Below are 134,260 nucleotides of genomic sequence, written 5' to 3'. Positions count from 1 at the left end.
TGTAAACTCGTTACAAACATCGGGAATGCTCCAGAGGCACAGGAGGAGCCGGTCCCGGTCCCGGTCCCGGTTCCCCCGCGGGCAGCTGGGCTGGGAATGGGGGAACACTCAGAGAAATGACCCTTACATCGTGGGGCCCTACAGAGCAACTGGCATGGGGCTGGAGGGCAGTGCCTGTCACTTCTTATATATAAAAACTACAGGCTAGGTTAAATGAAAAAAAAATTAAAAAAAATTTCTTTAGTTCAGAGCAACTTTAGTTACAATGTCTGTATGAGTTCTTTATATCCCTTTTCCCCTCCCTTGGAGCAGCCTCATGGAAGCTTGTAGAGAAGTACAATATATATAATATAATATTATATATAAAAACAATAGGCTAGGTTAAATTTAAAATAAAAAAAAAAATCTCTTTAGTTCAGAGCAATTTTAGTTACAATGTCCATTTGAGTTCTTTATATCCCTTTTCCCCTCCCTTGGACCAGCCTCATGGAAGCTTGTAGAGAAGTACAATATATAGAATATTATATATAAAAACAATAGGCTAGGTTAAATTTCAAATAATTTTTTTTTAAAAAATCCCTTTAGTTCAGAGCAACTTTAGTTACAACATCCATCTGAGTTCTTTCCCCCTTTCCCCCTCCCTTGGAGCAGCCTGATGGGAGCTCACAGAGCAGCACCTGCCCCTGCAGCTCTCTGCTGGGACAAGACACCTCTGTTTGTGCTGCCACATAATTTATTCTGTCAGGAGGAGTCATTTTGCTGCTCTTTGACAGTAAGATTATTCAGATGTGAGGGGGCTGTGCCACCCATGGCTTCTTGCTGTCCCTTCTTGCTCCTTGTGCAGCCAGGCTGAAGAAAGGGAGCAGAAACAAGGAGATGTGGGGAAACCCTAAGCTCAAGTTGGGGATGCTCTGGTTTGGCCTCTAGTCCAAACCCAAATCCAGAGGGATATTTTTAAACATCTGTTTGTCAGGGGCTGCTCCTTTAACCGAGTTTGATCTGGTTATGTCAGTAGGGCCAAAGTGAATTCGAATCAGATCCGAGCTCTCCAGCATCCCCGAAAACCTTTTACTGCAAGAGCAGAGACTGTGACTGGCAGAATCGATGCCCCCATCTAGTGGCCGGCAGCATCCTCAGTCCGTAAGATGGATTTTACACTGATACCCCCTGAATTTTACACCGAGCTCCAAACAGGATTAACAAGTCAATAAAAAGGTGAAAGTTACTGGTACCTGGTAACACTGATCTCCAGCTTGCATTGTAGATGGCATTCCAGCTGGTAGCTGAAAGGGATTCATGTGTCTTTTGCAGTGGGTTCTTCTCCCTCTGAAAGGTGAGATTGGCAACAAGGGCACAGGAGTTATTCTGAAGTAAAGGAAAAGGAAAAAGGAAAAAGGGAAAAGGGAAAAGGGAAAAGGAAAGGAAAGAAGGAAAGGAAAGGAAAGGAAAAGGAAAGGAAAGGAAAGGAAAGGAAAGGAAGGAAAGGAAAGGAAAGGAAAGGAAAGGAAAGGAAAGGAAAGGAAAGGAAAGGAAAGGAAAGGAAAGGAAAGGAAGGAAAGGAAAGGAAAGGAAGGAAAGGAAAGGAAAGGAAAGGAAGGAAAGGAAAGGAAAGGAAAGGAAAGGAAAGGAAAGGAAAAGAAAGAAAAGAAAAGAAAAGAAAAGAAAAGAAAAGAAAAGAAAAGAAAAGAAAAGAAAAGAAAAGAAAAGAAAAGAAAAGAAAAGAAAAGAAAAGAAAAGAAAAGAAAAGAAAAGAAAAGAAAAGAAAAGAAAAGAAAGGAAAAAAAGAAAAGAAAAGAAAAGAAAAGAAAAGAAAAGAAAAGAAAAGAAAAGAAAAGAAAAGAAAAGAAAAGAAAGGAAAAAAAGAAAAGAAAGAAAAGAAAGAAAAGAAAAGAAAAGAAAAGAAAAGAAAAGAAAAGAAAAGAAAGGAAATTAACAAGGCCTATCTTAATTCTGCCACAAGTAAAGTTTCTAAAGTTCCGTGCTATAACTGGTGGCTCAGCAGCTCTGAGCCACAGTAGCCAAGGTGTCCTGCTCACTGTGTTTTCCTGCCTCAGGATCTTTTATGCCATTTGGTTTCCCCGAGGTGAAACACATCCAACACTGAATATCATGTGTTGGTTACAAAGCTTCTCCAAAAACAGCCAGAACAGCACTTCCCAAAATGTTGAGAGGTGCTTCCAATGCTACAGGAAAATGTCAGCTCACCTCTCCCTGACTGCTCTCCCCTTTGGTCCTCCAGGTTAAGCAACAGGTTAAAAAATTCTGCCTAAGGCAGTAGCTCCCATACAAGGAGATCTCAGGAGAATCTTGGCTTAAATCACTTCTATATGAGCTATTTCAGGGCAGCACTGGAAATTTCCTCACTTCTGCTACATATGTAGGAATAAAAGTGTTGATTAGATCCTTGTATTTCATCCAGCACAGACTATTTCTGGATGTTCCTTTCTAATCCTTTTGGAGACAGTCAAATATTGTTGAGTTTCTTTATATTAATAGAATACATTAAAAACGTTTCTTGCTATAAAAGCATTTGGAAAAGCTTTTGTTTTTCCTCTTTTGCAAGGACGAGTACTTTGCCTTTCAGATGTGTTCAGTGGATGAATGTACAGAAGTGTAAGTTCATGGTTATTTTTATTTCACAGATGTAGAAGGGGATTCTTAAAATAGTTGCAAACCTCTAGGCTTGCTCAGCATTTCAAGAGCAGTTGTGTCTGCCTTCCCTTAAAGACATATTTTAACTTGTCATGAAAACCCAAACTGTTCCAGATCTAAACTTTGTATCTGCTGGGTTTTAAGAGACCAATTAGGAAAAACCATGTAAGACTGTTTCATGTTGCTTGGTACTCTCTCAAGGGATCAGAAAGTTTCCAGGTGTGTCCTTTTATCCTCTTAGTTTACTGACAGGCAATTTAAAATATTTCTGGTGTTTCTGAGCCTCAAGAACCAGAGAATGGTCCAGGTTGAAAGAGCCTTTAAAGGTCAGCTGACATCTGGATTCCCCTGGGGAACCCTGGGGATTTTATCCTTTTGTTTGAGTCTCCCCATCCTCCATTTTTGCAGGGAAAAATCCTGTGGTTTCTCAAGGAGAAGTTCTGCTATTTCAAGACCTTGCAAGTCTGTGAGTTTGCCCTCCCATTAACATGTTCCTGTATGACAAAATACAGAAATGTTGCAGCAACAAAGTGCAGCTTTTTGGGAGGTAGGATTTCAGGACCATTAATGTCAGTTGTTAAAGCAGACTGAAAAACCAACTATTAACACACCCTGTTGAAATGGCTCATCTATCTTTGCACTGAAATAAAGGTTTGGCACAGCTGCTTTTGCTGCCATTTACTGGAACATGACCTTCTCATTCACTTCCCTGCCCCAGTTCTTGTCAAAACTATAAAACTAAAAGATTTTAGGAAATTAGAAGAAATAAAAGCTTTTCATTTTGTGGCTTGTGCTTCCATTTTTTTTTATTTTATTTTTTTGCCTGCCAGCTGGGAGATGGGGGCTTTAATTAGATCAGTGTATGGTTATGAGCCCCATCCACTGGCCATGCCAGAAACCTCCCATCTCCTGCCAAACGTGGGCAAAAGAAAAAGAAAAACTGAACTTTATTGCTACAGCTTTATGAGGGATAGCTTAAGAGGACATTCCTCCTCCCAGGAAACTTAAAAGACTGTGGGATTTCATCTTCAGTGCTTGAAACACTGCCCAGCTGCTTGGGTCTGTACAAAAACGTGATGTTGTGCAGCTGCTGGATGGCAGTGACCAAAATAATGAGCCAATACTGAGCCATTTGGCCTCTCTAGGTGGCTGGTGGGATGACAATCACTTCTGCATCAAGATTTCATCACTGAAACACAGGTTTTCTGCATGTCCCAGGCCTTGGCTGGCTTACCCAAGTGATACAGAAAACCTGATGGGTCCCTCTTGAGATGCAGACAGGGGAGAGCCAAGCTGTTCTGAAGGGTTTTGATCTGCAAAATGGGTGTAAAACTAAAAGCTGTGTCCCTGCTTTCCCTCTCCCTGCCACAGCACATGCTGTGCTCAAGGGCATTCTGCCTGGCCCCAGGGAGCCCTGCAGAAAGGCTCATTAAATGTCACCAAGCTTCTATATTTACCTGTCTGCACCACAGCCTCTGATAAATCATCCCTGGGCAGCAAACCAGTCCAACTGGGCTGTGCTACACCAGGGCTTTACACACAGGCTGGAGACCTTGATCCCCAGGATATTTTTTTGGGATATATTGTGCATTTTATGTTCTAGCAATAGTTTTCTTCAAATAGTCTAATACCAGAGTGTGGTTTTGGATTTTTCTGCAAGAATAAGCTTTTCTCCTTGTTTTTCTCCCAGGCTCTCATTATTTATTATCAAAGGCATAGGCCTAGTCCTGTTTTAATTAAATCATTGAATTAAAAAATCCCACTTAGGAACAAAAGTGGGATCTGTCACCACTTCAGTCCCTTTTGGTAAAATCCTACTTACATTAGCAATATCAGCTTTGGTTTTAGCAAGAGTAAGGCTCCAATAAAATCTATTTTACCTTTATAAATAGCAAACCCTTTCCCTGCTCCCCTCCTCCCTGAAAAAAAACCCAACAAACCAACCAAACAAAAAAACCAAAGAAGCAAAAAACCAAATATATCAACTGGTATTAGTTGTTGGTTTCCATGCAGAGGCTGGAAGGTCCCAAGATACTGAGATGACAAATCTGATTCTTTATCAGTACTGTGGTACTTTAGCACCACCACTTTACCACCACTCTGGCTCTCAAATACTGAAATACCCCTCCTAGGGCATCTCTGAAGGAACAGCAGTCTTCAAAGTGTCAGCAGCCACACAAAATCAGCATTTTCAGTATTTAAAGTGTCAGCCACACAAAATCAGCCTTTTAAGAGAACCACATGTGAAAGGATATTATATATATATATATATATATATACATATATATATATGTGAAAGGAAATACTGTATTTGTTCTACTGACTGTATTATGATCTCTCCATGAAGAATCATTTATAATGTAAGTAAGAAAAGCAAAAAAACCCCAAGAAAATCAACCCAAAATGGATGGAGCCCATGCATCTGATAATATTGCTGGCATGGGAATGAGGTAAAAGCTGTTTGCTCAGATGTCCCTTCAGCTATCAGACTACTAAGCTTCTTTCTTTATTCAGAGTTCTTTCTTGTGTTTATTCCAGTTTATTTCCAGTTCCAGTCGTCTGTCTTTTGCCCTTTCTTGACATTCAGCAGCAGCCCATGTCTCCATAGGAGCCCCCTGAATCTTCTGGCTTGGATGCTCTGAAAAGGATGACTGGGAGTGATGCTTCCCTGCCCTTAAGAAGTTATTGTCAGGTACACAGAATGCACACAGCCCATGTGAATAATGCATGGTGACCTGAATTTACTCTTGCATAACAAATCTTGGAAGAGAAGGGCACAGAGGAAAAACCTCGTGCTGCTTGTGGGTTAAAGCTGAGAAAGAAAAGTGACCCCAGAGCAGGGGGATGAGTCCTAAGTTGTTCATTCCTATTTTTGTCTGGAAACCAGTGTCTTGCATCCTTCTTTTCTTTTATTTACACATAGTGCCTGGGAGGAGCTGGAGGAACAACAAATCACCTACCCAGTCACCTAAACTCTTCTCCAGCTTAGAATCATAGAATCATAGAATTGGCTGGGTTGGAAGGGAGCTCAGAGCTCATCAAGTCCAACCCTTGATCCATTCCCGCTGCAGTTCCCAGCCCATGGCACTGAGTGCCACATCCAGGCTCTTTTGAAATATCTCCAGACACGGAGAATCCACTACTTCCCTGGGCAGCCCATTCCAATGCCTGATCACCCTCTCCGTAAAGAAATTATTTCTAATCTCCAACCTAAACCTCCCCTGGCACAACTTGAGACCCTGCCCTCTTGTCTTGTTGAAAGTTGCCTGGGAAAAGAGCCCAACCCCCCCCTGGCTCCAACCTCCTTTCAGGGAGTTGTAGAGAGTGATGAGGTCTCCCCTGAGCCTCCTCTTCTCCAGCCTCAACACCCCCAGCTCCCTCAGCCCTTCCTCACAGGAATTGTGCTGGATCCCTTCACAGCCTCCTTGCTCTTCTCTGGACCTGCTCCAGCACCTCAATCTCCTTCCTGAGCTGAGGGGCCCAGAACTGGACACAGGACTCAAGCTGTGGCCTCACCAGGGCTGAGCACAGGGGCAGAATCCCTTCCCTGGACCTGCTGGCCACGCTGTTCCTGAGCCAGGCCAGGATGCCATTGGCCTTCTTGGCCACCTGGGCACACTGCTGGCTCCTGTTCAGCTTCCTGGCAATCCAGACTCCCAGGTCCCTTTCTGCCACTCTGTGCCCAGCCTGGAGCTCCCCATGGGGTTGTTGTGGCCAAAGTGCAGGACCCGGCACTTGGCCGTGTTGAACCTCATCCCACTGGGATCAGCCCAACTCTCCAGTCTGTCCAGGTCCCTCTGCAGAGCCCTCCTGCCTTCCAGCTGATCCACACTCCCCCCCAGCTTAGTGTCGTCTGCAAATTTGCTGATGATGGACTCAATCCCCTCATCTAAATCATCAATAAAGATATTGAACAGAACTGGGCCCAACACTGATCCCTGGGGGACACCACAGCCGCCATTTTGATGCAGCCCCGTTCAGCACCACTCTCTGGGCCCGGCCCTCCAGCCAGTTCCTAACCCAGCACAGAGTGCCCCTAAGCTTTCTGGTGTTTCCAGCTTCCTCTTCCTCTGTGGCTTTGATTACAGTGGAAAACACAATAAAACCAGCAGAAAAGACAGTGGTAATCAAGGAGCTGAACAAGACTTGCTCCCATCTCCCCAGGTACTTAACACACAGTGGTATGAAGACATCTCAGTCCAGTTTTGCCAAACAGTAACAAAACCCAACTGAAAGAGGACAACCAGAGTGAGCATCCTGTGATATTAAACACATGGGGGAAAAGATGCTTAGCTGGGGACAGAATAGAGATGGAAAAGCACAAACAAGTTTTCTCTGCAGTAAAAGGCAAAGATTGTTTTCCCATCTCAAAGGCCTAAAAAAATTATTTCCCTGTTACATTTCCGAAGAACATTTCCTGATGCTGCAAAGGGAAGGGAAATGCAGAGTTATGAACATTTGGTGATTCCTGCAAGAAAAAAAAAAGCTTAAAGTACAGGGTGTAATCAGCCAGAAGCCAGCATTTTCCTAAAACTTGAAAAAATACTTGCATAGGAAAAGGCAACTGCAAGAAAAACTAGTAGATAGTTAACAAAAGCAGTTAAATGTATTACAAGAAGTATCCAGTGAAACAGACCTGTTCCTGCTCTTAGTCTGCTGGGACATTTCTGGGGGGCTCTTAGAAGTATAAAGTGATGGCTTTTGGTTTTGAGAAGTTCAGGAGAAAATGCCAGACACTACAAGGGCCTGAACAAGCCCTTACAAACCCACGACTTGCACTCACCATGGAGGTGCCACTTTACCTGCATGAAGCCCTCTAAAAGCCCCATTTCTACTCAACCTTTTTTTTCCCCTAAATAGAGATAATTTACACAGCCCTTGGGTTTGGCTGCATGAAGATGGAAGAAACCCCAGCACTTGAGTGCAGTTTTGGAGCAGTGCTGACTGGTACATCGACAGCACAGGGAAAATTCCTCCTTCCCCTGCTTCCCAGCAGTTTGGGTGTCACAGAATCCAAATGAGAACATGGCTTTTGTACTTATTAAAAACAAAATAAATTGAAGAGGACAGAACCCTGACGTTGCTTTGTTACCTGCACAAGAGTCGATCAGGTTTTCCTTTGGTTTAAGAACAGGATTTATTCAGCTCCAGCAGCATCTGATGAGGTTTGATAGCTACAAGAAGGGACTTGCTGGGCAATTAGGGAGCATTTTGTGGGACAGAACCAATGCGGAGGCTTTGCCTTCCTCTTGCTGCACATGAAACCTTCAGAACAGTTCCCAGAAGGATGCCAAGGTAATCTCTGGAGCAGATGGAATTGAGGGCTACTGATGGAGCCAGCTCTGACAGATTCCTGCAGATAAAAGAACATACAAACTGCCTTGGGTCCTCATCAATCCTCTGTTCTCTAAGTAGCCAATCATCAAGTGCTGTTCCCAGAGGTGGAAGTGGGAAATCTCAAAGAATTAGAAGCTGAAGGCAGGCAGTTTCCCAGCATGCATGCCCCTCCCTGCTCAGAAAAGACAAATTAAGTTAATGAGGGCATTGATAAGGAAGAGATGCTATTTTTTTAGGGGATACTATTTTTTTTTATGGGCTCCAATTTGTGCAAAGCAACTCTTATAGCAACCAGCTCCCCTTCCACATCCAGAGGGGTAATAAATGTGAGGATACTCCTCTAATCACTTCAGAACCTCAACAGCTCCTGCCCCCCAGGGGATTTATAACCAAATCCAGACCCTGCAAGTGCTGGAGCCCACAAGATGCTTGCTGAGGAAAGCCTCAGGGGGGGTTTGTGGGTGGGCAACAGGCAGCTACAGAAATTTATTATTTCCCCACCCTAACCCAGACCCAAGGAAACCATTAAATGCTTCTGCAATCACAGCTTCCTTCTCAAACCCTTTTTAATTCACTCCTTGAAAGGGCATTACCCAAATCCCTATTTGGAATCTTTCAGGTCTTTGTGGCCTGAAAGAGCACATCTTTTTAGATGTATGAGTAGCTTTTAGGGTAGGAAAGAGGACTCCCAGCTGAGGCCTGACTTTTCCATCCTGATCTGAAGGAAGTCCCAGCTTTTCCATACTATTCTCACCCCAATTTCTAACCCATAAATATGGAAGGAGAGGATGGGGAATGAAGGGACCCAGTCAAGGGCTCATTTATGACAAAGCTGGTAGGCACCTAAGGAGGGCACTGAACCCTGCAAGGAAACACTGGCACTCATTTACAAACAGAACTCAGCATTTTTATTCATTGATTGACTTCCTGCCAGTTTTTGATATTTGCTACCACCAGAGAAGAGCATAAAAACACAATACAACATTTTTGTTAACCAGATAGGAAGGCTGGAAGGGAAAGCAAATCCCAGTACACTTGCAAGTAACTTAGTGGATTTTATAATTAGTGTTTTATTTTTCTTTTGATGGATCAGCAGTGAAGCAACAAATGTGCTGTTGCACTGAACCAAGAGATCTTTTTCACTATGTTTGTGGTTTATTGCATTACAATTTAAAACTAAGAGTTCTCCATCATCAGACATTTGTTCAGCAACCAAGTCAATGACACTTTTCCATGGTATATGCTAAGTGGCTAAAATGAAGCAGTAGCTGAACTAGACTAGGACTAGTAGAGGTAGATACTGAATGGGCAGTGCCAGGCAGAAATATTCTGTCAAAGTAGTTTTTGTCTTTTATTATGAACAGTTAGCAGATAGAACATTTTCAATTAAACATCTTAGAAAAGCTATTCTAAGATGCTTTGGATTTTCTAGTAGTAGTATCTCTCTTGCAATATCCTTACAAACCCTTTGATATGGTCCCTTGTAAACTGGACAATCTTTGCCCACTGAGTTTTCTGTCACAATTTACTTGAAGACCAACATACAAAGCTCTTGGTGAACATCCTACTATTTGCTTGTATTACTTTTAGTGGAACACACTTGCAGCTCCCTTGGCATGGGAAGACTCCATTTGTAGTATTTACAGCTTCAGTCACCGTTCTAGTAATAAAAAAAAAGCTATTTCTCTATTTATCTAAAATGGAATTTCTTTTATGCCACCTTCAGCTTTCCTCTGCTGAGCTGCTCTCTCATTTCTTCCTTGCCATCCCCACTGCAGGCTGGATACTCTTGGGAAAAAGAATCTGCCTGAGAAAAGGCATTAAAACTGGTGTTTGCTGAGGGCAGCTTTAATTTCCAGGAAATATTATCAGGATAACATGAGTTTTATAAAAAAAGGTGCACACCCTTTGCTCCTTACAACATCCAACAGCAGGTCACAAGCACAACTCTGCTGGAACCAGAGTCCTTCCCCAAGCTCAGCAACCACTTCCCTCAACCTGGAACACCTTTTACTAATGGCTTTAATGCTTGACTCTTTACCAAAATGAAACTAATTACACTACATTTGCATTGTTTTCCTGCACAGAATCCCAAAGCAGCATGTTCTCAGACAAGTAGTAACTCCTACTTACACACTGTTCTATTTTACACCATCACTTAGGTACAAACTGTGTAGAGCAAACTCTCTCAGGGTGAAAGGACAGGGGAAAGATTTCAAAGCTAGCCAGCTATGCAGCACAGAACACTTACAGAAACACTTGAAAGTAATGACAAAAAGGGAGGAATAAAGTACTTTAAATTTTGGTATATTGAGCTGTATTATTCGACCAATGGGTTTTGTGAGCATCAGTGGCACAGACTCAAAGCACAACCACGGCAGATGGGATCTTAGCACTGCAGGAATGGTGGCACCATTGCTCGAGCCCTCAAATTAGGTAAAAATCTCATTTTCTTATTGGAACTTGCTCGTGTGGTACTGAAATTGTATTTGCATCTCTGGCTTCTCAGACCTGACCTCACCCTGCTCCCATCAGTGTTTTTTTCCTAAAAACAGAGTGGCAATCCTAGCTGGCTGCTACACCAACTTGCTGAGTCTAGCCCACAGCTGGAGCATCCTCCAGACCTGGAAAAACAAATGAAAGCAAACACTAACTGAAGATCTAATAGGCCAGTTTTATCTCATCTAGCCCTAGAGAGCTCTCCAGGAAACTTGGACTTTTCTCCCTACAGCAGGAAAAAAACTGAGTGGCAAAATTCATTTTGTGTTCTGCCAGACACACCACAGACATCAGGAAATGATCCCTCACCTAGGAACATGGAAGTATTAAGACTCCTACTCAAAAAACCACGTAACTGTACAAGAATGCAGAGGCTTTAAAGGAATTTAAGACTCAAAGAAATAAAATGAGTTACTGAATAGATAATTTTGAGCCTACTTTACCTGTTTGTTCCCACAAACATCTCTGACTGCTCTGGTCTCCAAACAGAAAAAGTGAGCACCTCACTTAGCATCTTGGGGCCACCAAACACTTCCAATTACAGCTTAAGTTCACTTCTGACTCTAACATGGCTTCATGCCATGTGCATTGGCACCATCTCTGTCTAGGAAAAACCTGTTGCACTTTTTGTCCCCCCAGGAAAAGATAATCCATGGCATATGTCATCACCAGTGGTTCCATTGATGGTGGAGACATCCCTGGGATCCAGTGAAAATCATGAAGAACCTATCCCCATCACATAATTATTAGGGAAGTGGTTTAGGTCACTCTGAACATAACTGCAGTCCCTGCTCAGCTGCTCTGGCAGCCAAGCACCAATGAATTAATTTAATAAAATAAATCTAAATTCTGGAACTGAGCTGTCCCTGCATTGTGCCACTCTGTGCCACTGCTCTGCAACTCGTAGCACTGGAGTGTAACTTCATTTCCAGCTCTCAAAAACCCTTCCTCAGAAGTCAGCATTGCACCTAACAGCAGAGATGCAAAGATGAAGGAATAAAAATTCCTTTGCCAGTTAAAGAACCCTCCTCTTCTTCAGGCAAACTCTTGTCCTAGTTTCATTTCCCAGGGCTCCAGTCTTCTGGAAAGGGATGAGGAACCTCTTCAGTGACAAAACATCATCTCTGGAGCACTAGGGATGTCTTTCAGTAAGGTTTGGAAGAAGCATCTTGGAGGAAATCACAGCAAGGGTGGAGATGGGAGCTTCTGGCAGGTCCACAGAACCAGCCCTTCCCATCTGCACAACGAAAGGTAAGGAGCAACTTCTGGCTTTTAGTTCAGCTACTTCAACACAAAAACAGGCAGTGAAAAAAGAAAAGGATATAATCCCATTCCTAGGCAGCACCCAAAAAGCAGAATTTGGGAAAAAGAAGTAATTGCTTGATGCAATTGACAGTCTGTTAAAAAGAGTGAGCACTCATCTGCCTCCTACTAAGCATCAGAAACCAAGGAAATGGCAGCAACACTCAGAGGCAAGGCCAAAAGCTCAGTTGGTGTAGGCAAGATTGAACCATCTCCAGGAGCTGCAAAAGACATGCAGACCAAGGATCTCAGGCTGCAGAAAAGACTGAGACCTAGGCATAAACACCAGAGTCAGTTAAAGGCTCTATAGGTATTCTAGTCCCTAAAAGCCCAACAGATTAAATATACAAATATAGCAATACAACTTACATTTCAGACATCAACTACACTGTGGATGTGCACAAAAATCTGACCATGAAAAGAAAGTGGTGCTGAATATACAAGAAACAAAGAACTGTTCTTCTGATGCTTAGGAAACTACAAACCTCAACAAGTCTCCCTGGATTTCTTAACTGTGTTTGTCAATCACTGAATTCCATGATGTGGGAGAAGGCAGCTGTGTATCCACATGACACATCCTCTGTAACTGAACTCCTGCAGCAAAGAAGGCACTCACTTTATAAGCTGTAGTTGATTTTCCACTTTGTTTTATGTGATGAGCCTATAAAAAGCTCCAACTTATCTATAGCATTAACAGAGTAGACTTGTAGACTGAAGCTTGACTCAGAAAATAAAATGCATGGTGACACTGGAAGAACTTAAAAGCCAAGTAGTAAAGTGTTCTGTGTTGTAAGACTTCCCAGACATTCACTATTTACAAATAATGCATTTGCACTTTATACTCACAACCACCCATCAGCAGTGACATTATCAGCACAACTGGACAGCACAGTAAAGCCAACCCTGAGCTGCTCTCTAGTGAACCCATTCATTTTCAAAGTACAACAGAGATTAGTTTAAATATTCACACAATTGTTTTTCAAAACGTTTTATTGCATTATATTTGGTACCTTATGTTTGACAAAGGAAATTACATCTGTAACTGCAGGAATAAGAAGCTGGTCTGTTATTGAAAAAAAATCTTGGGCCCCTTAAAAGTTACAAAGTCTTGGGCTTGCCTGAAACAACTGAGCAAGAAATATATTCTTAGAAATGTAGGGCTTCAAGTATTACAAACCTGTGACACTGTGGAAAAGTTCCAGAGGTATCTAAACTGCAGCACTTTTTTTTTTTTTTTTTTTTTTTCTGCATAACGTGAACAAGGCCTGCTGAGGTTTTTAACTATTAGTCTCTTGATCAGTCAAAATGGTAGTCAGGAGTTCTCCTCTTTGCAAATTCAAGCCATAGTATGTTCTCATTTTCTTTTCACTCCCTGTGAAAAATGCATGCTATCTTTCTAATGAGTTGGTGCCACATCACAGTGCATAATTTTATGTGGTTCTTGCATTACAGTTTTACCAAGTTTGGCCAACCTATGTGCTGATAGGTTCACCTCAGGAACAGAAATGTTGATTCTTCCCCAATGTTGATTCTTCTTCTGCTCCCCACCCCCCAAGATCTAATTTAAAGAGAGTTTTACCTGGTTCCTTCAGTTCAAAAACTGTGGTGCAAGAACACTGAACTGATCATGTACAGTGAATTTCAGAGACACAACAAGCTTATTGAACACACTATGTTTCTTAATTCTGCTTGATATCCATACGTCCCAACAGCCACAACATAACAGGTTATGTTGCAGGGTTCTGATTCACATTGCATACTTCTTCCTATGGACAGAATCATCCTCGTATCAAAACCAGTCAGATGCTAAAGCCCCAACAACTGTTTGTGCTCAGTGAAAGAATCCAGTGCTAAAACAGCATTTTTGCTGTCTGAGATAACAGTAATCTCGCAAGACAAATTTAAAGTAATATTTCTGCCACACACCTGCTCAGAGGGCCACGTGCCTCCAGATTTCATATAAATTAGTTTAAAAACACGGGTGGGTAGGTAGGTAGGTAAGGAGAAGGTTTGGTTTTTTTGTTTGGTTTTTTTTTTTTCTTCAATTTTAGCAGCTTTTAATTTTTAAGAAACCGAACGACCTCTATCCAGTAATATGTTAGATATTTTATATATATTCTTTGTCAGCAGGATAAAAAAAAAAAAAAAAAAAAAAAAGTAAAACTATTTGAAGGCAACTTTTTTTTTTCCTTCCGTTCTCTGTGTAAAGTTAGAACAACTCAGCAGGTGCGTGACAAAAATATTATACACCAGATATGGTCCAATGTCATTTTTTTCCAATAAAGTTGTTCATATTTCATTGGCCAGTTCTTCAGGTTCTGCAGAACTATCTCCATTAACTGTGATCTTCATATCCTCTTCATATCCAGGGGGCATGAAAGCCAAAGCATAAGGGAAAAGCTTATGACAATTTGCTCTGTAAGTTTCAGATGCTTCTTTACAGTCTCCAAGGCTACCGTCACATAAAGCTTCTAATACCTCCATACAAGTCTAATTAAAGAGAAAAATAAAGAAGTGTTATGGTTTCCTAAACATCCTTTTGAACACTCACAAGCCAGAAATACAACACTGCAGAGAAAACCAGCTCAAAGTTCAGCTCTCAGCTTTCTATCAACATCATATGGCATTTTTAAAGCTAAACAGCATGAAATTCCAGTGTAGTCTGATTTAAAATAATGCCTGTTGTTACTTGTTCCTGGCTTTTGTTTTGTTTTTATAAAATGATTCTTACTATTTGAAGAACCAGACTTGCAATTAAGCATCTTTCTTGGGTTTGTAGTGCCTGCCTGCCAGCCCCCTCCCCATCTTGGGATACACTTAACATTTCAACCATAGGTAACACACACTGGAATTGTGGTGTTCACAAATGAAAACAATTTATCCAAAATATAATTTACTAATAATGACTTTCGTGAGCACACTTTCAGATGGAATTGTAAAAAGTGTGGAAAATATATATATAATCATGTATATAATTATATATAATATATAGTGAAAATATAAAAATATCATCAGCTGAATATCCATCATTAGAAATGAAACTTTTCTGATAGTGAAGTTGGTTGTTTTTTTAATTACAGGATATGTGACTTACTGAAGTGTATATATAGCTAGTTAATCAACCAAGTTACTCAGATATCATATCCTTCATATACATCTGCAGTTTCACATCAATCCTTGTTCATGATTTAGAAGAGAAAAAGGACACTTACTGGTTTTTTTTTTTAACTTGCATTCCAAACATGAGAAACCAACCTACTGAGCTCCACTAAAGCCTGGCAGGATTTAACATTCATCCCTCTCATGCATGCTAGGCTGGCATTACTGCTCTAAGCCACCCTTTTTCCACTCCCCTGACATTCACTGTAACTCTCATTTATTCTGTGTACTAAGATCAACTGCTCTGTCCTCCTGCTATGGGGTTATGAAGCCCTCCTCAACAGCTCTCCTTTTCCTCACATAAGCTCTTTTGAGACAACTGGCATCCACAGGAGGTCAAATATATTTAAATTTATGCCTGCAACATAGAATCATAGAATCTACTGGGTTGGAAGGGACCTCAGAGATCATCAAGTCCAACCCTTGATCCACTCCCGCTGCAGTTCCCAGCCCATGGCACTCAGTGCCACATCCAGGCTCTTCTGAAATATCTCCAGACACGGAGAATCCACTACTTCCCTGGGCAGCCCATTCCAATGCCTGATCACCCTCTCCAGAAAGAAATTCTTTCTAATCTCCAACCTAAACCTCCCCTGGCACAACTTGAGACCCTGCCCTCTTGTCTTGCTGAGAGTTGCCTGGGAAAAGAGCCCAACCCCCCCCTGGCTCCAACCTCCTTTCAGGGAGTTGTAGAGAGTGATGAGGTCTCCCCTGAGCCTCCTCTTCTCCAGCCTCAACACCCCCAGCTCCCTCAGCCCTTCCTCACAGCACTTGTGCTGGATCCCTTCACAGCCTCCTTGCTCTTCTCTGGACCTGCTCCAGCACCTCAAACTCCTTCCTGAGCTGAGGGGCCCAGAACTGGACACAGGACTCAAGCTGTGGCCTCACCAGGGCTGAGCACAGGGGCAGAAATGCCCTGAGACAGCTGGTCTTTATTAAAATATTCAATACATTTATCTCTTTGCACGCAAGGACATCTTTGAACAGATGCCCTGACCCCTTCAGATTCTCATTTTCTTAGGACACTTCCTTTTTCTCACCTAAAAGTCCAGCAGAACTCCAACTCTTACTTTCTGCTGGCACCAAGAATGAGCTGAATGGTTTCAGTTTTATTGTAATGCTGTGTGCAGCATCTTTGTGCTGCTGTCTCCTATAGGTAGCACCACAAGAAGCAGCTACCAACACCTCTAAAATAACCAAACATTTTTGGTTGAAATTTAATTTTTCCCCAGTCTGATTCCCATGGTCCCACTCTCAGGCAAAAAACCCACAGCTATGAGGCAACAATATGCTTCATTTGCTATTGAAGATATTTAATTTTGTTTTCTAAATCTGTTGATAATCTATCTTAAGATCTTTGAGGCTACTCAAACAACACACAAGAAAAACCCTAAACAAAAGACAAAGTCATGATTTTGTGACCCACAACCTGATCAGCTAAAGAAAGGATCTGAATCTTAAAACTTCCTAACCAAGTTTATAATGCATAGCAAATTTGTCTTGTCTCTTCCCAATCCTCTCCCAATTTTTTTTTTGTCCAAAAATTCTAATGTGAACTGAAAATCCTTCCCAATTAAAGTTTTGTTTAACACTCTGTATTTCCAAATATTTTTTTGGAAAATGCTGCTTTTTGTCCACAAGTAAGTTTACCAGGAAAGGCACCAATATTACTTGCAATAGAGCTAAAAAAAATCCTTGAGTCCCCAGACATGAAGAGCACAAAAAAGAAATAAAGTGCCAGTGGAACCAAGAGAAAAAGAGTGTCCTCTAGTTTGCTTAACCTGCTAAGGAGTCTCTGTAATACTTGATTAAATGCGCTGGACACTCTCACACTGATGCCAAAAGAAATGGTTTGACTGGGATACAGAAATACCTTAGAAAAGGCTAGAAAAAAGAAGGGACATTTTATTCCTTCTCTGCTTTGTCAGGTAAGATTCTGCCAACGTACACTCATAGGAAGAAAAACCATATTTATTAATTGTCTATAAGAAGCATTTTGAAAATTTACATTCTCCTGAGTACTCTGAATTGCAAGTCAGAGCTGACAGCCCTCCCAGATGAAGGAAGGGGAAAGGGACATGATTGCAGTGGCACAGGGAGATTATTCCCTGACCACCAGAATGCAGCAGTTTCAAAATTTTTAAGGTGCTTATTTAACATACCAAGGCCAAGATGTACATATGCACCTTTTATTAAAACTAAAGGTACTTCACAGAGCTTTCAGAGGGATGAATACAGAAAGATTTCATGGTATCTGAGTTCATCTTTTTCTTGGGAACACTTACCTGTGAAAAAGCAGGAGCTGGGGCAGACTAATCTTTCCTATTGGGGAGCTTAAGCATCTTCTGCTCAGTGAATTCTCTTGTGTTTAATAAGCTTTTCCATTATCTGGGGCCACACCACAGTTTCTGGTGCTATCTGGTTATTTTCGTATTATGACAAAACTAAATTAATTTAAATGCACAAAAAGGGCTTTCAACATTTTAGTTCAAATGAACCCAATGCCCCTTTCTCTCACATGATAATTCAACCTCCTAACCATAAGCAATCATTTCAGCTTCCTCTTACCTCTGTAATTTGCACAAAGCTTTCACAGCAATACCAGAAGTTGTTTACAATTTATTAGTCTCTGTTACCTGAAGATTTCTGTTAATGAGGGACTCATCCAAGGTCATTGCCAGCTCCACTGCCCTTTTCTGACTGGAAGGATCTAAATAGTACATCATTTTGGCAGCTACAGGAGGAAAAATAAGCTTCATCACCCAGTGGATGACCAAAAACATTTTATACACAAACATAAAATAGATATATGACTAAAAGGGGAAGCTGAACTCTACAGTCATAGTTATAAATGGAACCACTTGGAGCATTAAAGCTTGACACATGAGCATGTAGCTTTAAGTCTATTATTTGATGGCAAAGAAAGTTAAAACAAACCAGCAACTGTCTATACTGTAGGATAGGAACATTTCACAGTTTACCATGAAAACCCAGGCAGTGAAGGTAACAAATGCTGCAACACACCACAGTTCCTTCCAGCACCACTGCTTCACAGAGCAACTGGGACACACAAGAGATGTGCACACAGAGCTCTTGTTATAATTCAGTGCCAAAACACAATTCTAGGTCCCACAGCAGAGACAGAGTTAAAGAAACTTGATGCCAGGGAAGATGTAAAAGTAAATTCACTGCTTTTTGTGGCCAGGTTTGAGCCCAGACTGAGCCCCAGCAGCAATGCTGCTCCCCTGGGTGGTTCACATCCTGTCTCCCACGTGGCACCCACTGTCATGGTCACTACTGACATAGCCTTTCCTAAGGGGTAACCAGGACCATTTCAGCTCCTCTTGTTAGACATACCAATAACTAGGGCAGTTACCTGGCTTGCCAAGCACTCAGCCTCTTCAAAAATATTCATCAAAAAGACAACTTAGCAACTTGGAAATATTCCTTCCTGCAGCACTATTTCACAGATGCATTAAACACAGCCTCATGATACATACAGCACACATCAAAAATGAAAGCAGAGCAGGGCAGAGAGCTTCCAAAAATTTGTATTTTAGCAGCCCACAGTAAAAAATAAAACCAGACAACCTGGGGATCATGTTGTTACAAAAACAGAAAGAAGAAAAACATTCCTGATGGAAAATGTGATTTTTTTTTTTACATCACTGGTGCCCATATTGAGATGCCACTGCTAGATAAAGACAGAAAATCCAGAAGCAGGGCAGAAAAAAAGGATAAAGGCAAAATACCTGATAACCTATGTGGTAGAGAGTCATAGTTCTTTTTAAGGAAAGCTTCATTGAAGTTCTTTGGATTAGTTGCTCCAAACAGACGATTCATTTCTTGGTTTAATACTGTTCTAACCGCATCAGGCAAATCTTTACTTTCAGATACTATTGAAACAGAAAAAAAAAAAGAGTTTAACAGAGGTAAGCACAGGTAATCAGTAAAATCTACTTCACACATTTCTTTTAGTATTTGGCATGTTTATGTTATTAATATAATTGGGGAAAAAAAACCCCAAAGCTCAGAGGAAGAAGCATGAAATTCAGAAAACAAGTAACTGGATCTGGTTGGAAAAAGGTTAACTGTGATTGTTTTCTGATGCTTAGAAGAAGACAGAGCCTTTTTACTGCAATACAGTCTGCCCCTTACTGAATAAAAATCTATTAGGCTCAAAAGTTAAGGTCACAGAATTCTGCCATCAACAGGAAAGGTGACCTTTGTGGCAAGGGAAGGGAGAAAATCCTTCTAACAAAAAGAATTTTAAGCATTCTCCTCAGACAAGCTGCCAGCAGAAGTGCCACATTCCTCACTCTGCAGCTTCCATTTTCCTTCAGGAGTTCACTGTTCTACTCAGTCTTGAAAAGACTTGATAATACTTGGAGTAACTACTTAATCCAGCTGCAGACAAACACATAGCTAATTTCAGCATGAATAAGTTTTTCAAAAAGCTTTCTAATGTGTGTATTAAATATTTTTAATTAACTGAACTAAAAATCAGTGACTGCATATTGGTTGGGAATCATCTGGAAGCATGGATTTCTACCAGCTCCATACCACTGCTGAAGAGATGAATCATACACTCATGAAGCCAAGGATGACTAGAATCAATAGCAAAGGCTCTCTTCACAGACTGAAGCATCAGAAGGAACTTCTCTGGAAAGTAAAGCAATGACAAATGGTCAAAAACTTGTGCTTGGAACTCACTGCATTCTCCTGCAGGAGTATTTAGTGTCTGAAATTAGAATTATCATAAGAAGTTAAAGCTGATTTTACTGCAAAATCCATTTTTTCTAGTATGTGTTTATTTAACCAACGAAGCCTGTCAAACTAGCAAGCAAATTTAAGTTCTTAAAGCATAATATTTAGCTGATACAAGAATTTAAAGTCGTGTTTCAAAAGACCAGCTTCCATTGGCAACTGCACACCACTTCTTTCCAGTGTATAGTTCTGTGAACTACAGACACAAACAAGTAACAAGGGCAAAGGTAAATTATCTACAGTCTTACCAACTTAAACACAACAAACAAAGTAGATAATCAACAAAATGTTCAAATTTTGGGTTCTCAGAGACTGCTCACAGCTGGGGTGTCAGTCCAATTAAAAGTGTCTTGAGAGGGACTGACTCCTCATTTCTCATCAGTAATTTTTACTTAACTTCTAATACAGATCTTTATGCACCTCAAATTGCTTTCTTGTGTTAGTTTTCCCACCTACCTTTTCTAAAATAAATCTCGAAGGCAAAAAGATGTGTCTCTATTTTGTTTTTCACTAAATTCTTCAGGGGTGTTAAAAATTTAATGGCTTCTTCCAAAGGTGCTTCAACCTACAGATTCAAGGAAGTGACACACAACTAAGTCACAAAGTTTAAACCTTTTAACTCTACAACAGAATTAGCTGTTTCTCAGTCATATTAGAGTTGCTTTCATAAGGCAATGCACAAGATGCTTAGGAAAACAACACAGATTTTGCATCTTTCACTCATAATTAGTGTCTGAACACAGACCATCAAGTCTAAGAAACTGCTCTGTGATGGTTACAAATCACATTTTCCTAGAGATAAAAGTCTTTGACTTCTATCCTTCATTAGCAGTAAACACAACTGCATCTGAGCCTGCACAACACACAGTGTTGCTCCCCATGCCAACCCACACACATGGGGCAGCTCCAACACCAATTAATCCCATCCAAGGATTCTTGACACACAGCTCTCTTGCATCTAGAGGTCAGAGATAATCTGAATAAGAGTTTTCTCTGCTGTCCTTCAGCTTTACATTTTTATGAACGTGATCCATACTCTAAGAATTGGAAAATATTTAATTGTTGTCAACTTGGTAATGCTGAAGCAATGCACTTCATTGCAAATAAGTTAAAGACAAGGAGGGACACCTCCTGGGGTTCCTGCTAACCATATTCTACAGCATTTTTCATTAAAAAATGCACTATTTTTATGTCCTGTTAGGAGTTTGCACACACCAGTCACAACTGCACACTTAAACTATTTAGCACCCACAATAAAACAGATTTCAAAGCTATGCCTTTAACACCAAAGCAACACATCTGCTGCAGAGGTAGAGGGGCAACTGTTTGAGGAAAACTGCAAGTGACCAACTACATCAGAAATGATCTCACAGTGAGAGCCAATTGAATCTGGAAGTGTCTATATTATGTTTCCAACATTAGAATTTTAACAGGATTTGCCAAGGGAATGCATCATACAGCTGCAACTCCTCCCTATAATGCTGGGCTAATTTTCCTGGAATATCCCATGACTGCCCTCTACACCATTCCCTGACTTTGTGACCACTTCAATCTTAACTTGCACTGCAATTAAGAGTGCTTAGGCTTGTAACCACTGACCTAAGCAATGAAAATACCAACAAGACTGGTCACAACTTTCAAGTCACTTCACTTTCTCAGCTTTCAACAGCTACTTTATCCTTCCCCACTCCCCATCAAAAAAAAAAAAAAAAAGCAAACAAATGCTGTTAAAGCATACAGTGTTTCAATGTCTCATTTTTCACAGGTTGTCTAAGCTTAAAAATAAAAAATTATGGGACATAAAAAGTGAATGATAATCACCTTACATACAGAATACAAAGACTTCCATCTGTTCAACTAGAAATAGGGTATAATCAAGAAGTTAGTGCAATACAAACATGCAGATACTTCCACCTGTAGACTTGCCCAACATAATTCCTTTGATAGCTAGGCACAAAAGCTGTGATTTTATCCCATTACTGAGAGTACATCCAGCAAACTATCCCTAGAAAAGATTAATTTTTAAAATGTCACCTGTGAAGAAAGCCATACAAAAAAATAAACTTAAGTTACATGAATGGCTTTCTAACTACACTGTGTGCTCACTGCAAATTTCCCAGAAATTTCCATGATTTTATTATTCCATTAGTCAGCACCTTTGCCAGTTTCTCAGGGATTAGTTCTTCCTTCGGCCCTCCGATTTCTTCATCATCATCATCTTTCTTTTTTTTCTGATTCCTTTGTTGCTTCTCTTTCTCAGCATTCTTCTTCTCTTCCTCCAGCTGTGCTTTCTTCTGTGCTCTTCTCTGCTTATTTCGTAGCTTCTTTAGCTCCTTGTCAGACATGTTTGCTGTACACACACCAAGGGCAAAACCAGACAATGTTGATATCCAATATTAACAGTCTCAATCAGCTGTCAGATACCATCCAGCTAACTTGGAATGCTGCCATTACATTTGTAAAAGTTTATTTACTATCAATAGATTATTTTACAGTCTATGCAGCTGCTTCATAATTCACAAATTCCTTTGTGAAATCAGGGCAATGGGAATTAGAACCATAGCATAGCATGCTGAAGGTGGGACAGAATAATTAACTGCATGGTTTCACAAATCCAGTGCCAGGAGCAAAAGAGGACACCAATATACATTGATTTATTCCTTAGGCATTACATAAGTAAAGTGTAAAGTAGTAATTAGATAGTCAAACAAAAAATAAAGTGAAATAGTTATACTCTGGCACAGACAACTCCAGCTTTGCTTTTAATGCCCTACAGACATCTGGTGCTTGATTCATATTCAGATCCTCTACTCCCTCCAATTAAAGCATGGATAATTAACTTAAAACACACCAGGAAGTGGCTACAAGAAAATCTATAATACTTCTGCTTGACTTTATTTGAATCTAAAGCCACAAAAGTGAACTGACATATTAAATATTAAATATTAATACTTTAAATATTAAAACTTGACAAACTCCTCTTCAGGATTCAATAGCCTCTATTCATACCACCTTGGGTGCCCCAAGCTATAATGACCTAAATTGCTCATCAGAAATAAGAGAGAAACTAATTCATGCTTTTGTTTAAATCCATCTAATTTTTGTTTAAATCCAACTTTCAGGAAAACATCTACTTTTACACACAGGCCAAACTAAAATTTGCCTACTTTGAGTTGTCAAAACACTCTTATTTCTGGCTACTACAGTTGACAGCTCTAAGGATGCTGAATCTTCATAAAAGTGGATATTTTATGGATATAATTAGTGGATATAATGAGAGAAACTGCAAATATAATAAATCCTGAGAGTTGAATACCTGTATCAGCCTCGTGTTCTTTATTTTCATCTGTTAAGGGATTATCATGAAGCTTCAAATAGATCTCTATGGCAATTCGTGCTGCTTTAAAGTAGAATGGATGCTGTCGTAGGACATCTTCCAGTTTTAACAAGTCCACATAAGACCTAAGGGTAATCTTCCTCATACAGTAGGTGTGAAAGTCAAACTGGTCATCTGTGATTTCCACAAAATGCTAACACAACACAATATAACATTATTTAGCAAGTATTAACAATCAGATACCAACTTTAACATTTTTAATACACTCTTCCCAAAGAAATCTTTTACTAAAAGCCTGTTGCTTGACAAACACATCCTTTTAGAAACATGAGATAACAAAAACTTCCAAAAATAAAGCCATGGTTAACAGAAGGCATCTTAGTTCAGTTTTGGTTCTCATCTTTCTCTTAACAGTAAACTACTCTCTGACCATTTGCAGTTTAAGGGACAAAGGTTCTACATTTGTTGTATTTAAAAAGCACTTAAATTTTTCTTTTACAAACTCCTCTGATCTTTTCAGTCAAAAGTATAATTTTGACTTCCATCAAACACTGCAGCATTGAGTCCCACACTGAAATCAGACATGGTGTAAGAAAATACTTCCTTTCAAGGCCTGTTTTACTCATTGTCACCTGATGTCCCCTTGCTTTTGTTTTGAAAAGCAGTGTGAAGTCATTCCCTTCTTCAGCTTCTCCATGTATTTTTTTGTCTCATACAACTTCATCCTAAACTCAGTTCCTTGTCAAAGCTGAGGATAAGACAGCAACCATGACAGGCTAATTGCAATCTCTTCATGTCAAAGTTACTCCATGGCATAAATTTTACTTGTATTTTCTAAGGAGGTGTGATACTCAGATGTAAACAGTGTGACAGATTTATATAAGGGAAATACTATTTGCCACTTAATTCCCCACACTGCCCTCCTGACTGCTGCTCCACACCAACACACAAGATTTTCCAGCAATATTTATAATGAACAGTTCTGGGATCTTTCCACAACAGCAATTACTCATGTCAGGCTTATTACTTTTGAGCACCACAGAACATTTTTGGTTGGAAAAGACCAACTGTGCCACCAGTACATGGGGACAATCACATCCCTAGTCCTGCTGGCCACAGATTCAGGCCAGGATGCTGCTGGCCACCTTGGCACACTGCAGTATTCTGGCAGGTCCAGAATCCCCAGGGCTCTTTCTGCTGGGCAGCATTCCAGAGACTTTTCCCCAAGCCTGTAGCATTGCCTGGAGTTGTTGTAGCCCAAGTGTAGGACCTGAAACTTGGCCTTGAACCTCATACCTCAGCCCATCAAGCCAACCTCTCCAGGTCCCTCTGGTAGAGCCTTTCTGCTCTCAAGCTAATCCACAGTTCCTGCCAGCTTGGTGTCATCTGCCTTATGCATGGGCAAAGTATTCTTCTTGTCCCTCTTCTAGCAACCACACTGTTGAACATTGTATTTCTATGCTTTTTATCATGTAGTATTGAGACAGTGCAAATGTTGTCTTTGCATTCTTTCTCTGATGATTTCTTTTTATATCAACCCATGGAGATCCTAGAGAGACCCCTTAATAACTTCCATTATACAATGGAGGGGATTATTTGCTGATTATTTGTTCCTACTCTGTTCTCACTGCCATAAACCAGCTATTAAATGCATGAGATCAACCTCCCTTCTTTTCTAGAGACAGTTTAGGCTGTGTGAAGGATCATATCAAAAGTATCTCTGAAATCCATAACACATTTTATTGACCAGACTGCCCCAAACATAACTGGCACCTCTAGAAGATTTAAGAGGCACTGCTTTTTCTTACAAAAGCTTTGTTCATGATTTCTGAATACAACATATTTGCCTTATTTCTGATCTTTACTACACATTCAGTCAATCCAACAAATGAAGCACACAGAGTGACACCATTCTTTAGGTATGGTTTTTTTTAGGGTGGCCTAAGTCAGCTCTTCATCTGCTGACCCAAGACAATTTACAGGATTAGTAGTTTCTTACACTAATTCATGTAGAAGGATTTTAGACAAATTCACTTAAAGGATTTGTGTTAACAGAACACAGTCCTGGCAAACCACTTTGTTAATTTGTTCTAATTTGTGGATACTCCACAGAGTAGCCCTCTCTACAGAAAAGCACCAATACTGAAATCTCCTCAAGCTTCTCTATTTGCAAAAGGCACAGCTTCCTACTAAGTTTTCCTCTTTGAGCACTTTATTTACACCCTCAGCTGCCTGGGTTTTTTTCTAGACCCTAATGTGGTACAAAAACCCAACAAAACCATATTAATTTTTTTAGAAGTCATGCATTTTAATTTTTTTTAGTTTGTTTCACTATGAATCTCCATGTAATGTGCAAGTTTTCCTGCTTTCTGGATTTCTACTTTAAGCTTTAAAAGCTTCTTTTATACTGTAGCCTAATATTCTTTTGAGGGAGAATGTATTTAATATTTTTAACAGTATTTTTGCATTATTCTCTCTAAAATACAGTGGGTTAACAATAACCAAGGCAACATCTTTCCTTCCCTTTAAGGCTGGGTTTGTCAGCTCAGCCATGTTCTTTTGAACTTAAAAGTACACATAGTCCTTGTGCCCAAATACCTATTTTTATGTACTCTGACAAAAGTTAAGATTATTTCTGAGAGTTTTCTGTTCTTTCCTGCATCTTCAAATAACCTTACAGAATCCTTTTATAACACACAGTTTACAGTGGCATTTTATAAGGAAATGTAATTTAATCAATTCCTCAGCAGACAACATGAAATGAAATCTCTTCTGAAGATCCATGAAGTATTCTTACTGTTCAGGAAGGAAACATATTAGCAATGTAAAATTTAGCTACTGCTTTCCAAGGCAGGCAGCTTAGCTAGATACTTACTCTCTCAATTTCATGGCATTTCTTAAGTGCTTCTCCAAATTTGTTCATTGCTTTGTAAGCTTGAGCACATTCTGTCTGGAACCACATACACTGCATTTCATTCAAGTTCTCTACTGCTGAGGTTCCTTCCTAAAAGCAAAAACAGCATTATTAAAAAAAATAAAATAAGTAAGTCCCATTCAATTTGTTAACTCCTATTTATTTTATCCTGTTCTACTGTTTATCCTGGGTTTTTTTTTATCCTGTTATAATTAAACACCCAAATAAAGAGGCTACTCCAAAGAATGCTATATTTCAAAACTGACAGGAAGTCAGATATGCCACAATTAAGATGGACTTGATTTGTTCATTAATTAAAAATAAACCAAACCAAAAAATTTCTTCTATATTCCACTGACTGGAAGAGTCAGAAAGATGAAAGGTCAGGTAGTGACCATTTATCTCTAACAGTTCCTCCTCTCATTCAGTGCTTTGAAATTGTGTGCACAAATTATGTGTGCAAACAGCAGCATGAAGAAAAATGGCAGAAAAGCTCTAGAATGTGGCATGACACTGATAACTGCAAGAATTTTATTTAATTATAATTAAAACTGTGTCCTTCAGAGAGCTGATGATATGAGTTACTTCATATGTGGTTAGGAATAGCAGTGGCAAAGCAAAAAGGAAATACTGATAGCTTTGACACCTTCTGTTTCATAAAAAGAGATTACAGTTGTCTTTCAAATCTGGTATTTATATATTGTTGCATAGATCACATGCCTTTCAAGCTTAATGTCAAAGTCAGCTACTGGGGATGGATGCAGCCCATTCTGACTTTCCTATGGTCTTGTGAAAAAGGCTTTTCAAGAACCATCCCAAGAGCCAAACCTGGGAAAATGACAGATAACATTTAAATGGAAGGGTAAGGAGAAAGCCCCAAATGAGAGAGAAAGGCAGTCCTTCAAACCAGTCTGATTGAGGCATCTAAAAATCAGACCAATTGTTAGTTCCATTTTCATTACACTTAATTGAGGTCATCTTTAATTACTGTATCTTAATTAAAAAGTTTGTATTTGAGCACCAGATACAAGATCAAAAGGAGATTACTGGCCTTAGAGATGAAAGCTTGGCCACAAAAGGAAGATCTCTGAGGAAGACTCTCACTTATTAGACACACAGAAATTTTATTACAAGAGAAGTCCAAATTCTCTAACTTACCACCACCAGGAAAAACCCAAAAGACATGGATAATCTTTTCAGATCTTTCCAGGATCCTATAAAATCTACACTAAACCCAAAGACTTCTCAGGCACTTATTTTTTCAAAGCAGCAATCTCTAAAATAGGAATACTGTATTTTTCCTACCTGGCAAAAAGGACAGAATCCTAGCACAATGAAATCACAGTTAACACAGAAAGTTATTCCAAAAGGGATACTATTCAAAAGTTAAATGCAACAAACCCTTGTAAACTTAGAACACATTTCTTCTGCCTCTTTAATGGAATTTGCTTTCAACATATATTTTGCACATTTGGAGTTGATAAATCTGTCTGCCGTGTCCAAAGCCTGAGCCTCATCCATCCACCTTGCAGCTTCTTTAATATTTCCAGCATGCTTAAATAGAGACAAAAATTCAGGTTAAATTAAGTAATGATAAACCATACATGCTTTACCCTCTCACTGTTTAACAGATTATTTTTTTTAGACATTTTTTAATAAATAGCTTTCTTCAGGAAAGCAACCAACCTTTAAAGAAGGAAAGCAGAAAAATTACTCTTGTCCATCATATGATTTTTTTCCTGAAAATGCTTAAAGGACATGTTAAACAACCCTATTCTGATACCATGCCATAATGCTGTAGTTGGGAAATTGTTTTCAAGCAGATAAAAAAAAAAAGGGGGCAAGGTAAGAACACATAGAAGACATTTAAAACATGAACTAAACTTATTAATCAGATTTTAAATATGCAAAGTGTAAGTTAAACTGAGAATTTATGTTCTGAAGTATACTTGTCCTTTATTGCCTTAAAAATCTTCATAGAGGCTTTTTCAAATGCACTAAAAAACCATAAGCAGCCAAACAATACACTGACCTAGAGTAATTTTCCATGGATCATCCATGTGTCTTGGTTAGTACAAGCTTAACACTTTAAAGATCACATTAAAAACATTACAGGAAAGTATAGGCATAAGTAAAAGTATTAGACTGTAACAAATAAATCATCTTTGGTCACTAAGAACAAGCCAAACTTACCTTATAGATTTTTGCCTTCACAAGGAAGAGTTCTATCAAAGTGGGAGTACTTTCTATAGCAGCATTTATATATTCTAAAGCCAGGGATGGCTGCCCAATTTTATCATAATGTTGAGCCAAATAATATTGGACCCAGAGTAAAGTGGTTGGAGGTTCTTCTTTACCATCATCTGGAGGGGAAAAAAAGGAGGGAATTGTTTTGCTTTGTTTATTAAAACAACGTGCCAGAAGCAGAGTGTTATAAATACAAGCCACTTGAAGATAATTCTGCCTCTACTTCAGGCTGTCAGAAGAGACTGGGAGTGACTTCATTGAACTTCTAAGCCTGTTTTGACAAGACCTGAGCATAAACTGTTCCCTTATACTGTGCTTTTAAGGGAAAGATAAAGTGAGTTACATACATTTTGTTCCAGATAGTTCCTCAACACAGCTTAGTGCATGGTGTAGAGTTCTTGCTTAAAACTGTTTCAGATGAAAGGTACAGCAAAAAGTCCTGCTTAATGCAAACGTTGCACAATAACATATATATATTATGTATATATATATATACATATATATATACACATACATACATATATATATAACAATATCAAGGATTTCAGTATCTTCAGGATTTATATGCTTTCAACCTGCAGACTTGAGTATTTTTAAACCAAACAGGCTGGCTGTCCAAATGCTGGGCTTTAAAAGGATTTTCTGTTTCTACCTTTGACAAATTTATTGCCACTGTTTGCCTAAACAGATCCTTGAAAATATTATTACACACAAGTCAGTTCTGAAAGTTAGAGAGCTCTGTTTGAAATCCAAAACACTACTGAAGTCTTAGAAGCTCACTTCATTGCTCAGTTTTGATGATGAACCACAGCACTTTGCAGGGGGGGAGGAAAAGGGCTCTACTCCTGACAAAGGGTCCTGGTTCTTCAGTTTATGTTCCAACTTAAAACAGGCAATTATATGCATTTATTCATTGTAAGATAGCAGAACACAATTAATTTGAATGAAATTTCAGATCAAAGCAAATATTGAATTGCTCTGAAGTAACAGTAAGTTATTTCCTTTAACCAGAAAAGCACAAATGTGCTTGAAAGGCTTGGACAAATTCAAACATTGAGTGGCTACACTGTAGCCTCCAGCATTAAATTCAGGGGACTATCAGGCAACTTAGAATAGAATTTCCTAACAAAGTACTGCAATAATGTTTCTGCAAAGCAGGGAAATATCTGGTTATAACTTCAATAAAAATGCCTTTGCTTTTCCTCTGCAGCTGCCTTGGATGGTCTGATGTGGAGCTGCTTGGGGAGGCTCAGCAAGGTGGTGGGTTCTGAGGGAGCTGGATGCCACTCCTGGGTATCAAGGACTCAAAGATAACTCTACCTGCTGGCTCCATGCCTTGTGGCAGAGCTGGTGAGATGCTGGCTAGCCAGGAGATGGTGTGAAGCATGGCCCAGAGCTGCAGCAGCAGCCAGAATGGTGCCTGCTCAGTAAGTACTTCTCCCCTGAATATTGTTTTTCATGCTATCTTGATTATTACACCATTATAATCCACCTATCAAAAGTTCAAGACAATCCTTTTTATATTCTATGCAGAAAAGCATTCTTGCAGATTTCTTGTTTATTTTACAAAAAAAGAATTCTTGTAGATTTTTTGTTATGAAGAGGTTAGGCAAATGACTAAACAAATGCAATAAAACTGCCAGAGAGGAAACTGTAAAGGTTCAATTCCAGAAATGTAGAACCACAGCTCAAAAAAACAGCAACTAAATAGTTGCCAGTCAAAACCTGGAAAATGTATTTTGATCTTGATCAAAATCTGCAGGAACCCAAACCCAGCTCCCATCAAAACCTCCAACATTCCCTCCACATGAAGACTGTGCTATCAGTATCTCTTCTGTTCAGTTTTCTGAACAGAGCAACTCAAACTGTGAAAAAAAAGAATACTTCAACTTAAAAAATGCAAGGAGCTGAGGCAATATGCAGATCCAGCAACATTTTTAGAACAAATGCCTAGATTTTGACTGTAGACTTTACAGCTTAAATCCATTCTAAGGATGGCTGTGGTTCAGTTCTGCATTGGGAGAGAAAGAAAGGGAAAAAAACCCAAACCCATCAATTCCTTCACTCCCAACTGATTCTCTGAATGGTCACATAATGCTTACACCAGGCACTTCTTCCATGAAATATGCCACAGCACTCACCATTTGGGTTAAATAACCTGCAGCTTCTTAGAGAGGTTTCATAACCTATCACGAGCTCTTCTATGATTGCCACCTACACACGCAAGACAAGACAAAAAAAATATCTGTGGGCAAGATGGTATTTTATTTCAACTTCCAACTACTTGGTGTTACCCAAACTCGTTATTTTTAGTAAGAGAATTCTGCAATATCTTGAATTACAATACATATGGGAATGCACTCAATCTTGCCTCTTTTTTTAACAAATTAAGAACAAGTGTCCCTTGGTTAACACTTATGAAGCTTACAACTAAATACATCTTCACTTTCTACACATTTCAACTCAGCTCAAGGCTCTGTCTGTTTGTACTTGACTTTTTTCTAGGTGTGTACTAGGCCAGAACATAAAAAAGTGCTGATGTGTTATAACACTAAAAGAGTTATTTTTTTAACACTGAAAAAAAAATAAATATATTCCTCATCTCTTCAATGCATCACAGCTAAGAGGCAGACCATGTAAAAAGTAGGGGAAATACCTACCTTCTCCTTATCTTTATATAATGACCTCAAAGTATTGAAGACTGGTGGGCAACCTTTGCTGAAATTCATCCTTAGAAACTTGTCCAGACATTCCTTAAACTTTTCACCTTGAGAGGAAAAAGACCTGTTGATTTTGTTTTACCACACATTACTTGTCAATTGCAGAGAGTTGATGCTGCTAAAACATTAGTATCTAACAAACACAAGTGTTGATCACTACCTGTTCAGCAAAAAAACTTACCTGACAAAAAGTTTAATGGTAATCTTCTTGGAACTAGTCCCCTTGGGTATTTAGTCCAGGCCTCTTCATAGATCTTTAGTCTCTCCATCATATTAGCTGGAAGGAAATTTCACCATTAACTTTTTCCTTCTTTTTTTGGCAAGAAGGAAAGAGGGGGGCAGGGAATGCTTTTTATCTGGTTTAGAAAAGAATGGGAACATATAGCAACTAATGGGCTCTATACTTCCTAAACAACACTGATGTCCATTATCTTATTTTTAAAACTGCTGTACTAAATAATTTCAGGTAAATTCTTCTTCCAGCAGTGGAAGACTAACTGCTTATCACTCCTTTGAGTTCCTGCCTTATCACTGTACAAAAGTCTTGAGCAAAGAAAACCATTCAGGAGAATAATTCCAAAACAGGTACTATCTACAACTTAAGATTAGGATGACAAACAGGTAAAGAAAAATTCTAAATAAAAATTGTTTTATTAAAAAAATAATCATCTTCTTTCAGCCTCAAAGACTACTGTACTCTCTGTTGTTCTGCCTTTAAATCAGACACTGTAGCAACAATACAACCAATACTTCCAGTCTTTCCTGAAAGAAAAGACTGAAAAGCAAAACTTAAATGGGGACTTCTAAAATAACAGCTTCACTATTTGAACCAATACAAGGTTTCAATAAATATATACATTCAAAATCTGTAGGAACAACTTATTTATTGTAACATATCAAATCATTACCTGGTTTAAGTGCCTTTTCTAGGCCTTTGTAGTAGGCCCAGTTTTCAGGATTTCTCTCTTGCAGTCCTTTGTAGACTTCCACTGCTTCTTCGAGTCTGCCGAGCTGAAGCAGGAGTTCACCTGCAGGAAAACCACAAAGTTTTAGATGAAGGGATCAAGATACTGAAGCAGTGTAATATTAATCACTCCATAGTAGATTAGATAATCCTTAACTTCATGTAGATTCTATATTCTTAGAAAAAAAATCAGTGACACCACAAACGAGCTGACAGATAAAACTTTTACTTTGACAACAGTTGCAATTACAGTAAGATTCTACAACTCAGCCAGTAACTCTTGGAACTTACTTGAAAATTTAATGTTAAAAGCAAGATGCACGTGTTTTTCTCACTTACTGAAGTGACTGGTTTTTACTACAGAAGGCAATTAAAAGCTGCACATGGTATTTCATGTATATAGCATCTTGAATACCAAATTGAAACTGTAGAGCTGCAAATAAAAGAATGGTTCTTCAGTCTGGTATTTCATAAAGCCAGCTTCAATGCTTTAAATCAAGCCATTGATCTGATTAATGAATGCAATATTCTGCAAGCAAGTTTCTTCTTAAGGATATTTCAGTACAAGATACAACTGTTTAAAGTAAAGCTGAGATCTAAGAACAGCACAGAGCAGCTTTGCTGATGCTGGGGTTGAAACAAAAGGCAATTTCCCATTTCATGGTGAGCAACCATCCTTCACAAAGCTCTGCCACTGGTAAATGTTAGACACTAAAAGATTACAGAGCAGAGGTGATACAGGGTCATCCTAGATTAAAGAAAGGTTTTCTCATCTGGTTTTGAGACAAAAAAAGACAGTCAGTGTTACCTCTCTCCTTCCCTATGTCATGCAACTGGCACGCAATTTTGTCAAGAGATGCTGCTTCCCACAGATGGGATAACTTGAGGACAGGGAAAACATCAATAATTCATTTGCTGAGAATGATAGAATCTGGAAAATAAATCTAAATTCTTTGAAGTGAAAGTTATAATTTTTATCTAATCGTGGAAAATGCCAATACTATTTTCACTGTTCTCAGTTTGTTCATATGATTTTATGAAATCAGAGAATGGTTTGGGTTGGATGGACCTTAAAGCTCACCTAGTCCCAGTCCCCCAGAATGGGCAGGAACAGCTCCCAGCAGACCAGGTTGCTCCAAGCCCCATCCAACCTGGCCTGGAAACACTTAAGGGAGGGGGCTGCCACAGCTCCTCTGGACAACCTGTTCCAGGGTCTCACCACCCTCACAGGAAACAATTTCTAAATCTACAAGCCTAAACAAGCCTAAATCTACCCTCTTTTTCTTTGAAGCCATTACCCTTCAGCCTATAACTACATGCCCTTGCAAAAAGTCCCTCCCCAGCTTTCTTGTAGCCCCTTCAGGTACTGGAAGGCCACTAAATGGTCTCCTTGGAACCTTCCCTTCTCCAGGCTGAACAACCCCAACTCTCTTAGCCTCTCTTCATAGCAGATGTGCTGCAACCCTCTGATCATCTTCGTGGCCCTCCTCTGGACTCCCTCCAACAGCTCCATGTCCTTCCTGTGTTGCAGCCCCAGAAATGGACTCAGTATTCTAAGTGGGATCTCACAAGAACAGAGTAGAGTGGAAGAGTAACCTCCCTAAACCTGCTAGCCATGGTTTAGGTTCTTTAGATGCAGCCTAGGATCAAATATTGAGTTCCATAAGATGGGAAAAGCTTACAGTACAGGCACTGCTTTGTACACTATGCTATCAAATGTACCTTCAAAAAGTAATTACCTTTTGTTTCTTCAACAGCCAGTTTATCACAGATCTGCTTTTCATAGGTACAAAGATGCTCCAGAGCTTCTTTAAATAGCCCTGCCTCCCGGAGGACTTGGTTTTGATACAGCAGCAGTTCACTGTACTCATAGTCCACTTTATCAGGTGATGTCTGCACAGGAAAGCAGAACACACACACACAAGTTCAGCCTTCTAGAATCCTCCTGGCATTTAATGCATTTGCTAAAAGACACTGCATAAGGTTTTCATGTCATGAAATGAAGCAGTGGTTTTTTTTGCCTAAGTAACAATCCACATAGAAATGTCATGGTTTACCTGCTGTGTCTTTCTAAACTCCTCTAAAATTTTGGCTGCCATTTCATAGTCTTCCAGCAGATGGTAAGCAATAGCATAACCAATCCATGATGCTCGCTGTGCAGGTCGGAGCTGAAGCAACTGGTATCTTGTTTCCTGCAAAAAAGTAGCTACTCATTTTCCTGACTTTATTCTCATGCTTTGTAAAACTCATTGGGTAATTCTGCATCTTCAGTATTCTAATATTTAAGAAGTGCCACTTAGAATTTATTTTCAATATGCAAATTAATTTTTTTAACTAAAAGAAAAGACAAACTTTAAAACACTAAGATGGTTTTGACTGAATGAAAAAAAAAACTCCACACAAAGTAAGACATCACGTCCAACTAAATGCTGATGAGTCAGAATAATCTTGTTAACATATGACACACACGTTTTTCCTGTCTTACCACTAATGAACAGAATGCAATTAAGGATACTTTGGGCTGACTTGAAACATTTACTAGGTACTTCACCTTGGAAGCACATAGGTATTAAATCATTACAAGCGTTGTTAGACAAAATAGGTCAGGCAAGCACATCCCTATTTTCAGTCAGAAGTTAATTACAGCTGGAAGATGCAACTGATTTGCTTGGTATCATGCTGTTCTAATTTGAGGGAGAAGTTATTATGTGTTTTGTTGCAGACTCCTGAGAGGAGTTTATTTTAAACATCATTTAAAATAAAGGGAAAAAAGTCCAAACAGAAGTAAGGGTTAATGAATAGATAAAACTGACAGCAGTCTTACTAGAATGAAGATCACTCAAAATATTATAAAGCAGGAGAGTGTGAAAGTTGGAGCCAAAAAAAAAAAAAAAAGAAAAAGGAAAACAAAACATTCTACAGTCTTATTCCTCATTTTGAGAGTAAATGCACGTTTTTTAGAAACCAGCATATGAGCAATCATTAATTACTGGTTTCTAAGCATGTTAATAGTTAACCCTTAATGCATTCTACAACCACAATCTTGCAGCTCACAGGATATTTGGACCCAAAGGAGCCAACACTAATGGCCAGATTGGCTGAGAAGCAAATTAGATGTTTCATGCTTTATATTGCTACCCATTGCCAAGAGAAAATTGGTGTGCACTGATCTAAATAAGAAGGGGATATATGGGAAAAAGTTATTAAAAATATCAACTCTTTTGCCTGACCAATCATCTTCTGATCACATGGCCTTTTACCTGCAGGAATCCTTCCAAGAAAACAATAAAAAGACCAGGGATTGTCCACAGCTGGATTATGCAGCATTTAAATAAATAAACAAAAGGTAAAAAAAATTTTGCACTGAGCTAAAAAGGGTAATTTAATATGCCATTAAATCTGAATACTTCATAGAAATTGCTCAGTCTGCTTTTACTTTCACCAAGTATTGAGTAGCACAAAATTTTAACACTCAAACTGCATATTTTTTGAAGTGTCATTAAATAATTTGCCACCTTTGCTGCAGCTCCTCAGAAGCCAGTAATAAATGCAGGTAGGTTTACTTACCCTGTAACCTTCAAGATCCCTCATTTGAATCTGTAGCAGAGAAAGATCTCTCAAGATTTGAAGATTGTCTTTGTCCCATTTCAGTGCATTTCTATAGCATTTGATAGCTTCATCGTACTTCTTGTCTGACCTCTGAAGAAGGCCATAGACATGCCAACCTGGGGAACTGTCAAGGATTCTACTGAATTCAAGCAAGGAGAACACAGACAAACACAGCATTGAGAGAAGAGTTGGTAAAAAGACAGTGTCATTTGACACCGTCTCTCACAGCATCCTTGTAGATAAGTTGATCAAGTATGGGTTTGGTGATCAGGTAGTGAGGTGGATCAGGAACTGGTTGAAAGGAAGGAGTCAGAGAGTTGTAGTCAATGGGGCAGAATCTGGTTGGAGATGTGTGACTAGTGGAGTCCCTCAGGGGCCGGTACTGGGACCGGTGTTGTTCAATATCTTCATCAACGACTTGGATGAGGGTATAGAATGTACCCTCAGCAAGTTTGCTGATGACACTAAGCTGGGAGGAGTGGTTGACACACCAGAAGGCCGTGCTGCCATTCAGAGAGACTTAGACAGGCTGGAGAGTTGGGCAGACAGAAACATGATGAAATTCAACAAGGGGAAGTGTAGAGTTTTGCATTTGGGGAAGAACAACACGATGGCCCAGTATAGGTTGGGGGCTGACCTGCTGGAGAGCAGTGGAGGTGAAAGAGACCTGGGGGTCCTGGTAGACAAGAGGATGACCATGAGCCAGCAATGTGCCCTTGTGGCCAAGAAGGCCAATGGCATCCTGGGGTGCATTAGAAAGGGTGTGGTTAGTAGGTCAAGAGAGGTTCTCCTCCCCCTCTATTCTGCATTGGTGAGGCCGCACCTGGAGTATTGTGTCCAGTTCTGGGCCCCTCAGTTCAAGAAGATCAGGGAAGTGCTTGAAAGAGTCCAGCGCAGAGCTACTAAGATGATTAAGGGAGTGGAACATCTCCCTTATGAGGAAAGGCTGAGGGAGCTGGGTCTCTTTAGTTTGGAGAAAAGGAGACTGAGGGGTGACCTCATCAATGTTTTCAAATATGTAAGGGGTGAGTGTCAGGGAGATGGAGTTAGGCTCTTCTCAGTGGTGACCAGTGATAGGACAAGGGGTAATGGGTGTAAATTGGAGCACAGGAGGTTCAAGTTGAATATTCGAAAAAATTTTTTTCCTGTAAGGGTGACAGAGCCCTGGAACAGGCTGCCCAGGGGGGTCGTGGAGTCTCCTTCACTGGAGACATTCAAAACCCACCTGGACACGTTCCTATGCAAAGTGCTCTAGGTGGCCCTGCTCTGGCAGGGGGGGTTGGACTAGATGATCTTTCAAGGTCCCTTCCAACCCCAAAGATTCTATGATTCTATGAAAAAGCTCTTAAGCTGTTTTATAAGTGGAATGTAATGGTATTGCAACCCTTACAATTCTTCAGTTTGCAAGCTGAAATCTTTTTGCCAGTTATATGCACAGGGTTATTCCAAACACATTATTGAGTAAAGGCTTTTATTAGACATCTGGAGCCCTTGTAGTTCCTACATTCTAAGTATATGACAAGTCCTTATCAATGTGACATGAAAGCTCTGTTTCAAAAAGGATACAGACATGACTCTTCAAGTCATTCCTTAGGCCTCTACGCACAAGTTCATAAGCTTCCTCTTTCTTTCCTAGACAGTTTAATGTCAGTCCTTTCATTGCCAAGGTTTCTAAAACAAACAAACAAAAGTATCAGTTATTCATATTCATAGTTTTCAAAGCTCAATATAGCAACTCTAAATACAGTATAAATGCAAACTGAGCTTCAGCAGCATGAAGATTTTGCATTCACTTTCATATGGAAAAACATATTAGCAGATTACTCCCTTAAGTGTATCACACAACAATAACATTTGTGCATTGCTCCCACCAAAAAGTGAAGCTGTGTTTTATTTTAAAGGCATTAAAAACTATCAAATACTTTGAACAGAAGTTTTTTACTGTCAAGGAACATTATAGCCACTCAAGTATTTGTTCACAACATTGAGGCTTCCACAAATGTCAAGTTAGTTGGGAAAGAAAGAAACAAACAATTTCTGGACAGTGGAAAGACTAAACTTAGTAAGAACTGAACTCCAAATACAGCAAGGGACTTCTCTGGCAGTAAGATTACTCCTCCAGAAAAAGCAGCAGATCACAGAGCTGACAGACAAAGTGTTGAAGAATATTCATTTTTTTCCTTTTGTCTTGCACTTCTACAAAAGTGAGTAAACAATTTCCCCAGGAAAGTGATGTAAGCAATGCATCACTTATTAGTATTAAGAAACTTGCACCATGCTATAATGATATCAGACTTGCAGCATAAAGTTTGATAAGCTATGATTATGGGTAGGACCAGGCTTTAAAATACAAATCTTACCAACAATTGCTTAATACAGTGCAGGTTTCTGGATGCTCTTAATGCTTTACAGGCAAAAGGTGAACAATAAAGTGCTATAAATATTTATACAACTTACAAATTATTACTCTGTCCCAAATCATAGGGAAAAAAAGAGAACAGATGCCCTTAGAAAACTTACCTCCATGTTCTGCAAACTTTGGGTTAGAAAGGATCTGCTTACAGAACTTCAGCCCATTTCTATACTGCTTATGTTCATAACACCTCTGTTGAAAAAGAACAGAGTACCTTTATTAAAAAGAGTTTTTCTGCAGCCCTGAAATTAAGTATTAGTGCAGGTAGGGCTTTTAGACATGTACTAATGGTTTTAATGAACCATGTTTAATGAGCTTCATGTGAATAAAAATTCTTTCAATTACTAGAATAAATAGTAAATGTTAGTAAGAACATGAATTTAAATGTGTAACTCAAGGCACATGTCCATCCAGCAATTTCACAGGTAAGATACCAGAGGATACATAAGCTCCTACCAATATATAACCTTCCTGTAACATAAAAGCAAACCTTACACCATAATGTATCTTGGTAAGTACTCAACTCACTTTGGCTCAATCATCTTTCACAGAAACACAAGACAGCTTCCAGCAGTCATACAGGCAGAAGAGAAAATGAAGTCATTAAAACTTTGCTAAAACTATCTTTGGAAGCAACCTCTTATGATTAACAGGAATGCCACATATCCTAAAAATACAACTTATATGTAACATCATCTTGCTGTACTGAAAATTAAAGTATCATTCTACAGCTTTATTAAATACAACTCTTAATCTGCTTGTGTCTGAGTCTCATTATGCAAGGTGACTGCAATGCAAATAGCACACAGCATCAATTTTTAAAACCAGTTCTTGTATTAAGTTAATTCACTCCTTGTGCTAATCTGTAAACAGAAGCTGTAAACACCAATTCAGACACTTTAAGTCTCTTGAGCAAATGCTAAGAATTTCTTAGGTTTCATTTTACTGTCATACCAATGCTCCAGCTTGTAAAGAAAGTAAAAAGAAAAAAATAAATATATTGCTTGAGCACAGAGACAAGTCCTACAGTAACTCAAAAGTCATTCAGACCAGGATCTCACTGACTCGTTGATCAGTTCTGCTGGCAGGAGTGTAAAACCTGGTAAACAGCCAACCATTTTCACATCATCCTGAAGCTGTTGTGTAGGATTCCACCTTTCCTCCACATGCCCTGAATTAACTTTGCAAGAACAGGTCTGTATGGCTGGATGAACACTTTTTGTCCTCAACAAAAAAGCAGAGAGGCAGACACAACACATCTTCACATCAAGTTGCCAGTTCTAAGAATAAAACTCTACAAAGTAACACGAATGTTACTGAAATGCTTAAAAAAAGAAAATGGCCTTTCTAGCCCAACTGCTCTGCTTTATGTTGCTTTTGCATCATGAAAGGTTCTGGTTACTGCTGTTTGCTCTTCCAAAGCACAGATGAAAACCAATACATTTCAAAGGTTAAAAAAACCCTGGTCTACCACTATGTGGATGTGTTATTTTTCTAGGTACTGAAGTCATACAGCTGAAACACTGAGGATGAAGACACCAAGAGGCATCACAAACCAAGGATGCTGCTTCCCCTATCATCTCACCACTCTGCAGAAAACAGAGTCCTGGGGAAGGGAAAAGGAGGAGAAAAAAGGTGGGGAGATGCAGGGGAGATGCAGGGGAGATGGAGGGGAGATGGAGGGGAGATGGAGGGGAGATGGAGGGGAGATGGAGGGGAGATGGAGGGGAGATGGAGGGGAGATGGAGGGGAGATGGAGGGGAGATGGAGGGGAGATGGAGGGGAGATGGAGAGACCATCCAAAGCAAGATGAACTTAAAGAGGAACATTTCAACAAAGTAATGACAGAATGACTGGGAAGGGACCTTCAAATATCTCCTAGTTCAGTGCTTCTGCAGTCTGCAGGGACATCTCTCAGTACAGCAAGCTGGCCAAAGCCCTTTCCATCCCTGACTTTCACCACTTTCAAAAGACAACGCCCTCTGCCACCAAGGACAGGAAAAGCTATCAGGACAACCACCTAGGAGAGGAAGATCAAGGGTGAGGTAAAAGGAAATCTGTATAGCTCTCTTTTATTATGATTAAACTTTATTATTCACACCTTTTAGTCATTACCTCCTTTTAAGTAGGTTTTCAAGACTGGCTGAGTCACTTTAATCAGCCACTGGTCAGGGCTTACAGGTGACAACACAAGAGGATCAAGCTTTTTTTTTTTTATTATTATTATTTCTAACACTGCAATCATCAGTCATAAAAGCTACCGCCCAGGCCTCCTCCCTGCAAGAAGAACCAGCATTTGCTCCCACCTAGGTAGGTGTGGAAGCAGCAAAACCTGTCACCAAAGTGATGCAGCCACAGGAACTTGGGAACATGTCTCTGGTGTTTAACTAAGGCACTATCACCAGCAGAAGGGGTGCTCTGGGGTTTCCCAAATTGCCTTGAAGTGCAGCTGCTCAGGCACTAGCTACCAACACCAAATCTTATCTCTAAAACAGCTCTGTTTTACATATTCTAACAATCAGTCTTTCACCTTGGAGTTTCAGAAAAGTCAGCCAAGATGGCATACATGCTAGAGACAGGAATCACTAGCACATGGATTTTCCTGAGAGTAATACCCAGCTTATGAAGCAAGGTACTTTATAACAGGAAACTCAGAGTGGTAACAAATTATCCCTTTGGGCTGTACAGAGGAAAAATCTATGTGTTTACACACACTTGTATCTAAGGTAAGGATCCCATAAACCCCAAGAACACCAGGTATGGCCAATAAATTATCAGGAACTGATCATGTGTGTGTATCACCTAAAATATCACATTTAGAACTAGCCACAGCTCTGTATATCCTCCAGCACAATACCATAGGTCTCCCTTTCAGATGTTGCTAGATCAAGACAAGTTGGAGTGATTTCCTTTCCACAATTCCTCCAACCTTTCAGGTTCATACCTAAAGCCAATCTCATTCTCTCAATGGTAAGATTTCACTCATTCTATGAGTCTGCTTATTGTATATATGTATGTATTCTATGCATACACTGAATGACTTGGCCAGCAGAAGGAAGGGAATAAATTAAATCGAGGTCATGTTTTGCCCTTCAGAAAAGGAGATTGTTTCAAAGTGTTTCCAAAAGTGTCACTGAGATTTCACTCCTTGGAGTCATGCACATACACTTTATTCTCCAAAGAGGTTATGGACTAACAAGTTTAAATAAAGGTGTGAAGGAGAGACAAAGAAATCCTAAATGCAGCATATGGTACCATGGCTGGTACAAGCCTTGGTGAATCTATGGCTTCAAGGAAGAGAAACATGAAAGAAAAATCTTTTAAGAAAAATGAGACAGTAAATATTGAAAAGGGAAAAGGAGGAACAGAAAGAATAATGCAAGGAAAGATGAGTGTGAGTAATACACAGCCTGAGAGAGAAAAGCCTTAAGAGAGTGAGTAGGTTCTGAGTAAAAGGAAAAACAAAGAACCAGTAATAATTAAAAAAAAAGACACAAAAAAGTCCCAAACAAAACAATAACCTAAGAAGCAAAAATGGTGACACCTCAAGTATTTTTGGGACAGAGGCTTGCTGGAAGCAGCAGTGGTCTTAATGTGGGTAGTTTATTTCCTCACAGATTACTAGCTTGTAGTAGATATTTCCAGGCCTGCAGCCCATACTTTGCCACAGCTGTTCTGCAGAAGCGAAGTGCTCTAGGTGGCCCTGCTCTGGCAGGGGGGGTTGGACTAGATGATCTTTCGAGGTCCCTTCCAACCCCAAGGATTCTATGATTCTATGAACTTATTTCTCTGTGCCACAGACCACTAAAAAAGCACAGTTGCCTTCTGTAAGCTAAACTCCTACACATACAGACTTCCAAAGTCAGCAGTCACAACCTGTTAGTGATGCTTGACAGACAACTGTTCCAGCTCTGCTTTGTGCCATCATGCACCTAGAAAACAGAAAAGCTGAAATTCTAATTCAGAATGCTCATCTTAATGCTTTAGAAGAAAAGCATCTGAATCCCCATCAGCACTGAATCTCTATTACACATTTGCTGCCCTTCAAAGCCTTTCCTCTCAAAAGTTAGCAGATGTTTCAAGTTTTTCTATACATGCTGTGGCCAGGAATACAGCCCACTCCAAAAATACCTAGGTTCTTTTCATACTTTTTTATGGATTTTGTGTATTTATAGTAAGGGAACAGCACCTGCTTTAATGCAAGCTTATAAAGAATAAAAAAGATGAGCCAGATGGAGTAAGACTGATTCAAAATCAGGCAAGACCACAGCAGGTAGGAGAGAGCTTGCACCCCCTGTCCCCACCAGTATTTACTGAATGGATTGGATGCATGGCAATTGCAGAATTTTCTTGTAGAAAAGACCTTTAAGATGTCCAAGCATAACCTAACCCTACCAGAGGCAGGTAACTAATTGTACTAGGCCAAACCTGAGTTAATTTCTAAGGAACAGAGCTAGACCACACTCTCTAGAACCCCAAATCTGAGGTGGAAGGAGAGCTCATAATCTGGTGTTTTTATCTGTAAACTGTATTAGGGCATCTGTTGCAGAATCAATCTTTGGCCAGGGGGTGTCTGACACATTCACAGGTCTCTCCTTGATGGGAATTAGCTCCTTTCTAACTCTGAAAAGTACAGCTAGTGAATAAAATTGACTTGGATTCTTAGGCAGCCTCTCCAGTTACCCAAAAGGCTATACACAAGAACTATGCCACTAATTATAGCTCCAATCCTTAGGGCTGCTGAGAACAGCAGAGAGGACTTTTATTCCAACTTAATTCGCTTTTGTTTTCTTCATATATTGTATAAACAAATACATTTTCACCAGTGTGGTTTAGAAATTTGACAAGTTTGAAACAATCTCTACTTGTTTGCTATCTTGAAGCAGACAGCACATTTTACTTCCAACAGACTCCTTCCCTCTCTAATTAGACATTTTAATGGGCAAGTACTTAGGGATCCAACTAAAATACAAGGGCAATAGGGAAGAGCAGCATTTTGACAGGCAGGTGTGTATCTCAGCACCAAACACACAGCACAGGGCAGACCAGATTCTGCCATCACACACGGAATATTTTGCACACACTCACTTGCAGGAGTGCAAATCATCTTTATGACAAAACAGCTGTCATGTCCTGCAAGAACTTAATGATTTGAATAGTTTAATAGCCATTCCAACCTAAATTTGCTATTTGTAAGCCATTTCATAATCACTACACTGCATATTAAAGCACCCAATAATGTCAATAGTTACAGACAACAGCTCTAAAGTGGGATGCCAGGAGTTACCAGAGTCTCAGAAGCAGCTTCCCAGCACGGTGAATTTACACTGCCACCAGGTATGACCCAACCTAAGCAAAGAATCAGCTAGATTAAAGGACAAAAAAACAGAAAACCACCTTTCTAGCAATGGAGAAGACGCATATGTTAACCTGTGACACTTATAGAGCTGATTTAAGGCTTTTAAAACCACTTTGCAGAGGGGGAAAAAACAGTCTCACATGCAGGCTGAATTTTGCAGCTGATTAAACAGCTGAGAAACAGGTGGAAAAGTGTCTCACAAGCAAGCTGAGGGTGGGGATAGGAGGACAACATAAAGGTGAAGTCACCTTTTGTCTTCTTACCCAGAAGCATGCAAAACTAGAGTTTTCCTTAAGACTAAATACCAAAGCAAAGAATGTATGGTTTCCTCCCCAAATGGGAGCATTAGGGTCTTTTTATCCTTACTTGGACCAGCACAGCTGGTTTCAATAGGGTGGGGTCAGAGGAAAAAGGATAAAGCAGACCCAAAAGAGTGGAATGGGACCAGGTTCCTGATTGGTTTAGTCCTTTGACCTGGAACAGTAACAAAATAGTGAGCAATTTCTACTAATAACACGAAATTTGCCAAAAAGAACCCACAAAAAACCCAAAAAACATCAAACAAAAAAATTAAATAAATAAAACAAAAAAACCCCACACCACAAACCAACCAACCAAAAACAAACCCCACAAAAAAAAAAAAAAGCACAAAAAATCCACACACAAAAACAGCAACAAAGAAGAACTTTAAGCTGTTTTCTCTTCTAGGATTATTCATTTTTCCCAGGTCACACGTTTAACTCTGACTTCACGACAGGTTTTTAAACTTCAGTATCTGCAAACTAATTGAATTAAGGCAAATGCAACCCAGGCACTTTAAAAAGAAAAAAACAAATAAAACCAACCAAACAAAAAAACCCCCACAAACCAAAACAACAACAAAAAGAAAACAAAACAGAAAACCAACCAAACAAAAAAACCCACTAAGTAACAAACCCAAAGCCACCACCAAAAACCCCACAGGAAATCACTCTTTAATGGCTGTAACTCTGTTACAGCAAGCATCCTAATTTAGTCAATGCCACAATGGTTTCATCAAAAAATTTGATTTTCTTCACCAAAATCACATCTAGCCCCAAAGACAGGAGGAGCTTAACTTCTCATCACTGGTCCACTGTACTCAGCCTCTCTTCCTCTGCAGGCAACAGCATCAGAAGAGGCAAAATACCACAGATAACATATACAAGAGTTAGCAATTGCTAAAGCTGCTTCTTACACAAAACAGTTCTGTCCATTAACACCCCAGAGCAATGGAAGAGGACAGCTGGTTGTGATTTGACACAAGTGATCTACACATGTGCATACCTAAAAGTTTTACCTGCAGCTGAGAGCGGAAAGCATGGAGAACAGCTCTGCCAGCACCATTTGGGGATTCAACACTCTGCTCTCCTCTTCTCTGAGGGTTTGAGAGGCTCAAGCAGAACCAAGGGGGACAAATCCTTTCAGCCACAGCCATGTGCTCCTCAGGGGACTCTGCAGTTCCTCCCAGCAGCAGCCAGGAACACGTACACCTGCGGCATCTCCATGCTGGCAACTACAGAGTTTTGGCAGCAGAAAGCATTAGCATACTTGGCCTCAGCAGCAGCTAAGGTGTGCACTTAGAATGCATGATATCCATGTCTGCCACTCAGATGCTATCTGTATCTTCCAGCACAGTTGAGATGCAGCAGCCTACAAGGTAGGAAATGCAGATTCTGTGAAGCTCAAGGGTGTTTTCCAGCAGGGTTACTCTCTCGACAGCTAGACGAGATCAGGTCAAGTCACTAAGGTGCACTAATTCAAGCTAAATGTAGTAAAGAAGATTCTGAAAGCTGGAAGCATTAGGAGCAACCACTCATCATGAATTAGTGGGTCTTTTGAGCACTAACCATATCAAACAGCTCAACAGCTCTAGGCAAAAGCTTCCACCTCTGTTTCATGGCAAACGCAGGATGTGCAAACCCAAGGACTGAAAGGAAAAAGAACCTTGCAGATACGGTGATGCTGGAAAATGCTGGGGGAAACTTGCTTGGGTTTTTACTGTAAAATTGAAAACAGCCATCCTCTTCCACTGCTCGGGGGCAGGGGTTAGTGAACAGAACTGTTTTGTATAAGAAACAGCTTTAGCAATTGCCTAATTTAAGAGACTAAGGAATCCTCCTCCTACACAGGCTGCTTTGTTTTTCAGAAGTGATCAATACCTTCCTACTAGCACTGTCTGGCAAAATAGAACCAGTGGAATATAACAGGTAGAAACTAGTTAGGAAAAAACAAATACATGTACCTTTTTGTTTAACACTGAGGCAGGAAAAAAAAGTCTCTATATGCTTCTGAATTGGCCTCATTCCTATATCTGACAACATCCAGCTAGAAACAGCTGCTGACAAATATTACAGCTCTTCTATGAGCAAAACTAGAAACCCTTACTCCCTGAAGCAAGAGTCTTTCTGCAAAATCCATTATTCAGCATCAGTCCTCTTGGCTACTACTTGCTCACTTTAATCTCTCCTTGTGGAGAATTGCCATGTCAAGTAACATCAGCTGACTTCTGTCCATTACCCTGGAACCCCCATGTGTTCAGGCTTCATCTCCAAATTTAGCATCAAACTGGCCATATCTCATAAAAGACCTGGTATGCATAGGATATATTTGGTTTCTAGTGACCACCTGAAACAACTAAGGAAATCAAATCAAATTCCAAAATGTGGCATGAAAAGGGATAAAAGAGCCCACACAATAGGTTATTCTGGACTGACATGGACATTTCAACTCAGCTGTATCTCACAGTAACAGAGCAAGACACATGGTGAGGCTACAGGCATTTTCTAACCATGTGTTGTATCCAGAGTACTCTTCACCCTTAGCTCTGAGGTGTGCAGGATGTCTTGTAGCACTGAGCCACTGTGAAATAGTTCTTCAAAGGTCTGCTAATCTGATTGTGTGGTATCACAGAAGCAAACTGAAATCTCACTGATTCTTAAAGGTGGCAATGATTAATTGTTCATTTTCTCCAAATTCCCTATAAGCAAAATCAGAGACAGTAACCACTCTTCCTGCATGATGACACAGTGCTGCTGTGGATAAGAGATCAACTTGAGATGCCCAGAAAGCACAATTAGCAAAAAATCATTAAGAAAACCTTTTATAGAACAAGAATAAGCACAATTTGATCAAATTCTAACCAAAATAGAGGGGAGTACCACATAAACTGCATTAAGCCCATTGCCCCAAGTAAGATCGGTTTCAGATCATTAAAAAAGAAACAAAATAAAACACTATTTCAGCTAAGAATATCTATAGCATAACAACACAGGCCATGATCTTACAACTGTTCAGAAATCACCACGTGCTTCTGCTAATAGAGTCTTTTATAACTGAAACAGGTAAGAAACACAATAATGCTGTTTCTCAATAGATTTACAGCAGGGAATCCTGCTTCTGCAATTTCTGACAACTCTGATGACAACAAAAGACCTAACTTGATGAACAGGCTTTAGTAGCACCAGTATTGCTCATCTGACTTCTTAATGGTATCCTAGAGTCTAAAGCAGTAATTGATTTCTCTAGCAACGTTGAGAAATATTTCTGAGAAACAAGAACAACTCTGCTTAAAGCAGCAGGTCTGTTCTTTACTTCCATTCCAATGCTTCAAGCAAGACATCATTTTTCCTACTACTTTTGGCAAAGCCAAGTGGGGTATTCCTTTTGGCACAGGGAAAACAAGTGATTGACATCTCAACAGCCAAGATCCTGGAAAAGCTTTGTAAGCAATTCCATGTTTCAGATGAGACAGTATGTGGTGAAACTCTGCTGGTGAGCACACTTGATTACTGTGCAGTCATGCAAATGCAATGAGTGCACACAAAACATGCCCATTTATTTGGTTACTGATAGAAGTGAAATTCTGGAAATTAGGCTTGAATCAGTCCCACGAAACACTTGGGAAGAAATTTCCAAGTCTGCTACCTCGACAACCTTCAAGTCAACCCCTGAACTTCTATGAGAGAGCATTATTTTTAAAGGACTGGTGCTGGTGCAAGTGTTAGTGAAGAAGCAGCACAGGTCTGTCTAGTTTGAAATTGGAGGGACTGGGAGCAGATTCTGAAATGAAGAAACAGGAAGGTAGCCCAGGAGGAGGGACTTGGCATATTTACAGCAAAGCCATTGAAGAGATGCTGCTCAACAGGCTTTTTTTATTATTGGGAAGTTCCTCTATCCTTTAGTAGAACATATGTCCAAGCCAGCATGGAAAGGAAGAACACCAGCTCAAAGATAAATAGCCTCCAACACAAAAGCATTACTGTAGAAATGACCAACTAAAGGTGAAATTCAACCCCTCCTTCTTGCACCAGACACCTTGGTGACTGTAATGCCCTGCTGAAGGAAGGACACAGGTTCTGGCCATGCCTAATCAGGCCTGCCTAGCACATAAGGTAACTGATACAGAGATGAAAGATGTATGGCTCACAAGAGATCCTGAAGACCACAGCTAATCACCAGGCCTGAACAAACTGAGAAACTCTGATCTGCATACAATGTGATATGCACAAGTCCAGACCAGCAGGGCATCTTGTTTCTTCAGCATGTTGACTTTCCTACAGTATGCACCAGAGTTATAATCAGTAAAACAAAGCCTGAACAACTTAACTCCTCACCTGAACTGTTTGCAACACAAAATACAATGTTTCATGTCTCAAATACCAGCACTTTTTTTCTCCCTGCTCAAACCCCTATCTAACTACAGACTACAAATCATGGTGAGAAGTATTTACACTGCAGCTCTGAGAACATCGTGACTTCAAGAACTCCATCCTCTGCTGCTTTAAGGAACTGAAAAACTCACATATGGCACTTTCAGTAGCTTTGTATTTAATATTTCTTCAAAGCATTTTCAATATACTCAGCTTCTACATACAGAAAGTCACTGAATATCATCCTTGGGATTTGTGAAATAAAACTGAACATATTTGATGAATCACACCTGACCAGACACAGTGGCTGAATAATTTGGTAAAATGCCAGGAATGTTCAATCCTATTTAATTTAAACAAACAAAAAAACCCCCACCTGTCAACTCTAGTTCCTACAACTACTACTTTTATACTTTCTAGTAAAAGGGGGGGGGGGGGGGGGGGGGGAAATTGAGTAAACTGCTTTTTCCATTACTTCACAGTGAATCCAGCCTCCTGGGTACCAAAAAATCAACTTTATTCTTTTGGCTCCTGTATTTGGTATTCTACCTTTTCCTCTGCCTCCATCTGAATACTTCCAGAGTTACTTCTGGGCTGCTCAGAGATGGCGTGTTTCCAAAAGACTGATACACAGTTAATCAAGCTTAAATGCTCATATGGATCAAAAACAAAAAAGGAGAAAAAGGTAGAGATCAGCTTTTATTCTAAATTTCACAGAACCTTTGAGCAAAAGGAGCACCTACTTGCAGGCTTAGTAGCAAACAGTTAAAGCTATAAGAATGACATGAGCCAAAAACTTTATTTTTAATGTAAGTGCAAGCTTAAGCAGAACAGTGATCAATAATCCTGTGGGTGTTGTTTGTATTCAAACTAATCGTGCAGGTTCCTCTCCCTTTGTGTTGCAGTAACACTAAGCTGTAAAACACCTTTCAAATGGAAAAATGTTTCTATTAAAACCTCCACATACCTGCAAAATGACTACAAGAGGTTAGTCTGGTTATTGTGTCACAACATGCAAAGGCAAAGTGCACACCCTCCTGAACTCAGAATTTGTCAGGTAAGTGGAAGTGCTGGCTTGCAAGGAAATCCACATGCAAAAGAAGTGCTCTGATTGTGTAAGAAGTTTTCTACAAAACATACAAAAGAACCCCCTAAAAAGTTCCTTTTGCTATGAAAAGCTGGGCAGCTTGGTGTAGCTTTTCCAAGAGTGTAACATTTAAAGTTTGAGCTAGGAGCAAAGAAATGGGGCCTCATGAGCTTAAAATACACACAATCCATTTGTGGTTTTTTTTCTTCACCTTATGCTTCACTTAGAAAAACACAAGGCTATTACCTCCTTCTCTCCTGTGTTTACTACCTCCATGAAAATCAGAATATGATTTTATACTTCTGTAAATAGCCTGTGTGCCCATAATTATCAATCTGACAGGTAATGTGTCTTTTCAATACCACCTGGACTGTTTCATCCGTGAACACCCAGCTCTGCCCACAGCACCCGTGGACCCAGGGCCAGGCAAACAGAACCCCTTGTCAGCTGGCTGGGGAGAGAGATGCCCAAGCAGACTCAAGCTCATCTTGCTTCTGTTCATCCATCCCCTAGGCCAGAGGAAGAGGTGTCAGAGGATATGGCACAAGGAAGGCTTACAGTCTCCTGAAAAGAAGGCACAGACTCAAGGGGAGTCTGCATGGAGAGGGAGATGGAGTAATGGCAGAGGAATAGGGGAGTAATGTTTCTTTGGACTTGTACTGATAAACAGGGCTTTCTAAAAGATGCTTCACTAATTCATCAAGTCCAATAGCATTATCAGAACTTTACAAGGCAGGGTTATGATCCATAACAAGGAATCTAAGTAGGTCATTAGCCAAATTTTCAGCCTGATGAAAACTAACTACAAGCCTTTTCTATTCACCATGTGTTACATAAACAACTAATGACTGGGCAGTCTTACTACTAGACTACATGGCACAGGCTCATCCTTACAAGATACAGGAAAATATCAAAATGCCAGACTGACTTTCAGTCTACAGTGTACTTGAAACTCTTGTATTTATAAATATAAGGACAAAATTAAGATTCCCTCGGTCTACATAAATCTGCTTTTACATAAATCACACTTTTCTCTAATCTGAACCAACCTGCAAAACTTTATCCAACTCATATGTATTAAGCCAGCATCTTCTCCAAAGGAATTCAACCTTTCCTTATTCCTGGCCTCCACATAAATATGCAAAGAGCCACACTTCAATCCCAGGGGAAAAAAAAAAAAAGTAACTAAAACCCCCAAATCAGTCAGTTTTAAACAGCCAGGCTCCTTGATTCATTTTGTCTCATAACCACAGGAGCCATCCTCAGTGTGAAGGGAGACAGACAAGTGAGCAACAAGACCACTACTTTCTCAGCCCATAATACCTTAAAACTTACGCACTGAGAACAAGGCCATGAGATATCCCAAGCAAGGCTGAATCTTTTAAAGTAGAAACAAAATCTGCAGTTCACTGTATCTACTTAACCTTAACTGAAGCTGCATGTCTCATGAGGAGATACCTGCACACAGGGATTTCAAGTTCAACAGATCTACTTCACTTTCACAAAAATATTTTGAAATAATAAGTGATAAAAGACTGCACACATCCCCCCTTCTTAAGTATTAAAAGTTTACAGAGTTGTAGGAATGCTGTTATTCCTACAAGACTACAGCACTCATCTTCTGACTTCTGCAAGGATACAAACTCATAGTTTAAGCTCTCTGAAAGAACACCTAAGATTCTTTACCAAAACTGTTTTTGAGAGACAGAAAACAATACAGTTCTTGACCCAAATAATGTAGTCCTTTAAATAAATGCACAGAACTTGCTCACTAATGTAATTCTGAGATTTTTTCAGTTTACCCCAAGCCTTATAAAAACAAGGCTCCTGTCACACAAAGCCAGAAGAAGTGCCTGAAGACGTGACTGAATTCTTCACGCTTTGGTGTTCTTTGGACCGCATGTTACCTTAGCCCCATGCTAAAAAGAAAACAGGTTTATTGCCTAAATTCCACTGCAGTTTCTTTCATCCATAAACCGGCTGACGCCCATGAGAATGGACTGTCAAAACTTTTAAGAGGAGTTGGCCTGAAGTTAAACTTTGGGAAGACTTCAAGACCTTCATCCTTCTCCACTTCCTCCTTTGAAAGCCACCTTCCCCCTCGACCAGCAAGTCTGGTTACTGGCTACGGCGAAAAACCGAGCTATTAGAGGGGAAAGAAAAAAGCACGGCGAGGGAGAAGGGTTCAGCGGGGCTGCCGCAGACACCGAACCGATGAATGAGGCAGCGACGGGGTTCTTATCACGGAGCCACCGGAGAGCCTAGCGCAGGGGGCTCGGGGCAGCCCCTGGGGAACGGCCACAGCCCCGCAGCGGGCACCGGATCGGGCGGGGAGCGGCGGCCGCCGCCTGCACGGTTCGGGCCCTCGCAGGGCGCGGTGACAGCCGCCCCCGGCCCAGCCTGCCCGGGCAGGAAGAAGCCGGCCGGGCCGGGACACCGCAAGGGCCGGGGCGGTGGCGCAGGGCCCGCGGAGCGACGCCGGAGCTGCGCTCCCCGCCAGTCCGGGGAAAGAGCCGGGGCAAGGGGCCAATGCCCCCCCGGTGTCCCCCCCGGTCCCCACCCCGCGACCCGCCGCGGCCGAGCTCGGGCCTTCCGCCCCGCCACTCACCAGGATGCGCTTGAAGAGCGCGTTCTCCTTGGGCGGCAGGCTCACCGACGGCATCCTTCCCGCCGCTCCCGCTCCCCCCGCTGGCTCCGGGGCCTCCGAAGGGCTCCGGAGGAAGGGGTGGGTGGGCGGGCGGGATGCGTCCCGTCCCCGCTGCTCGGTCGCTGCTGCCCAAAGCCTCCCCGCCGGAGCCTGCCTGCTAGCACCAACGCTGCCGCTGCCGCCGCCTCCTCCCCGCTCCCCCTGCCCGCCAGCCCTCCCTCAAACCGCCGCGGGCCCGGGCCGCCCCGGCCGCCGTCTTCGCGCCGGGCTGCCCCGCGCAGCGCCGCGCCGAGCCCCGGGCGGCGGCTCACGTGGTAACTGAGCAGGCCGGAGAGAGGCGCCGCCAAAATGGCCACCGCCGAGGGCTTCCCCAGCCGGGTCACGGCAGGGCCCGCGCATGCGCCGCGACCCGGCAGCGGGACCGCCCCCCGTATCCCTCCCAGCCCGCTCTGAGCCCTGCCGAGCCGTGCCGGGAAGCGGAGCCTCGTCCCGTCCCGTCCCCACTCCACCCGTAGCCGAGTGCTTGTGCTCTACGCTGCAGCCCGGTCACTGGTTACAGCCCCGATGGGCGCAGCGCCTTCCTCCCGCCCGCAGGCTTCGGGATCGGGCACAGCTCTGCCCGCGCCAGGGCTGTTTCTGGCGCGGAGAGGATCGGTTCCCGCTCCGCCCTCAGCTGATGACGGGGAATGAGGAAGGGGGGAGCGGATTGCTTAACAGGACCCCGGCCCACCGGGCCCGGTGGGGTGAATGGCCCCGTCGGCGGCGGGGGACGGGGTAGAGGCGGGGCCAAGCGGGACGTGCGGGAAGCGGCGGGAGGGGCTACGAGCCCGGCAGGGCGGTGGGCGGAGGCGGAGCGGCAAGATGGCAGCGGCAGTGTTGGGGCTGACGAAGAGGTTGCGGTTGGTGGCGGGAGCTCCGAGCCTCGGTGAGCGGCGGGAGCGAAGCCGGGGCTCCGTCTGACCGGGGCGGCGGGGAGCAGAGGCTGCGTTAGGCGAGCGGGAGCGGGTTGGCGGGATGCGGCTGTGCCCCGGGGCCTGTCCGCTGACCCCAGCGTCGTCCTCTTGCTTCGTGCATGGAATAAATACAGCAAGCTCCGGTGGCCATTTTCCTTTTTTTTATCCGAACCTTACGTATTTTTATTTTATTTTTTCCCCCAGTGTTATGTCGGTGCTACTTCCAGCCCGGGGACGGAGCCGCCGCTCCTCGCCGCGGGTGCGGTGCCGGGCGTCCGGGGAAGGCCGTGCCGGGGAGGGTGCCCTCGGGGGGGCTGGGAATGGGGCTTTTGTTGTGGTTGGGTTTAAGGTTTTTTTCCCCCCGATTGTATGAGTATCAGTAAGGGTAGTCAAAATCTGAGAAGATTTAACGCGTTTGTAATCTTTTTTTTTAGCTTTCACGCGTTCTGCGTTTGTTGCAAAGAAACGGAGTTATGATCAACCAAACTGGTTTGGAGTTGCCTTGGCTTTTGGCACCAGTGCTGCCTTGTGGGCTTTTGTAAGTTGTTTGTTTTTTTCTTTTAGTTTTGTTGAACTTAGTTATTTCCCAGCCATAGTAATCTGAAGGCAATGACCACTACCCACCTGGTTTATTGGGGTAATGGATGGTCATAGCAGGTGTCAGGACTGAACCATATGCTGATTACTTGTTTTTCCGAATCTACATTGTGTTTTTCTTCATAAAAGTGAGCAACTTATTAAGCTTCTCTCTGTTGCAAACTTAAAATAGATACAGCAGAATAATTAATTCTTGAAGCTTGATGGTTTAAGTCTTTAATATTATTTTCTCTAATGGTCCCCATGATGGTAACGCTTTATAAGGTGGGATTGATTCCCTTTGATATTTCATGGAATCATCATGGTTGGAAAGGACCTTCAGGGTCATTAGAGTCCAACCATCAGTCCTACACCCCCTTAACCACTAAATCATCTCCCACAGTGCCTCCTCTACCCTTTTTCTGAATACCTCCAGGGATGGCAACTCCTCCACCTCCTGGGCAACCTGCTCCAATGCTTCACCACTCTCGGTGAAGAAATTTTTCCTAATCTTTAATCTGAAAGACCCATGGCACAACTTGAACCCATTATTACTTGTCCTATCACTGGTCACTGAGGGGAAGAGGCCAGCACCTGCCTCATACAGCCTCCTTTCAGGTAGCTGTAGAGGGCAATAAGCTCTCCCCTCAACCTGCTCTTCTCCAGGCTGACCATCCCTACCTCCTTCAGCCTCTCATCCTAAGACCCCTAAACATCCCAGCTCTCCTCTGCACCCTCTCCAGCACCTCAATCTCTTTCCTATACTGAGTACCCCAAACTGCACACAGTTCTCAAGGTGCAGCCTCACCAAGGCTGACTACAAGAGTAAGATCACCTCCCTGCTCCTGCTGCTCACACTGTTTTGGTACAGGCCAGGATGCCATTTGCCTTTTGGGCAACCTGGGCACACTGTTGGCTCATATTCTGTCACTCATCACCCCCAGGTCCCTCTCTGCTGGGCAGCTCTCCAGCTATTCCTCCCCAAGCCTGTAGTGCTGCTGGGGCCAACACACAGGACCCGACATTTGGCCTTACTGAAACTCATACTTTTGGCTTTGGCCCATGGATCAGGCCCTTTGCAGAGCCTCTCTGTCCTCACACAGATCCTCAGGGTTCCTTTTTTGGGGGTGGTAGTGGATTGATTGACAGTAGGAACTTCCTCCCTCCTTTGGCCAGCAGAAAATGTTTGAGAAAGGGGTGGAAAAATTCCTCACTGGATACTTGGTGATTTACAATTAATTGGCTCTGTATTGTCTCAGTTATGTATTGGTTTGCATTCTGATAGTAGGGAGTATTTTGTAGAAATCTTTCTGTTATCTGGGTCAGGCTGTATAGCTGTTTATCATATACTGCTATTTTATAGCTTTTCAAGCAGCATAATGACGATGTAATGGAATATGAAAGAAGAAAACAAGAAAGGCATCATAAGTGTACAGAATGTTCATAGTAAGTATGTGCATACAGATGCTTCTGGTTTAGCTAAACAGAAATTTTGCAGATCCTTCACTTCTGGTACCAATCAAGGTATTAGATTGACTTTTCTTCTTCCCTTATATTTTTTTCATAACACTTGGCATCTTGGCTTTTGCTGTTCTAGCTCAGTTCCACTTCTGAAGTGATGATCTATATTTTTATACATTCGTGTGCATATTCACTGCCATGCAAGTTTTTGGAGAAGAACACATCTCTTACAGTGCCTATAATAAATGTAGGTTGCAAACCAAATACTGTACAAGTGTTTCAGTGGCAAGGAGATCAAGGTCACTAAAAATAGCTTATCTTTTCCTCTATTTTAACACATCTACAGTGGGAAATGTTTTTCTCAGTTTCACTTGTATATTATACATAGGAATGATATAAATTCCATGCTTGTAGACTTGCATTAAAGTGCAAATTGTATGTGGCTGTTGTCCTTTTCAATGTGAAAAACACCACTGTGATTCTGCCAGCTAAAAATTTTGTTGGCTATTATGGCCTGTGAGCAGTTAATGTGCCACATGAAAGAATTGCTTATACTAGGTATGGAAAAACTTCTACTGCTGTGGTTATTTTTCCCATGATTATTCTGCTCCTTTGGATCTCTTTTTCTTGTTGCTAAGATATTTTTTTCTTTCTTAGGTTGATGATATGCTCAGTAAGAAGTAAGATAATGACCACTTGTCCTACAAATAAATGAGCACAGCAGAAGTACCTAAATATATATTCATACATTTCATGTGCAGAACTATGAAATAAATTAAGAAGTCTGAAAAAAACCACCTTTTGCTGTTTTTATTTAATTCTGCTGGTTTAAGTGTTTTCTGTGGAATTTGTTTCATAGTTTTTCAATGTTATTTTTCAAAGTTCTTTGTTATTCTGGCATCTATATTGCAAAATTAGACAGCAGAGGAAGTTAATCAAATATTCCAGATGTTAAGTTTTCATTGCTACATTTATAAAATGACTCAAGCAAATATAAGAATGAAATTTACGAGGAACCTAATAAACTGAATCTGTACAAATGCTGAAATGTACATTTGCTACTTCACACATCAAATAAGTTTTCAATTAATTTCTGGCTGGCTAGGCTTTTAAAGCATAACCTAGTGACTTCTAGAAGCTGTAATTAAAGTTATGCATTTGTCTGCAAGCTTCATCTAGCTCTTTGAGTGCTGTTGTTCTTCAGTCCTTTGTGGTCCAGATTGATTTTTATTATTTTTTTTTCTCCCTAGAGCAAAAATGAAGCTTTGTTAGAGCCAACAAAAATCAAAGGTGGCCAGACCTCTTTGTTATTTTTCCTTGCCCAGAAGCATACTTTGCTTTTGCTTCTGCATGCAGAATTGAAACATATCCCATATTTTCAGTGAGTGAGGATGAAAGCTCAGTCTTGAATCTTGCAGGCTGTTACCTTTCCTGCATCTCATTTGGCTGCCCCCTTCTCTGTGGCTGTTTTCCTGGGCATGGCTTTTCTGTCTTGCAGCTCTCTGAGTCTGGTCACAGACCCAACCATCCCTGCTGTTCCCCAAGGATCTGTTCCTCAGAAGTGCAGTAGTTAGCAGGAGGGGACAGTGCCAGTTCTGTGCCATTTGTTCAGGGCACAGTGTGTGTGTGTGTGTTTGGTGCCCTTCCCAGAGCTCCTGCCTGTGACACCAGAGGAGAAGTTGGCCTTCCCTGTCTGTTTTTGGAGCTGCTTGCTGTGTGACAGGTGCCCACAACCTCAGGGCAACGTGAGGATACGCAGCCCCTGTTGGGCTCTGAAGTCAGTGCTGCCTTCTCAACGTGGGTGCCCTCGCTTCTTCATGCATCAAGGTCAGTCAAGGACAAGTGTCAGAAAAACGGGGTCAGGACAGTCGGCACAATATGGCGTTAAATAATCACGGAGAGAACATCAAAGCTCCTTTTGGAGAAGGGTCAAGGAAAGGTGCAACTCACTGATGATGCTGGGAGGAGGATGCAGACAGCTGCTCAGCTCTGACCCCGAGACACCCATAACTTTAGCAGCTAAAGTGATCCCACAGTGCTGACTGACTTCATCAAGAATTTCATGGCCAGCTTTGACCTCCTTGTCCAGGTGTTTAACCTGAGCACCCTTTCCTGTGGATTCAGGTGATTTCTCCAGGTCTCTTTCCAGGAATTGTTGGCAAAGGATGACTCTTAGAGAAATTCCTGTTTTAGCGAAACCACTATTACTCACCATCTTTCCCTCCCTTGAATGAAATCACTGGTATCTTTCCATATATTCCATATATTTGTGTTGTTGCCAATTCCTGCTATTCCACTGACTTCAGCAGCCCAATCCAGGACATTGCCAGCTCCTGCTCTGCACCTTCTGTGATTACCATGACTTTTATTGGGGGGGGGGGTTTACTGTTTCTCAAGCGTGCTTGTGGTTTTGTATATATCTACATATTTCATTATTTCAGCAATATTGTTTTGTTTCCAACCCCTGAGTCTCTCTCCCTTATTCTCTTTCCCCTCCCTTTCTGGGAAGGGGTTTAATTTAATAGACACCACCTGCCCTCCCTTTAATTGCCGGCCCGACCCGAACCCTCGTCACCAGCTGATGTTTCCCCGCTGCTACAGCGCCATGGCCCTACCACCTCCCTATCGGCCCTTCCTATCGCGACAGTCCCGGCACGGCCCCACCGACAGCAGCGCTCAGGTGCGCCGGGACGTGGTGGGGATCGTGCCGCCGGTCCCGCCTCCCCCAGCGGTGTCCCCGCCCGCCGTGCCGCGGGGGCGGAGGGGGGGTGCGGGGCGGGTGTCGGTGTCCTCTGCCGCCGGAGCCGCTCCGCGCTGATCTATCTGGAAGCCGCACCTGCTCCGCTCCGGGCTCCCGGCTGCCGCCGCCATGTATCTCTGCAGGGCTGCCTCGCAGACCTTGGCTTCTCGCCTCAGCAGGGCTCCCTCCGCTGCGAGCCGCCTCAAGCAGCGTGGTACGCGGGGGAAGGGGATATGTGGGCGGGGGGGGGATGGAGGGCTGCCGCCGCGGAGCTCGGCCCGTTGGACCGGGTAGAGGTCACCGGGACGCAGAGAGAAGAGAGGCTGGGCCAGGGAGGGGGACGCTCGAAGGTCGCGGTCCGGGGGCTGCGGCGGTCGCGTTGTCGCGGTCCGTTAGGGGCGTTCGCTGCGCTTCCCGCCCCTGTGAGGGAACGGCCGGGCAAGGAGCGGGGACGGTGCTCGGTCACATCCCTGCCGCCACCGGGAAACCTCGGCCGAGTCCCGGAGGGCAGCTCTACCCTCCCAGGGGAGCGGAACGGTGCTCCGGCAGTGGGGAAGCGGCGGCGGGGCTGTGACGTCCAGGTCTCCCGGCTGTGTGGAAGCGGGCTCGGGCCCGGGCAGGTGTAAGCCCTCCCGCGGTGAAGCGGCCGCCGCTGTCCTCAGTTCCACCCCGCGACTTAAAAATAAAGGGGAAAATGAACCTTAGGTGGGGAGCTGGAACAGAGGTTTGGGCTGTCAGCGCTGGAGGGGAGCGTGAATCAGCCTGGTGCGTTGCAGCTGTGGCTTTTGGTGCATCGGGAGTTGTGTAACCAGCAAAAAAAAAAAAAAAAAAAAAAAAAAAAAAAAAAAAAAAAAATATTCCGTCAGGGCTGAGGGATTGCAGCCTGGCAGGGCTCTCTGCTATCGGCCTTTGAGGAGAAGGTGCTCCTGAGAAACTACTACTGAGCATATGTATACACGGGAGAAGATCCATTAGGATGCCTGGTGGTTGGAGTCTGGAAAGTGTGTCATGAGGCAGATGCTAAACATAATCTGGCATGTGATGGCAATATTTGAGATTGAGACTATTTTTGCAGCTCCCGATTGCAGCGCTCAGAGCCATTTTCTGTTTGGTGGGCACCCTTTCAATGAGGTGGCTGTTGTCTGTGCTGGGATGAAGGCACAAAAGTCAGCTGAAAGCTTTGTTGACAGAACTACATCTGCTTTGTGTGTTTGTTTGGGTTATTTTTTTGAGATGTACAGAAGAATCCAAGGCTGGTGGATGATACTTGAGGTTATAGGCCTGTATCTAAATGTCAGCAAGCTGCCTGAGAACTAGGGAATGTGAATTCATAGAAATCTGTTTCTTAAAGTGTCTTAAAGTCTGCTAGCAAACTGAAGAGGATTTGTTACCTCTGCAGCAAGACTACAGATGATTAATTTTTTTACATACCTTAGGTAGGAACTTTTTTTGCTTCCTTTTTTTTTTTTTTTTTTTAAACATTCTTTATGTTTTTCCATGGTCTGTATAGACTGCATCCAGTATTTGGAAGCAGACCATGTAGTTCACAGAAAATCTTGCCCTCTTAGGAACAGGTCAGCCACGTACCTCTGCTCAGGTAGGCACCACACCCTGTGTTACTCAGCTGTACTGAACATGCCTAAAATGAACCTTGCTGTTTTGCTACAGCTTTTTAAATTGTGCCTTCCCATAGAAAGCTCAGATTACTTTATTATATTTTTGTGATCATTTTTTAGCAGTGCTTTACATCCGTTTCAATAATGATTTTTGTAGCACCTCTTCGCCAGATGTCATCTGGGAGTGTTCCTGGCTCTTCTGGAGAGAACATGATTTACTATCTCCTTGCTGGAGCTGCTGCTTTTGGTGCTTTATTCTATGTAAGTGTTTGAGAATGGATCTGTTTGTGCTTTCTGAGTTGTCACGGTGTAAGGTGTGCTCCTGGTTAAAGAATATGATCAAGACACAAACTCTCAACACAACGTGGTTGTACCAGATGCTTAAATACAGTCTCACTTAAAAACTGGTTGAAGTGACTATTGCAACTGCATGCCTGTTGCTTGCCTGTTTTAGTGTTAAATTTGGTATCTAACACTTTTGCAATTCTTAGTGGAAAAGGTATTTAAGACTGTGAAATGAATGAGTCCTGAGACAGAGTAAGGCACCTGCCTCTAAACCTTTACCTTTTCTTGTTAACCACAAACGTTAAGAGTATATCCAAGTGGGAAAGAGAGATGTGAAGTAGGCTGTCTGAAGCCACAAGGGGAAGATTATGAACCTTTTTAATTGGGGTACAAAGATAAAAATAGATCATGAATTAGGAAAAGCATGTTAAAGTTTTGTAAACATCTATTTGTGTCAGGCTTTTTGGTAATCGTTCTCTTACCTGCATCTAAATATATCAGACTCTGTACTACATGTCCTTAAAGCATCTATTTCATAGCTTCCTCCCCCCTACCACCAGATTTGGTATAGTGGTAAGCACATCCCAGAGAGGTATATATTTCCCTCTCCCACAAAGTAATGCTCTTCAATGGTAAGTACCTTCTTCTTGTTCAAAATATCAGACCTGTGTGATTGTGTATCTGGAGGGATAATAAATTCTCTTGCTGTTACCTTAAAAAAAAAGAACAAAAAAGAATCTGACTATAATTGTCTTTTCCAGTACTGTATTCAGTTCCTGGTATATTGCATTTGTTTCCCTAACAATGGAGAAATATGAAATGTATAACCAGTGTAGCAAAATAGTTTTGTTTTTTAATCTTGCTTAGCACATTTTCTGTGTGTTTTAAGATAAGCAGTAGCACCTGCTTAAAAAAAAAACACCCTTTTTCCCTCTCCCCTCTTTTTCTTTGATGGTTTTATAGGGATAGAGCAGTAAGTTTAGGTATGATTTCCTTTCAGGCCTACAGAGAAGTCACCTCATCCCGTAGGAAGTACATTGAACACGTGAATATTCTTCATGAGAGAGCTGAGGGGAGGAAAGGCAGAGCTTGGTCACGCAGGGGTGAGTTGAGCTCTTTTGTTCCCCAAATACACAAGGATTTGGAACAGCTTTCTGGACTGTCTGATCAGTCCTTAACCCTGTCCAACTCTCTGCCGAGCTCTGGGAGTAAAGAGAAAGGTGGCTGTGCAGTGTTCCTTTACTTGTGCACAAGTTTTGGGGACAGAATTAATGTTTAGGCAGTGAGTCTGTGATCAACCCTGCAGGAGTCTCTTTGGATGGAAAGAATTGATGTGTGAGCCATTAGTTGTCTGTTGAGTATTTGCATTTGATTTACTGGAAGCTTAATGAAACTTGACTAAATGCATAATGCTGTCAAAATTGGTTTTGCTCCTTTTTGTTGAGGGGGAAGGAGATAATATTTTTTTTCTCAGTCAACAGTTTGGCTCCAGGCCACGTTGCCATCAGGAAACACAGTTCAATAGGAAAAAAAAAACAACCTTATGTTTTTAAAAACACTATAAATTGGACCCCACTTCCTCTCTCACAACTTTGATTTTGTCCTTATTAATTTAGGATTAACTGAAAAGCAGACATCACCTAAATGTATGGCAAATCCTTCCTTAGCTCTTCATGCTTAAATAATTAGACCATGTTAGTTCAAATACTTGTAATGGAATGTGGTGTCTGTCTACACTAATCAGTGTTATGGTGGCATTGATATAAAAGATAGAACTTTGGCAAGCATGGGCTTGCTAGGAAAAAACAATTGAAATAAAAAAAGGCTTTTTGAGATCTTTATATCTTTAGTTAGCATCTTCATTAATTAATTTTTTTAAATGCTGACATCTAGATAACTGATTTAGTGTATTTACATGTGCACAAAGAACAGATTTGAGTGAAGGATGCTGAACTTATATTTTGTTTTCAGTGTGAGAACATGCTTTGAATTGTCTGCTTATAAAATTATTTTTTTCTGAAGTTGTTTGACTTGAAGTTCAACAGCACATCCTTTAGAACTTTAAAATACCACATTTTAAGATTAAAAAGAGCACACCCCCTTATTTTTCTTCCACTTAAGTAGCTGGAAGCAATAATTTTTTTAAACTTAATTCTTTAAATGTTGATAATTTGTTCACGATTTTAATGCAACCCTTCCTTGTCCCTAAAATAAAATATATATAAAAATAATCTAATCAGGATAAAGTAAGTATTTTCTCCTAGTGACTTAGTAGTCTGCTGTTCAGGGAAGAAACAAGGGTTACACTTGGTATGTTCTGATGAAGAGTCAGAAGAACATGGCAGATGTGAAAGCATTAAGCAAACCTTCCAGGGCACTCCAAATGATGTTCTGTATATTCCCTCTTTTCTCTTAAGGTTGACTTCTGCAAGGTACTGGGTTTTAACTGTAGCCTACCAAAATGTTAGAGTGGAATTCCCATAGAGTCAGTGGTGCTGTTGACCCACTGAAGGCTATACATGTGTTGCCTGAGATGAGAATGGGGTAAGAATACTCAGTGCTCTGTAATTTACTCAATTCTGCCTTTGGGTACCCTCCAGACATCCCATAATCTGATGCCTTGCATTCCTTAGTGATTTACAGAACTGTCACAACCAGTGGCAGATGATTACTCACTCCTTTATTATAGAGAGTAAGAAGTCCAAAAGATTTCTGTGGCCATACTGGATGTGGCTGAAACTTATTTCCTATTTTATTTTCAATATTGGACTTCTCAATAAATGCTCAGCTCAGAGCATTGAACTTTTAATTGGCTGACTCCAGTTCACAACACAAAACTCATGTTGAATCAGCTCTTTTAAAAATCCTCCTTCATTCCCAACTGTACCCTCCCAAAAGAAGTTCCCATTCTTACTTTTCCTATAGAATCCTCTGTGTGCTTCCTCAAATTAATGTCTCTTTCTCCCCTTTTTTTCCCTGCAGTCACATTTTTGTGTGTATCTTGTCACAGAGTGTTACCATAATACTGCTTTTCCCAGAAGTGCCACTGCAGCTTCTTTCCCCATGCATTCTTTAAATTCACTTTTTCCCTGGAAATATGGCTGAGAAGAGTCACTAAAAATTCTGTCCTCACAGTAATTTATTATTTTTTTTAGGTTCTCAAAAAATCAAACTTAAAATAAGCTATAAAAAAATGCTATATGAAGTGGTATATAGAAAAGCAACCTGCCAAACAGCATGCATGGCATATTTGGCACATGTCCTGGGATAAAAGAAGAACTTTCTAGCTGGAAGAACTTAATACCAGGGAGCACTGGATCACAGAGAAACTCTCTTGATCTGAAAGATTTTTCTTGATTTTTCATGTGGAAGAAAATTTTTCCCTAATGTCTATAGGGAAGAACTCCATGTAGCAAAGAAAGCTGTCAAAACAAGAGAAAGAAATACTAATCTAGGCTTTTTGGTTTGTTAGAGGGTTGAAATTGTAGTTAATGGTATTTTAATTATTTCAATCAGACTTTGAAAAATGATCTAATAGCAGATTTTCTGTAGCTCTTCTGAAGTGCAAGTTACTTTCCAATGTAGGGAGGGGTTTGAAATTGCCCCTTGCAGAAGCCTGACTTGAAGTAGCAGTAGGAAATCTGGGACATCATTTGGACTGTGAAATGATGTTTGCCTTGCAGAACATTCTACTTGAGCAAATACTGAGTTTTGTCTTCCATGTGCATGTGTCTCCTTTGAACTTGTTCCCAATTTCCTTCTTTTATAGGGATGACTTTTCTTTTTAACTCGATGCAAGCTGATTCAATCTTTCTAATCTATCCTCTGCTTTTACACTTTCCAGACTAAAATACAAGGGAAATCTCTTTCCAAACCTGAGGAAGTTAAATACAAAGGACAGTCGTTCACCATTGTGTACCTTGCAGCCTACCTTGGGATGACTTTATACCTCCTATTGTAAAACTCCACACTTGTGAGACTTTAAAAAAAGCTACCTGTGTTTGCAAGGCCAAACCATATTGGGCTTATTACTGATTCTGCTTTGTAGAAGGGCAGGTCTGAGACTGAGAAGCTGGCTGTTCTGAATGAATGCACTCTATATTTGACTGTCCAATAAAGTGTACTGAATGCTAAGCTTGGCTGTTAGTCTGTTCTTTGTGTAATCAATTTAATTTGTTAAAATACAGCATTCTCTTAAAGGGACATGATCAGGTTGTGTAACACAAAGCTTTGATTTTTCCTGAGCAAGAGATAGACTTGTGTTTAAACTTCAACAAAAAATATGGTCTTGCACCAGCATAAGAAAACCAAGAATCAAATTGATCTGTTTAGTTTTTAAACAGATAGAAAATAATAAAAGAAATTCTGACTATGTCTCTTTAAGCTTTTTCCTTTCTGTTCTTCTCAGTTTTACACTGTATTACAAACTTTATTTCCAGTTCTGTTTTCAGATGGTGAACTTGTTCTGGTGGTAAACTTGGCAGTGAACACTTGGTGTATCTCCATAGCAGTTTTGTTAACTTCACCATAGTGCATGTTTGCATGGTGGTTGTGCATCTTTGTGGCTTTGTGCTGGTCAGATTCTAAAGAGTCTGACCCACAGCAGTGTGGACAAGTACTTTCAGGTACTGACAAGACAGCTGGGACTTGGGACTTGTTTAAAAAAAAAAAAAAAAGGTCAGTCCTGAGTGATCCTGTATCCCATAAAGTGAGCACTGACCACTTAAAATTAGTAAGTTATTTTTTTACTTATATACACCTTATATGCAGGGTCTCCTGGTCTATCCTGCCTCACAAATCTTACTTTTTTTACTTCACTGCTTTGGCTCTTGCAGTGCTCACAGTGCATTCAGTGGAGCTTTAAAGAAAGCAAGCCCAGTGAATAGGGATAGCAAAGTACCTGTGCAGCCTGGAGCCAAGAGAGGACACAAATCCCATCTGAAAACTCAACACTTGTTCAGCTCAGCACTCTTGTAGCTGTTGACAGCCTAGCCAGCCACCTTGAGAGCAGCCCTGCACCTACAGTGCTTCTAAGCTGTGAGCCTGGTGGGTGATGAACTCCTTATGAGCTTCTAATTATGTCAGGAAATGTCATATTCCCAGTCTGGTAACTCCTTTGCTGGGTGTGACCTGGGCAGGAGCCCTGTGCCACCTGTGTGTGCATGAGCACTTCAGCAGAGTGGGGTTGGAGCAACACGTCCTGGGGCCCTTTTTTTGTCCTTCTGTGCACTCCCACCTCTTGCAGACACTTGCTTTCAGCCACACTTTGTTTTCTTATTAAACTGAAGCAGTTACAAAACTCAGTAATTAAGGATATGGTTTCTTCATCTTGTAAACATCTTTTTTTTTTTCCTTTGGTGTGACATTAGACAACATGGGGGAGATGAGCTATTGATTTCCTGATTCTTTAAAAATTCTGATTCCAAAGCTTAGCTGTCCATGTAAATTAATTTAATATTAATTAATGTAAATTTAAGTGCTGATGGTAAAAAGTAGTTGGTGAATTGGCATTGCATGCATGCACTTTACTCTGTTGTATTAAATAAATCCTTACAAGGTGATGAAGAAGAGACGGATGAAGTCACTGAAGCAGAGACAGCCACGGAAGAGGCTGAGGCAGGAGCTGCTGCTGGACCCCCAGCAGAGGATGAGAGTGTTGGGGGATCCCCAGAAACTGGAGGGGAGAGTGAGGCTCCAGAGGCATCCCCTGCTGTGGAGGAAGCACAGCAGGAAGTTGCTGCTAATTCGGAAGCTGCTGCAATGCAAGGTTAACTTCCCAATGTGTTTTTTGCCTGTGTGTGTTGGGGGGTTTTGAAACTCTGCCTCTTATTACAGGGCATCAATATTCCTAATGCAGTTTGTCCTGCTGTGAACTCTAATTGAGATCTTACCTTGACATGGCATGAACCAGAAGGTAATTAAGGTTATTAAATCAGTGTCACTAAAAGGGTCCTTGCCTGTGGCACCAGAGTTACTTTCTAAAAACAGTAGAATGGAAAGTTTATTTTACTACCCCATTCTATTTATCTTCTTTAAGATCTTCTATTAAGGTGAGTGTGTGAGCTGTTGTTTCAGTGACCTGGTTCATAAGGGTTTGTTAAATAACTGAAAAATGTCCATTTCTATGGAATATTGAGACCATTTCATTTAGAAAGGAATTAGTCTTCTATTTTACAGGTAGTGAATTAGAGGTGTTAGCAGATACAAGCTGTTTGAAAGTGTTTTGCAGTGTTTATTCTCTCTGTTGCTCTACAGAGCAATTGCAAAATTTCACTTTAAGGAGCAGACACCTCTTTGTATCTGGAAGAAACTGAATATTCCTTTCACAATGCTTATCTGGGAATTTTGATTAATGGTTGGATAGGTTAGGATCTTCCATATCATAAATATTCCTACCACTCTGTTGAAGAGGAAGTAGCTGGGGTTTTCCCTGAGGAATGTTGTAACAGATGAAATCTAAGAATCTAATTCCATACACAGTGACTCCAGTGTAGTTACTGTGCTCACTAGTTTTTTAAGAGAAAATTTCTCTTGTCATTGTTAGCTACTGCTTGGTGTTAACTGAAGTGGATGTACTATTTATAAATTACTGATCTTAGATCTCTTTTCTCTGGCAGCATTCCCCCTGAAGAAACCAGCACTAGAACAGCACTTCTGTTACATTGATATTTATAAGGAATTCTGAGGGTTGTTTTGGGTGCCTGGCAAATCTTGCTGCCATGCTTATTCTCTGCTGTGTGGTAGTGCTGGCAGAATCAGGTTACCAAGTGATTCTGTTGCTAACAGGTGTGCCAAAGTCCAGGCTGAACCCTGGCCATCTCCTAAGCAGTTCATGTGAGGTTTCCCTGCTGGGGCTGTCACTGCCATGTAACCTGAGTCCTGCTGCCAGGTCACCTTAATGTCTGGTTTTTGGTTGTTCTTCTCCTCCAGACCTTGTCTTCAGGGGAACAGCACAACCACTGAAGTGGTTTTTCCACTTGTATTAAGGGGAAAAAAAAAAATTGAAATCCTTCTGGAAATACCTTTCAGTTTTGTATTAAACCATCTTTGTCATTTGTGTTCTTTCCACTTAGAGAGGGGAAAAATGTATCTGTCTTTCTGCTGAGGTAAAGAATTATTTTTCTTTTGGAGCTGCCCAAGGAAAGGCAGCCTTGCTTTGGAAAATAATGCTTACCTAAATAATCTGGAAGGCTTTCTGTAATGTTTGGAAGTGCAAGGTGCCAGTGTGGATCAGCTGGAAGGCAGGAGGGCTCTGCAGAGGGACCTGGACAGACTGGAGAGTTGGGCTGATCCCAACGGGATGAGGTTCAACAAGGCCAAGTGCCGGGTCCTGCACTTTGGCCACAACAACCCCATGGGGAGCTCCAGGCTGGGCACAGAGTGGCAGAAAGGGACCTGGGAGTCTGGATTGCCAGGAAGCTGAACAGGAGCCAGCAGTGTGCCCAGGTGGCCAAGAAGGCCAATGGCATCCTGGCCTGGCTCAGGAACAGTGTGGCCAGCAGGTCCAGGGAAGGGATTCTGCCCCTGTGCTCAGCCCTGGTGAGGCCACAGCTTGAGTCCTGTGTCCAGTTCTGGGCCCCTCAGCTCAGGAAGGAGATTGAGGTGCTGGAGCAGGTCCAGAGAAGAGCAAGGAGGCTGTGAAGGGACTAAAGCACAGACCCTATGAGGAAGGGCTGAGAGAGCTGGGGGTGTTGAGGCTGGAGAAGAGGAGGCTCAGGGGAGACCTCATCACTCTCTACAACTCCCTGAAAGGAGGTTGGAGCCAGGGGGGGGTTGGGCTCTTTTCCCAGGCAACTCTCAGCAAGACAAGAGGGCAGGGTCTCAAGTTGTGCCAGGGGAGGTTTAGGTTGGAGATTAGAAAGAATTTCTTTCTGGAGAGGGTGATCAGCCATTGGAATGGGCTGCCCAGGGAAGTAGTGGATTCTCCGTGTCTGGAGATATTTCAAAAGAGCCTGGATGTGGCACTGAGTGCCATGGGCTGGGAACTGCAGCGGGAGTGGATCAAGGGTTGGACTTGATGATCTCTGAGGTCCCTTCCAACCCAACCAATTCTATGATTCTATGACATTTGTGTCCAGCCTCAGTATAGGTACATATGTATGTACACAGGTAACATCAATGTGTGACTATACATGTTTGTGCTAAAAAACCCAACCCCAAAACAGCCACCCTTGCAGGCAGGTAGGTACTTACGACTTAATTATGGTAATTTTCAATTTCAAAAAGTTAATTATAACCATCCCTGGCTGGAATTTTCTCCTTGCCTCCCCTTACACAATTTATAATGTATTACTGGTATCTGGAGTTCTATAAAATACTGTTTCCAAAAAAAAGGCACTGTGCCTTATAACTTTTTTCCCAAGGTTTGAGCTTTCTCTGAGCTGTAATTTTCTGTACCTCTTTATTACTAGAGCTGTTGCACTGTCACACTTGGTCACTGCCTGATGCTGCTGAGTTTCCCACTGTTGTTTTAGTGCACTCTGTGTCTGGGGACTATAAATAAAGATCAGTTAGTCTTCAGGTAAAACAGATAGTATAAAATGCCCAACTTGGCAAGATGCTTTTTGGATTAGGCACTTTTGTTGCACCTGTGAGTTGCAATTTATAGGTTGCCACTATAAACTTTTTCCCAGCTCTTTTATTGAGGTTGTGGCATTATCAACTTTGGGTACCAAAAGCAATGAGGCCAAACCCATGTTTTCTTGTGCTCCTTGCTTCTGGAGCATGAATTCTAATTATTTAAGTATTGCAGGATGTGGTCTCTTCTCTGTTTTTTATTTTAAGCACCATTTGACTGGTTTGGGGAGGATTAGTGCCTGAATGTGCCAGTGTTTTCCATGTTCAGCTGTGAATGGCATTACAATGCCAGCTGTCTGCAGCCTAGAGAAACAACCACGGGCTGCACTGGGCTGTGTGGGAGTTATTTGCTTTCTGAACAAGAATTTTTATTATTTTTTTTTGCTGACCCAATTGCCCAGTGGTGCCAAGCAGACCCAAACACCCAACATCATCAGTGTGCATTGCTTGGGAAGTGACAAAACCCCGGGTGCTCTGACACTGCATCTTCACTGTTTTGAAGATTGTTGACAAGTCCTGAAGCTTCTTTGCTTTTTGCAATTGCTCATCCTTATCCAGAGGCTCTCTGACATCAGCCAGGGGAACAAACTTCTTTCCAGGCATTTGTTTGTGGGAGGTGCAGGGAAGGGGAAAAGTTGTGCAACCTGCACTGCAGCTCTTCACAGCCCTGGGGGTGGGATGCAGCGTGCTGAGGATGGACACACCTTATCCCTTAGGATTGTGCCTCTTGAGGTTCAGTGTTGGATATTGTGAAAATAAATACACCTTTTTCTTTTCCTTTTTCTTTTCCTTTTTCTTTTCCTTTTTCTTTTCCTTTTTCTTTTCCTTTTTCTTTTCCTTTTTCTTTTCCTTTTTCTTTTCCTTTTTCTTTTCCTTTTTCTTTTCCTTTTTCTTTTCCTTTTTCTTTTCCTTTTCCTCTTTATTTTTTCCTCTTTATTTTTTCCTCTTTATTTTTTCCTCTTTATTTTTTCCTCTTTATTTTTTCCTCTTTATTTTTTCCTCTTTATTTTTTCCTCTTTATTTTTTCCTCTTTATTTTTTCCTCTTTATTTTTTCCTCTTTATTTTTTCCTCTTTATTTTTTCCTCTTTATTTTTTCCTCTTTATTTTCCTTTTTTCCTTTCTCTTTTGAATTTTTTCTTTCCTTTTCTCTTTTTTCTTTTTTATTTTTCTTCTTTCTTTTTTCTTTATTCTTTTTGCTTTATTCTTTTTCCCTTTCCTTGTTTCCCTTTCCTTGTTTCCCTTTCCTTGTTTCCCTTTCCTTGTTTCCCTTTCCTTGTTTCCCTTTCCTTGCTTCCTTTCCTTGCTTCCTTTCCTTGCTTCCTTTCCTTGCTTCCTTTCCTTGCTTCCTTTCCTTGTTTCCTTTCTTCCCTTTCTCCCCTTCCCTTTCTCCCCTTCCCTTTCTCCCCTTCCCTTTCTCCCCTTCCCTTTCTTCCCTTTCCTTTTTTACTTTCTTTTAATGCATTTTCACATATGCTATTTCTGTTAATTTGCAATAGTTTTCATCCCTCACAATCAGTGCCTGGATGTTCAGAGCATCCAACCATCCCAACACAATGTGATTTGCTACAAATCCTTTTTACAGAATATAAAATGGTATATTCAAAATCCTATGCTGCATTTTAACCTATTTATCCACATTCATGTGGTTTGTACTGTTAGGATTCAATTCTGACCATTACAGTAAATTCTGAATTATTTTTTTTTAATCATCCATTACAAAATAAGCTCTTCTGAAGTGAGTCTTCTGGTCATTAGTATGAACTAATGAGGCTTTTCATAGGAAGTAGTGACCTATATTAGCCACACCCAACCTGTATAAAATTTGGTTGAATTAAATTTCTTCTTTTCTTGCTGTATGGTGAGAAGAAAAATCTTTTCTTTAACATCCTGCTTTAGGCTCTCAGCTGAACCTCATGGCTTTTTATCTGGCTTACAGAAAGCTAAAAATGATGATATTTTTCTAGTGTCAGGCTTGTTATGAAATAGCAGCTTTCCTTTGTTTGTCAGTGTCTCAAAGGCCTCGGGCTCTGAGCCTCTGGTTCAGATTTAACTGACTGCATAGCTGAAATGCCAAAGGGAAAAAATTCCCAGTTTTTCCCCTGGGCTTTAGGGAGGTATTGCTGGGTTGGGAAGGCTGAGGCTGTGCCCCAAAACCCAGGGTGTTTTGGCTGGGGCAGTGGCACAGTTTTCTGAAAGCAATGTGGGCTTCAAGAGTCCCCAGCCATGAATTAGTTCCTGGGCATTCCAGGAATGGATCAAACTTTGTGTTTTTATCAAATAATAAGTAACTCCCTGGTTCTGAACAGCACATAGAGCTGAGTGGGTTATTTTTTCCTGCCTGAAGCTTCAGGGTTGAATTTGCAGTGTAGGAGAGAGGCATTGGTCTGTGGTTAATCACCCAGTAATTTATTTTTTTTTTCCTTTTTAAGCCCAATATTTACACATTAAGTGTTTTTTCTTCCTGAAAAGATGGCTATCTGGTTACAATATTAAATGATGACTGAATAAAAGTTGCCAGTGAGTAGAGAAAAGGCATTTCATGGAGTTCTGAGTGATGCTCCTGGTGCTGGGGATGTTCCTGGGGGTCTCTGTGCCAAGGTCCCTGCATCTTCCATAAACACAAACATAAAGCACTGGGTCACTTTGCAGGGACGTATCCACAGTTTTGCCTATTTTGCCCCAAAATGAGGTGGTGATTATTACTTTTCCTTCAACCTGATGTGGTTGAATTCACCAGAACCTGGGATTGCAAGTTGCTTCTGCTGAAAATCTCAGGATTTAGGACAAAAACCATTGTTGAAGGAACTTATTTTCCATTTTCCTTAAGGCAGCTTTGTGTAAAAAAAAAAAAAAGTCACATTCTAGTATGAGTTGCTCTTAAAAAGACTGTAAAGGAAATATTATTTCTATTTTCACAATTAAATTTAATTTTTTTTTATTTATTTTGTGTGTAGCACTGGTTATGTTATAGGCAGCTTGAAATATCAAAGCCCTGTTTTGTGCTCAGCTTTGGTTTGTGCACTCCAGGCAGATTCCATCAGTATTATGATGACTAACTGGTCTCTTTTTTTTTTTTTTTTTTTAGCTTTATAAAAAGCCAAATTCTTCTGCAAATAATATTTTTTCAAAGTAATTGAACCTGATGTTCTGTGATACAGATACCAGCATCATGCTGACCTCTTCAAACAATTCCTGGTATGAAGGATACAGCTTGAAGTGAAATGCTTCACTCTGTAAAGTCTATTTATAAGTAGCTTTAGAAATTACAGAAAGCAGGTGCCTGTTCAGATGTGTTGTTGTTTGTAACTGGAATTATCCCTTTTTAAAGGAATCAAAAGATCAAGAGTAGAACCAAAATATGATAATTTCAAGCATAGAAGTAGGGAAATGCAAAACTAGAGGAAAAAATACAGGCTGTACTCCTGGGAAGGCTTTGGTTGTCTTAAGCTTAAAGTCCAGCAAGACCTAGAACCATAATATAAAACTTAATTATACTTGCAGGCTATTTTTATCAGCCACCTGTAGTATCAATAGATACAAAAAATAAAAATGTTTAAACTCAAAAGGACTCTGAACAAGGAGAACATTCACATCAATGCTGACTTGACTGGCCAAAAGTGGTATGAGGAGTGAATTCTGAATTTTTTTTTCTTTTTCTTTTTTTCTTTTCTTTTTTTCTTTTTTTTTTCCCTTTTTTTCCCTTTTCCTCTTTTTTTTTTCCTTCTTTTTTTTTCTTCTTTTTTTCTTTTCTTTTTTTTTTTTCTTTTTCAGTTTTGGGATTTTCCTTCTTTTAATGCTGCTCAGTGAGGGGCAGCTTTCTCTGGTTTTACATGTTAAGAGAAAGAAAGATTTATTTCTTTCACAAGGTAAAGTGCTTCACCTGCATGAGGAAAGCAGTTGGTCCTTTTTCTTTTTTTTTTTCTTTTTCTTTTTTTTTTAAAGGAATTAATTCCCATATGTAAAGGAAGTTTTGTTTGTGTATTTTCTTACCAGTTAGTTACTAGCTGGCTGCTACTTAGTGGAAGTGAAAAGACCCAACCATGACATTAATGTGATTGATTTTTTTTTTTATTTTTAATTTTTTTTTTCCCAAGAATTGCTCTGAGCCTTAAAGCAGGAGTTTAAATGAGCCCTGAAGAACCTTCAGTGTTGCAGCCAAGGGAAGGTCCCTGCTCTCAGAGTACTCCAAGCTTTCTTAAGTTGAACTTCTCCCTCTGGATTTAATCTGTTTATTCCTCTTGGCAATGTGAATGTAAACGTGTGGATGGAGTAGAAAACTATTTGCTGCTTTTCCTTGATCTCTTATAAACTGTTCCTTTCTTTAGGAGTTGTGGTCAGTGAACTCTGATCTGTGAAACCACATTGGGACCATTGGTGCTTTGGTCAAGTGTGATATGGCAAAGGTGGTATGAAACACAGCTTTATTTTTAAGCTTTTTCTGGCTTTATGAGCACTGAATGCTAAAGCCTGGCCAGATACAACCTGCAGAAAGCAGAAACAGTTTCTTCTACAAAAATTCTTGCAAGAACCAAGCTGTTTCAGGTTCTATTTATCGCCATCTGTGCCAGCTCAATTCATCCTCTCCCTCCCTTTCAGCTGCCAGCCTTAAGATCCCCCTGTAGCATCTTGCTTCTGGTAGTTTGACATAAACTGCTTTAATCTGGGACTAGAAAAAATCTGTTAATATTATACTCAAAGGCTGAGGTTTTACCACCAGGATAATACCTTGTATGAAATTGTAAACTGTAGATTCTGTAGACTAATAAATCACAGAATCAGCTGGGTTGGAAGGGATCTCGGAGATCCTACTAAGATGGGAGGGACATGACATCCCAGACAAAAACCCAGGCTGATTCTGCATAAAAACTCCCCCCAGGGAGGTTGGAAATCTTGTTTTAATCTTGTTTCTTGAGGGAAGAGGCCATGCAAGCAGCAGGAGCTTTGTTCTGGAAGTCATCCAGGTGTGTGTGTGGTTCAGCAGGAGAAAGTGTGTCTGAGGTTGATTTTTTATTATTGACTGGAGCAAAGAAGAGTCAGTGACACCTGGCACACAGATCCCTGCATGTTCTGCTCCTCTGCTCTGCTGGGAAACGCTGACCTAGCTGATAATCAGACAGTTCCATGGAGCATCATGAGGATGCAGAAATGCCCTGGATCTGGGATGGTTTCTCTTTTACTGTAAATGCAAAGAAATGTAGAGTCCTGCAGGTGTAGCACCTGTAAGAGTAAAAAATCTGTCCTTAAAGATTGCAGGAAGAACTGGTAAAGGAAGCAGCTTTTTTTTTTTGCCTTTTTTTGCCCCACAGATGATAGGGACAGTTTCCCAAAAGTCATATTTCTAGGTAGAACTAGTGGCCAAGAAGGCCAATGGCCTGGATCAGGAACAGCGTGGCCAGCAGGTCCAGGGAAGGGATTCTGCCCCTGTGCTCAGCCCTGGTGAGGCCACAGCTTGAGTCCTGTGTCCAGTTCTGGGCCCCTCAGCTCAGGAAGGAGATTGAGGTGCTGGAGCAGGTCCAAAGGAGGCAACTATGCTGGTGAAGGGACTGGAGCACAGATCATATGAGGAAGGGCTGAGGGAGCTGGGGGTGTTGAGGCTGGAGAAGAGGAGGCTCAGGGGAGACCTCATCACTCTCTACAACTCCCTGAAAGGAGGTTGGAGCCAGGGGGGGGTTGGGCTCTTTTCCCAGGCAACTCTCAGCAAGACAAGAGGGCAGGGTCTCAAGTTGTGCCAGGGGAGGTTTAGGTTGGAGATTAGAAAGAATTTCTTTCTGGAGAGGGTGATCAGGCATTGGAATGGGCTGCCCAGGGAAGTAGTGGATTCTCCGTGTCTGGAGATATTTCAAAAGAGACTGGATGTGGCACTGAGTGCCATGGGCTGGGAACTGCAGCTGGAGTGGATCAAGGGTTGGATTTTATGATCTCTGAGGTCCCTTCCAACCCAGCCGATTCTATGATTCTATGCTAATAAGCTACTGGAGCTTCCTAATGTTGCTGCTTTATTAAAAAAAAATATTAAAGTTGAAACCTTATTTCCTTTTGTCTGTAAAATCAATTTCCTTTTCTGAATTTACTCAGACCAGATGTGTTTTCATAACATAAAGGGTTTGGTATTTGTAATGTGCTGCTGGTACTTGCTCAGTTCTGTTCCTGCATGTGCAGTTTGGAAGGACAACTTTAATCTCAAGATGGTTATTTCATAAAGCAGAAAAGGTAAAGCCCACTTCAAAGTGCCTATAGCTGTCCTGAGCAGAAGCAGGTGATGGTTTTTTAGGGTTCATGTAAACCAGGGATGTTACAAAGATGTTGAATTATTTCTGGTGGGTGAGTAGTGGAAATATGTCAGGGGTCTGAGTAGCCTGAGGATATTTGTCCTCAGAATCCTGGGAATGTTAAGATTGCTTTGAATGCTTTCAGAACAGCTGGTGATGCTACATGCAAAGCCTAAACATTCATCTCCATCTTTAGTTTGATTTTTCTGGGGTCTAAAGTTCTTGTACATTATCTTTAATTGAAATCACAAGCAAGTCAAGCTCCTGATTCAAATCTATTAAGTGTGATAGTATAGACAAATTGAAAATTAAAGCCACAGCTACTGAGATGTAGCTACTTATCCCAAAATTAACAAATGCCTGGTGAAGAAGCATAAGAAAAATATCAATTTTCTTTCAGAAAAAAATCTGTTAATATTATATCCAAAGGCTGAGGTTTTACCACCAGTATAATATCTTGAATGAAACTGTAAGCTATAGATTCTGTAGACTAATAAATCCTACTAAGATGGGAGGGACATGACAGAGCAAACACTTAATGAAACAGTAAAATTATTTTTAATAATAAAATTATTATCTCCAGTGCTGTTTATGAATGATGTGGGGGTTTTTCCCCACCAGAATTAAGAAAAAAATAATAAGAAGAAAAAAACCCAAAACAAACAACCCCACTTTAGTGAATATAAGAAGAAACTAAAAAAAAAAAATTAAAACAATCAAGATCATTGCTATTTTTTTGCATTTTAAATTGTATGGATCAGGAGGAATCATGACTTGATTGGAATGCTGCCAGTGGGTATCTTGTTCAAGGCTTTCAGGAGCTGCAGTAGCACTGTGTGGTATCAGTAATAAAGCAGCTGGTGATTCAGTGGAAAAATCATGCAAAGAGCATTTAAATACCATGTGTCCTCAGTGCAGACAGAGGCTGTTACACAGGGCAGGTTATTTCAACATGGCCAAGTGCCGGGTCCTGCACTTTGGCCACAACAACCCCATGGGGAGCTCCAGGCTGGGCACAGAGTGGCAGAAAGGGACCTGGGAGTCTGGATTGACAGGAAGCTGAACATGAGCCAGCAGTGTGCCCAGGTGGCCAAGAAGGCCAATGGCATCCTGGGCTGGCTCAGGAACAGCGTGGCCAGCAGGTCCAGGGAAGGGATTCTGCCCCTGTGCTCAGCCCTGGGGAGGCCACAGCTTGAGTCCTGTGTCCAGTTCTGGGCCCCTCAGCTCAGGAAGGAGATTGAGGTGCTGGAGCAGGTCCAGAGAAGAGCAAGGAGGCTGTGAAGGGATCCAGCAGAATTCCTGTGAGGAAGGGCTGAGAGAGCTGGGGGTGTTGAGGCTGGAGAAGAGGAGGCTCAGGGGAGACCTCATCACTCTCTCCAACTCCCTGAAAGGAGGTTGGAGCCAGGGGGGGGTTGGGCTCTTTTCCCAGGCAACTCTCAGCAAGACAAGAGGGCAGGGTCTCAAGTTGTGCCAGGGGAGGTTTAGGTTGGAGATTAGAAAGAATTTCTTTACAGAGAGGGTGATCAGCCATTGGAATGGGCTGCCCAGGGAAGTAGTGGATTCTCCGTGTCTGGAGATATTTCAAAAGAGACTTGATGTGGCACTCAGTGCCATGGGCTGGGAACTGCAACGGTGGATCAAGGGTTGGACTTGATGATCTCTGAGGTCCTTTCCAACCCAGCTGATTCTTCTATGATTTTGTTCTGTTACAGCCTGTAGAAACTGTTAGAAGAGTGATATAAATAAAGCAAATGGGTTGGGATCATTGGTGCACAGGGAAAAACACAGGGAATTCAGGATTTCAGACTTATCATTCAGGAAACTGCACAGAACCAATAAAGATGTTGTAAATCCTTTGCAGCTCTGAAAAAGGTGAAGTTTTTTAGTATTTGAACTAAAGATGTTGGAAGTAATTTCAGTTATATCTGATTGATTGCTATGGAGTTTCATGACAGCCTTATTAACAATATGGCAATAATTGAACAGACAGAAAAGTCAAATCTTCTTTCCAAGGATTATGGAAAATGAGTCGTTGTGGCAGGCAAAGATTAAAATCTCTTCAGGGGAATAGGGTGTTACTGGGGGATTTTACATCAAACCACTGTGAGAGATTAAGCTGGCCTGGAAAAAATATGAAGTGCACAGAGATTTAAAAGGGAAAAAAAAAAAAGGAAAATAAAAAAGGGAAAAAAAAAAGGAAAAAGAAAAAAGGTGGGGGGAGCAATTGCACTGAGATTGAATTCAGCATCCAGGAAAATGAGAAATTCTGAACTTTTATGCTACTGGTGATCAGCAGGAGAGGCTGCAGAGGGCTGGGCAGGATGCCTGAGGGTCCCTGCAGAGAAGGGGCCATGTGAGAGTCTTGAATCCAAAAAAGAGGGACCCCTTCTCTGCTTGCCTGGTGCCTTGTGCCTTTCGTGGTGCCCTGGGATAAGGAAAAAACCTCTTGAGCTTGTGAACAGGACACAGAACATTTGTTCCACGACCAAGCTGTGTACAAACCACCCAAAAATACTTGGATTTGTTTCTGTGTCAGATCAATGCTCAAAATAGATTTCATGGTTGTTACCTGGTTCTTTTTTTCATGGTGCTCAGAGCCCCAAAAGACACTTAGCTTGCTGTAGCTGCAACAGACCAAAAAAAATGGGGCCAAACTGGTCATAATAGTCTGGATTTTAGCTGGAGATAAGGCCTTAGGGCATGGATGTAAGGGATGACCTGGTGCAAGCTGCCTTGCAGGTGCACTTGGACCACCAGCTGTTTCCTATAAAGACAAAGGTAGCAGTTCCTGATTTTGTTTTTATTTTTCTGTTGCTTCTCCAAAATTCACTGAGTACCCTGCAAAATAAAGTGAAATGGTTGATATTCAGAATATGCTGTGTCTGCAAAATAAAGTGAAATAGTTGGTATTCAGAATCTGCTGTATCCAAATAGCTGCAAGCTGATATTTGGAAGAAGACATGGGATGCTAGCTCTACAAAACCTCTTTTTGCTGTGTTTCTTGTACTTCTAATAAAGCTGTTTAGTTAGCTGTATTTAGTACACATGTGGCTTAGGATAGGAGACAGTTTGTCCCTGCAAACTTTATCCTGCAGAGCAGTTAAGGTGTGTGATGATGGAAAGTCAGAAGGAAATGGTGAGAGAGAATTTACTCAAGTAAAATGAAGCTGCTGGATGACATGTTCAGTCTCCCTGTAGGGTGCACCTCTGCACAGGTATATTAGATGTTACAGACTTGGTGTACAGCCCACAAACCCATTCTTTGATCCTTAAGAAGATGTATTGAAAGATGGCTCTTGGCAGTCATGCTACATGGGTATTGCAGCCTGAACCTTCAGGATTTTTTCTCCAGTAAAACTGCCCATGGTGTCTTTGCAAGGTCAATGTGAAGTGCACGTGTAATGTCCTATGGTGTTGATCAGACCAGGATTATTTCCATGGAAAGTTTACCATTTTTGGTAGAAGTTTAGCATTTTTGCACATCATCAATAGCTTGACAGAAATCAGAAAATAAAATCAGTGTATCTGCAAGGGAATGTAGATGTTAGAGGATATTTGTTTAAAGACATGAAACCAGCTCGTGTTTTATAGCTTTTTGACCCAGGCTTGGGAAGAGTCAGACTTGCACTGGCATTCCAGGTACAAACTTTTATTTGCATGCTAAAATGTCACATCCAGTACATCCTGCTGCCCTCAGTCACTTCAGGCACATCTGCTGGGCAAGCATTGCAGGCTGTGTGAGCCTTGAGTGCTCACCCTCCTGTATGGCAGGGAATGGGAAGGCAAGACTATTACCTCTCTAATTTGATTTATAGAAACTGTGAGTGAAGTCTCGGATGTTGCAGCTGCTTCTGACCATGAGGAAAACACAGACAGTGTGGAGGAAGGAGTAACCTCAGAGGAAGGAGTAACCTCAATGGAAGAAGCAACCTCAGCAGCTCCAGAGATTTCTGACCCATCTCCAAGGAGCCCGGACCTTGATGCTGAGGTGTTGGAGCAAACTTCAGAAGGTGCAAAAATACAGCTGGGGCTGAAATGTTTTGTGTCTAACAGTGACAGGGTTTGGCAGGAAAATTTACTTTTGAAATGATATGTTGTGAAGTGGAAATAGGCATTGATGAGTTGGACTTTTAGGGGTGTTTTGAGCTCTGTGCCTTGCTGAGTGGCTGAAGTTCATCAACATGAAATTCTCCCTTGTGCTTCCCAAGGTGTAACACACATTTTAAGATCTGGCAGTTTGAAAGATATAACTTTATGTTGCTGGAAAGAGAAATACAGAGCATGTGGTATTGATAAACCTTGTAGTGTTTCAGTGAAGGATTTTATCTTGTTACTGAAGTTGAACAATATCATTGAATGCAAAGGAAAATGTGTGTTAAAATGATCACTGGGGAGATCTTTGAAGGAGTTTAGAAATTTGGCCTCTAAACTCTTACATTTAGAGTTAGCAAGCTAAAAGGAAACACATCTGTATACCTACTGTGACTTTGTGAATTGTGGCCCTTTAGTCCAAAGGATCTTTTGGACTTGACAAATAGTCAAGTAAGTTGTTTCCTTTAGTCCAAAGGATCTTTTGGACTAAAGGAAACAACTTACTTGACTATTTGTTGTTGAATAAGTCATTTCCAATGTTCTTATTGGTGTTTTGCCTCCATTTTCAGGTTCTGTGGAGGAGAAGCCACCTGAAGAAGCCCCTAAGGAACCCTAAAGGTACAGTGTGCAATTGCAGCTTGAGGTTGCTTTTTGTTTCATTTAGTGGCAATTGCAGCACATGGTAAGTCTGCACATGTGCTCTGATACTGAGTTTGTGTTTCTTCTCCCAGTAATTACACTGAAAAGAAGAAAAAACCCCAGCTGAAGCATTTCTTATTGTTTGAGAACCACTGCTGGCATCTTTTAGAGGCCAGGGAGCAAAACTTTTCTATTATCAGTCATCACACTGGGTATTTATTCATGGCTTCATCCTAGCCTCATGCAAAGTGGATACAGACCCAAAAGCTGTAATTTCAAGCAAAAAGTGTTCTTTGGACATGGATTTAAATTGTAAATTTACATTTGACTGGACTTCTGAATGATTGCCTTATGCAAGTAAGCTCTTCTCTCCTCCTTAGTGTAAATATGGCTTAGCTGTGATGTTCTGGACTGTTATTTTCAAACAGGTTTTTCAAACCTTTTTCTTTACCACTCAGTGTCTCTGCACTTTTAGTTTGTGCTAATGAAAAATACCTAAAATACTGAACTTTTTTGCTAGTATCTTACCCAGTTGTCTTTATTATTTCATGGAATAGAAAACATTGTCCACAATATTATTGCTGCCTTGGTATTCCCTGTGACTCCCCTTTCCAAACTGGACTGTGACACGGTGATGGAAACCTGAGGGAATGAAAAGTTTGGGTGAAATATGAATGTGAATCATGGTAGAAATAGAAATAACTGAAAGTTAAATAAACTTCCCAGGTCATTCTCAAATTCCCAGGAATTCTCAATTTTTTTTTGCTGCAAGTTAAGAATTCATACACTAATTCTTAGAGCACCCATGCAAGAGGAGGAGGAAACAAGAAATGAAGTTTTTCTTCATTCCATCCTCAAAACATACGTACTAAATACACTGATACAACCTTATTATTGTGTTCTGAGTTCTTTAGAGGTATATGTTTGCTTATTGCATCATCCACTGCAATATAAAATAACATAATGCCTCTTGTGGTAGAGGGAAATGTTGTTCTTAAACTGCATGTTTGTCTTCCATGTTTTTTTAGCATTCAAAGAAAATCCAAAGAAAAAAGAAAGAAATTCAAAGAAAAAAGAAAGAAATTCAAAGAAAAAAAGAAATCAGAGCAAAGCCAACCCCACAATTATAAAATAATTTACAAAAGGCTTAAATTTGTACTTAAATTTACACACTTAAGTGTAAGATGTGTTCTTCTGCCAAATAGAATTTTTGTGTCTTACTGGGAATAATGATAAGAACAGATATTTAATGAATCTGGGCCAGATGTGCAGAAAAGCTGCAAGCAGGTGCCTCACCAAGGTGGTATTTTTGCTCAAAGTGAAAGCTAAGGGCACCTGAGGAAATCTCATCAGAAAAAATAAGTTACCAAGAAATTCTCTGCACTCTGGGATACAAAAATGCAATGAGAAATAGAGTTAAAATTATTATTTTTTTAGAAATAGAGCTAAGAATCTTTTTTTTTTCCTTCTATAAGCATCTTCCAACCATACAAATGGTTGCATTGTTATTCCAGATTTGACTTGAAACACAAACACCCAGTACACCCAATGCAGGTAGTGAAGACAGGGACCAGAATGAAAGGTAGGAAGGAAAGGGCAGGCTGTAGGAAGCATCTTTGATGAAATAAATTGAAAATAGGTGAAAACAGATTAATCTGCTACCAGAATATAAGTCCACTGAATTTTGCTTAAACTGCTTAGGTTCTTTCCACCAAAAAAAGTACTTTCTATAAATGCAGTGTCACAAGGTTCCAAAAAAAAATCTTTTATTGAGTCCCAGTTTGATTTTGTCACAGAGTAAAAAGGTTTATAAAACATTTTACTACTTAGTGCTGGAAGATTGCTGGGTGACCTTTTCCAGTTCACAAGTCAAGAGCCCCAGCACATTCCTAGTCAGGAAACAATTATTTTTTAATTGTTTTTAGTATATGTTTTGAGTGTAAGCACTTTAGGTTAGGGACCTGAACTTTAATTTCACATTAAAACATATACTTTTAAAGGAATTGAAAGGAAAAAACCCCAAACAAAACCCAACCAAACAAACAAGGAAAAAACCCAAACCAAACAACCCCCCTAAACAACCAAACCCCAAACTCTAAAGGATGTTGATGTGAGAATCAAATCAGTACCCAGTTAACGTTCTTAAAAATACTAATTATTTGGTGGTAAGACAGAAGTTATAGTAATGGATTAAATCATCAGATAAAGCCTTAAGCTGATGCTGGGAGTATGTCTGGGTAAGAATATACTATTTTTGCCCTTTCTTTTCAGCACTTCTACTGCATGTGGCTCTTTGCCCCCAAACCACACAGCAATGAAGCTTCTTATATCAGTAATCTCAGCAAACACAATTGGTTTACCTCGTGCTTAAAGTTAAGCAAGGAACTATTTGTAGAAGTAAAGCTTGCTGGAACCTGTCCAGCATGTGGGGGAAATTTAATTTATCCCTGAGCAGCACAGCCCAAGTACAGCTGAGGGGTTCCTTAGCACTGGGTTCTGGTGGCAGAGAAAGTTTTCAAAAGCCATCAGCTAAGGATGATTTCCAGAGCAGAAGTGTTGACATGATCTCATTTATTTTTGAATGATAAGCTGCCCTCATATTTATGGTGTGCTTTTTTTTCAGAAAAAGCCCTGGTGAGTCAAATCTGCTGCTAACCATCATTTATTGCTGCTTCCTCTAAACCAGACTCTTCTCTCTTTTCCCCAGTAAGCAGTGCTGAAGCCTTTGCAAAGTTTAATGGAAATGTTTGTAGCAGTCCACCAGCTGATTCCTGTGTGAAACCTCATGCTCTTCCTTGGAGACAGATAAGAAATTGTGCAGTTTGTCATTCCATACACTGCCCATCAGGACCAGTACTCACTGCTGCAGCATCCAACCTAATCTGGCTGAAGTTCTGCTATTAACATCTCTGCTTTAGAGAGTAGCATCCAGTAATAACTGCCTGAGAACCACCCAGCATGCAATAAATCCATCTGCTAGGAGAAGAATTAGCTGAACCCATGTCAGCTGAACTTATTCTAGGTCTTTGTTGTCTCATTATGTACATTGTTTTCTTGCTTTTGGTCCCAACTGTGCTGCATACTTATACCACTGTAACATTCCGTGCTAGAATGTCAGTAAAAAGTTTTAACTAACTTGAAAACTTATTAAAATTACCTGTTAGTATTTTTAAACTGGGTTGCAGGGAAAAAAATAACCTTGTTTGCTCCCAAGTTTTGATTGGTAATTGCCAGTATAGGATGTACAAGCTCTGATTTTTCTCTTGCATAAATATTTTAGCTATTACCCTTCCTCACACAATAATATCAAGGAGGAAACATTCTTAAGGCTCCTGCTTTGAGAACAAAACCTGTTTGCAAGTGGTAGCAATGTGTACTTTATGGCATGAAATTCCAAATAACACTGGTTGAGGTTATCAGCATTGATGGCAGTGATGGCTCCAACCTTGAGGGTTCTGGACCCTGTTCCTGCCAAAGCTTCTTCAGCTTGCTGTAGTCTTCCTGTGTTGTTTGGTCTCAGTGGTGACATAAACACGTGGAGGTTTGAGAGAACACTCCTGGACAAATCCCAAGCAATTTAATCTGTGGTGAAGCTCCCCTGAGCACTTGCAGAGGGCAAAGTCCCTGCTAAAGGCTGTGCCATGGGTGTGCAAATGGGCAGGGGGTCTGGGAATAGAACAGAATATCTTATCATGTTAGTATTAATATGGAAAAATCTATCATCAATAATGCATGTTTGCATGACACTGTTCTAACCCTTCTACTGTGCTATGGGCATCTGTATGAATGCATCTAATACAGATTTTTTACTAAATTTTTACCTACTAAAAAGCACTACAGCCATCATGGAATAGCAGTAATGCTGAGTCCTTTGCAAATGCATCAAACATTGCATTTGTTTGCTTATTGCATCATCCACTGCAATATAAAATCACATAATGCCTCTTGTGGTAGAGGGAAATGTTGTTCTTAAACTGCATGATTGTCTTCCATGTTATTTTATCATTCAAGGAAATTTCAAAGAAAAAAGGAAGAAATTCAAAGAAAAAAGGAAGAAATTCAAAGAAAAAAAAAATCAGAGCAAAGCCAACCCCACAATTATAAAATAATTTACAAAAGGCTTACATTTGTACTTAAATTTAGTACAGATAAGGTGTATAACAGATGCTTTATATAGAAAAAGGGAGCTATAAAGTCTACCTGACTGCTTCCTCTTCAAGCAGAACTTTGGAAAAATATTGAAAGGGAAATGAAAGCATTCTGACATTGCTGCCTGTGGCACAAAGCAACACATTCTCCTTCCCCCACCATAAAGCAAATGACAGGAGCATTCCAACAAACATATAGACTACTGCCCCTCTACCTTCTTGAGAATAACTGGAATAATGCAGAGGCAAAATCAGGTTTCTGAGCTTCAAGAAGCCACACTGCAGCCTTCTGCCTAAAGGGTAAAGCCACTGTAATTAAAAGCAAGTTTTGTAGACAAAGCTACTGGAATAAAATGTTTTAAACTGAAACTTTGTTGTATGAGACTCTATTTACCTATTAGATCAGACATCTTATGGTGGATGCCTGCTTTTAAATGTTCCATTTCTTCATTTTCACTAATTCCCAGTGAAATAAACTCTTTCTGATTTCTGCAGCAGGCAGTGGGGTTGCTGAAAGTGTGGGCTTTGATGAGTGTCCCTTTATTTCTGGAACTGCTCTGGTAGATGGCAAAATATATTAGACCTTGGCAGCAGGTGCCTGAAGAATTGAAACACAACCTGTGGTGTCCTTTTGAAAGCTTTTGCTTTTTCTGATTGCAAAAAATGTGAGAGTCCCAGGATATGCTCTCCTTGTGCTTTTTTAAGAACAGGACAAAACAAAACCCAAACTGTGACACTAACCTTGAAAGCCAAAGAAACTGGGAATATATTATAAAGTCCAGCTGTGGTGACATGTAGCACAGCAGGGACTGCTTCAGCACTTGATTATCCTAGATGAAGAACTGAGATCTTTTGCAGTTTGCAGCTCTTCAAAATAAAGAGCCAAGGGCCCCATGCAGAATGCCTTGCTGCTTAATCAGACAATCTCTGGCTGAGGTGGCCCCTACCCATCCCTGATCATTTTTATCAGTCACACCAGGATGAAGTGTAATTCCCACTCAGATCAATAGTTTTCTGCCCTTTTTACCTCCTGAACAAAAAAGCATTTTTGAGTTGCTCACTTAAGAGACGAGAGCAGAGAAGAGATGTAAATCAAGAGTATGGGATGTGGGGAAAAAGGTTTCTTCCTGACAATACAGTTCAAAGCTCAGAGTAAAACTTCAGATTCCAAGTTTTTCCTCTGCAGTCAGGCTGTGGGAACCGCTGGCAAAAGGTTTCCCCTCCCTCTGGCCCTGCTTGTTGTGCAGGGTGACATCTTGTTGCTGCTGGCAGGAATTCACCTCCCTGAAGTGCTGGATATGCATGGAGTCCATCTGACAGTTTCAGTGTTACTCTTTGCCCACGTTGATGTCAATAAAGAATTTCAACTTTATCTTCATTTGCTTCATTAAACACAACAAAATTACTTAAAAAAAATAATTTACGTTGCCATTGGGCACTCAAAATTTGGAAAATCTGAGTGAAATACCCAAGATTTCTTGTGTCTGTGCAACAAGCTTTGAGGATGTAACAAAATACAATTTCTTAATGTTTTTTTGGAAGAAAAACAATCCACAAAAATCCATCAAAACCCGTGTTGGGTTTTTTTTTTCCCCCTACCTGTTGGTCTCTCTCCTTCCCCCCATGAATTTCTAAGCACCTAGCCAACGCAAGTTCTGTTTTACCAGAGAAGTGAGAAGGCCACAAAGTTCCTACCAGCTGAGTGATGACTGAGGAAATCAGTAGCCTGTTTTGTGGTGTTTACCAGCAGGTCAGCAAATGCACATTTAAGATGCAGCTGAGAATTTGCTGGCCATATTAAGCCACTAGAGATGAGGTTCTGTGTCCCCTTGGCTGGGGGTTAGAGGGTGAAAAAGTCTGAGCCAGCAGAGCTGGAGGAGGAGAGGGCAGAGGGATGGATGGGGTGGGGAGAGATGCAGGGACAGAAGGGATTTTGTGTGTAAAGATGTAGGATCAGGTGGCACTTGTTCTGCTGCCCATGGATGAGCTCATTTTCACAGAGTGCTGCAGCTCTTGCCACACAGTTCTGCTCTTAAAAAACAGTGGGTTTTGTTTGCTTTGCTCTTGTCCTGCTCACCTGCTGCAGAAGATGGAAGGTGGGCAGGATGATGAGAATAAAGTCTATCCCAGAGCAACAGGCATCAGAGGTGATGATGTGAAACTGGATTATGCTGCATTCTGGTCTTAACTTCTTTATTTGGGATGCTGTGGGAGATGTTGCCTCCTCCCACTCTGCTGGGATGGGAAGAAGGGCTGAAACTGGATGTTTCTGTGCTGGAGTTGTTCCTGCCAGTTGCTTGAACTACTTGTAATCAAAAATGGCACTCAGTGCCATGGTCTAGCAACCGCAACAGTGGTTCAAGGGTTGGACTCGATGATCTCTGAGGTCCCTTCCAACCCAGCCAATTCTATGATTCTATGATTTGCCCAGTGGTTTGGTTATCAGCAAATGTTCTCTGCTTCCTTTTGACATTTTACCAAACTCAAATGATGGCTTTAGCAAGCTCTGAAAGCCTCTTGGCAATTAATGTTCAACAGCACCTGTGTAACAAACAAATGGGAACCTTCTGTGGAATATAATCCTATTCTTCATGTGGTCTGGTAATTATTTGTATCAGCTTCAGGGGCAAATGTAGTGTCTCTTAATTATCTAAAAATCTGCCTTGTTTAAAGATAAATTTTGACTTATTTTAAACCCTCATGATTCAATGGCCTTTCAAAATGTCTGTGTGTGAGCTCTGCTTGTGCCCTAGGAAAAGAGTTACACATTGCTATAGTTTCCATGTTCTCTCTTGGGAAATTTAGCTGCCTGTACTTTGCCTTCTCAGCTCAGCAGTATGCAAACCCATTAAATTACAGGGGAAAATATAGAAAATAAGTGGGAGAGAGATTAATACTAATTAATTAATTAATTAATACTAAATAATTAATTAATTAATTATTTCCTCTTTCTCTTTCCCTTTCTGTAATTAAATTTAACTTATCAAGGTCTGTGGAGATTCATTGCTCGCCTCCCCATAATGTGATTTAAATCCTTTTCTGCCTTCTTTCTTCCTGCATAAAGTTATTTCCTTCTGAGTAGTTACTGGGAAATGTTATTCTCCAGTAAGAGTTAATTAGCAATAATTAACCAGTGGCAACATGCACTCACATGATCAAGCAGAAGAGGGCACTAAATCAAAAGCAGTAGTTTTGCTAAAGCTTAGACCAGAGGAAGGATCCCCCATCCCCAAATCCTGAAGCTTGAACAACACAGGAAAACATGAATAATGGATGCTTTTTTCACTGGAGAAAATCGGCTTTTTTTCCAGTTTAATTGTGGTTTGGAGAAGATCCAAATCATACAGATCCTTTGCATTCTGCTGTTGCAGTAAGTGACTTATTACCAATGCAAATATTGGGTGCTGAGGCAGTTAGAATCCAAGAGGAGCCAAACCTGGAACGAGTGTTCAAGGCTTGATATTCCTTGCCAGTGGGAACACAACGAGGCTGGATTTGAATGTCTTTTCCATTTAAATGATTAATGGAGTTCTAGAAACTAAAAGTCATGGCAATCTTGCCCCTTTTCACTTACTACAAACATCAGGAGTAAAAGGTGGTTACAGAGGGTATCCAGTCCTGGTTATAAACAAAGAGAGAAGGAGGATGAAGTGGTTGAGGTTGTTACTTGATGAGAAAAACCTTAATGGTTTGATTTCCACCTCCTGACCATTTGCTTTTAGCAGGGGCTTTCTCACAATCTTGTCTTAAGCTACCAGGTCTGAGATGCCCTCATCCAGATGAAGGCATTTGCTTATTGCAGAGCTCCTATGTTCCTAAATGAAAATTAGTTTCTAATGCTGAAATAATATCCTATGAAAGATAAATTTGTCTTTGTGGGCAGTTCTTTTTTTCATTCTTCATTAGGTCAAAACAGTTAAAAAGAAGACTGGATTGTCTCTGTAAGAAATTTCTACTTGCAAAGCACCAGTTTCCAAAGAGTCCTCCAGTGTCAGAAGGGTCCCATGTGAGCACTGTTTTCTGCTATAAATTAAGAAAACCAATTTGCAACATACCTCCCATGTATTTTCTGAGTGAAAATGAAGTCTTTCACACTTCTTCTAACTTAATTATTTTTTCTAAAATATTCCAACTGCTATATTTAAAATTCATCTAACATAAAGCAACAAACTGCTCCAGACTTTCCTACTTTATATCCGTGTAATTCCTTCATTCCTAAAAGAAATACAAATTTATTCAAGGGTAAAAACCTGTCCCTGACAGGCTTTGCATTGATCTCCTGCTCTAATCACATAATTCCTCTGCAATTAATGGAGTTGCAACCCTTGTAATGGTGAGGATCAGAAGCTGCCTGTGCTTATCTCCTTTACAGGTGAAGTAGCATCCCTGTATTAAGAAAAGGATGGTCTGTGCTTTTTGATTTAAGATTTAACTTCTTCTTTGAGGTTGTATGTCACTGAGGAGAAATTATAAAGGAGATAGAATCTGTTCAGAGAAGATTAGGATTAGACATGCAATTTAAAGGACTTTACTGCAAAATATAAGCTGCTTTAGTACCCTACAACATGAATAAAAAAAGAGGTAGGTATGAAATTTAAGTCAATTTTAGCTGAGCTGATGCTAGCCCTGTGCTTCCCAGCAACCTTGTGTTTGAAGTCAGCACCCTGAAACTGCCTCTGGAATTCTTCACAGGTGGAACCTTTATTTGTCTGGAATTCATCCTTGGCAATAGAAATACAGGAATTGTCACAGCTGTAGACCACAAATTAGGTTCCATATCCCTGCAAAAATAATGTCAAAAGCTGGTGAGCCCTTGGTTGTGCAAGCTGAGCTAACACAATCCCCAGTCTGGGGGCAGAAAGGTGGCTGTGCCCCTGTCCTGCAGCCAAGGGAGATGGGCTGCCAGCCCCTGGGAAGCAGTGAATACCAATTCCAGGCTCATTTTTTGACTGTCCTAATCTGTGTTCCCTTTGTACAAGGATTATAGGACTTGGGGAAGCATCTGTCATGTTGTCATCTATGCAAGGGATCCCTTGTGATCTTTCCTGCACTCATCATTCCTGCCTGCAGTTGCCTGGGGTTGGTACTTTAAGGTCTGTTCCAGTAATTAGTAGTGTGTCAAAACAGCCTTTTCCATTTTAGATCTGTCCAGCTTGGTCCATTGCATCCAATCCCATTGGCAGGATGGATGAGAAAGTGGTATCCTGCCTTTTGGTCTGCTCTGTCCTGGGTTAGAGTGACTCCAGGATGTGATGCTGGCCAGACTGCTCTTGCTTCTCACCATTCTGAGGGATATTTTTCCACCAGAAATAACCTTTGAGCTCTCAGCACATAATGTAATGCTTTTTTTTTTTTCCCCTTTGTGGGTGTAGTAGGATCTTTATGTCACCTTATCCAAAAGCAAGACCATTCAAGGGTCTTTTGTGATAAATACATACAACTAAATACCCATCCCAAACAAGTCCATTAGGATTTGCTTTCCTGCTGGCAAAGACAGCTTCAGTAATGTGGTGTAAAGCAGCAGCTACCAACAACCCTTGCAGCATGAATGTCCTAGAATCCAACTGTTAGTTTTAGCAAGCACAGGGATTGGATTTTGGGTGTGATTTCTTCAGACTGTCTTTATCTTGGATCATTTTATGCTTAGAACTTCCTTGAAAATGCTGAGTTTCTGTGTTTACAATTGTACAGTAACACGGTCTGTCTCTGAGACCAAGCAGGATTGGGAATTCCATTAGGATGCCTTTTAATGCACTTTTAATGTGTGGTCACTGCTTCACATTTCCCAAATACAAATACAAAGCAAGCTTTGCTGTAATGCTTGTTTCTCTCTGGATTTGTGGCCTTTATGAAAATTCCTTTATCTTTACCTGTAACTCCAGCTGTATCCTCTATGTTCTGTCTGATCCTTTTGCTTGCAGCTGCCTCATTAGGCCTTCCTCTTGTCTCTGATTTTATAATGCCACCAGTTTTCCACTGCATTTCTGTATACAAATATCTTTTTTTATTATTATTTTTTTAGCAGGGGAGAAAGGAATTCAGCTAAGGAATAGCACTGCTGTAGCTGGCACACAGCAGTACATCAAGTGAGTGTTGGGGGTCAGCACAGAACACAGCTGCTTTCTGGAGGGGACACACGCTGGTGTCAGTCTCCTCTGTTGTGATAGCATCATAGAATTGGCTGGGTTGGAAGGGAGCTCAGAGATCATCAAGTCCAACCCTTGATCCACTCCCGCTGCAGTTCCCAGCCCATGGCACTCAGTGCCACATCCAGGCTCTTTGGAAATATCTCCAGACACGGAGAATCCACTACTTCCCTGGGCAGCCCATTCCAATGTCTGATCACCCTCTCCAGAAAGAAATTCTTTCTAATCTCCAACCTAAACCTCCCCTGGCACAACTTGAGACCCTTTGTGCCCTCTTGTCTTGCTGAGAGTTGCCTGGGAAAAGAGCCCAACCCCCCCCCTGGCTCCAACCTCCTTTCAGGGAGTTGGAGAGAGTGATGAGGTCTCCCCTGAGCCTCCTCTTCTCCAGCCTCAACACCCCCAGCTCCCTCAGCCCTTCCTCACAGCACTTGTGCTGGATCCCTTCACAGCCTCCTTGCTCTTCTCTGGACCTGCTCCAGCACCTCAATCTCCTTCCTGAGCTGAGGGGCCCAGAACTGGACACAGGACTCAAGCTGTGGCCTCACCAGGGCTGAGCACAGGGGCAGAATCCCTTCCCTGGACCTGCTGGCCACGCTGTTCCTGAGCCAGCCCAGGATGCCATTGGCCTTCTTGGCCACCTGGGCACACTGCTGGCTCCTGTTCAGCTTCCTGGCAATCCAGACTCCCAGGTCCCTTTCTGCCACTCTGTGCCCAGCCTGGAGCTCCCCATGGGGTTGTTGTGGCCAAAGTGCAGGACCCGGCACTTGGCCGTGTTGAACCTCATCCCGTTGGGATCAGCCCAACTCTCCAGTCTGTCCAGGTCCCTCTGCAGAGCCCTCCTGCCTTCCAGCTGATCCACACTCCCCCCATCTTGGTGTCATCTGCGAATTTGCTGATGATGGACTCAATCCCTTACTGCTGTGAAATGCACAAAAAAAAGGAGTATAATGGTTAAACCCCAAGTGTTTTATGTAACGACCAACTGTGCCCTGAGCCTCTCTGACCGCTCTGCCCCTCAGCATTGCTCAGCTCAGAACGTGAAGAACTGCTGGTGGTGCTGGTAGTACCGGCGGTACCAGCGGTTGGGGCGGTACTGGTGGTTGGGGCAGTGCTTGTGTTTGGGTTGGTACTGGTGGTTTGGGTGCTACTGGTGGTTGGGGTGGTACCGGTGGTTGGGTTGGTACTGGTGGTTGGGTTGGTACTGGTGGTTCGGGTGCTACCGGTGGTTGGGTCAGTAGCAGTGGGTGAGTGGGTACAGGTGGCTTGGTATTGGTGGTTTGAGCAGTACAGGTGGTTGAGTCAGTGCCAGTGGTTGGGTCAGTACCAGTGTTTTGGGTGCTACCGGTGGTTGGGTCAGTACTGCTGGCTGTGTCGGTACTGGTGGGTGGGTTGGTACTGGTGGTTGGGTCGGCACCAGTGGGTGGGTCAGTACCAGTGCATGGGGCGGTACCAGTGGGTGGGTCGGTACCGCTGGGTGGGTTGGTACTAGTGGTTGGGTCAGCACCAGTGGGTGGGTCGGTACTGGTGTTTGGGTTGGCACCGGTGGTTGGGTCAGTACTGCTGGCTGTGTCGGAACTGGTGGTTGGGTTGGTACCCGTGGTTTGAGAGGTACCAGTGGTTGGGTTGGCACCAGTGGGTGGGTCAGTACCAATGGGTGGGTCGGTGCCGGTGGGTGGGTCGGTACCAGTGGTTCGGTCGGTACCGGTGGTTGGGTCGGTACCGCTGGATGGGGTCGGTACCGGTGGTTGGGTCGGTACCGCTGGGTGGGTCGGTACCGGTGGTTCTGTCTCTGCCACCTCCTGAGCGGACCCTCGCGCTCGGGGCGGGTCCCCGCGCAGGCGCGTGGCGGCCGCGCATGCCCGCAGCGCCCCCGCGCGCCGGGCGGCTCGAGCGTGTGCAGAGGCGGCGTCGCGGCGCGGGGCTGCGCGGCGGGGGGGGCCGGGCCGGGACCGGGGCTGTGGCCGGGTCCGGGTACCGGGCAGGTTGTGCCGCTGCGCCCGCCCCTCCCGCCGCGGGGCGGCCCTGGCTCTGTCCCGGGCGCCTCCTACTCGCAGACGAAGCGGACGACGGAGACGGCCTCCGGGAGTACCGGTACGGTAAGGGTGCGGCGCAGGGTCCTGCCGCGGCGGCGGGGCGAGGGGTGGGCGCTGACAGGAGACCCGGCGAGGAGTGAAGGAGGGAGGGGAGGGAAAGAGAGGGCGGCCGCCCGCCCGCCGAGGGGACTCGACCGTCCTGGGGGCGTCCGCCGGGGTGTGAGAGGCGGCCCCGGGGTGTCGGGGCCGGGGGTTGCCCCGGCGTCCCCCTCCCCGGTTGTGCTTTGGGTTTGGCGGTGTGTGCGGGGCTGGTGCGGCCGTTGGGCCGGGGGCCGCCGCCTGCCCCTCGGGGAGGAGGGGGCGGGGGGGTCAGCGCTCGGGCTGCCGCTCCGGCGGGCGAGGGTGCGTTGGGCGATTCCCGGCGGCTGTCAGGGTAAAAGGCGGCCCCGGGGTGGCCGCGGCCTGTCCGGGCCGGGCCTCGCAGCCCCTCCCGGGGCGGCGGCCGGGGCAGCGCGGCGGGGGCAGCGCCTTGTTTACACAGGGCTTGGGGAGAACATGGCAGCCCGGGCGTGCTGGTCACTCGCTGTCATGCGTGCTCGCTCCTCCCGGCTTGGCGACGGGATGGGATAGCCCCGCCGGGCCTGCCGCCTCCAGCCCCGCTGCCCGGAGACCGCTCTGCGCCCGCCGGGCCCGCACCCTGCCTCGGTGGCTGGAGTCTGGCGTATTTGTAATTAATTACACCTTACCCTGCCTGGGAAGTGTTGGGCTGGATAAGCGCTGGTGTGTTTTATCTCTTAACCTTTTGCATGTGTTGTCTCGCTTCTCTTATTTTTTTTTTTCTTTTTCTTTTTTTTTTTCCCCCCTTTACTTAAATAATTCAGTTCTTCGTTTTGCATGTTCCCTCCCCTATGGCTGGTCACTGTCATCCTCCTTGTGACTTTTTTTAACCCTTTAAGTGCTTTAGCGAAGAGGGCTGAATCGTAGCGTCAGTGTAAAAATAATCTATTTGTGAGAAGGGCTGGATCTACTGAAGGGAGAATCTGCTGAACTCATCTCTTGTCATGCTTTTGAAGCTGTTTTTTTTTTTTCCCATGTGCTGATAATTCTTTGCCTTTGTTGTAATTGGCTCCTAGAGCTTTTTGGCACTCTCTGATTATTATATGTATGCGTCAAACTTTGGAGAGTTCCCTGGTTAGTCAAGAGCAATAGAAATGAAGTTGAGCCCGGGATATGGGAGTAAAAGTGTTGGAGGATTCTTGGGACTCAAACAATTCTTAACAATAAAATTTCAAAATAATCCAGGTATTTCTGTACCCTAAAAACGTAAAAAGAGCATGTTTTCTGCTTTAACTTTGACATGAGGTAGGAGTGTGAATATTGGTGATTTGGGGTAAGCTTAGAGGAGGTTTGAATCCCTTTATGTCTGTTTAGGGTATGTGGAAAACTCCCCATCATTGTTTGAGGGAGGATGTCACAAAGCCATCTGCTGTATTGAATACTTCAAGAGAGATCTGGGTCAGTGACTATTAGCACAAAACTATTTTATTTGAAGAATCTTAAATATGAATCTACCAAACTGTGTGTAACTGGCCCAATCAAAGATCCTCTTCCTCCTCCTCCCCTCACTCCCTCTCCACAGGATCAGCTGCTTTAGGAAAGGCTCTGGGAACAGGATGGCTCGTCTGGATGGTACCTTCATGGACATACTCCTTCTGTCTCTCAGGTTTTAGTTACATCCATAGCTTTAGAAAATCCCTAAACTTGGGATTGTATGTGCATCCTTGTGTTTAACAGTCATGTCAGCCATGCAGGGTCTCTCCCTCCATAAAGCTGAATAATTAGAGCTTACTCATTTAACCTCTAGAATTCCCTGTGAAAATTAATCACACAGTTTGTACACACCACTTCCTTTTGTGTGCCTGTGGCTGCTTGTTTATTTGTTTGTAAAACCTGTATCCTCAGTTAACTTGACCAGTCTCTTTTATTACGTAAAACGATGAATAATTGTTCCTTACTCTGGCTTGTGGGGACTGGAAGTACCTGTGAAGGACCCACAGTTGAAAAGGAGGTGCTGGTACCAAGTTGGGGGGTACCTGAGAGTTGGGGGGTACCTGAGTGAGATTTCTGTCAGAGGGAAGAGAAGGTTTCAGGGAATGAGATCCTACTAATAGGATGAAATCCAGGGAGGTCCAGAAGCAGCCTGCTGAAGCCACAGAGCTTTTTGCAGGATGTTAATAATTTTTAAGTGATTTATAAGCTTATGGGTTTGGTGCTTGTTTGAATTTAGCTCTTGAATTTTCAGATCAAATTTGGGATGGTCCAACTAAGAAAGTAAATAATGCATGAAAGGAGTTCTCCAGTTTCTGACTGGATTTGTTACATCATTAATTTGATTCAGTGTTACAACTTAAGCCCATTCAGTAATAACATTATTGCCTGTTGTTATGGAAACTCCTGAAGTAAGATGTGGCAGGACTACTTGCTTTGGTGATTCCTTATTTTGATTTCCTATAACCTTTACTGTTTGTTGTAATTTTTAAGGTACTATAAGTTGCATGGATTCTCTGTTTTGTTCCCTTGATGTTGTGGATACAAAGATTTAGTTATCCTCCTCTTTTTGAGCCTACTTCCTGATTCTTAAACTGTTTAAGAGTTGGGTTTTTTTTTGCTGTCAACTTGTGCAATAACTTGATTTTTTGGTTTTCAGACTTGTTCAGGTTTTTGTTCTGGGTTTAAAGAAAAAGAATTCACTATTTCTGCAAGTGTCAGTGTGAATCACTGAACCAGAGCTGTAAAAATTATCTGAGATGCCTTAAAAAACCCTTTTCATTCAACATAATATTTTTACAGTATTTTTTTATTGGTATGTACTATGTTTTATATGTACTGGAATGATAGTGGTGTATTTGAGGTGCTGTCTATGAAAGACCTTTATACCTTTGGAAGTCTTGTTTAAGTTAGTGGGATCTTGACCAGTGTATTTCTGTACATATAACTAATTTAACTGTGAAGTTGGCTTAAGTTGGCTTCAATAAGTTTGCTTATTTTGGTTTGTGGTTTTTTTGTTGTTTTTTTTTTTTTTGTTTTTTTTTTGTTTTTTTTTTTTTGTGTGTTTGTTTGTTTGTTTTCATTCTGTTTGCTTTTTTTTTAATTAAACCAAACTAAGGCCATTTTGAAAGAAGTTGTGTGTGATGCTACTGCTGGCTGCAGTCCTGCTTCTGTGATTGTATCTGTGTAGGTATCCTCATAAATCTGCCCTCAGGATTTGGGATGCCAACTGGAAAAGAGAAGGACATTGTTCCAAGTACTCTTAGTTTCTTCTAAATGCTGTGGGAGGAGCTGCTTCTGGTCACTGCTGCCCAGCATTCTACATGTTTGCCTTCTTTTAGTCTGTGGGTACAAGTGTGAGCATTTTATTTTTTTTTCCCCAAGAAATGAATTATTTTTTTGGTCTTATTATAATAAAAAAGAATGTACTAAACCTACTTGCTGATTATGTTTAGAATTTTCCTAAATAACTTTATTTTGAGTCTCAATTTGCAGAGGTGACACTGCTATCCTTTCCACACTGTTGTTTAGTTATTATTTTAATTCTGTTGAGGTGCACGTTTGCTTCTGTATTAACTTTATAAATGGTTATGCACACAGGGGTTGATTTAAGATTCTGGGTTTTGTGGGACCACTGTGCTTTCACTACAGTTGTTACTTGAAATGTTTTTAAGCTGGTAGGGGGTGAAAACATGAAGATCTTTTGGATCTCCTATAGGCAGACACTTGGCTACCTGATGTAGGCCATATAAACATGTGAATAAATGAATATGTGAATAAACTCCTTGGTAATTTGCATCCTTTATGAGAAGTGCCCTGCAGCCTCTGAAGATGTACATGCTCTAACTGATCTTCTTGACCAGTGAAAACTATAAAAACATTTTAGAGTCTCTGTGGTGTCTTTTGTAGTGTTAAACAGTTAGAAAGGGGTTAGAAAGGGGTTGTTCAGCCTAAAGAAGAAGTGGCTCAGGGGAGACCTCATCACTCTCTCCAACTCCCTGAAAGGAGGTTGGAGCCGGGGGGGGTTGGGCTCTTTTCCCAGGCAACTCTCAGCAAGACAAGAGGGCACAAAAGGTCTCAAGTTGTGCCAGGGGAGGTTTAGGTTGGAGATTAGAAAGAATTTCTTTACGGAGAGGGTGATCAGGCATTGGAATGGGCTGCCCAGGGAAGTAGTGGATTCTCCGTGTCTGGAGATATTTCAAAAGAGCCTGGATGTGGCACTGAGTGCCATGGGCTGGGAACTGCAGCGGGAGTGGATCAAGGGTTGGACTTGATGATCTCTGAGGTCCCTTCCAACCCAGCCAATTCTATGATGCTATGAAAGCTCTTGCTCTTGAGGCAAAGAATGTGTCTACAAGATTGGGGGATTTAGTTTTTTCAGGAAGCACATAGACTTATTTTTGTTTTCCCATGAGATATGTGCAAAAATAACAGGTGATGAAGTAAAGTTGCTTTTGCTGTTGTAAGGGTTATTCCAAGTTTCTGGACTCATTTCTCTCTGCATTTCCCATGACCAGGAAGAGCAGGAATGGCAGTCAGGTCTGCAACATAATGTTTTGGGCATCTCTTTTGGAAACATTAGTTTTATATTTTTTTTAATCTGATCTTAGTCCAGGTTTTGCTTTGATGTAAACACCTGTCCAGAGAAGAATTGATTTTGTAGTGGTTGGGGGGGGTTGGTTTTTTTGGTGTGTGGGTTTAATTTTTTTTTTCCCCTAAATCTTTCTGTATGTTGTTCTGTAACTCAAAAATAATCACACATTGAATAAGCTTCTATGCTGGCTAATTTTATTGCTGGAGATAGCCTATTCAATCTTACTTTAATAATCTGGGTCTAATTGTCTTGGCCTTTTTGACTCAGTCTTAGTGAATCTGAATTTTGGAACTGATTTTTGAAGGTAGCTGAGCAGTCTTTTACAGAAGTCAAGTTAGTTGTGGCTTGCTAGGAAGAGGATGGGAAAACAGGGTATTCTGCTGAAATTGGAGGCAAAAAGGCTTCCCCAGGGACTTACTGCTTAGGGAAAGGGGACAAACTTAGCTGGTTCATTCAAAAAGGAAAGTGTGTGTCTGCTGGACATAAGCTTAGGTGTGGGGGGTGTTTGTGCATTTAACTCAGAACTTCTAAACCAGACTGAATTGAAACTTTTAGCTTCCCTCTTACTGGCCAGTGGGCTTCCCTTTTTCCTACCCTGTCAGGTTTTTTAAAAGTTGCTGGATAGGAAGACTCAGTATCAAGTTCCTGTTATATAAAAACTTTCATTTTTCCCATGTCTGGAGTGTTGATTGCATTAAACAAATGCTAAGATTTAGCATCTCACTTATTCTTCTGTATATATTCCCCTGTAAGGTTATTACTATGGATTTCTTCTGAAGCTGGAAAATAAGGATTATAATTTATGTTCCTGCATTTTCCTATCTACAATTCTGTAGGTAACTGGTAAATCATCTAGAGATAAATCAGGGCAAAACCTAAAACTTAAAAACCCTAAAAACCTAAACCTAAACCCCCTAAAACGTAAACTTGTTGTAACCTAGGAGACAAAACCAGCAGGTACCTGATCTAGTATGTGGTATGAAGTGTTTTCATTGGCTACAATTTGGCAGCTGTTTGGGATGATAGTACATAAAATGAGTGCACAGTGCATGTGGTCTAGTGTATTGTTGTTTATTTGCATTAATGCATTGCATGAGAACCCAGGTGGCACCTATGCAAAGTTACTACCTGGAGCATTATATGTTCTTACATAAATACAAGTTGCAGGAGTAATGGTAATGTCTGAAATAGGCTGGAGACTGTGCTTCCAAAATAAAATATAATTTCCATTCTTTGGGCTTCTCCTGGGTTATGATTGTTTGGCAGTATTTCTAGTGCTGGTTTTTGTGCCAAAAGCCTGGAGGGTGACAGTTGTGTATGGCTCCAGGGTTGCTTGTTAAAGTCATTATAGCTTGATTCTTGTCTGGGGAGCAGAAGAGGTCTTTTTTTTTTAATCAAGGAAAAGATTGATAATCAAAAAGTGATGCTAGCTTTACAACTGAATCAATGGAAAATAAAGCATTCATGTATTTCTGTGTTACTACCAATGAAATTATTTTAGCTATGAATCATGCTTTGTCATGTCAGGTTGGTTGCCATGTAAGCAAAAAATACCTTTTTTCCTAAATTGCACATATTTTTTTTCCCTTTTTTTGGAGTGTCTCTTATACGTATTCTGCAGCTAAGTCAATCTCCTGTTTTTCAGTTTTATTTAATGAAGATTAATTGCCTAAAAAGCCACTGTCAGAATTCATTCTCCTTTTTGTATGTAAAGTGAAAAATAATAATATTCTGTTTTCCTCTATGTGCAAAGTTACTTCAGTTTAAGCTGACTGCCTGCTGTTGAGAAGCAGGCTCAGTGGTTTTACCACTTGGAGTATTATCAACAATTATTTTTCTTCAGTATGTGTTAGAAAATCAAGTTTTCTTGCAGACTTGTGGCATTTTGCTGGCTTTCTAAATGATAGTGCATTTTATTAAAAATATTGGGCTAAATTTTGGCTTCTGTTCTAAGAGTTGCTCTCAGGGGAGTTACTCCCAAAGGGTAATTTTTATCAGATTGGGTTCTATTGTGTCAAGTGGAATATGTGCTTTGTGTTGTACAAATAAGGAGCCAAACTTCTTAGTTTTCATCTTGAAGTAGTGAAGTGCTCCTCACAGCCCAGGGCTTGTGAATTCAGATTGTTTGTATCTTCCAGAGACAGGATATGAGTAACAATCTCTAGCATATAGCAGTTGTTTAGAAACAAAGCTCCTACTGTTAGTCTAATTTGCAAGAAATTCAGGAAATTGCAGGTTCTGTGTCTTTGTAAGTTCAGTGAGTCCATGGTGTACTCAAAGCATTGTGATGTAGAACTGTTTTGTTTTATTTTGTTTTGTTATTTTTCTTTTAATTGACTCGAGAATTTCCTTTAGAGAAAAAAGAGGAACTGCTACAAAACTTATTTATTATTTTTATAACTTTTTATTTCAAAGAAAACTGTAGATTAGAAATTAGCTATGTATTTATGAGATACTTATCACATGCATGGCTTTAAAACTGAAGTATGCTTGAAAGCCTTATAAAAGTAATAATGAAACTTTAGGAAATTACTATGAAACTGAGCAAAGAACAAAGAAGAAAATGTAGTTTAAAAAACAGGCTCCTAATTTAATAGGAAAACAGTAATTATAAAGAAGCCACAATAACTTGGACGTATGCATGTTTCAAAAAACCAGTTTGTATGTGAGAAATTAATAGAAACTGAATTGGAAATGGCAAATGGGATATGATTTGGTTTTAGAATTGTTTGATATTTAATGATTTGCAAAGAGCCAAACTGAGATTGTATTACCTTAGTATTAAAAATTAGTGTGAAACTTGTGTTGTGTGCTCAGTGTGAGCTTCACCAAGGTCAGCACATTCTGTCAGGTTTGTTCCCTGGTGCTCTCACTTGGTGTAGAGATGTAGCATGCAGTGTCTACATGTTGGCATAGATACAATGTTGGAAGACTTTTGAATATAACTAAAATAATTTTGTGTTTCAGAGACCTCTGCCTAGCTGTGCACAGAAGTGGATTGTGAATTTAACCCTTTGGTAACCTCAGGCTACATAGATAACAGCTCTCAAAGGGTCTTCAGGGGATGCACCATGACATCAGCAGTGATTGACACTGGAGGCTCTGGTCTGGAGTTTGACAGCAATGGAATAAAAAAGCAAGAGGTTAGAAAAATAAATGGCATTTATTTACTATTAAACTTTACAACTTTTATATTAATTTGAAAGAAAATCACAGTAAACTTCCTGTGAAAGCAAAAATGGATTAGAGATTGTTGTGTGAGAATATTTTCTATTAAAAGAGTTTATTATCACAGAAGTAGAAGCAGTAAGCTTTGAATTCTGCAGGACAACTGTAGAATGGGCTTACAAAATTAAATTCTATACTAAGCATCTCTTTAAAGATCTCTTGTGTCTTGAGGTGTAGAACAAGGCTAGCAGAACAGTACAAGGACCATTTTCAGAGTTAACCAGTGTGAAGTATTTGCTTGCATTTTCTGTCTTTACCAACAAATAGTAAATATATTCTCTGTATCCTCTAATTGAATCTGGCAGGGTTCCACTTCTGCAACCCTTCAACACTTGAAATATGCTGTTACTTAATCCAAACCAGGAGCATTCATACAGGTCAGGTGTAGGTATGTTGGACACACAAAGCCTTGATGAGATTTAGTGGAGCAGAGGGAGAGGAAACTCAGCACAGCTGAATGTCTTAATTAGAAAGCTTGTTCTTTTTCTGTGTCTTAAAGGTATCTGTTGCTTTAAATTTTAAGTGCTTAAGACCAGGAAAATATATTTGAGATTCAGAAAAGTCCCTTTGGTGGATGATAAACTATCTTTAACTTTGTCTTATTTCTCTTACTTGAGGAAAATTTCCCTTAAAAGTCTTTGCAATTATTATTCTGTAAAATATACAAGAGCATAAGAGGAAAATACTGATTTAGAGTCAACAGTTCAATATTTAAAGCATTTTTTTTTTCCTTTTTTTTACTTTCTTTAGGAAAATGAGCCAGTCTCTGAATTCCCAGCAGTGATTGTGGAGCCAGTTCCTAGTGCCAGACTAGAACAGGGTTATGCTGCTCAGGTCCTGGTTTATGATGATGAAACTTACCTGATGCAAGATGTTGCAGAGGAGCAGGAAGTTGAGACTGAAACTGTGGAAACAGGTAGGCTTATTACAATTTTATTAATTTTTGTGTGATCTTTTTAGATGTCCCTGAGGAATGACTTTGTATTTACCCACAGGGTGGAGATCCTGACCTGGGTTCACATCTCTCAGCTTTAAACTTGGTTTAAAGTTTAGTTTAAGCTTCAGTGGTGACAGGATTGGGGCTTATTGGGGTAAAAATGTCACTCTAGGTGCAGGGCTCTGCATTTTAATACTGAAGTAGGTGGATCTTCATTTGTGTGTTAGTTACTTACTTATGCAGGGATTTAACAAGCCAACTAAACTTGAAGTTTTTAATCATTTGAGCCAGAAAGCTGGTTAGAATTTAATTCCACAGTCTGTCTGAGCCAAAGAACTGGCAATATGGACTGCACAGCTCTATTTACCTGCTCTGCCAAGCCTTCCCCCTTCTATGAGCTCCTGTCCCTTGCCATGCTGCCCTTTTTGGTCCAAGTGCAGTTTTATTGCTGGTTTAGTGGCAGGAGTTCATGGCTGGGGAGGATAGAATTGGACTGGACCTTTATGGGCACAAAGTCAGTCAGAATGAAATTAACTCAGCTCTGTGGTAAAGTAAGGAGTTAGGGATGAAGAAAGGAGTAGAGCTTTGGTGTTAAAACAGCTGACTTGTTCAGTGCTCAGTGTGTGTCTTTCTGTACATCTCTCTCCAAAGAACACAATCAGGAGCTTTGGGCTCTGAGAGGGGGCAAAATGTGGGCTGCTGCAGTTCTTGTTGTCCCTTCCATTTGCTTCCTTGTGCTGCTTCTCACTTGCAGAACATTTTTAGCCATTTCAGGATGCTAATTCTGCCAGAAAAACTAGCAAGGGAACCCTCAGCTCTTCTGTGCTTTTATTGGGTTAACTTTCTGCAGGATTAGCATGCTGACATGGCTCAGCCAAGGGCTTGAGCAGTGCTGGGGTGGAAAGGACAGAGAAATACAGGCAATGGGAGGACAGATCTTGGACACTCCATACTCAACAAGTGAGATTGCTTGACTAGGAAATGAACAGTGTGTGGTCCTGTCCTTGAGCTGCCTCATTTAGAGCTGGACTTGAAATTGGTGATGTCAGGCAAGCAAAACAAAGCTGAGAAACCCTTCTCTCAGTTGCTTAACTTTTCAGCTCAGTAAATTATCTGTGCATTCCCATCAGATTAGGTTGGTTTCAGTTCAGATTTCTCCCTGAATAGTGGATCCAATTATTTTGGATCTGGATGTTAATCTCCTGTAGCACTGCATCAAAAATCACATGCATCAGCTTCATAAGATGTGCATGAACTGGTGGCTCAAGTTTCTGGACAATACTTGCAATTTCAGTTTACTCAAATGTGTATTGAATTAAATATGGTAATTCTAAGTTCAACAAATTCATGGAAAGAAAAGATATTAATTGAGCTTGGGCTTTTTTTTTTTTTTTTTTTTTTTTTTTTTTTTTTTTTGCTTTTTTTTTCTTTTTGGACTATTGTAATAAAATGTTTAAGGATAAGGTAAGTGAGAAGTGCAGGTCTTCTTTCCAAGAAGCTGAGTTTTATAAGTTAAACTTGTGTTTGAAAACCTAAAAGTGCTTATAATTTGAAGGCTTTTGCATTCAGAAGTGTTTAACATTAAATATGTATATCTTGTAAGATTTTGGTAGATTAATGGCTAGCAGAACAGTTCTTTTTAGGATAAGAGCTACTGCAAGTGAGCTTTGTATGTTTTGAAGTATCATTTTTTGTGATTTTCCACAATAAATTGGTGGAAATGGTGATTAAAAACTTGTAGCTCTTCTGTAGGATTTCTTTTAACTTACATTCAGAGAGTTGTGTCTGCTTAGGAGTCTTGGTATTTGAAAGTACAGTCTTGAAATATGTAGGGCAGTTGATGCACTAATTTGGTGAGTTTGTGGCTGGAGATGTTGAGGGAGATGTGTCTTGCCTGCAGATGGTTTGATGGTGGGGTTTTGTATTAGTTTTTTTCTTCCCCCACAATAACTTTGGTTATTATGTCCTTAAAATTTAGTGTAGTAACAAAATATTAAAATAAATTCAAATATTTAAAACTGTTTAAATAGCTTTGTTAAAAAAATTAAAGGTAGTGTTCACTAAAGTGACAACTTACAGCCATGTACTGGACAAACTAAAATCTAATGAAGATTTAAAAGAACCTGCTAATTAATGTTATCATTGGCAATTCCAAAAAATCTGGGGAGAGAAGCCATCTCCCCTTGCACTCCCATTCCCACACTCCAACTTTTCATTACTATTTGTATAGTATATACCCTATTAATCCAGTGCAGTTTTCATGGGATAATTATACATGAAAGTGAGAAAAGGTTTTTGCACAAAGCTTGTATCTAGTTTTGATAGAATAAATGCTTGGTATAGACTGTTCTGAGAGAGGCAGTCTTGTGGGGCATGTGTTTGACCAACACATTTTGGTATGATTTGAATTATATTGAATTAATTGCTCATAGAAAGAGGTAAAATGGGTGGAAAGAGAATGTAAAAACCCAAAGAAGGAATTCATTTTGGTAACATGTCATTGTTAAAGAAATCAGTTGTTGCTCAATTTGTCTTAATTGATACTATTCCATAGATGTTAGAATTAATTACTACATAAAAAAATCACATGATTTGATAAATGTATAGTGGTTGCACCAAGAATGAGTAGATTTAATACCTTTTCTGGTTCTAGACAGTATAGATAGGATGGTAAATACTGAAAGCCCATCAGAAATCCTGGCAGTATTTGAAATTATACTTATCCATCCAACATAACACACTCCTAGCTGCCAGAATCTCTGCTGTTGGCCATGGATATGATTGTAGTTTTTTGGGTTTTTTTTTCCTGCTTGTGACAATCTTTGGCAATTCCAATGACTACTGATTCCCATGCTTCACAATGTTACAACATTGATATTCCAAGAGCCTCCAGCTGCTTGGCAGTGAATCTAAAGCTCCAGAACTGAGTCAAGTGTAGCATTGTTTTAGCCTTCAGAGGGAGGGATTGGGACCCTTTGGGGTTAATGTGGTGGAGGAGCTGATGTGGAAAAATGTAGTTAGGACACTATAGGGATGATTTGTGCTCTGCATTTAATGGGTTTATTTGTGGTTTGCTGTCCTGTGATGAGAAACTCTAAGGACTGGCAGGACAGAATCAGGACCTGTGATGTTGTTGTGCATTTAAAAATTTCCTACATTTGTGAAATCACTATTGAAAAAAAAATATGCTGAATAATAATTATAAATAGCTGTATCTGTAAATACTGATGAATTTCTAGTTCATTCCAGTGGAGTATGGGGTTTTTTGCCTGTCATACTCCTTTCAGCCTGTTTCCTGCTGTTCTGTCTTGATTCATTAGTCAAGGGTCATTAATTAGAATTAATCCCCTAAGTATAAAATTACTCCATTAATAATAAAAATAAACCCAATAGTCAAACAAGAAAGACTTTATGGTCAAAGTTACTTTTTTTTTTCTCCTATTCCAGAAAAAATTGTTTGCTTGGAATAGCAGAAAAAAATAGTTACAAAGGAATTTTTTATAAAAAACAAAATGAAGGAATTTTGATCTTTTCAGGTGACTGTGACATTCTCAGTGAAAAGCAGTGAGTGCCTTTTGTAATATTTGAAAGGGGAAGTATGAGCTTCAGACTGATAGTGTTTAAATTTCTTTTCTGATGTGTATGGTATTCTTAGCAGTGGTGCCTTTAGACTGCTGGGGACTGTATCTTAAAATTCCATTTATTGCTACAGTTAATGTATTCACATAGTAAACTATTCATGCTTTTCTTATATTTTTAAATAATACCCACATTTTGTTGGCCTCTGTATCTGAGTAGTTATCTGTCCTTAAAGTAATCAGCCCTTCAATTTTCAGCTTTTTTTCAGCAGAACCTGTGTAGCTGGTGTAACAGTAGGAGCTGCTTTCTTTAAAGAAATAGTCTGAAATATTTCTGTCCCTCTGTCACAACCTAGACCTGTCCCATGGATGTGTAGGTGTGTTCATGTGGTAATCTCATCCATGGATATACCACATGGGCAGTGCTGAAGGCTCCACAGTCAGCAGATTGTATCCAGGGATGATGCCCAGTCTGTTAGCTGAATGAGGCATTAGATGACTATAAATAGGATAAGGCTCTTTTTAAAATGCCAACTTTATCAGTATTTTAACTCCCTTTGTACTGATCTTATGCCTGCACCAACACTTCTTGTACCAGTGCTGTTGTTTTAGTCTTGTTGAACAGCTAGTAAGGAAATGTTGCTGTAAGTTCAGTAACACACCTCGGCCACACCTCGAGTCCTGTGTCCAGTTCTGGGCCCCTCAGTTTAGGAAGGATATTGAGGTCCTGGAGCAGGTCCAAAGGAGGGCAACCAGGCTGGTGAAGGGACTCGAGCACAGATCCTATGAGGAGAGGCTGAGGGAGCTGGGGGTCTTGAGGCTGGAGAAGAGGAGGCTCAGGGGAGACCTCATCACTCTCTACAACTCCCTGAAAGGAGGTTGGAGCCAGGGGGGGGTTGGGCTCTTTTCCCAGGCAACTCTCAGCAAGACAAGAGGGCAGGGTCTCAAGTTGTGCCAGGGGAGGTTTAGGTTGGAGATTAGAAAGAATTTCTTTATGGAGAGGGTGATCAGCCATTGGAATGGGCTGCCCAGGGAAGGAGTGGATTCTTCATCCCTGGAGATATCCAGTCCAGAGACTGGATGTGGCACTGAGTGCCATGGTCTAGGAACCACAACGGTGGTTCAAGGGTTGGACTTGATGATCTCTGAGGTCCCTTCCAATTCAGCCAATTCTATGATTCTATGATTCTATAAAGCTTGATCCCTATAAGAGGTATCCCAAAGTCATATTACCAATGTAGACCTTGATTTAATAGTTTCAGTGACCCTAATTTCTCATCTCAATAGTATTTTTCATCTGATTTTTTTTATATTATTCTTGATCATCAAAGCAGCAAGTATGGGTTTGGGATTTTTTTTCTTACAACTTTATAATCTTTAAGAGGAAACAAAATTATTGCTTTAGAGAAGCTGGAGATACTCAATTTGTGAACTGTCACCACATTTAAAAGTCAATGTTCCATCAGAAATCCTCCCTGTGGTGCAACTTGAAAGTCTGTTTTAATTCTAAAAATGTTATTGCCACAGGGGGGTAGAAGATCTGCATGAAAAAATGGGGATCTGAAAATGAGCCCCTCCAGGATCTGATGGAAAAACATTGAGCTACAAAGACAACAATGATGGTATGTTTGTCTATAATCTCTTAAATTTTTTTTTCTACTGGGAAGTTCAGTTGACACTATCATATAAATTGATAGTGAACATTAAGGAGGGAGGAGGTTGAATAAATAGTGAGATTATGCTTAACTCTTCCCCTGATTTAAAGAAATGCATGAATAAAATATATATTTTAAGGCAAATCTTTCAGTGGAAAGCTCATGTTACTACTAATACTTTGATCACTGTGGGAGCCAGCTTTGTGTATCTATGTAAACTCTTTACTCATTACCTGTTCTTCTTTCTGCCTATGGGTGCCTTCTCTCATTATGACTAAAACTGCTTCTTTCTGACTTCATATGTGAATTTGAGCCTATGAACTCTTTTGTTTGTCTCAGATAAGTTTCCATCAGCTGTTAAATCTCATATTTAAGAACTTGGTATTAGATCTAGTTAGAATTTTATCATTGATTATGTGTATGTGAAGGATACATAAATCAATGTTGTCCTTCATTCTGTCCAGACATTATTTGCTTAAGCTGCCTCTTATAAAAATGAGCTAACGCAAATACCTGGGTATGTTTTGGTAGTGTTGATGTGTCCTATTGACTGAACTTCATTTCCTTACACTGACAGCTTGAGGAGAGTTTCAAAAGTGGAGAGCAGTTTCCTTTAGGAGGCTGTGTTGACTACAGACAAGTGTGTGGACATTCTGACTTGGTTAAACTCTCAGCTTGAGCTGCTGTCACCTTCATCAAAGAGCTAGGATGAAGCCCATTAGCTAGATAAAAGCAAGATAAAACTTTGCAGTACTTTTTCTGTGCAAGAATTAAATGTCTAATGTGCTAATGGTTTAAGAATTTGTCCTTTGAACATGAGCTAATTTTATTTTGACACCATGCTGCTGCTACTTTGGTGTGAATTCTCACCCTGCCAAGAAATCCATTGCATTTTTGCTAATTAAATATTGATGACAGTGAAACAAAGCAATCCCCCTGCCATAACATGTGCTGTTGCATAGCACTTGGAGCAATTACACTGAGGGAAGATATATCTGTTATCAGTAACATTCTTAATTCAGAAAAAAAAATCAACTGCACTTTTAATTTTATGTCATCTGGGCTGGTGTTTCCTTTCTGAGAAGTTAATGAAGAGAGCTGTGCAGCTGCTCTATGGATGATTATATTTTCCTGTAGCAGCCTGATGGTGGGGTCTAGTTCTTTCTAGATTTTAGGTTCCTGCCTTGCTGCATTCAAAGCTCCATTCTCACTAAAAGAACACTGCAAGACTTAAGTATTTTGTAATAAAGCCTCTCTTAACCACACATTTCAGGCATAATTTTAATTTCCTGAGACTGATATGGGGCTTGCTAGTGTGGGACATTACAGCTTGGACTTCAGATGTGCTCTCCTCTAAACTCCCAGCTCCAGTTGCAACTGGGACTCAGCAGTTGTAGGATGTTACAATGCAAACTCAGCCACAGCATTTTATTAATGTAAGCTGAAAAATGTTGTGGTTTGTGTCTTGAAATTCAAATGCAACGTGGCATGTCAAAACCATCGTGTTACGAGTGCACAGGGCTTGGTGGTCTTCTTTGATCACAAAAATAGCCACAAACTTGAAAGTAATAAGTCTTAAAAGTTTTCTGCGTATCAAAAGGGAGATTGTAGCTGACAACAAATTCTAGGATCACATTAAAGCCAGGTGTGTTTGAGCAGGACATTGTTATAAAGATTCAGTGGGCTTTTAGAGTAGACATTTGTTGTTATATGAGAAGTCTTAAAGAATTATAACTGCTAGGTCCTAAACAGACAGATTGCTTAATGCTCATAGTTCATATGTCAGCCTACTACCAATTTACACTGTCAATTTTATAAAACCATGTAGAGTGCTGATTTATAATTATAATTTATAATTATAATAATTTATAATTATTATAAACCTGATTTATAATTATCTGCTAGACTGCTCTAAAATGAAAGAATTTCATTAAAAGGCAGGGAAGTAATTTTATTTTATTTTATTTTTGACACAGCCAAGTTTTTCTTATTGAGCATTCACAAATGTATGTCAGAATGTAGACTTTTTATATTGAGTAACTCCTTTTCTCTTTGTCAAAAGTAGTATAAAATCTGAGAATAAATTCTCCTTTCTGTGTGGAATTGTCATATGAAATTGTCATATGATAAGTGACACTAGGATCCTGCATCCATTTAAAGATGCAGATTGGGAGGGACCCGTGGCTTTGGTATTAATAGACTTCATGTGGTGGTGTCAAGGAGATAAGCTTGGCATGATCACTGACCACTGTCCTCAGGATTTCCCTAGTTCTTCCAAGGACACTTTGTGATTATTTTATTAGATTTGCAGTTCTTTACTGAGGAATCCACAGTGGGTGGTAATAATTATACTGACAAAGGAGACTGCTGCATCTTCTGAGGTGTTTCTGGAATTTTAACTGTTCAAAATCTTGCTTTTTTATCATATTACCCTTGCAGTGTGGTAATAATAGTTCACAGTTTGATAACCTGCTGGTTAGGACAGCAGCAACTTCTGTAATGATTAGATATGAATCTCTTCAGGACCCTGGGCAAAGCCAACCTTGCTCTAACTATTTAAAATTGTAGGGTGGTTTCAGCACTTGGAATAAGACATGCCTGGACTTCTGAAGTTACTTGAAGTTTCTTCTTAGCTTGTTTGGCATTCCAGCATTTTTTTCTCTTACTATTTGCAATTTCTCATGTAGTTTGCAAGTACTGCCCTCAGACAGATTGCCATCTGTCCTTGGTTGCTTATTTAAATGAAGGCAAAGGTTTGTCAGGGTTGTGGGAAAGGCAGTGTTGCATAGGAGGCTGACAATTTTGCTGTTGCCAGTGGATGTTGTATTAGTTCTGAGGACTGTTCAAGGAAAATGCTTAAGATAATTGAGGGTCCCATTCCCATACACTTCTCCAAATCTACTGAAAACTTGGGTTTTTTTATTTTTTTTTCCTATTTTGATTATCTACATGTGCTGTCTTGCATAGTTAATCACATCCAACTTATTCTCTTGAGTTGTCTTTCTCTTTCTCAAAATAATCAGGATGAAGTTGAACTGGTGTATATTGCAAACAAGTGAAGCTTCTGTCCTTTAATGGGAACCAAGTTGCTGAGTTCCCTGAACAAGAAAGCATGAATTTATACAGTTAGGGATCTCTTATCTACCAAAGATTCTGATGTGCACAGGGATGGAGGTGCTGTCAGCTGAAAATGCAGTTACTTGTTGCTGTCTTGAAATTATTTAGGACTTACACTTTATACATTGCTGTGAATGGCAGCTTTCCTGCATATTAGAACATGTTGACTTTTTTTTCTGGCAATTGGTAAATAAAGCATGTGAGGGGGGTGTGGGTCTACCTGGCTATCGTGGCTGCTGAACTTGGGTTTAAAAAAAAAATGACAATAAAGCTTGGTCTCTGGACACTGAACAAAACAAACAAAAAGATAGGATAATAAATTGATTTGTCTGACAAAGATTGATGCTGTTCAGAAATCTGTCTCTATATATTTTTAATACTTTTGTCATGACAGAAGAATAAGTAATGTGCAATTTCACTTGTCCTGTGAAATTTATATTAGAGTAAATATTTCTTGCCTCATTGGGCCACCCACCACTCTGCATTATTTTTTTTTAATCCCTTTTTGTTAGCTTCCTGTCTACAAAGGAGGCTTTAAAAGAGATTAAAAACTTAAGTGCATGTTTACTTCCTTTCCTATTGACTAATTTTTTTCCCCCTGAAACCCTTAGGATTTTATTAGCATGACAAATCAATTAGTGCTCAGTGTAAAGTACTGGAAATGTAGTTCAAACAGAACTGGGAAAGATCACATGTGTTATGCTTCAGTATTATACTTGTATAAATAATTTTGGCATGGGTCAAAATGATTCCTTCCTAGATTTATTGTAGTTGCTCACATTCTAACCTTGACAGTGCAGAGCTTTGGCCTTTTTCCAACTAACTTAGAAGCCCTTGGGCATCCAGTGATATTCTCTGTGTACAGTCATGGGGAGGAAAAGAACCAGAATCAGGTGCAGCTGTTCCGAGTCCATTCATGTGAGTTTGGCAAACAGTGTGCTAAGTCTGTGCTTGCAGTAGTAATTAAATGCTGCTTAGAAAATGAGTATTAAACCAAGAGCTTGATCTTTTGTATTGCATTCCAGACACGTGGTGTTTGTAAAAAAATTACACACGTGGATTCCTTGAATAGACTTATTCATGTAGTCCACATATCTTAGGCAAAACCTCATTCTACCCATAGGATATGGAGAGAACAATTTGGATGTGAGTCAAGCACTTCCCTTTGTGACTGGAAGTTGCAATCAGTAAACAGTTCTCCCTGAATTGCCTAATGAACAGGAAGGCAACAAACTATGAATGCATCTTTTCTAAAGTATGCAGGTGTGAGCTCCTGTTGGCACAGGTCAGGATCTTCAGAAGTGTTTAGTGTCTTGGTGCACCTTTTGGTCTGGATCTAATCTGACAAGCTGTTCTTAACTGGGATTTGATGGCTGTGGATCTAACTGCTTGAAGAGAAGTGGGGGTAAATTAAGATTTTTACTAACAGCAGGACAAAGTGATGTGAGTACACAGTTGTTTCAGTACTCTGTAAGCTGAACCAGTGGTGTTGCTAAACTACACTGTGTGAGGTTTACACTTTAATTCTTAGGATATTTTAATGTAGAGCTATAAAGTTTTATTGTGTATTTAAGTGTCTGTCTCCTTCAAATGCCTTTACTTGTCCTTGGGTTTGTCTCCTCTAGAAAAATTTCTAGAAAAAATACAGCAGAGTCCCCTAGTGGGAAAATGCTGATGGAAGGAATTCTTCTTAACACTGCTGTTCCACCTCTCTGAATAACATAAGCTGACAGGACCACTCTGCTGTTGGCAGAGCTGTATCTGCATGAGAGCTTTTTGCCATCACAGCTGGCTGGAAAAGTGCCTTTTTTGTACATGCTCCTGGCTGGGAAGAGCTTGGCTGGCAAAACTCTAGCACAGACCCTCCCTGAGATACCGTGGCTTGAACGGGAGAATGAACCATCTCACTCGCAGGTCTTGAGGACATGATGAATAATTCTAATTCCTTACAGCCAGGAATGAGATGAGGAAATTTGACAAAACGTTTTAATTTATTTGTGTGCACGAGTATGGTCAGTACATTGTGTTCTAAAGAGCTCTGAGGAGTGTGATCTGTCAGAAGTTTGAGTCAACCAGCTCAGTCTACCAGGTGAAGGTGATTTATGCTGGGTGCTATCTTCTGATTTCTGAGCTGGGGAAAATGCCTCTGAATTCCTGCTGGTGACCTAGATGCTAGGACTACTAGAACTCGAGAGGGGAAGAGATTCCTTCTTGTCAGGTTGATGCAGCTGGTGCCCTTTTATTTTTTTCTGAGCGGAGCTGTGGTTTTGTACAGGGGACTCTCTTTGAGCAACAAGTGGTTGCTTGATCCTTTGAGTGACCTGGGGTGTGTGGCCTTGAGGAAGAATTCCTCATGTCCCATGGCCGTGCAGAGCTCCTGGAGGATGGACTTTGCTTTTCTTGGCAGAGCAAAGATGCACTGTGCTTTTCTTGGTGTGCAGCCCTGCGGTTCTGCCCCGGGAGGAAGCAGCCGGGATGCACGGGGAGCCCCTTCTTGTGCCTGCTGCTTCTGTGCCCAGGTGGTGGAGGTTCCTAAACCGGGTTGTCCTTCAGGTGAGAGAGGACTTAACCCTAAAAAGTGCTGCTGGTAGTGGTTTTTAATGAAGAAAGCAATGAAACTTTTCTTTTTTCTTTCCCCTTTTTCTTTTTTCCCCTTTTTCTTTTTTCCCCTTTTTCTTTTTTCCCCTTTTTCTTTTTTTCCCCTTTTTCTTTTTTCCCCTTTTTCCTTTTTCCCCTTTTTCTTTTTTCCCCTTTTTCTTTTTTCCCCTTTTTCTTTTTCCCCTTTTTCTTTTTTCCCCTTTTTCTTTTTCCCCTTTTTCTTTTTTTTCCCTTTTTCTTTCTTTTCCTTTTTTTCCTTTTTCCCTTTTTCTTTTTTTTTTTCCTTTTTCTTTTTTTCCCTTTTTCTTTTTTCCCTTTTTCTTTTTTTCCCTTTTTCTTTTTATTTTTTCTTTTTTCTCTTTTTCCCTTTTCTTTTTCCTCTTTCTTCTTCTTTCTTCTTTTTTCTTTTTTTTTTTTCTTTTTTCTTCTTTCTTCTTCTTTCTTCTTTCTTCTTCTTCTTTAATATTTTTCCTTTTTTCTGTTTTTTCTTTTTTTCCTTTTTTTTCCCTTTTTTTTCCTCCCGCCCCCCACCTCTATATTATATATACAATAATATATATAATTATATAAATATATACACACAAGGGATGGCGGCTTTGTCTACCTGAAGTGCCCGTGGGATCAACCCCGCTCCCGACAGGGAGACGAGGCGGATTCCATTCAGGAAAGTTTTATGGCGAAATATCTCCGGGAGAAAACTTGCTACCGCCTTCCCCCGGCGGGGACCGTCATGCTTCTCCTGAGGGGCTTTCTCGGGCAGGGAGCGTCCCCGGGGCGCCTCGCTGCGAGCGGCCGTGGGCAGCGGGGTTAAGGCGGTGTCCCCGCCCGGGGCCACCGGGTGCTCCGGGTAACGAGCGCGTCCTTGGCTGCCGCCGCCTCAGGGGACGCGGGAGGCGGAGGCGCGGTCCGCGCCCTGCCGCACCCGCACCTCGCAGCGCCCCGGGGCGCGGGCGGGCGGCCGGCGGAGCCCCGGCGGCTTTTCCAACCCCCGCCCGCGGGCGGCCCCGCCGGTGAGCGTTGCCCGTGGGCGAGCGAGTGCCGGCGGCGGGCGAGTGCCGGCGGTGAGTGCCGGCGCGGCACTTCCTGTCTGAGGCCGGCGGCGGAAGGATCGCGTGTGCCGCGCTACCCCGCAGGAAGCGCTCCCGCTGCCGCCGCCGCCGCGCCGTGCCCGCGCTCTCCTTCCCCGCCGCTCCGGGACGCGGGCGCGCGCCTCGCCGCCGGCCCTTTGCGCGTGCCCGGCGAGCGCTCGCCCGCCCGCCCGGCGGCCCGGTCAATGTGAAACCGCTCCGGCAGCGTAAACATGGCGACCTCCCTGCATGAGGGGCCCACGAACCAGCTCGACCTCCTCATCCGGGCCGGTAAGCTGCGACCGCGCGGCCGCACCGCGTTCGGCGGGGGCGGCGGGATGGAGGAAGAGGGAGAGAGAGAGAGAGAGAGAGAGAGAGAGAGAGAGAGAGAGAGAGAGAGAGAGAGAGAGAGAGAGAGAGGGGGGGGGGGGGGAAGCGGCGGCTGCACGCCGTGCTCCGGCGGCGGGCGGGGAGGCAATGGAGGGCAATCAGGAAGTGATCACCTTGGCAGCGGCCGGGCCGGCGTGCGGCGGGAGGCGGCTCGGGGCACCTGCCCTGGGCGCGGGAGGCCCCGCTACCGGCGCCAGCGCGGCGGAAGTTGCGGCGGGGCAGGCGGAGGAGTTTTGCGGGGTTTGCGCGGCCGGGGCAAGAACCAGGAAGTGTACGAGATTGTTGTCCTCCCGTCTCCCCCCCGCCCGGCCCGGCCCTCCGCCACGCTGCCTGAGGGGGCAGGCCGAGCACCGCCGCGCTAGTGCCGTGGCCCGGGCCCCCCCCCCCCGGGCTGCGCACCGGGGCGTCCTTTCCCCCCCCCCCCCTCTTCCCCTCCCGGTGCCCTTTTAAACTCTGCGCGGTCGGCGGCGGCCCACGTGTGCGGTGGCGGGGAGCGTGTGTGTGGGGTGTGTGGGTTGGGTTGCGGGGGTTTGGGGAGGGGGGGCGGGGGTGTAGGAAGCAGCGCGGAAGGGGGGGGGGGGTTGGCGGCTCCCCCTCCCCCCAGGCGCGCTGCGTAACGGAAGCGCCGCGTTCCCCCGGGGCCCCCCGAAGCGGGCGGGGCGGGGCTCCCGGCGCGCGCCAATGAGGGGAGCCGCCGTTGGGCGGCGGGGGAGGGGCGGGGCCGGCGGCCGCCAATGGGCGCGCGTCGGAGCGGCGGCTCCCCGGGCGCTGGCGGGGAGCGCGCGGAGTTGGAGGGAAGCGGAGTGTAAACACGGAAGTGAGGGACACCCCCCCGGACACCGGGACACGCGTGGCCTCTCCACCACCCCCCACAACCCCGGGAGGAGCCGCCGTTGCTGCACCCGTAGCCGTTTCTCCAAGCGATCGGATCTTGCAGCCCCCCCGTCCCGCCCGGTGTCCCATCAGCCGTTCATAACGGGGACGGCTTTGGCCTCCTTGGGTTCTGCTAAACCTGCGCCTCCTGACAGCCTCCGGTGGTCCCCCCGCGGGGCAGCCCTGGGGAAAACGTGAGCGCTGCTCGAAATAACGGGGGTGATGGCAAACCCGCAGCTCCCCACGGAGGGGTCCCGGCCGTGGTTTCGTTTTTGTCATAGGGTCCTCACGGGGGTCCCTGCGTGCCCAGGCCACGAGCTGTGCCCGGGTGGGGGTCAGCAAGGGCGTGACAGTGCTGGCTGTGTCGTGAGGTTTGTAGGAGGGTGAAGGTGTCCTAAGGGCAAACACTGTCATAGAAACATAGAATCAGCTGGGTTGGAAGGGACCTCAGAGATCATCAAGTCCAACCCTTGATCCACTCCCGCTGCAGTTCCCAGCCCATGGCACTGAGTGCCACATCCAGGCTCTTTTGAAATATCTCCAGGGACGGAGAATCCACTACTTCCCTGGGCAGCCCATTCCAATGTCTGAGCACCCTCTCCAGAAAGAAATTCTTTCTAATCTCCAACCTAAACCTCCCCTGGCACAACTTGAGACCCTGCCCTCTTGTCTTGCTGTCACTGATGCATTAGTCACCAGATCTTCATCATTGTTTGGTTTATTTAGTGTGGAAAAAACCCCCGAAAATGGTAGTTTTTGGGAGGGAGGATCAAACCCCAGGCAGATGCCTCCTCAGCAAAGCAGTGAATAACAGGGCTGCTGCAGAGTAGGAAGATCAGAGCCTGTCACAAGCCTTGGGACACTCCTGTGTAGGACAGAGAAAGCAGCTTCCCAGGGACCTGCAGGGCTCACTGCTGGAGACCTCAGCTAGTTTGTATATTTATTTTTTTTTTTAAACTTTTGGTTGCATAGGAAACATTTTAAGAGGTTGAGTATTACATCAACAGCTGCTTAAGTCGGTGGAGTTGGGTTGCTTGGGTGCCAGCCCTTTGATAAATAACAAATGACCTTTGGTCCTGCTCTTTCTGATGTCCTTAGCCCCCAGCCAACCTCATTCTTTTTTGGTTTTGATATTTGCATTGCATCGGGGGATACAGATACCTCCCCTCCCCTGGTATCCTCATCCTCCTGCTGCCAGGAGACTGGATCTGTTTACTTATTTACATATGCAGAGGGGAGCATGTGGATTTCAGCAAGGAATCCTTTATCCTAAGGGCTTATATTAACTCTGCCTGCTTCTTCCTGTGGCTGCCGGCCTCAGTGTTTACAAAACTCGAGTGTTTGTAACCGTGGGCAGAAAGCTGGACCAAAATTGTTACTGCTCCAGCTTATCTTAATTGCTGGTTGTAAGAGCAACTCCCAGATGACTTTACTAAAGATGTGTTTTGGCTCTGGAGGTAATATTTTCTCTTCATCTCAGTCTGAAAACGTGGCTGGCAGGGAAACAAGTGTTTTCAGATATTGCTTTTGTCTTCCTTTTTACTCCTGAGCAGTGTGTGATCCTGCAGTTGTGTGCAGCTCGAAGACTGGAAGGAATAGATCCAGATTTAGGCAAATTTAAAAAAAACATGGAATTGTTCACAAGTTTCTGACAAAATGATGCCTTCCATAAAACAAGCAGTAAAGCAAAAATACTTTTTTTTTTTTTTTTTCCAAGTCAAGTGCTGTATAAAGAGAGATTTCTGGGTATTACCTATAGGGGCAATTCAACTGTTTTAAATTAAAATATTGCTTAAGCACTACTGCTACCTACCACTGCTGTTTACTGTGGTCTGTTAAATGCTGAGATAAAACAATGTGCCTGCCAGTAAACTTTAATGAGGTCTGTTAGCATATGTGTAGTCACTCTTGACTGAATTCCATGCTTGGAATTGTGAATTCTTCATTAAAGTGTAGCTCTGGTTGCCTGATGGAATTAAAGGATAAGCTATTGTAAATCAGGTGCTAGAATTAAGTGTTGACCTTGTGAGTGCAGACATTGATAGCCCTTCAGATAAAGAGGGGGGATCTGTGTCCTGCTTTCTAAAGGTACCATTTTGACAAGTTCAGTCCCTTTTTTTTCCTCTCATCATGTGCTTTAACTCATTTTGTTGACCTTGTTTTGTGCTAAAACCGGGGGCATTGTTACAAAGTGGGTGTGTTGCCAGTGTTCTCTTCTGCATAGCTAAACTACAGCCCTGTCAGACTTAATTACCAAGTTTGGTGTTTTGGAACAGCTGTTGAGAGCCTTGAATGATCCGGGCTGCTTGTTTAGAAAGTGAAGCTGGAAGACACCAGGTCAACAGTGAGGATAGGTATCAACCTGTTTAACTCTTAACATTTTTAAAATGGAAATTAGTTTCTTTTCTAAGATTTCTTTTCTTTGTTCTGCAAACATACCAGAATTTTTTAATGAACTATTTAAAAAATAAAGTGCCAAGGAATATGGTTTCTTCATAGAAGCAGTGAGATGAGCTTTGGTTTAAAAGAATGGAAGATACATGGAGGTGTTCAGTAACCTGTTCTAGATCAGTTCTGTTACCAGAGTCTGGAAAATACCCTTCCATCCATCCCTAAACTGCTTTGCTTCATTTTGGCAAATGATCTTCTTCCTGAAATGAATATATAAGGTAACAGAGCTACATCTTCAGTTGTTTACTCAAGCAGTGGAGTCTGGTTTAGATTTCTAAGTCTTATCTATGTACTCAGTGGTAACACAGTGTAAATATAACAGAAAATTTGTGAATTGGGCATGTTTAAAAAAAAGGTCACAGACATCAGGGTTTGGTTGGAAATTTTTCTGCCCACTGTGATGCTGTGCTTGTGCCTCACAACCTTGGATGTGCTACAGGGAGGATGAAGCTTGTGTGTGCTTGTGTGACACAAGCTATAGGACCCTGTAAGGTATGGCGTGGTAGGTAACTGCCAGTGGTTGTCTGTGGTGATAGCACTTGAGTGAATTGTTTTTTTGTTGTGGTTTTTTAATTTTATTTTATTGCAGAACTCTACTTTGGTTTGCTTCTTCCCCTGCCCCCATCTGTAGTGTGTGAAGTGCTACTACTAAGAGTTGTGATGCAAGTAAAGTTTCTTTGAGGGCACCTGATCCGAGTCATCTTCAACAAGAGCCACCTGGTTTTCACTTGTCCCCTCCCGTGTGTGAGAGAACCAGCTCCCCACTTCATCTTTTGAGCTATCTTTTTTGCTGTATTTCTCATCAGTGTCATGTCTCCTGAGTATTCTGACTTGCTGTCTTCTGTTAGACGTTTTCCATCATGGCAAAAATAAATGTGTCAAGATAAAACTCAGCAGTTTTCCAAATGTGTTGGCACAATAACTATGCCTGAGAACAACTGGAAACTCCTGATGCTTGCTGGCTGAGCTAGAGCCTTGAACTGGCTAAAGGAGAACGTAGCTAACTGAGAAGACTTTGAACTTGGTACATTGGTATCATTTTAGTAAATATTTTAATAGCTGTCTTTTTGGCAATGTTGGGTTTGTTTGTTAACAAAGGTAGGCAGACACCATGTGTGTTGTTCCAGCCAAAGCTAGAAGTGTTGCTGGTTTTTGCTTGATGTTTTTTAGGTGGCAAATTCAGTTGAGTCCTAAGTAACTCACGTTGGAAAAATTGTTTTGAAGTTTGTATTTTCTAATGTCAGAGGTGTTTGAGGAGTAGATGGTGCTATTTTTGCTGGAAATGGTAGGGTTACTTAGGGCAGAGGGTGGCTTCTTTGCTCTGCCATTATGGTATTGCAGCCTTACTCCCAGATGCTTGGAGGTTGTGTCTCCTTTCCTACCACTCTAGCCCCTCCACAGAATGCCATAATGCTGGAAAAGTACAAAGTTAGCTCACAGTTGTCTTTTTTGTCTTGTTCTTACTCTCTGCTGAGAACTTCCAGTACAATGTCTGAACTGTTCCCTGTAGGAAACACTTCGGATACAAAAGAAGGAAAATTTTGTGTGCTTTTAAGCATTTAGGAGTCAATTACTTCAATAAGCTGATTCAGTCATCTGAAATCTGTCAATTATTGTTTGGGTTTCTGTAAAGAAGTCCTCTATATACTGAGTCTGATATCTGCATGGAAGCAAGCTAAGTATTTGTCCCAAAAATGGTAACCAGCAGAAACAGGAATGAAAACTGCACAGCTCTTTGCTGCAGAGGAGGCAGAAGGGTTGGTTAAAAAGCTTTGATGACCTCTTTTAAATCTTCTTTTCATGCTTTAGAATAAAAGTATCTTAAATGCTGATTTGGATTTTGGTGCTAGTGTAGAATGGATACATTTAGAATGATGAGGTAAATATTGTTCCTGTATTCTGATGATCAGTGGAAAATTTTATCTGGTAGATGATGGGAAACTTGGTCATCAGTTTATGTGCAACTGAACAAAAAAAAAAAATCTAGGTAGAGGGTTTCCTGCAGTGCCACTCAGTTTCAGTGCAGGTGTTCAGCCTTTAACTCCAGACAACCTCTGAGTGCTGCTTGGGAAAGAAAGAAACAGCAGCTGCCTGGGCATGGGGACCACCCAGGACCTGGAGCTGGGGAAATGTTGCTCACACTGCACTTTTCCTGATTGCCACTGATTACCCAAGGTACAGAACACACAATAGAGACCCTTTCCTGTAGTGTAATTCACCTGTGTTCATAGCTGGGCTTTTATTGTCCCCAGCCTAGGGAAGGTGTGGTGGAATGTCAGCTCTATCAGACATCTACTCTTAAAATAAAGATCAAGTGCCTTAAATAGCATTGCAGGAGAGTGCTGTGGTGGGAATCCCACAGCAAGCAGGTGGGTCAGTCAGACATTACAGAATTTTGAATTTGTGCATCATCCAGATTGTGTTCACCCTCAGCTTCTGGCTGATGTCTACTCTGCTGGCTAATAGAGTTTTCAAGCTTTTAATTTTTGTGTTTAAATAAACTGCAGTAGGCTGGGAGGTTTTTTTCCCCGTGTGTGCCCACATTAACCTGTTTAATACTTAAGTTGGGAATGGTGTTAGCAGTATTTTCCTTGCTTTCCACTAAATGAACTTTAAGTTGTTTCTTAGACATTGTCAGTAACAGGGTTGGTGCCTTGAAGTTCTCCTAGAGAATTATTACCAAATCCTCTTGAGTTCTCAGACGCTGGAGATAGGTGACCCTGCTTATGCTAAAGATAGATTTCCTGGGCTGCTGGCTGCCTGGCTGGAGCTGCTCAGCTTTGAGCAGATGGCCTTAAATGGAAAGAGCAACTGGAGAGAGCTCTTGTACCTTAGCCAGAGTGTGGATGATGTGCAACAGGTGTTTCAGCTGTCACCCCCTTTAAAAACCTTTTCAAGGGCGAGGAATATAGAGTTGGCTGTGAAGAGAATTGTAGTTTAATTGATAAGATGGTGTGGGTTTCTTTAGTGTCACTGCTGCATTTGGGTTGCTATGATCTGCTCTGTATCAGACTTAAATTGAAGTATCTTTAGATTATTTTTGATTAACTGCTTAGTTTTCATAAACTTCCAGAACTTGAAACAAGATAGATTTTTACCTTCTTCCCTTAGTTATTGCATAGTTTGTGATTAATTTTTTAACAACAAAAATCCAACTCACAGATATTTTTAATGTAGGAAAACAAATCTGGATATATCTGTTTTGCAAACTGATCTTGTGGTTTGATATATGTATATGTATTTATGAGAGTAGAGTGAAAACGTGAAGTGAGATGACCTTTAGATTTTAATGGGATAATGGTTGGAGATGATGCTTCCTCCCTACTCTGCTGTGCTAGTTTGTAATCATCCTCATCACAGCTTGTTTTGTTCTGGTTAGCTTGAAGGCAGGAGGCAAATTGAGGAATCAGAAATCTAAATATGGGGAGTGACAGTGTTGGCTTTTCTTGTCTTGTGTCTTCCCTAAATATTTCTGTTGACAGGAACGTAAGGAAAGTGTGAAGATACCTGTTGTCAATCTTGGGATTTTCAAGCTTAAGATTGAGTAGTACAGTGATACATGTGGAATTTGATTAGTAATCTCTTCTCAAGAATTTTTTTTAATCCTTTTACAGTGGAAGCATCAGTTCATGGCAGTAATGTGCACTGCACGGATAAGACAATTGAAGCTGCAGAGGCCTTGCTTCATATGGAGTCTCCTACCTGCCTGAGAGATGCCAGGAGTCCTGGTATGTCAGCCACAGTGAACCTTTTCTCCTTCCACTAATTGGCAAAGCAAGCAAGTTGGGAAATCTGCTTTGGAGAGCTCTATGCTGTTTAAAGCATTTGCTTGCTTATTTCAAAATTACTGATTTCAGTTTTCATGTGATTCCTTCACCCTGTAACAATCATATTTAGAGAATAAATCATTTATCTGAGCCTTGGCATAGGTTGTCCAGAGAGGCAGTCTCCAGCCTTTGAGGTTGTTCAGAACCTCTCTGGAGACAAAGTCCTGGGCAACTGGTTCTAGGTCACCATGCTTGATCACAGAGTTGGACCTGGTGCCCTCCAGATGTCCCTTCTAACCTCAGCCATTCTGTGGTTCTGTGACTTTGACACTTTAAATTGCTAAAATAAGGAGTTATAAAGAAGAAACCCAATTCCCTGAGCTAAGAGAAAGGGACCGGAAGCAGAATGACCCCCCTACAATCCAGGAGTGACCTGCTACACCATGTACAGACATCCACAAATCTATGAAGCTGGATGGGATGCACCCAAGAGTGCTGAAAGAACTGGTGGTGCTCACCAAGCCACTTGCCATCATTTACCAGCAGTCCTGGATGGCTGGAGAGGTACCAACAGATTGGAAATCAGGCAGTGTAGTCCCCATATACAAGAAGGAACATAAGGGTGATCTGGGAAATTACAGGCCTGTTAGTTTGAGTTTGGTACTGGGGAAGCTGGTGGAGCAGATCATCCTGAATACCATTATATGGGGTACATGCAGAACAACCAAGTGATCATCCCCAGTCAGCCTAAATTCATGAAGGGCAGGTTCTGTTTGATTGAGCTGATCTTTTATGACAGGGTGACCCACTTATTGGATGAGGCTGTGAATGTTGTCTCCCTTGACTGTAGCAAGGCATGGAGATCAGAATAAGGAATCAAAGATTAAGCTCTAATTGGTTTCATTTAAAGTTGAGTTTAGTTCAGCTGGTGTATATTAGTGTGATACTTGTCTTAATGCCTTACAGTACTGGCAAGCATACACTATTTTGGGAATTGGATTGATTTTCTAGGTTGTTGGAGCAGAATCTTTCTATACTGTTACCCACCATATGCTCTGTTTAAAATAATATAATGTAAGACATTAAAATAATCAAGGAAAAACTTCATCAGATACTCTTTATGTTTTTCCCCTCCTAGTGGAAGTTTTTGTCCCTCCTTGTGTGTCAACCCCAGAATTCATCCATGCAGCCATGAGACCTGATGTGATCACAGAAACTGTGGTGGAGGTGTCAACTGAGGAATCAGAACCAATGGATGCATCTCCTGTCCCAACTTCCCCTGATATTCATGAACCAATGAAAAAGAAAAAAGGTTTGTATGGCTGTTTGTAGGAGCAGTCTCCCAGTTTGTTTCTGATGTGCAGATGGTGCAGTGGATGATCTGATTGCTCTGCTCATGTCATCAGACTCATGGAAGTCTGAAATGGGAGTTCTTAGAAAACAAGTCTGCAATGAGAAAAAAGAATGAAGTATCAAGAAAATGGGCTTTGCCAAGCCAGAAAAGATGATGTTTTTGTTGTGGTTTTTAAGCACAGTTTAAGAGGTGGAGGAGGAGCAGAGAGAGATTCAAAGAGGACTTGTGTGTATGTATTTGGAGAGCAGGTGGGCTTCGTGTTCTTCCAGTGAAACAACAGGCTAAATACTAACAGTTCACAGGATGAGTATGAGATCTTCATGTCAGCATGGTATCTTATTTGTCTCATTGGTGTGTGTTGGAGGAGAAACTCTTCAGAATTGTGTTTGAATAGTGTTTGAGTTCTAAGCACTCAGCTGCCAAATGAGAGGCTGGTACCTGCTGAGGTTTCTTGAATATCCAGCAGTTTTCTTAGAGGCATCAAATACAATTCACCAGACTAGGGGAGTGTTTTTTATTATAGCTTCCAGACATGTTAAGGTGGAATATTTATGTGTAATTTAGAGGAAAATTAATGCAGTGTGGTGATAAAGTGATGCAAATCTAAGATCTGCAAGGTTTAGATTTAAGAGAAGCACACACGTGTAGCAGATGTATGTTAAATAACCAAGAAGGTGGTCATTAAAGCTTTTTGGTAGTTGTAGTCATACACTGGGGGATTTTAACTATTTCTTTATATTTCACTGTCAGATTTTTATTCTGCATATTCCACTTTTATTCTGCATATGATTAATACTCCCTCCTCCCATGTTGTGTGTGCAGCTGGTCGGAAGCCGAAGACCCAACAATCAGCTGTGTCTGATGGCTCTCCAGATCTAGGTATAAAGAAGAAGCCTAGAGAAGGCAAAGGTATCTTTTTCTGTGATTAATCTTTAAAGTAATCTTGTAATTTTTAAAGTTACACAGTGTGGATATATTGTATCTGTCACAGGAAATATGCATTTTTTTTTTCTTTAAGTTTGATGGACCAGTAGACTTTTTTTATTTGATGCCTTCAAATTTGTTTGTACAAGATGTAGCACAAGGCTGTGTGGAATTGCTCTAGAAGTGGTTTGTAATACACTCTGCAGTTAATTGGCTTTCTGGTTTTTCATTTGCTTCCTGTTCATTGCCTCTTGCTGCCCTTTGTGTTGTGTGTTAACTGCTAGACATGCATTTGTTAAGTTGCTGCTGAAAGGTTTGTTCTCCAGGAGAAACAGCTAATGGGTGTTTGTAATAGTGATGGTTGAAAAGATGTTTTTCAGTTGATTCACAAACTTCAGTGGCAATATGTTGCTTGACTGGTGGCCTCTGTCTGAAGGGGAAAAACAAAGGATAGTATATTTCTCTACAGGTTGAGTGAGGGATTTTGTGCAGGAGAGTCATGCTTTTTGTAACAGTTCCCCTGATAAATAGTGGCTGCTTTCTTGAATTCCAAGCCCTTGATATTTACACAGCAGACAGGCAGACTGGGACACTGGCTTACAGGTTACCTTTGAGCTGGCATGCAGTGTGGCAGCTCTTCCCTTGGTTACAGGTGAGAAATGTGGATCTATCTCTTCCCCACTTCCTGCACTGAAAGTTGTTTGGAGATGTTGCTCTGGCTCAGAGAAGCAAAGCTCAGTGACATTCAGTGGCAGCATGCTGGCTGAAAAGTTTGCAGTGGTCAGCTCCACTGTTACTTTGGGATTTGTTTGAAAGCAAATCTCAGCTATTTACATAATTCCTTATCTGGGTACAGCTCCAGAATCATCACATTTGTCAGCAGGGCAAGGAGGAATGGGACAGACTGACATCATGCAGAGCTGGCTTATGAAAACCAGCACAAACAGGAATCAGACTCCCTGCAGCAGCCACTGTTTCCATCTTTGGATTTGAGTGTAGTAGTGGACATCATTAAAAGTTACAGATTTTTGCATCTGTACTTAGAAGTCCATTTTGTTTATTTTTCTTATCTTTTTTCTCTTGAGTGTTCTTAAAGCTTTCTTAGCTTGCTTGCTTATTCTGATTTCAGTATTACAGCTTTCCATTATCTCAACAGTTCTTTTAAAGTGTCCCAGTTCCTCCTAACTTGCCAGGCAAATAACTGAGAAAGAAGGCCTCTATTTCTGTCTCCTCTACTTCTTGTGTGATTGCTTGTTCTGTGAAGTGGGAGATGGTTCAGCTTTGGGTCTGGTGGTTCCTGGATTTATTTTTTTTTTAAATTTCTGCCCACCTTCATAACAATCTACATACTATGTCTCTTGTTCCCTCATTCCATATTTTACACTAAAACTGCCATAAAATAACTTTTTTTTAAAAAATGTAGTCTTACTTCATATTCTGCAAACTAATTTTGCTACTGGGTATGAATTTTGTTACTTATTTTTAAAAAGTACTTGCAAGTTTATGCTTTTTTACAGGCAGTGTGTTTTTGGAAAACAAGGACTTAGTCCTAGAGCTCAGTACTGTCAGCAGAGTTAAATCATGGAGCAGGGGGACAGCTGGTTGGGCACATTTGGAAAGGGGATCACTTCTTGTTCATGTTCTTTTTGCATTCCTTGTACTTTGTGGTGCAAAGTGAAGCAGCTGTAAATCTGTGCTTTGTTCAGTTCATTATACAGGAAGCACTGGAAACCTAAATATTTTTTCTTAAAGTGAGGTAGTGTTATTTTTTTGTCCTCACACAGTGGCTTGGCTGTTCCATCATGGTTTCTCTTGACATATTTTGTTTTTCATTTCCATAAACACCCTGTCCAAAGTGTAAGCAGTTGGAGGGAGTAAAATTGGCTTTGAGCCTCTGTGTAGGTGCTGGTCCCAACACAACAGTTAGTTGGTAGGCAGAGTGCCAGGTACCATTTGCATACTTTATGGACATTAATCCTATTTTGAGATGACAGCTGACATTCTTTAAGAAGCTGGCAGCTGTAATAATCAGGTAGCTGCAAAAAATTCTTTCATTGTGGAAAATCAACATGATATAGATAATCTTGTCTTGGCTCACTTGGCTCAGTGCTGGTTAGCAGTGCCTGAGACCCTTCAGGAGTGGAGATGAGCTGTGTGCTGATAAATAAGGTTTCTGTCTTCCTAGCAAGGGGCAGCACATGTTTGTCTACCAGACTGGACTTCAGGATGCTTAAATGTAAACCTGTTCAGTTAATTTATTTTACAGCTATGCATTTTCTTCCTCTGGAATTCATAAGCTTCTGCCTCCTGTGGAAAAAAAAAAGGTTGCTATTTAGGTCAATCTAGAGTATGAAGGAAAAGAAGAAATCTGCTGAGTCAACAGCACAGTTCCTGCAGAAAAATGAGGCACTTTCAGGAATGATTTATCTTGAAGTTCCCATTTACTTCCAAGCCCACATGTATTTTTGCAGAGAATCCTGGAGCATTTGGCTGTGGACCCAAAAATTCTATTTCTAAGGAATTAAGGGGAAAAAAGAAAATAGAAGAACTCCCTAGAATCTAGGATGATTTAAGGATTCCTGAGTTCTTTTGTTGGCTCATTACTCATACAAGTTGGTCACTACTCAAATAGTAGTGACACTACTGAAGTGTCACTGAAATCCAGAGGAACATGGATTTTGGTGGCTCTTGAGTTGGTACTCACTGTTTATTTGAGCATGTGGTAAAACACATTTTTTTTGCTATCTGCAAGGCAGTCTTATAGAGAATGGAAACCTTTTTTTTTTTAATCCTTTGAGGTTTTTCAAAGATAGCTAACTTCTTGGAGTCTTGAACAGTGGTCTTTAACATGCTTTAATGTATTTTAATTGTCTTCAGTGTGATGTAACAAGTGCTATGCTGGGCTACTAAATCTCAAGAACTGAGGACTTTTTCACACACAAAAATATTTGAATATCTTTTTATATAGCCCACGTCACTCCCTGGAATAGGTGAGCAAGTGAAAAGTTGGAATTAACATTCTGAGGTTACTGTAGCTCTGTCTTAGTTCTCCCTTCTCAGATAACTTGAGTTGTCTTCTCCAGCTGTACACATGTAATTTTGTTTTGTTTTGGTTTTTTTTTTTACTTTTACTGCTCTTCCCCTTTTCCTAAATGCAAATGTGACACTCTGAGTGCAGACAACCCCCACATTATGCTTTATGCCCTCCTGATAGTCACTGTCATAAACCCAATCTTGTGACTTCTCCAGTCAAAATCGAGAGCACATCTCTTGAATACCTGAGAAGTACATTAAATTCTTCTCCTGTAGGCTGACCTCATTCTGTATCCCCCTAATTGCAGAAAGACACATGGGATTTCTGCTGTGTGAATACTTGTAGCTAGAAATTGGTCTGGCTTTGCAGCTAGAAAGGATGCTGGTCACTCTGCAACATATATTTGGGAGACATCAGATGGAGGCTGACACCAGTCAGTGTAAGAGCATGAATTCCTGGACAGGAGGTTATGTTGCAAACTCAACCATAGTTTAGGTTCTTTGTTATTGGAGGTTTTTTTTTAAATACTTATTTTTATCCTGCTGTCCTTCAGTGTCATAAAATGCACTGGCATTTCCACTCCCTGTTGCAGCAAACATGAGAAGAAAACTGAGCTCTCGTCCTGCCTCTGCTGAACAGGTGGAGGCTGTAGTGACTTGCAACACTACCCACAGTTCTTTTGAAGAACTGAGAACGGGTGCTGGATTGAACAGGCTCCTGTGCTGTATAACAGATCACTTGGATTGGCTCCTTTCAGAATGTAAATATTTGTGGAAGCTTTACTAAACTTAACAGAATGAATGAGTATGTGCAGGGAACATTACATACCATCCTCTGTAATACTTGCTTGTAATGCAGGTCAGTCAGAGTTACCTACCTATGGAGAATTTCCACTTGTCTTTAGAAATGGGTTTCTCATATTTAAATCCTTTATGATTACAGGAAATACAACATATTTATGGGAGTTTCTTCTGGACCTCCTCCAGGACAAAAATACTTGTCCTCGATATATTAAATGGACTCAGCGAGAGAAGGGAATCTTTAAACTTGTGGACTCAAAAGCTGTCTCTAAATTATGGGGAAAACATAAAAACAAACCTGACATGAACTATGAGACTATGGGAAGAGCTCTGAGGTAAAAACTCTTACGTCCTTGTTATCTCATTCTTATTTTTGCCTGTTGAAATAGAACAGTTCTGAAATTTTAAGAGCTTTGCCCTCTTGCTGACCTAGCTGTTTAAAAAGCATCAGTCTCTCATTTTGTGTTGCCTTTTATGTTACCAGTTAATTTGCAGTTTAATTCCTGAAGTATGTATTTAAAAGATCAGATTTTTTTCCAGCTACTTCCTGCAGATCATTTGTCAGTGTGCTCTGCCAGCTTCTTTCTGTACCTTCTCACACTGTGGACTTCATGGTTACTTCAGATTTTCTTGTTACTCTAGAATGATGTTTTCTTTAAAACCTACCACTGTTGGTTACTACTTAATTGTACATTTCTTGCAGATACTACTATCAAAGAGGAATCCTGGCAAAAGTTGAGGGACAGAGGCTTGTTTATCAGTTTAAGGAGATGCCAAAAAATATAGTTGTTATAGATGATGACAAAAGCGAACCCTGCAATGAAGATTTGTCAATGCCCACAGATGAAAAGTCATTGGAAAGAGTGTCTTTATCTGCAGAAAACCTTTTGAAAGCAGCAACTTCTGCACGTGGAGGAAAAAATTCCTCTCAGTTAAGTTGTACCAGAACAGAAAAAGCAGTCACCAGAGTTGTGAATATTGCCTCACCAGTGCATGACACATCATCATCTCGTTCCTCAACTACCACTACTACTGTCCCAGCAACAACAGCTCCCAGGTTTGTATTAATGTGGCTCGTTTGCTAATGAGAAGCAGTTTTTGGTTAGTAAGCTGTCTTTTAGTGGTTTTGTTTTATGTTTTAAATGCTGGAAAGTGTTTCTGATTTGCAAGTAGCAGTGGAATGCTGTGGCTTATGAGATCAGAGCCAACTGCCAATATATTTGCATTTTCTTGTGTTTTAAAGTTGTGTAGAGAGAGGAAAGGGAAGACAGGGAGATGAATGCTCCTAAATTTCCAAAGTCCTCTTGCTAGATGTGCAAAAGGTTTGGGTTTTTTGGTTTTGTTTGGTGTTTTTTGAAAGATGCAATTCAAAACGTGTGAATCCTAGACTTGCCTCTCCCTGTTTTCATCTCTAGTGGTGCTCTGTGGTTTGACTTAAACCCTTTATTATTATATATATAATAATATATAAGTCAATATATTATTATTGACTTAAACATCTTTATTTTTCAGGACTGTACGTGTGGCAATGCAAGTGCCTGTTGTAATGACCTCTCTGGGACAGAAAATCTCGACCGTGGCAGTGCAGTCCGTAAACACAGGCTCACCCTTATTAACCAACACAAGCCCAACAACTGCAACAACTCCAAAGGTAGTAATCCAGACAATCCCTACTGTGATGCCAGCCTCTGCTGAAAACGGAGACAAAATCACAGTGCAGCCTGCCAAAATCATAACCATCCCTGCCACGCAACTGACGCAGTGTCAGTTACAAACAAAAACCAGCCTGTCTGGGTCAGGAAGTATTAACATCGTGGGAACCCCCTTGGCTGTTAGAGCACTAACCCCAGTGTCTATAGCTCATGGGACACCAGTAATGAGACTATCAGTGCCTGCTCAGCAGGCATCTGGCCAGACTCCTCCCAGGGTGATTAGTGCAGTTATAAAAAGTCCAGAAGTTAAATCAGACGCGACGGCTTTAAAACAGGAACGTGAAGTGAAAACACTGCAGCTGGTAAATGAAGAGAAGCCAGCAGATGGAAGCAAGACTGTGACTCACGTAGTGGTAGTTAGCACACCCTCAGCTATTGCCCTTCCTGTAACAATGAAATCAGAAGGAATTGTAACGTGTGAGAAATGAAGAATGGGTTGCTTCCAGCATGGACTTTTAGACTGTTACGGTTTGGATTATACTGACATAACTGGGGGAGGGAAGTGGACGTGATCACCAAGTCAAAAAGGAAAGTTTTGAAATGTTAATAAACATGCATATGTTGAAGACTTTCTGGAAAAAAAAAATTATTTTCCCGTGTTTCAGTGGGAATTGAACCACATTGTTGATTTGCTGACAAAACTGCTTCTTACAGTTGGGAAACAGCTGAACCTCTGGAGAAAGAAAGAGAGAGGGACTGAAAAGGGACCAAACAGTTCACTACATTACCCATTACTGAGTTACACTAAAACCTGGAACACTAAAAGGGAGTTTGTGTGAGAGGTTTGCCCTGGTTTTTAGTTTTCAGGGGGAAAGTCTCATTGTTAAAAATGGCAAATTTGATGCATTTTATATGCATACCAGCAATTACTACTGTGGGCCCACAGTACTCAACTGGTGCTATGTGAAAAACTCTGCTATTAGGTATTGTAGAATGTGAAATAAAGGAGAAGATTAAAGAGCTTCTAAAAGAAGACAGAGACCTAGAGGAATTTTTGTATCATACAGCTTAAGCAGATTGAAAATGGAAGCCTTAGACTGATTTTCAGTTATCTTTCTTGAAATAAGCTAATGGCTTGTTTGTGTAAAGCTTTTTTTATTAAAAAAAAAATTTTTAAAAAATCTTGTACCTAGCACAGTATTGTTATAGAATTACATGTAACATATTTTGTATGGTAGTTAAAAGTCTGTCTAAATTTCTTAATTGTGGACAAAATAGCAGCAGGCTTCCTGCCTTCTGCTGTAACATGCCTGTGTCTCTCATTTAGCCTTGACATCTGTGCATACATTTCAGTTTCAGCTCTACTCTTGTCACTTGAAAGGTCACGCCCAGCATGAGCTTTTGTCAGGTAGTTCTAAACCTGTAATTTTATTTTTTTTTTTTTTTTAGTTGGAGAGGGAAGTACCAGTGTTCAGAATGAACTATAATAGTTTGTATATTCAACATTTGAAGTATATTCTATTTTGTTGTACTCTTGTTTCAAAGTGTATTCAAGTAGGTTTTAATGAAATATAGAAAGGAAATTTAATGGTGTTTGGTCTGCTATTTATTTTTTACTTTTTCCTTTCAACCTATTAACCTTCTCTTCTGTTTATTTGAAATCTTCCAGGCATTCAGCCTAAGAATGATATCACTAAGCTGATATAGTGTGGAAGCTTGGAACTCATCACTGCTCCGGTGCTCCCAGCGGCTGACCAACCCTCTCACACACTACACTGAAATATTTTTTATGGAAATATCTGTGAAGCTTGCAGTAATTGATGAGGTAGCTTCTGACAGGGGCTTAGTTCTGTTAGGCTGTTGTGTTCTTGCATTGTAGCTCAGCCCATGAGGGAGCAACTTGAGCAGCTTGAGGAGTCACTGCCCTGCAGCTGACAGCTGGTGGCTTCCTGTGCACTCCCAGTTGTCATGCAAAGAAGATGGGATTTGCTGAGGTGACTCTGAGAATCAATAACTTCTAGAGCTCTGTGAATTACTGAACTACTCCTCCAGCTATACCTTAATTTCCTAAGGCTGCACTGCAAAGGCAAGGTAAAAATGAGCAGACTTGGCTGCTCCAGTGTGCTGATCTCTTTGATGTCATAGAAGCCACTGGTAGGTAGAGAATGAGAAAAGTGAAATACCAAGTTACACTGTTGGTCCTTTTGATGTAGCTGCCATTGACATTTCCAGCTGTTGTTTTGGCTTCAGCACAAATACAAGACTTTCATCTAGATGTTTTGGGTTTTTTTTCAGAATGAAGTAAGTAAATATATATTCCATTAATTTATAATAGTACTGAAATGATGGGTGTCATGATACTCTACTACTGGGAAAGCTTGGGCAAGGACACACAGTACACAAATTATTCCATAGCTGAAGTCCACGTGCAAGAGTTGGGATGAAAATAGATGCTGAGTAGCTTACCCTGTTTTCCTGGGGACCACGGAGACACCAAACAGTTACTAGAGAAGCAGCACATCAGCTTAGGGGTAGCCAGGTGCCCAGGGGCACTCCCAAGTTACTACTGAGATACTGTGGAAAGTCTTCAGAGCAGGAACTCTGATAATCTTGGAATAATTTAGGTCTGAATGATTAAGTATTTGCTGGCTTGAGGAGCAGTTTTAATGGAAATTTGGAACAGATCTTTGGTAACAGTAAAGGAAACCACAATTAAATACTTATATAGAAGTTTCTTTTTTCCCTTTAACTTTTAATACTAAAAAACAAGTTACCTGTGGAGTCCTAGCAGTCAGCCTCATTCTTATCTTTGGCTGGTAAGAAATGTGGGTATAGCTCTGTACAGCCAGGCAGGTATGTGGGGAACTTTGAAAGCTGTCTGAAAAAGGGTTTCTTTTTCATACTTCAAGCAGGAAAGCAGAATTTAAGACCCAGTGTGTGGTGTAGAAGTCATCAGTCTCTTCCACCAGCAGTTAACTCAAAGAAGTGATGATTCTTACAGATGAGCTGTGTTTTTTTCGTGGGATAAAGGACAAGGATACCTGCACAGGAGGAAATGCTAAGAGGTAGGTCAGAAAGGGAAGCAGGGAGAAGCCTGGGCAACGGGTTGACTGATTTGGTAGTATAAGAAGCAATAATGTGCTGGGAAGAGGGAAATGGAGCAGTGTGAAAGAAGGCAGGTAGAACAAATTGGATCTGGAAGAAAAGTAATAGCATTTTTTAACCCACATTTTAAGTTTTTTGGGTTTTTTTGGTAAGAATTCCTTCTCGAAATGGCTGTGTTTTTGTCATATATGAAAGAGGAGCTATGCCTTGGAGCATGATATGTGTATCTCTGGAGTATTTGTAGTTCAGACCTTTCCAACACCCAATTTAGATACACTGGAAGTCAGATGGGGACAAATTTATCTTCCTGGAAATAGATAAGGATCTCCAGCTGATGACCTTCTTGTAAGTCAGAGCCAAGGTTTCCATTGTGTAATGGCAAAAATTAAAGGAATGAAGTCACATCCCTCTTCCACTGGTGAGATGGGCAGCTTGCCAGCCATGCTCTCAGATGCTGCAGTCACTGCCAGGGCTGCATCTTGCCACAGGGCTGGTGATGGTCCTTTGGCTCTCTCCCCTGGCCACCTGGCAAGTGGCATGGGCACTATGGGCTGCCAGAGGACATTTATCAGAAGTTCATTAAGTGCTGCAACAATGGGTTCTGTCTGAAATAGAAAGGGTACTTAACCTGGCTTCAGAAAGTAGAGTTCTGTTTTGTTAACCCTTTCTATGCCTTTGTACTTACTGCTTTTTTTTATTTTTTATTTTTTTTAAGAATTGAGCTGCTGCCTCTAAGTCCGGGCAGGCTTTTTGTCAGTCAAGTAGTCCTTGCAGTGCCTGCTTGAGCACAGCTCTTCAGCATTGCTTTGTGTGCTTGTGATTCTTCAGAGCTGTTCCAAGATCTGGTTGTTGATGTGCAATCTAGGTACAGGAAGCAGCCTGGGGATTTCTACAGCCCAGTGCTGGGGTGAGGAGCAAGATTCCCACCTGTAACTGGAAATCTCATCATTCTCCAGGCCTGTGCAAGCTTGCTCTTCAACGTGTTGGTTTAGGCTGACATAATTTCTATGTGAGCAAGAAGTGTTTTTACTGATGGTGTTGGAGGACATGACCTCAGGATGAGGGAGCCAAAGGGATGCTGAAACATTGAATCAGCATCTAACTATGCTCCTAGACTTTTACAGCCCCCTTGTTCATGTATAAAAGCAGGACTGGTGTTAGATCTCAAGGTAGTGGCTCATGTGGAAGAGCTTAACACTTGGCAAGTAGTAAATAGATGAGTGAGTGGAATGAAACCAGTGAGAAGTGAGCATGCTTTGTGCAGAACATATGTAGATACATTTATTTTTCAAATAACTACCAATTTAAGTTACAGGAGGGACAGGATAATAGTGTGTAATCTACTGAAAAATAAATCATTGTGAATTGCAACTCAGAGATCAGAACATCGTTTTTCTGGGTCGTGACAAGAAAAGTTGAAAGGGAAATCCTGTCACAGGCAATCCAGGTAAAGTGTGCAGCAAGGATGGCTGAGTTCTTGGGATCCTCTGCTAATTGATTTCATCAACTTTAGAACATTGTGGAATTACATCTGAGCTGATTGAGGATCAGTGAGGCAGTCAAGAGTTGAAGTGGAGAGGTGCCTGAAGCCTGAGTTCTTACTCTGACCCATGCAGGAGGGATCTTAGTTACATGTGAAGATTGTCACAGCCAGAACAAGCTAAATTTAATTTCTGCCTGGTAGTGACAGCTCACATGGCAGGTATTAAGCTTAATAAGTTATGAAGATCCAAGTGACACTATCTACTTCTGATCTGATTGTTCTGCAAGGGAGATAGTGCTTTAATAAGCTTGCAACAGCTTCTGCCTCTCAGCAAATTAAGTAAGTGGGTCATTTCTTTCTTCACGTAGCTCGAGGGTGAGGAGAAACCATTGCTGCTACAGCTAATGCAGCTTTTACTCAAGATGAGAGCAAGGGATCTGTTGAGACTTTTTTTAGCCTGTGCTTATAAGGCAGGCACCCCCAAGAAGACCTTTGAAGACATTTTTACAGTAGGAGTCATACTGCTAGATAGGAAAAAAAAAATGAAAGCCTTCTTGTTTCTTCCTATGAATATTATTTACTGCACTGAATTTATCTGCCTCTTGTTGAATAAAACAAAGCAAGAACTGGGTTTCACTGAAGTTTCCCCAAAGAGTCTGTCTGCAAAATACATTTTATAGCAAATCCTTGAATAGAATTTCTGCATCTTTCCTATCTTTTATTAAAGTCCAACAGAAAGAGTTCATTGTGGTGCTATAGCAGGAAGATGAGGTTTCCAATGATAATACTCTGGTGGGGATAGTCCCCAGCCTCCTCATAGTTGTTCCACCCTCCCCTTGCCTTCAAAATTGCCCTTTAAGGACATGAAGCAGTGAGCATCTCCTGCCACGTGTCCAGGCTGAAATAAGAATCTCAGCTTTTTCCACTTCACAACAGCTCTGCAGTGATGGCAATATCATGCAAAACATACCATTCCCCTGCAGTGTGGTTGCTTTTGCAGGACAGTTAGATAGGGAAGCTGAGTAAAATGGCAGAGGAATCATCCAGATACCAAGTGGGAGTTTCAGAGCTGTGGCTTCAGCTCCTGCTGGTAAACAAAGCCTCCCATAATGGGTGCTATGGCTCTGTGCCCTGGCAGTGATCAGAGAGGACCACAGTGATGGGCACCCTCAGCTGTCCTTAGGAAAATGGAGCTGCTAATTAAAATGTAAAATGGAAATTAAGGGCTTTTTGGTGGTAGTGGATTTTTTTTTTTTGTTTGGGTTTTTTGTCTATTTTTTGTTTGTTTGTTTTGTTTTTCAGTATCTCTGAGTCTTGCTCTGACACCATGGCCTTTTGTAGCACCACAATTGTAGGTTCTTCCAGAAGCTGCCAAAAGGGAGGGTCTGAGGGAAGCTCTGGCTTCTCTGGTGACTTTTGGTGGTACATGAGCAAGGAGTTGATTTATTCAATGTTCCATCTGACAGGTCTGCCCTGTTTTAGAAGTGCTTAGCTCCAAGTGACTAAATATCCCCATTAATGGGCAGTTATTTCTTCTTCTTCCAAAGACTATTTGAGGGAAGATAGAGATGAAAACCCTAAGGAAGAAGTCCTGCATCTCACCCCCTGCAGGGAGCAAGTGAGGGCAGCCAGCACCATGAGAAGGAAGCTGTCTCAGTTTAGCTGGTATGGAATGCTTGCAGCAGGGGTGCTCAAAGGCCCTACCCCTCTCTTGGGTGTTAGGAGCATCCCATCCCTTGCCCAGAACCTCAGCTCCAAGTAGTCACCCCTTCTGGCTTTTAGGAATGGATTTACTTTCTGAAATTTCAGCTGAAAGAGAGGCCCTGGCTGGCAGTGATAAGTCACATCTGCCCGATAAAAGTATTCACCAAGGAAGTCAGGCTCCTTGGTTACAAAATCCTTTCTGTCTGGGGAGTTCAAATCCTCCCTGTCTAGAAGAGACCTGCATCCCAGGCTCCTTGGAGGGGCCTCAGCTCCTCTGCTTGGCAGCAGATCAGTGTCCTCACCCTGCATGAGTCAGGAACACGAGCAGAACATGCTAGGGCTGTGCAAAACACTCTGTTTGCCTGAAAGGGACTGTGTTTGGGTGGGAATTTGAGACTTCCAGTTGCCAGGCTCTTCCACTTTCCAGCAACACGAGTACAACAACTTACAGGCTGTGCAAAGCACATCCCTGTGGCATTTCTTGCTCTTCAATGGACATGTTAAAAGACTGACAAATGTGGCTGCCTCTTGGGAGGAGCCAGCTCTCTGCTGGCATGTTCAGCAGCCCTCAGGGAAGAAGAATTGCACCTTGCTTTGCAGTACAGGTTCATAGTTCCACAATCAGGAGTAATATTTACAGTAATGTAAAGCCAAGGCTTCATCTTGAGCAGCTTAGAATCAT

The 134,260-nt window shown here is 41.6% G+C and overlaps 4 protein-coding genes across 12 annotated transcripts; 3 read left to right on the top strand and 1 right to left on the bottom strand.

Moving 5' to 3' along the window:
- Positions 1 to 12,762: 12,762 nt before the first annotated feature.
- Positions 12,763 to 51,895, bottom strand: NAA15 (N(alpha)-acetyltransferase 15, NatA auxiliary subunit). 2 transcript variants are annotated; one of them, XM_030450540.1, is made up of 21 exons: positions 51,645 to 51,895; positions 38,028 to 38,112; positions 37,074 to 37,178; positions 35,466 to 35,623; positions 33,956 to 34,090; positions 33,638 to 33,791; positions 31,843 to 31,962; positions 31,116 to 31,211; positions 30,875 to 30,981; positions 30,356 to 30,428; positions 28,161 to 28,330; positions 27,369 to 27,521; positions 25,929 to 26,057; positions 23,033 to 23,246; positions 21,873 to 22,066; positions 21,538 to 21,573; positions 20,173 to 20,281; positions 19,513 to 19,611; positions 18,702 to 18,845; positions 17,586 to 17,683; positions 12,763 to 14,280 (listed from the first exon to the last, which is right to left on the bottom strand). In XM_030450540.1, exons 1-21 carry the CDS (start codon positions 51,696 to 51,698, stop codon positions 14,080 to 14,082), a joined length of 2,634 nt encoding a protein of 877 aa, XP_030306400.1. In that variant the 5' UTR covers positions 51,699 to 51,895; the 3' UTR covers positions 12,763 to 14,079. The 2 variants fall into 2 exon arrangements, with proteins under 2 accessions (XP_030306400.1, XP_030306401.1); XM_030450541.1 differs by lacking the exon at positions 21,538 to 21,573.
- Positions 51,896 to 52,415: 520 nt separating this feature from the next.
- On the top strand, positions 52,416 to 55,467 carry NDUFC1 (NADH:ubiquinone oxidoreductase subunit C1). Its single transcript, XM_030450640.1, has 4 exons — positions 52,416 to 52,608; positions 53,071 to 53,174; positions 54,576 to 54,658; positions 55,331 to 55,467. Coding segments are annotated over exons 1-4 (366 nt in total). The 5' UTR covers positions 52,416 to 52,430; the 3' UTR covers positions 55,332 to 55,467.
- Positions 55,468 to 57,444: 1,977 nt separating this feature from the next.
- On the top strand, positions 57,445 to 82,580 carry MGARP (mitochondria localized glutamic acid rich protein). Its single transcript, XM_030450702.1, has 7 exons — positions 57,445 to 57,627; positions 59,187 to 59,290; positions 60,315 to 60,417; positions 64,872 to 65,081; positions 77,977 to 78,171; positions 78,823 to 78,871; positions 81,600 to 82,580. Exons 1-6 carry the CDS (start codon positions 57,543 to 57,545, stop codon positions 78,867 to 78,869), a joined length of 744 nt encoding a protein of 247 aa, XP_030306562.1. The 5' UTR covers positions 57,445 to 57,542; the 3' UTR covers positions 78,870 to 78,871; positions 81,600 to 82,580.
- An 8,495-nt stretch (positions 82,581 to 91,075) lies between these two features.
- ELF2 (E74 like ETS transcription factor 2) lies at positions 91,076 to 128,874 on the top strand. Of its 8 annotated transcripts, none has more exons than XM_030450419.1 (10): positions 91,130 to 91,277; positions 92,651 to 92,734; positions 98,829 to 99,004; positions 99,840 to 100,005; positions 119,370 to 119,483; positions 120,661 to 120,834; positions 121,699 to 121,785; positions 125,777 to 125,969; positions 126,338 to 126,691; positions 127,147 to 128,874. In XM_030450419.1, exons 3-10 carry the CDS (start codon positions 98,933 to 98,935, stop codon positions 127,772 to 127,774), a joined length of 1,788 nt encoding a protein of 595 aa, XP_030306279.1. In that variant the 5' UTR covers positions 91,130 to 91,277; positions 92,651 to 92,734; positions 98,829 to 98,932; the 3' UTR covers positions 127,775 to 128,874. The 8 variants fall into 8 exon arrangements, with proteins under 8 accessions (XP_030306278.1, XP_030306279.1, XP_030306280.1 ...); XM_030450422.1 differs by lacking the exon at positions 91,130 to 91,277 and adding an exon at positions 91,891 to 91,999; XM_030450418.1 differs by lacking the exon at positions 92,651 to 92,734 and having other exon boundaries at positions 91,076 to 91,277.
- The last annotated feature ends 5,386 nt before the right edge of the window (positions 128,875 to 134,260 follow it).

Source organism: Calypte anna, chromosome 4B (assembly GCF_003957555.1).
Source record: "Calypte anna isolate BGI_N300 chromosome 4B, bCalAnn1_v1.p, whole genome shotgun sequence".
NCBI lineage: Eukaryota > Metazoa > Chordata > Aves > Apodiformes > Trochilidae > Calypte > Calypte anna.
This window is presented reverse-complemented; position numbering and strand designations above follow the sequence as displayed.

Coding starts and splice junctions, on each gene's coding strand:
- NAA15 (XM_030450540.1), bottom strand. CDS start 51,698: ATGCCGTCGGTGAGCCTGCCGCCCAAGGAGAACGCGCTCTTCAAGCGC. Junction 31,963..33,637: donor GGCTGTTGAAGAAACAAAAG/GTAATTACTTTT, acceptor GTTTTCCTGCAG/GTGAACTCCTGCTTCAGCTC. Junction 20,282..21,537: donor CTTTGTATTCTGTATGTAAG/GTGATTATCATT, acceptor TTGAATCTGTAG/GTTGAAGCACCTTTGGAAGA.
- NDUFC1 (XM_030450640.1), top strand. CDS start 52,431: ATGGCCCCGTCGGCGGCGGGGGACGGGGTAGAGGCGGGGCCAAGCGGG. Junction 52,609..53,070: donor GGCGGGAGCTCCGAGCCTCG/GTGAGCGGCGGG, acceptor CTTTTTTTTTAG/CTTTCACGCGTTCTGCGTTT. Junction 53,175..54,575: donor GTGCTGCCTTGTGGGCTTTT/GTAAGTTGTTTG, acceptor GCTATTTTATAG/CTTTTCAAGCAGCATAATGA.
- MGARP (XM_030450702.1), top strand. CDS start 57,543: ATGTATCTCTGCAGGGCTGCCTCGCAGACCTTGGCTTCTCGCCTCAGC. Junction 57,628..59,186: donor GAGCCGCCTCAAGCAGCGTG/GTACGCGGGGGA, acceptor TGATTTTTGTAG/CACCTCTTCGCCAGATGTCA. Junction 59,291..60,314: donor CTTTTGGTGCTTTATTCTAT/GTAAGTGTTTGA, acceptor ATTTCCTTTCAG/GCCTACAGAGAAGTCACCTC.
- ELF2 (XM_030450418.1), top strand. CDS start 98,933: ATGACATCAGCAGTGATTGACACTGGAGGCTCTGGTCTGGAGTTTGAC. Junction 99,005..99,839: donor ATGGAATAAAAAAGCAAGAG/GTTAGAAAAATA, acceptor TACTTTCTTTAG/GAAAATGAGCCAGTCTCTGA. Junction 121,786..125,776: donor GAAGCCTAGAGAAGGCAAAG/GTATCTTTTTCT, acceptor TTATGATTACAG/GAAATACAACATATTTATGG.